General features: G+C 38.0%; 1 protein-coding gene and 3 long non-coding RNA genes across 4 annotated transcripts; all 4 read right to left on the bottom strand.

Annotated features, from left to right (window-relative positions):
* Nucleotides 1-11,695: 11,695 nt before the first annotated feature.
* On the bottom strand, nt 11,696-13,990 carry LOC139126249 (uncharacterized). Its single transcript, XR_011550502.1, has 2 exons — nt 12,804-13,990; nt 11,696-11,918 (listed from the first exon to the last, which is right to left on the bottom strand). It is a non-coding gene; the product is annotated as an uncharacterized lncRNA (long non-coding RNA).
* A 15,823-nt stretch (nt 13,991-29,813) lies between these two features.
* Nucleotides 29,814-102,539, bottom strand: LOC139126529 (out at first protein-like). Its single transcript, XM_070692585.1, has 4 exons — nt 102,194-102,539; nt 59,262-59,392; nt 36,572-36,749; nt 29,814-32,733 (listed from the first exon to the last, which is right to left on the bottom strand). Exons 1-4 carry the CDS (start codon nt 102,399-102,401, stop codon nt 32,456-32,458), a joined length of 795 nt encoding a protein of 264 aa, XP_070548686.1. The 5' UTR covers nt 102,402-102,539; the 3' UTR covers nt 29,814-32,455.
* Nucleotides 97,318-99,730, bottom strand: LOC139126535 (uncharacterized). Its single transcript, XR_011550625.1, has 2 exons — nt 99,201-99,730; nt 97,318-97,801 (listed from the first exon to the last, which is right to left on the bottom strand). It is a non-coding gene; the product is annotated as an uncharacterized lncRNA (long non-coding RNA).
* A 1,626-nt stretch (nt 102,540-104,165) lies between the features above and the next one.
* Nucleotides 104,166-105,029, bottom strand: LOC139126534 (uncharacterized). Its single transcript, XR_011550624.1, has 2 exons — nt 104,845-105,029; nt 104,166-104,375 (listed from the first exon to the last, which is right to left on the bottom strand). It is a non-coding gene; the product is annotated as an uncharacterized lncRNA (long non-coding RNA).
* Nucleotides 105,030-120,109: the final 15,080 nt, after the last annotated feature.

The following is a 120,109-nucleotide window of genomic DNA, read 5'->3' as shown; positions in this document are numbered from 1 at the left end:
TTTTCTTGGCCTTATACATGGGAGTCTATGGACTGCCTTATACATGGGAGTCTATGGACTGCCTTATACATGGGAGTCTATGGACTGCCTTATACATGGGAGTCTATGGACTGCCTTATACATGGGAGTCTATGGACTGCCTTATACATGGGAGTCTATGGAGGTGAAAACTAAAAAGTCCTCTAACACGGCCAAATTTGATCACATTGTGAAACAAATCGACGTGCATCTGTATGAGGTAGGGTACTATCCTTGTACCAAGTTTGAAAGAAATTGATCCAGGCGTCTCTGAGATATCTGCGTGAACGGACGGACGGACGCACGGACGCACGGACATGACCAAACCTATAAGTCCCCCCGGACGGTGTCCGTGGGGACTAATGACAAAAAATTCCTTAAAAATACACATTTGCATATTTCATCACAATTTGAACAAATCTAAGTTGGGTTATCCCTAGAGACCTGTATACCAAATAACAAAGCTGTCTGACCAGCGGTTATGGAGAAGAAGATTTTTTACCAAAAACACCTTTTTTGGCATTAATTTGCCCATTTTCAACAATATCACAAAATTAAAAAAAAAATAGTTTCTCAAAATCCTATTTTTCATCTACACAACAAATATCAAATCAGTAAGTACTGCGGTTCTCAAGATATTTGAGTGGACGGACGCCTCACAAACGGACATACATACAGTACAGTCCACGCAGAACCTGTCATTGTGCTCGCATTTTGCGAGCACAATGCCAGCACTCTAAGCGCATTATGCCAGCACAATTGGGTGTGAAGTGCCAGCATTTTACGAGCACTGTGCGAGCACTTTACGGGCACTGTGCCCGCACTGGACAAAATGTGCCCGCACGATGCGGGTATTGAACTCAAAAATGTGTGCCCAGAGGTAGTTGTCGGTGACAACATTGCTACACTTGCCTAACTGAAATAGCGGCGGCTGGGAGTAACTGAATAATCTTGAGTCCTAAAACCAGCTCCCAAACTCTCTTTGTCTGCCTAAGGCAACTCTAAAATCCATAAAAAATCTAAGTCGTAGACAGGTCACAGTAAGATATTATCACATCGTACAGTATGCGTACAGCTCTGAAGAAATCTACCTCAAACTCTGCTGGATCTCGACACTAGACCTCTCACGGATCGTGGTCTAAGGTTGGAACACGGACGTGTAGACCGTGGTTGGATATGCTTTGTGAAAAATTGCAACAACTTCAAGTGAACATTATTGTGGCCATTTACAATAAATAAAGTTCATGATACGTATTAGTAATATCACAGGCACAGACCACATATGCCAGGGGAATTTTCTGAATGAATTCGTTCGTCATTTGCCGTATAGTAGACATCGTACATGAACTAAAGCATGATTGCGAAACCTGATACATAGAAGAACCAGATTGTAAACCATTTTATATTGGGAGGGTGAAGAATAACAAGTTTTGAATTGTTGCCCGGTCAATTTGTTGTATTTGAAACAACGCATCCTTTTTACACAGGTAAGGAAACGAGAGCGCCCAGGAAATAACAACCAGCATCGAAATAAAATTGTTTTTGAAATCAACAGCTTGTATTTTTGTCCTGAACTTTTTACGATTACACGAACGACTTTGCTCTGGATCCGACTGTCTATAGTAGACACTGCAGTTAGCAATATAGAGTCACTATCATACTGAAGTAAAGTCAGCGGTGATGGCGTAGGAAAATGCAAGTGTTTTCATTGGCTTACTGATTTTTCGTGCTAATTCTGCCGTGTTTGTCGCAAAAAAATCGAACTGAAGTTTCGAAGGTAGCCGAATCGGCGAACCATTTTGCTGAGATGCCAAGTCCGAGTTTTGTAGAGGGACCGTGGTCCATGGATGTCACGTACAAAACTAGGCCCTACATCCGCGGTCTGTCCGGTGCTTGTCCCTTTTCAAAAATATCTGAGCCATCACGCATGCACTGTGTTGAAAGAGGGTCAGTAGTACACTCTACGACTAAACCAGGCACTGAGATGCCAGAATGTGAAACGAGAAAACCCAGTTCCAAAATGACCTATAAGTCGCGAAAGTATCCAGACTGCAAACTGCATGCCCTGTCCGATTGGGCATTTCCAAGCAAATATGGCTACCGCTAAGCCCGAATGTAGTCATCGTGTAAAATACAATTCTAGGCTTCGGTGAATTAAAGCAGGCGGCTTTATCCGACCGGGAAATATGACGACAGAAGTTCTAAACATTTATACAGGTCCTGTATTGTATTACGATGTACCGTCCCTCCAGTTTAGTGTAGAAAGTTAAAAGCATAACATTTTTTTTTAAAGTTATATCGATGCGATACATACTATTAAATCTGAGACTCTTTCTGTCAGTTTTGGGCTGCTGGTCTTCACAGCAACTTGCGTCTATCGGCTTTAAAAAACGTTCAAAATTTTCGGGGTAGACTTGAGTCGATAGTGCACCCCTGCGTGAACGTCCTTGGACCAGAACTGCGACCTTTGTTTCGTGACGAGTCAAACATACATTGAAATGTAAATGTACCAAAATTTACAAATTGAAGTGACTTGACTGAAGTAATTTCGTGGTCAACATGTATTTGACGTTCAGAAGTGACAGACAAAAAACGTGAATAATTCCATTTTGTCGAATTGAAAGCCCTCTGTGGGACCGTGGTCCGATAAAGTCCCATGGGAGCATAATGCTTCGAGGAATTCGCCTGCTATTCTTGGAAACTGCTGGTTTCCATAGCGACCATGCGACGTATAGACCATTGACTGTTGACCGATGCCGTCTCGTTCAATAAAACATTTTACATGCCGAACTCACTTTGAACCAAAGATTCGAGTCATATAAAATGATGGAAATAGCAAAAAATACCTCAAAAGTTGTCATTGTCTGAGTAAAAACGCACCATACGTTTTCCCATACATATCAAGGCTATATACTGTCAACGTAATTCAATTCTGCAAACTCAAAGACGACGAACATGTTCTTCAATAAATCGCATAACCCGTGGAGAATGTGTCATAAACAATACATTTCCAGAAGTTCTCCGAATGGTGAAAATTGTGTCATACATGCATCTCCGCGTTAGCGCCCCGACCAAAACTTTTTATTGCAGTTTTAATCAGGTGTAATATTCAGACAATCGCCGCTTCAGATTTTTTAATTTTTAGGGGGTGGAAATAAAAACATTATCTTTGAAATCCTTGTGTGAGTCTCATTTATTCCAAACTTTTACTCGTAATTCCTTCTTCAAATTTGGTGGCCCTTAAAAGGCCAACTTGTTATGTGGCACATTGACTTTATTTTGTTTTAGTTTTTGAATAGTCAAATGCATTGTCGACATTTAAAACTGCGTCAAACAACGATTTAATCGCAAGTATTTTTAAATCGTACCGACTGTAACACGAACCTCGGAAAGTTAGAGAATTTTTTGGTGCTGATGTATCCGTGGATCAAGGCTGATACCAGCATGCATTATCAAAAAACATCCAGTACGTTAGTGTTTCTACAAGTAGTGATACGTCTGCATTACTTCAACACTAAAATGTCGCGTTCTTTGACACGTTGATGCGAGAAGCGACATCGTTCTTTCGTTACGACTACCCATTGCACTGAAGTTATACTGAAGTTGGCAGTGGGGAAAATGCCGCCAATGGTAAGAGTACCCATGTTTCAGCGTGGTTGAGTTCATCTAAACAATAACCCACTTGCAGATTCGAAACGTTAAGTTCGTGGATTTATGATTTCTTCAAAAAATTACGGAATTATTTTTGTAAAAAAAAATATTTATTCCTTTAAAAGTGTTTCCGAACTTGATAGTATACACCAGCAATGTGATCGCAATTATTTAAACAATCATGCCGACGCGAATCTTTACTGTAAATTGTTGCATACTTCGATGACCTTTGTGACCCATCGCCTGATCATGCTGATTAGTGCGTAGACGCTATTGAATAGGCCGAGGACAATGTCTGCTCTGGGTGGCGATTGCAACCCACGTCAAGTCTTCAAGGTCATCTGGACGACAGTGTAGCAAAATTTGACGTGTTTCCCGGGCAACTCTTCCCGTTTCGGCCCCAAGCTTTTGTTCACAATGTCGTTCTTCTGGTACCTCAATGTATTATTCGATGTGGAGGGAATGTCGTCGCCCGAACGACTGTCTGTCACAAAATAAAACGACACTGAAGACCTGTGGTGACGTAATAGACTTCACTGTGATATACTAATAACGTTCAGACAGCACACTGCCGAGTTTGATTTGATCAACGTAAAACACGACATGAAAAAGACATATTTTTCTGCAGCAAATAGTTGGGGGCGGGAAACATTTGAAATTCGGTTCGTCAGGTGTCGACTCGAACGGAAAATACTATCAGAAACTGGCACAGTGTTTTAGTTTCGTCACTAAAAGTTTGGGTTGGAACAGTTTTTGAATATCGGACTTTTTTGGCATGGTATTGTCTGACATTATCACAAAAAAGACGATATTTTTTCAAGATTTTTGGCCCCGATTTCGTTCGGAGTGCATGGGAACAATTTGACAAATGGACCTTATCGGGTATTAGCTCACATGTAAAATATAAGCAGAAGCCGTATTTTTTTGTAGTTTTTTTTTTCAGATGGTCGTAATGACCCGGGAAACAAATTTTAATGTTGGACTTTATCGTGAAGCACCGGTGGCGATGAAAAATTACGCGGCGTCACCGTAGTTTGTATGATTGCGTTGGCAGTATGATGATCATGACTTTCTCTACATCGACTACCATGTTGTCCATTTAATATTTTTCGTACGGAATATCCGAGGAACGTATCAAAACTTCATTGAGATTTCGGCATGATCGGCAAGAAAACAAGTCAAGCGCTGTCGCCCAAAACGAATATTTTGTTTTCATGTCTGTGGAGAAAATTCAAGTTATTACTTACGAACATGGTCAGTTTACTCCACTCACATTAATCATTTTATTTGTGCCACTAATAGTGATAGTTGGCTAGAAAAAATGCTGATAGAGACGTTCGGCTTGTGAAATCATTGAAATTTACGAGGACAGGTTTACGAAGCAGAACCTCAATCGCGATTTTTGTGCTTCTCAGTTCAATCGTTCCGTACATCGAAAGGAAAAACCAAACCATATAAGAGTATGCGTCTTGTAGAATTTTGGTCTTTCCAGGCGTCACACAAAACAACCTCACCTGCATGTACATACGGTAATATCATTGTGATAGAGGGACCGCGATTACTGTATATCGAGAAAGTATGACGCGCTACAGGGGAGTAAGCAACGAAACGTAATTTCTGACCTCCTTTCATTTAATTGTATGGCATAAACATGATAATGTGAACCGAAAATGAGAGTCACGATTACGATTAGGCATGAAAAAGAGGAAGAAAGCCGTGAAACTGTCACAGAAGTTCAGCATTTTTAGTTCTAAATCGTCTTTTTGACAATTGAAAAAAAGAATATGAGCTCGTATAGACTAGAGTGATTCAAGTTCACAGGCATTCACTTCTGCCATGATAAATCGTCTTCCTGTTATAAAGTACACATTTTGAAAAATAGAAAACAGATCAAGAATTTTTATTGTTGTGTTGACTTGTCTTCTACGATGCGTTACGGTTATGGCAACAACTTACATGTACCTATCGTCACCATCACAGCCTCACTCAGTTTCTTCAACACCACGTCTCACGACCAGTGATGTCATCTTTATTTGAGAAATTCGATAATTTTCGATCGGACTCGATCTTCACAGCGCACCAAGTCAGAGTAACAATTTCACAGTAACAGATCATGCATTGTACGTAAAGAGTTTTCACTTTACCCCCGGCCTAAAATCGTACTAGTATTTGTAAATGACACTAAACGTCGCAACTCCCACCCAATCAGCAATGGGTCAAAGTTCGGCTGAGCCGATGACAAAACCCAACACTACAGTAGCCACTTGTACGTCCACTTGTTGCAATTTTTGTCCACAAGAATGAAACTCTTACAACTTACATTCTCATGCAACAGCGTTCAACTCAGCCATACATTCAAGGTCAAGGTGTGAATGTACCTCACATTGCAACAATGCCCGCACAGTGACGATGCGCGAATCGTGCCCGCACACTGCGGGCACACTGCACTTTATCTGCCCGCATACTGCTGGCAATGATGCTCGTTTCGTGCGCGCACAATGCACTTTTTATGCGGGCATTGTTCCCGCACCAGTGACGGGTTCTGCGTGGACTGTACTGTACATACATACAGACTGACGACGGACGCCGGACGGATACCCATCCCAATAGCTTCTATAGACTATAGTCTATAGTAGCTAAAAAGGGGAGCGTGATAATCCTGGAAACTATAGAGGGATAAATCTTCTTCCTGTCATTGGTAAGATTTATTGTTCAATTTTATGTAGCAGACTTGACAATTGGTTTCAACATTACTGTGAATTTCAGATATTCAATCAGCCTTTTATGAAAAACAGAGGTACTGTAGACAATATCTTCATTTTAAACACCATTGTAAACTATTATTTATCACAACCGAAAGGCAAAGTCTTTTGTGCCTTCATAGACTTTGAAAAGGCATTTGATAGAATCCAGCATTATTTGTTATTTTATAAACTAATGAAAGTTGGCATGAAAGGAAATTTTTTCGTTGTTTGAAGTCGATTTACTCAATTTTCTCAGTGCAAATGACCTTCAGCAACATGTATTTTCACCAACCCACAACCTCGGACACATGCTTGATCTCCTCATCACACGATCGTCTGATCTAATAATTGGTCAAGTTGACACCAACGAAATGCTTTCGTCAGATCACAGCTGCGTTCGCTTTAATGTAAAGGTAATCAGGCCGGCCAATGTCATGGTAATTCCTTTAAGCCGAAATTTCAAAACCATTAATCAAATGGCACTGAAGTCAATGATACGTACATCATTTTCAAGCTTCGCACAATATGGCGATGTCAACGAAATCTGCGACTTATATAATCAGACTTTGACGAATATTCTTGATAGCATAGCACCGATAAGTTCAAAGTCGTCCATTGGTAAACCCAGAGCTCCCTGGTACAACGAAGAGTTGCTGTCGATGAGAAGAACGGTCAGACAATACGAACGGAAATTACAAAGCAGTAATTTGACTGTTCATCGGGAAAGTTTCTAGAAACTTGCACATGTTGAGCTTTCTCTCGCTAAACGTTAAAGAAATAGATAAGACAAAACGTATAAAGCTTTTCCGCTTGATTAAACAATTAAAAGCACATGTTTTCTTCCCTCAAGAAACGTACATCACTCCAGATCTTACGAATGCTATAGAGAAAGACTGGAAAGGGCGATGTTTTCATTCATTTGCCCAATCGAATCATAGTTGTGGGGTCTCAATTCTTATTTGTGAATAGATGTCATTCAGCGATGCTGATTACGACACAAATGGTAGATCCGCTTTTCTAAATTGCCATTATGGCAACACTTCGTTTTCGTCGGTAAATATTTATGCCCCACATATTGCAAAGTCTAGAGTTGCCTTTTATACTGAGATTTCTTCATGGCTAGCTGAAAAGGATCTCCATAATATCATTTTGGGGGTGATTTCAACACCGTTCTTGACGAAAGGCTGGATAAAAAGGGGGAACCGTCCTGATCCACTTCCTTCGTCGACGTTAACAACTCACATTTTGAATGCATTTGACTTGGTCGATATTTGGCGCCTGTTTGATCCGTCTACCGTGCAATATACATGAAGACAAAAATCCCCACCGGTTTGCTGTCGTTTAGACTATTTTCTTTGTTCGAAAACTCTAACAACTAAGACGCAAAAGGCAGATATCAGGCCGTGTTTCTTGTCAGATCACCAAGCCGTATTTGTCAAAATACGTTAAAGCTTACAGATCAAGAGGAGAGAGGACCAAGTTTTTTTCGTTTGACTGATCAAGGCTATATTCAAAGAGTCAAGGAGATCGTTCAGACCGCTGTTAGTGAATTTGACGGAGTTGACTTTTCCAAGTCAATTCTTTGGGATCTGTTTAAAATTTTGATCAGAGAATTTACAATCTGTCACTCAAAAGAGCTTGCCAAGAAAAGAAAAAACAATATCTGTCATTTAGAGAATCGCTTGCAGCAAATTGAGAAAGATCTCGATGATACACTGGACTCGCAAACACTTGCTGAATATTATGAGGTTAAGGAGAAAATTAACCGTATTTATGAGTATCAAGCTGAGGGTGCTAGGATTAGATCAAGGGCGATTTGGTCAATAAAAGGGGACAAGCCAACCAAGTATTTCTTGAATCTTGAGAGAAAACGAGCACATTTCAGTACCATTGATTCTTTAAAATATTCGGATAACGGTAATGTAGCTACTTCTACACAAGAAATTTTATCTTGTTGTAATGATTTTTACAGTAAGTTATACACGTCAAGCGATATTTCCGACATGCACATTGTAGATTACTTAAGTTCAGTTCAGCCTGGTATAATTTTATCCGAGATCGAGAAAACTCGCCTCGAGGAAGTCTTTTCATTCGAAGAATGTACTAAGGCATTTGATGGTCTGAAAAATGGAAAAACCCCGGCCCAGACAGGCTACCAGCAGATTTTTTATAAAACTTGCTGGGATTTCATGAGACCCATTGTTTTTGACTCCATCAATGAAGGACTTAGCAAAGTTAAATTATCTCCTTCACAAAGGAGAGCTGTCATCAAACTTATCCATTTATGAGGAACGTGATAAACTGTCAAATTGGAGACCGATTAGTCTTCTCAACACAGATTAGAAAATTTTATCAGCTGCTCTTTCGAGGCGGTTGCAATTGGTTCTCCCAAATCTTATACGTTCTGACCAAACCGCCTATATTAAAGGTCGTTACATTGGGCAAAATATACTTCTTATTCAAGATATTATTGATTACGCTGATAGCGAAGACCTCGGAGGAGCAATTTTGTTCCTGGACTTTTCAAAGGCATTTGACATACTTGAGCGAAATTTCCTTATGGCAACTCTTCATAAATTCAATTTTGGTAATAATTTCATACATACTATAAAGACAATGTATACAATTCCTGTGAAAGTTGTGTCATTAATAGTGGCTGGGCATCGTCCTATTTTTCTCTTCATCGCGGGATACGCCAAGGCTGCCCGCTGTCAGCTCTTCTATTTCTGCTTGCTGTTGAAATCATGGCAACACATATCCGTCAAAGCCGTGATATTACCAGCGTCAAAGTTTATAATGTCTCCGATTTTTATCCCTCATAAAATTTCACAGGTTGCGGACGAAACTACTCTTTTTGTAACTAACGATGTTTCCATTAAAACGGCAGTCGATGTTGTTAAAGCCTTTGGAACAGTGTCTGTTTGCAACTCAATGTTAAAAAGTTACAGGGCTTATGGCTCGGTACTTTGAAAAAAAAGAAATGATAAACCTGCAGGTTTGAATTGGAGTAATCAGCCGATCAAATCTCGCGGGGTTTACTTTGGTTATGACCGTTTAAAATGTTTACTGTTAAATTGGGAAAAGAAAATTGAAAGGCTGAAATGTGTCCTCAATCTATGGTCACGACGCAAGTTAAGCTTGTACGGAAAAATTACGATTCTTAAGTCATTGGCCCTTCCTAAAATTTATTATAATATTATGCTAAATCTTGGTGCTTCTGAAGCAAGGCTCAAGAATATAAATAAGCTTATTTTCAAATTTTTGTGGAATGACAAACAAGATAAAATCAAACGTCACACGCTCATTGGATCCTATGAGTGTGGAGGACTTAAAATGCCAGATGTATTCTCCATTCACGAAGAAAGTTGCAGTCTCCAATTTGAACAATAAGCACAAACTATATCAAGTAATTTCTAGCAAGTAGCGCGAGTTGCATCGTCGTAAACCACGCGCCTTTTACAGCAACAGCTCAGCGCTACCCGTTTTTTTGCGTAGGTCAGCGGAGCGGAAATTATTGCTCTGGCTCCCGAGAATGTGCGAGTTGGCGCTAAAATTGAAATACCATCTAATCCGCTAAGGAGGGCAAGCCTACTAACGAGGAGCCAATATAACAACCCACATTACTGTTTTCCAGTTCTTTGAAAATGTTATTTACATAAAGTAGGAATAAAGAAGTGGAGAGAGCACTTCCCTGACGCACACCTTGCAAAACAGGGTAGGCCTATTTGTGTGAAACATACATTCCCAAGGCAATTTGACATTTTTGGCCATAAAACATGGTTCGCAGAATCCTCAAAACTTTTGAGTTTAGGCCATCAGAATACAATTTATGAAAAAATCCGTTCCATCATACGGAATCGAATGCTTTATGAACATCAAAACTACACAGAAAAATTTTGCTGTGTCTTTCTACATGGTAATAAATTGTTACTAGTATGCAGAAAGCTGTCGTGATATTGCTTTGACCCGGTTGATATCCGGCTTGTAAGGGATACGGAATTTGTTTTTCTGCAAATCAGGGCTGTAGACGCTGTGAAATGCAAATTTCAAAAAGTTTCTGCAGTGAAGAAAGCAAGGAAATGCCTCTATAATTTGAAGCATCGAAACGACATTTTGTCACCTCCCTTGAAAATTGGAACAAGGAAAGCAGGTTTGATCGAGAAGGGAACATTTTCAAGTGATGATTGAATTGAACAGGTGTAACAAAGAATTCACGAGTAAAGGCCCTCCGAAAACAATATGCTCCGATGGCATACGTTAAATTATCCGGACCACCATCCTTACCACGTTTTAGGGACCTAGCACAATTAACGGCGGGGGGGGGGGGGCCGGAAGAGAAAATGGGGGGGCCACGAAAAAAAATGAGTGTTCTTGGGGTGGGCCATGAAAATTCTAGGGAAGGTAAGGGGTGGGCCACCAAAATTTTTTACACCATGACAGACAGAGAATATTTTTCAGCATTTTTGTTCCTTGTTGAAGCTGGAGTTCCTTGTTAAACTTCTTGTAGCATGATGAAATACCAAGTCTTAAACCTCACAATGCAGTTGTTATGTGTAAAATGAGCAATATCATTATTGAAAATTGACTTCATTTGTCAACAGCAATAATTGTTGGTAATGATACAGAGGCTCGGTTGAAACTGGTTATTTCATCATGCTATAGGAAATTAACCCTTATAGAACAGGAATGCCTGTCAGTACCATGTGAAATTAGCATTCACATGGCTAGTTGGCATGGCGTAATGCATGTGCATAGGGAATAGGCAGTCAGGAAGTCCACATTCATTTCAGAAGCACGTGGGTAACATGTGTATAGGCCGAAATATTTAAATGAGCTAGCCATTCCACTACATGTGAACGAATGGTTATTCTGAATCCACTCACATGTATGTGAACGAATGGTTATTTTGAATGCATATATGAATGACAGGGTCATCCTGGCAGAAAAAGAGCACCATGAAAAGTACTGATTTGAAACCCGATTTTACTTATTTTGATGTTGCCATTATGAATTTGGTAAACATTGTTACATTTGCATGTTTGCAAGGTGTAAGCAAACATCAAATAAGTGAAATCAAATTCCAGTAAAATCAAGTACTTTTACACAGCCTCTTTCGGTGAATTATATGATACAATTGGTTGGAGATGTAATTTAACCATATTTGGCCTAAAACTAAGACAGGCCAAACAGAGTTAAAAGCAACTCTGCCTCACCTGAACACAGCAAACACAAGCAGACTCACCTTTCCAAACGTTCAAAATAAAAAGCACAAAACACATCCGTAAGTCTGATGACCAATTTAATAAATTTTTGGCTTCAACAAATTTCATAGACACAGTGAAAAGTGATTTAGTCAAAGATTAGTTTTTAAAAGAGTTCATTTAACTCTGGCCAAGTCTCGTCTTTCATGTCCTATTTTGTTTTGAAATTTGACATTGAAGACTTCTTTACGTAAGTCATGATTATTCTTGCCAAATTTCTCTTGGGCCTTGGCTGACATGCACACTGAAATGAAACAGAAAGAAGAGAATGAACTTAGCAACATTTATTAAGACAACAACTTTACAATAAAGTTTCAGAAAATGTGTGTAATTTGTTACATACACATAGAGGAATTTTTTACATACATCTTTGCGAGTGCAAAATTAATACATTGAAAGTGTAACATATGTCTAGAAATGTATTGGGCTTGTGTACGTTGTATTGACTTGACTAGTTGCCACAGCCACTATTCTGATTAATTTATGTACATCTTTACAAAGTGAGGGCATCACAATTCATAATTTGAATCAATACAAGAAAGTATGTTAATACATGAGGCAAACAAGTTATTGAACTCATTAAAAATTACAGCTGCTGTCCCTTGAAAATTAAGACGTATCACATTTCTAAATATTTTTTCTGTCTTTACATACAAGGCTTCTTACCTGGCAATATCATATTAACAATGGTTTTTAAAAGTAACCATGTACAAAAGAAGTAAAAAATGCAAGTAAGACCGGGTGGTACAAACAATCATAAGTTTACATAGCCATGTTCATCCTACGATCTACCGGTAGTTTGGTTTTCTTTTAATATTTTCATTTCGCCTATTTTTTATAGCAGTGTTTTTGCACTGAGTGAGACCATGGACGCAAACTAAGCTTTATAGGCGTTGTTCAAGCCCAGCTTTGTTTTGCGTTAATCAATGGCCACACTGTACACCTCCCTCCGCCCTGTCCAGGTATACAGATACGTACTTTCTTTTCACCCCTAAAGCTCAGGTTAAAAATGCCGGGCCATATACAAAACCAAGCTTCCCAGGAAAACATCAATGTGCAGAGAAAGCCTCTCTATAAGGCATACTAATTTCGTAATTGCCCTTTATAAATATGCATTTCAAATACTTACCGGATGAATGGAAAATTATCGTCCACGACGACTTGCTATCTCGGTCACTGCATCTAACACTGTCGCGGGGAAATACACTTTACCTTCATGCCAACTGAAACATTACCACTTAGACCTAACTCACTTGCTGTTTTGACTCAAAATGTGTCGTCACTGGGGGAAGAAATGACCGAGAAATCAGCCATAATTCGTAAGATTCAGCTGGTCTGAACAGCCATTACTTCAAAAAAATCTGCGCAATCTCATTTGAGAGATGCAATGTGATCGTGTGGGAACACAAATTCGAAAGGTCAAGGGTAGTGATCGTCGCAAAATTTTGACATTTCAAGTACGCGTAAACTGTTCTTTTAGATTTTTCTAATAAGCAAAAATTGACTTTATATGAATAGATCAGTTAAAATACGGACGTCCAACACACTAAGTGAACCCTGTTGCAATTCTGATCAGCCTCGTTAAATCCAAGCATACTCATTTACGGGACCCTTACGTTCATACCCTGTTGCGTCCCGTCCACTCTTCCAACACAACTCTTTCCAAAGTCACGACATTATACATCGTCAGAACCGTTAGTCCATCCGGCTCGACTTTTGAACGGTTTGGGGATGAACAGTACCTGTACTGCGTTTCCATTAAGTTATATGTAAGTTGTAATCGCGAAAGTTTTACAATGGCAGATGCAGAACCGTCGCAAGTGTGTTCGTCGTTGTGATGATCTGCGTACATGTACATGACTGCACATCATAGCCAGTTGCTGACGGACGTACGCGAAAACGTGGACCGTATGAGAAAAATTTAATGACAGATCCAACCATATTACGTCTGGAAATGTGAGTACCTTTCAATAGAATGCAGGTTCCGATCATATGGAATATTTAGCGGTGAACATGTGTTTATTATTGCACATTTTGAAAATAAAAATAAACGATGTTTAAAATTTGATCTGTGCTGATTTAATTTAGAGGCTGCTCACAGACGTTTGCAGCCATCTGCATGACTTCCCTCTTGTCATATTCATTGGTTTATACTGAAAATCCCTGGTCTCGTTTTTTTGAATGGAGATGAATGAAACCAATGCTAATTATATTTAAAGGATAGGCTGTAACTTCATAATTTTGGCAGAAATTGTGTTCTTCGTACATCGACTACAGGTTTTTCTCCTTTTTCAAAGTCGTGTTAGCCAGTATTGCTAATGTTATTCTCTTTCTAAAACACGTTCAAATATCCAGTCTTCACAACCTGTATTATGTACAGTCAGCATTGTTATTGTTGGTAAACACATTTTGGTCTGGACTAAACTTCAATTGAACACAATAACAGTGAACTTTTATAATATACATGCACACAAAGTGTATGTTGGTTGTATTGATAATATCAACGAGCTAATTCAACTTAAATTTGTGAACCAATGAAGTAAGTGCAGTTGATACATAACAAAAAATATTAACAAAATCAAAAAATTACAGCTTTATACTGTCACTTTAAAATGGCAAACCGTTGCTTCTGTAGCCACTAAATATTTAAGTCTATGAACAATTTAACTGGTAAATGTGACCCATGTGGCATTTCTATAGTGCAAACATGAGTAATTTCACCTGAAAAACTTAACCCAAGTAAAATCAACTCTACACATGAGTGCCGCCTAATTTATTTAAATTAAATAGACGATAGGGATGTGAAAATATGAGAATTGACAACAAGTCAGTCCTTGGAGTTTATTAATGCATGTCTAAATTTTTACCGCCACATGTGTAAGCTACCATTCAATCCATTGACAATCTTCCCTTCTATCATGAATTCAATAGGACTGCTAATGAATGGTTACTTAACATGGCTGAGTCTGATTTCACATTCATAGCCAGTGATGAATGTTAAAATTTAAACATGTCATATTTCCAATACTGGCATGTGGCAGGTTGGACTGCTATAGACTGCCTAGTTTTCCTCAAATAACCATTCAACCTGTTCCACACAGGAATGTGGACTGGCTAATAGGCAGTTCAGAACTAGAATACGTAGTGGACACACAGGAAAAAAATACTGAAAAAAAGGAGGAAAAAATGGCATTAATGGGTCTTTTATAGTTAGCCCATGAAGGACTATTCCAATGGTAGACTGTCATTACAGTGGAGTAACATTGAATATCTTGGGTAGTCATAGAAAGGCAGACACTGGGTTGTGGAAAGTGCATTGAAATCACAACGGTCATGTTATACATTTTTCCCCAACATCTGAAAACATCATACAGATACTCAGTTGAAGTAAAGTTATTTTATTTGTTTATTATTTATATATTTATTTGTTTATTATTTATTTCAAGAATGCAAGAATGTTGTTTTCACTAAAGCATATATTAAAAGTTATAAGGATTATATATATGTGTACAACTTTGTACCAATGTAATCTTTCTTTTTTGGGGAGGGGGGGGCCACAAAATTTTGTTGCCGGTGATGGGGGGGCCACTAAAATTTTTGCTGGTGTTAGGGGGGGGCCTGTAAAAAATATACGCACCACATATTTTCTCTTCCGGCCCCCCCCCCCTGCCGTTAATTGTGCTCGTTCCCTTAGTTTCGGCGAGTCAGAAAACCCGGACCGAGACGAGTCGAGACGAGACCAAAAGACCTCCTATCTTACTGATAGAAAAGTTACGGGTTTTTTTGCACAAAGGCAGCATCTGTACCAATGCCACGGGAAAAAAGGACGTTGATCCACTTCTGTCTTAGTCAAAGAAGTGATATCCCACCCCTACCATCGACTAATGCTTGTTCATTTTCGTACATTCTAGTCAGTGGTTACATAGTTCTCCGAATTTGAATCTTAATCTGAGGCTGCCTCAGATTCCACACACATAACATACATGTACTATAGTATCGGTAATGTAGAAAAATGGTGCAGAGCCACTATAGGTGCCTGTCAATAGACAAAAGTTGGCTATTGACACGCGGGACGTTTTTCTTCATAATTCACCACATTTTAGTGAAATAAACTGCTCTTCTTCCACGTAAATGAAGAACACATTGTTCTGCCATGTAGTAATTACAAAATAAGTTCTAATACGTCGGAAAATCAATATTTTGCAATGCTAGCGAAAACCGTCACGCACGGTACGTCGTACGCGTTCACCGTGTCACTCTAGCATAACCACGGTCCTGCATACGCGTATTTTTGCCGATTGGTGATACTTATTTGGTACAATGCCACCCTTTAGTGATGAAGAGGTCCGTTTTGCATTGTAAAGTCGGAAAATCTTAGTAGTTCACGTCAGAGAACTGTCATGACAGGCATTGTGATTTCCGATGGCCGCGACATTGACAGCTTGGTCGCTTTCGACATAACGCCGCATGCCTGCATTGAGAAACGACTATTACCATGGTGACAACATTCTAAAGCTTCGTCAGCTAATCCAAAATAGCAAGCAAAATGCACCCGAAGCGTAACTTCACGACCTAGAACGGCGCGAGGCAAGAGCCAGAGAGAAAGATACAAGGAGTCTCAACACGGGGAGCCGACATTTTAACCTTGACCTCCAGTTCGGGTCAGCACTGGTGTGCTGCCTCCATGGTATAGTAAAGCCAATGACCTTGGGTACGACAAAACTGTACCCGGAAATTAAAACATTTTGGTAAAAAATTTTTCTCGCTTAAAACATCGTAGTAAACATTGCTATCACTTTCAATATCATGTCTTCCCTTTTCAATGTGCAAAAAAGTTTTCAATATGGATCTATATTTGACAAATAGGTTTGCAGGGGAAGCAAAGTCGCCTTGCCCCCACAAATTGATTTTTTTACCTAATAAACGTTTTGTTTACTTTATAACATTATTCTCAGAACTATTCTTAAAAGATGATGCCATTTAGGAGAAATTCCTGACTCTCCAATCCATGACCTCTTATCCTCATATTCCGGCTTTTCCTTTGTAATTAAAAGAACCGTGGATGGTAAGGTAGACAACGACTTTGTTCATTCTTACGAACAAAATGGCAGAGGAAAACATTCTGAGAAGCATGAAGAAGTTTATTTCGCTAAAATCCGGTAAAATTTGGCTAAAAAAGTCCCGCGTGTCAATAGCCAACTTTTGTCTATTGACAGGCGCCTGTCAATAGCCACGGCATAAAATTAAACCTATGAGCTTCCAGTTTACTTTCCTATAATGTATTTATAAATGGTGAATCTAATTTCTAAAAAATGATTACTTAAATCTCCTGTATGTATGTTTCTAATACAAGGTTACCTATTTTGAATTCACAGTAGATATCATATTAGAATCTGAATCTGGCGCTTATCGCTTAGGCCAAAATGCCGACGTCGCATCGCAGTTCGCATGTTTCGAGCTCGCCTTGAACTCAAGTTGAAAAATCCTCAACAAATCTTTTTTCAGTTGTTCCAATCGTTGATTGTGCTATCTCTTGCTTTGTGCATCGATCTTTGACACTCACAACAAACTGCAAGCTTTCTTTAGTATTGTATATATGATGTATTTACAACGCCTGGCCTGAGGGGTCATTATGGTCTCTTCTCGACTGGTCTTGAGGATCTCCACTCATCGCAATATGCCCAGCCTTGTCAGTTATTGTGATGCAAATGAATGAATGCAGTTACCGTTCATGAAGCTTGGCTCTAGAACTTTGTCGAAAATGTTCAAAAAACTCTTCGAGCTGACATGAAATCTCCGTAAAGAGGAGATGGTCCGTACCTCTGACACTTCACGGTGCTTTCAGCAAAAAAGGGTAGACTGCCGAAGTTATTACAGGCAGGTAGGGAGGAAAAAGCATGGAGCAAATAGAATACACTTGCAGGACGTTAACTGTTTCCAAAAATCATCAAACGGAGTTTGTCTTGTACAAATAACTTAATAAGAGTTTTTTTTGTACAAATCGCTCAATTAGTTTTTTCCAGGTACAAATCGCTCAGTTTGAAATTGTCTTGTAGAAATCAGTCAAACAGATTGTATTGCACAAATTACTCAACTAGAGTTTGCCCTGTACAAATCACTGAATAAGAGATTGTCTTTAACAAATCATTCAATCAGAGTTTGTCTTGTAAAAATCCCCCAGAGTTTGTTTTTAGAAATCACTCAAGCAAAGTTTCCCTTGCTTAAATCACTCAAACAGCGTTTCTCTTGTACAAATCGCTCAATAAGAGTTTGTTTCGTACAATCCCTCAAGCAGAGTTTCTCTTGATCAAATCACTCAAGCTGAGTCACTCTTGTTTAAATTACTAAAAAAGTGTATGCCTTGTACAAATCACTCATTCGGAGTATGTCTTGTAGAAATCACTCAATCACAGTTTGTCTCGTTCAATTCACTAAAACAGCTTTACTCTTGTTTGAATCACAAAAACAGCGCATGATTTGTACAAATCATCCAACAAGACTTTGTCTTCTACAAATTACTTGAAGAGTTTTTTGTACAAATCACCCATGGCAAGTAGAGTTTTACAGGTACAAATTGCTCAATCAAAGATTGTCTTGTACAAATCACTCAATCAGAGAGTGTCTTATACAAATCGCTCAATCAAAGTCTGTCTTCTAAAAATCCCTCAGAGAGTTTGCTTTGTAGAAATCACTCAAGCAAAGTTTCCCTTGAGTGATTTGAAGAAAAGAAACACTGCTTGAATGATTTGTCCAAGACAACCTCTGATTCAGTTATTTATACTATAGAAACTCTGTTTGAGTGATTTGCACAAGACAAAATGTAATTGAACGATTTGTACTGTTACAGACTAAATTTTCTTTGGCTTATTGATATCGTTTTTGTAATTTCGGAATCTGTACAAAGGTCAGTGAACGAGACGGCTGAACTTTCCAAGTCTGTGTAAGGGTTAATGATCATTACGAATTTTCCTTCATCTTGATTAAAACGCCGTTGTCAGGGACATTCTATGTATTTGCGTCATTGATACCTAAGTATCAAGGATACAGGTAGAAACTTGTACTAGTGACATCTATTGTCAAGACAGTAGAGTGAATTCGTATCATCAATACCTAAATTCCAGACAGGACCCTGGGACGATTACATAAGGGAAATGTTGTATAATGATGATGTCACTTATGCAGATTATGTTACATTTTATATGATCGATGCCAAATCAGAGAAAGTTTAGTAATGTATTTCTTGAAGGGAAGAATATTTTAATTATTTGAACCAATCAAGAAATACTAGTCGATTAGCGATTGGAGGCTTAACTAAATCAATCTAATTAGGATGCTACAATTTCTTTTAAAAAAGGGATAATCACCCACTATCGTCAGTCGGAGGTAGCTGGGCATTCTGATGTGTAAACTTTACACTTCAGTAATAAACCACCATCATTTATATCCAACAACTCTGTGAGTCTCTACTCTGTCAAAGATCTCGAAGTACCTCTCAGCAGTGAGTATACTCCCCAGACCGGCGAGGTACGACCATAACAGTACAAAAACCCTAATTGAGCGGTTTGTTCAACACTTACTCTAATTTAGTATATTACACGCGTTAATTAAGTCCGGAGTTGACACCGGAATAAATTTAAACCTGTGTCAGTTGGACGTGTGAACAGACAACACCGAACTAACAAAGAACTAAATTAATTCGGTGTCAGAGGGCTGGTCCAGGTTCGGTGCTCCGTACTAAACGATGGCCTATTTACAAGTGTATATCCTGTCCTCGGTTCGGTCATTACCACATGTGCGGTGTTCAAGTAAGAACATCTCAGTAAGAAGCTCTCGCGATCGCGGCAACAATTGGTAACAGAAAGAGATCAGGCTACTAAGGGACTGGTCAGTTTCTTCGGCCGGGGGGGGGGGGCGGTGGATTCATGGGGGGGGGGTCACCCTGTTTTTGACTTTGGTGATAGGGGGGGTCACCCTGTTTTTGACTTTGGTGATTGGGGGTCACCATGTTTTTGAAATGCCCAATAGGGGGGGGGGGGTCAGTGTGTTTTTTGAATTTCGACACAGGCTCATCATTGCCTAAAATGCATCGTGTCAGCCACAAATTTCATCCAGTTGCATTTTTCGGCGCGCCCTTTGGGCGCGAAACTTTAATAATCAGACATATTTTTCAGCAAGCCCAACTTTAACATATCAGGCATACATATATCAGAGATATATGTATGTTCAATATTTTTCAGCATGCTCTTCAAGCGCATTACTTTAATATATCAGACATTTTTCAGCACACCCTTCCTGTGTATTACTTTAATATACAAGACATATATATCAGAGATATCAGGATGTTTCATATTTTTCTCCGAGCCCTTCGGGCGCCATACTTTAATAAATCAGAAAAATATGCCAGAGATATCTTGATGTTTGCCAAGTGAAAGTGTACTATTATGAAATCTGCATTTCATATGAAAAGCATGACAAATTCCTGATACTTTTCTGTTCTCTCTATGAGAATTAAGTATGAGAAAGCAACATGCACAAATATCAATGTTACAAGAAAAGGTCATCTCAGACTCTGCAGACATCAAATTTGGCTAAAATGCCTCTCTATGGTTCCTCAGGAAATTTAATTGGATGGCTGGCAAGTCTTAACACCCATCAAAGTTTTTGATTTACTGCTTTTTCCTGTTTGATATTAATGATTGACATCCATTTCTGTACAACAGTTCAGTACATCTGGTTAAGCATAGAAAGTGTGAAATACATTCACAGCTTATTCAAAATGTACTGTATTCAAACTTTAAGATTGACACTTTGAAATTCCTATCTTACAACTGACATGCCAACAATTTCATTAAAACACAGAATGACTGTTAAAATATAAATGTATGTAAAATATTATATATATATATATATACCGGTATATATATATAATATTACATATGTATATATATATATATATATATATATATATATATATATATATATATTACAGTATTATATTATTACATATTACAGTTGTCGCGTGCGGTGGGGGGGGGTCACCCTGTTTTCAAAATTTGGAATAGGGGGGTCACCCTGTTTTCAAAATTTGGAATAGGGGGGTCAGCCACTTTTTGACGTTGGCAAAAGATAATCCACCCCCCACCCCCCACCCCCCAGGTCGAAGAAACTGACCAGTCCCTAATTTCAATCTGGAGAGACGAATCTGTATGATGGACGGCACGTCGAGGGATCGGCAAGTGTATGAAGTCGTCGCTGCCAAGGCCAGGGAGAAGGGACTCGAGGGGACAGCGGAACAATGCCACAACAAAATCAAACGGTTGTGAGCTCAGTTCAAGTCCGTGTTCGACAACAACCGTCGTGGTAGCAGAGCTAGAAAAACGATGCCATTTTACGATGAGTTGTAGGTAGTAAAGGGAAAGCAACTGGTAGTAAAGGGAAAGCAACCCCACACATCGTTCATATTTGGGTTGTTTGAGTTTTGTGTATGATATTGTGTATAATATAAGTGTTTATCATGTTTGGCTGTTTTCTAGTATGTAAAATGTTGCTTGGCCATGGCGAGACGTACCCGTAATCTACGTGTCTTGTGTTAAACCGCACTAGAGCGAGACTACTGTGACACTACGATCCTTTGGCGCTACGCTTCGAAAACAGAGTTTTCTTCATCAGTCGCTTAAAATTCATTTTTGATTGGTGAGACGTGTTGAATGGTTGATTGCTTTTATTTGGTAATATGTTGTTCCACTTACGTTTGGTAGGGAAGCTAGAATGTCTACTGTTTGATCTTATTGTGTTTGTGTAGGTTCGTTTGAACCTGAGTTTGAGCTATTGTAGTTTTTGTGAAGTCTGGCGCTTATAAGTGTGTCGCCTATATTTCTGTTCCTTCTATATGCGATTATTGGTTGGTTGTGGAACAGTTTTTTCACTGTTTCGTCTTTTTCAAGATCACTCCAGTTTTCTGTCAGGGCTTGCTTGATTTTTGTCGTTTCGATGTACGGGCTATACGTTGTTATGAAGATTATTGTATTGTTGGTGGCGTTATTTCTTTCTTTTTGTTCTTCAAGCAGTCTTTTCCTGCTTTTATGATCTGTCTCTCTGATAATGCGTTCTATTTCATTTTTTTTATATTGTCGGTCTTGTAATTTTTCACTAATTTTCTTTTCACTAAATTGTGTGACTTTCTGTGTAAAATCGGTTTCGTTGTTACATGTTCTGATGTAACGTAATGTTTCACCTTTAATCAGACCTCTGAATGTTGCTGCCGGCTCCGGATGGCATGAGTTTCCTTGTAAGAACTGGAAAGTATCTGTTGCTTTTGTGTGTGTCTTGATGTCGAGAATATTCTCTTTGTTGTATCGGCGACCTTTGTAGATAGGTCTAAATCTTGAGAGGAGTTTTCAAACGAAAATTTGAAAGTAGGATGCATTTTGTTGATGTTTGATATGAATTCATTGAGTTCGTGTTGTGTTTCGATCAAAATCAGAAAAACATTGTCCCTGAACCTCAGCCAGGACGGTATTTGTTGTTTGTGTTTCTGTATTATTCTCATTCTGGCTCGTGAAATGTGAAGAAGGCGACCCCTAACGAGCATCCCCATATTTGCCGGTAGAATTCATCGTTGAATTCGAATGTGTTGTTTATTAAGATTATTTCTAGCAGAGCTATCATGTATTTCGTTGGTGGTTACTTGATTATGTAATTGTTTGATGATCTTTCCTGATTTAATGCTCTGCCGACTGATTCAATTGCCTCATTATGTGGTGTATTCGTGTACATGGAAATTACATCCAGTGTTACTAGTGTCGCATTGGCCGAACTTTGACTTTCTCAATTTTCCGTATAAGAGTCTGATCTTAACATGAAATAGATACCGACATCCACAGGCGCTTGGCACATTGCTGGGATAATAATCGTATTTAATATGTAGAATGTCTATAGACTTGATTATTCAATAAAAGAATCACCGTACGTGATATTAGTGTAGGCCTATAGGCCTACATGTTGACTGGCACTATACCAAGTGGCTATGGGTACCTGGCTTGGGCCCGGCGAACGCGCAGCATAGTCATCAATGTGTAGAATGTCTACATGATTTGATTATTCAATAAAGAATAACGGTACGTGATATTACTGTACATGTCCGCTAGCTTAACCGAGCGGCTGTAGCTGCATGGTTTGGGCCCGGCTTGGGCCTGTTGTCCACTGCTGCACAGACATGACAAAATCTACAATTTCGTATTTTTGGTGCAATTTTTGCCATTTTTGGTCAAAAAATATGTTTCTCAAAAACTACTTATCTGATACCTTTGATATTTGGTGTACAGGTTCCTAGGGGTTGTTTTAGTGTGGTATATTGAAATTTGATGAAATCTTCAATTTTTGTATTTATGGGTCGATTTTTGCAATTTTTGGTCAAAATATTTGTTTCTCAAAAGTTACTCATGTGATAGCTTTGATATTTGATATATAGGTTCCTAGGCATTATCTAAATGCAATATATTGAGATTATGATGAAATCATCAATTTTGTATCTTTGCAGCTAATTTTGCCATTTTTGGTCAGGCCATCCAGAAATGAGCTATCAAAGATATTCACCTTCTTCATCAATACATGTATCACAAAAAGTTCAAAAAGTTATTCTCTACATAACACATCAGAGCTCTGTCAATTGTTAGGTCGCTTGTTAGTCCCCACGGACACCGTCCGGGGGTACTTATAGGTTTGGTTATGTCCGTCCGTCAGTGCGTCCGTCTGTTCACGCAGATATCCCAGATATGCCTTGAGCGATTTCATTCAAACTCGGTACAAGGATTACTTCATATGTCATGCAGATGCGCGTCGATTCGTTTTTTGATACGATCCAATATGGTTGCCAGGCGGCCATTTTATTACGATGTACAGAGCCATAACTCAGGCATGTTTCAACCGATTTTATTCAAAGTTGGTACAAGGACATTGACCAATGTCATACACATGCGCATTGATTTGTTTTGTGATACGATCCAATATATCATATTTAGTTCATTTGTAGGAACCTGTATACTAAATATCAAAGCTGTCAGACGAGTGGTTTTGATGAAATAAAATTTTGACCAAAAATGACAAAAAAATTCCTTGAAAATACAGATTTGCATATTTCATCACAATTTAAACAAATCTAAGTTTGGTCATTGCTAGGGATCAAATAACAAAGCTGTCTGACCAGCGGTTATGAAGATTTTTTACCAAAAACACCTTTTTTGGAGCCAATTTGCATATTTTCAACAATATAAAAAATACCGAAATTATACGGTGTCGCTCAAATTTAATCAGAATTGGTATATACCAGTATGGGTACCAATGATCAACAATAAATGTTGTTTCTATCTGTTCAGTGGAGGAAAATTCTACGTTGATGTTATGACAATGATTTCTGCACAGTACACCCAGGAAAACAACAAGAAATATTTAAACCAGAGAAACAAGAATGAAAAAAGTAAATAAGGTCTGAAACTTTAGGTACTGGAGGTCAACTTTAGCAACATGCATAGCAGAGACAAGCCCCTCTTAGTTTGAGCATAGACAGTCTTCCCCCCTCTACTATCTATGGTTTGAGCAGGTCTGTTAATATGTAACAGTTCATTAACGATGACAAGAAATGGCTCAAGGTCAGTGGAGTTGGCCTGTTTCTTACTGGCATGCCATCACTCCTGCACATTTGCAGGATTTCCCTTTTTCTTACCTCATTAGCACATTTTTGACACTGACATGTTTATTTGAACAACGTCACATCTCAACCCCTGCATCTACCTGTACACCAAAATACTGAGATGATAGCTTTGGCGGTATGGGAGCCTTTGTGTGTGACGGACATACATCCGCACATACATACCCACATACATACAGACATACAGACGCCACCGACTCATCATATAAGCTCTTTTTGGTATTTATATATAAAACCAAATATGAGCTAAAAATTATAAAAACAGTTTCTCAAAATCATATTTTTTATCTACAGAACAAATATCAAATCAGTAAGTACTGTGGTTCTCAAAATATTTGAGTGGGTGGACGCCTCACAAACGGACATACATACATACATACATACATACATACATACATACATACAGACTGATGCCGGACGGAAGACGGATACCCATCCCAATAGATTCTATAGACTATAGTCTATAGTAGCTAAAAATGGCACAAAATGCTACAAAATACAAGTCTTGATATTTCATCACTACTTAACCAATCTGATTTCAGTCACCCCTGGGGACCTACCGTACATGTTTATACCATATATTGTCTGAAAAGCAGTTAAGGAGAAGATTTCCTACTAAATATAGCAAATGTAGCCTAAAAATTTCAAATTTCGATATTTCATTACAATTTCCACAAATCTGACTAGAGTCATTCCTGGGGTCTTAAAAACCAAATATTAAAAGAATATGACTTGTGGTTTTCAAGAAGCTTGGAATGTAAAAAGTTGATGGACAACAGATGACAGAGGACGACGGATAACCACCCATTTGATAGGCTCTGTGTCACAGACAGTGGAGCTAAAAAAAGCAGAAATTTGTGAAATGGACCAATTCTGGGTCAACTGTGCCCATTGAACAGCTATTTTCACCTCTCGCCATACAATTCAAGTTCACACATTCACCAGATATGAACTGAAAATGCTCACGTGTTTCATTATATATTGCATTATATGTAAATTTGAACCTTTGCCACATGTTTGCAACTTCATTGAAAGTAATACCGGTATGATCAGTATAATGAACAATATTCACTGCCGATTAATTCTAAAAGTTCATGAAGTATACAAATATGTAATTAGCTGAAATAAAAATATTTAAGTTCTTTGACTTCGGTCATTGTATCACCACTTATATAGCAACTGTAATTACCTTTGGCCAAGTCCTTCAGGCCATATATGTGGAACTGTGAAAGCTCATGAGATATGTAAATTATAAATTTAAATTACAGCCGACATAAAACTGTGAAATGACTTTCGATATTGTTTTAACCTGGTATAATCGTCAATGTACATAGCATGTTTTGCCAACTTTGATCAAGTAAATCCCAGTATATATCCGTAATTAGAAAAGATCATTGAATATGCAAACTAGGAATTGGCTGAAGAAAAAATGCTTAATGACTTTCAATAATGTTGTATCATAGTATATTTAATGTATATAGCAAGGTTCATTAACTTTGGTCCGGTCAATTTAGATATATATCCCTAATTAGGAAAGTTTATTAAATATGCAAATTACGAATTGGCTGAAGAGAAAATGCTTAATGACTTTCAATAATATTGTATTATAGTGTCATTAATGTACATAGCAAGTTTCATCACTTTTGATCAAGTCAGTTCAGATATATATCCCTAATTATGAAAATTCATTTTATATGCAAATTAGGAATTGGCTGAAGTAAAAATGTCTTTTGACTTTCAATAATGTTATATCACAGTATCTTTGATGTATATAGCAAGTTTCAACATCTACAATCAAGTTAATTCAGATATATATCCCTAATTAGAAAAATTCATCAAATATACAAATTCGGAATTGACTGCAGTAAAAATGCATAATGACTTTCAAGGATGTTGTATCATTGTAGCTTCAATACATGTAGCAAGTTTCATCAACTTTAGTCCAGTCAATTCAAATATATATCCCTTATTAGCAAAGTTCATTAAATATGCAAATTAGGAATTGGGTGAATTTAAATGCTTGATGACTTTCAAGAATGTTAAATTATAGTATCTTTAATATACATACCACGTTTGGTCAATTTTGATCCAGTCAAATCAGATATACATCCCTAATTAGGACCAGATATGAACTGAAAATGCTCACGTGTTTCATTATATATTGCAGTTATGTGTAAATTTGAACCTTTGCCACATGTTTGCAACTTCACTGAAATTATTATGATCAGCATAATGAACAATATTCACCGCCGATCAATTCTAAAAGGTCATGAAGTATACAAATATGTAATTAGCTGAAATAAAAATATTAAAGTTCTTTGACTGCTGTCATTGTATCACCACTTTATATAGCAAGAGTAATTACCGTTGGCCAAGTCCTTCAAGCCATATATGCAGAGCTGTGAAAGCTCATTAGATATGCAAATTATAAATTAGCTGACATGAAAATGTGAAATGACTTTTGACATTGTTTTAACCTGGTATACTCATCAATGTACATAGCAGGTTTTGCCAACTTTGATCAAGTAAATCCCAGTATATATCCCTAATAAGGAATTGGCTAGAGTAAAAATGCTTAATGATTTTCAATAATGTTGTATCATGGTATCTGCAATATATGTAGCAAGTTTTGTCAACTCTGGTCAAGTCAATTCAGATATACATCTTTAATTAGGAAAGTTCATGAAATATACAAATTAGGAATTGGCTGAAGAGAAAATGCTTAATGACTTTCAATAATATTGTATTATAGTGTCTTTAATATACATAGCAAGTTTCATCAATTTTGATCAAGTCAATTCAGATAAATACCCCTAATTATGAAAATTCATTTAATATGCAAATTAGGAATTGGCTGGAGTAAGAATGTCTTTTGACTTTCAATAATGTTATATCTCAGTATCTTTGATGTATGTAGCAAGTTTCAACAACTACAATCAACTTAATTCAGATATATATCCCTAATTGGGAAAGTTTATTAAATATGCAAATTCAGAATTGGCTGAAGTAAAAATGCCTAACGACTTTCAAAAATGTTGTATCATAGTAGCTTCAATACATGTAGAAAGTTTCATCGACTTTGGTCCGGTCAATTCAAATATATACCCCTAATTAGCAAAGTTCATTAAATATGCAAATTAGGAATTGGCTGCAGTTAAAACGCTTAATGACTTTCAATAATGTTTAATCATAATATCTTTAATATACATACCAAGTTTGGTCGATTTTGATCAAGTCAAATCAGACATGTATACCTAATTAGGAAAATTCATTTAATATGCAAATAACCAACTGTCTTTCATGTCACCCCTTAATGGTTCCCACTGCTGATATATCTTGATGTGATCAACATTTGTAGCAAATCTCATCAAATTGTGTGCAGTTGTTTTTAATGTATATCCGTTTTTCTTAAAATCATTAATTTGCAAATGAGCAAAAAGTATGCAAGTCACACCCACCAAAAACTGATCAGTTCTTGCCATTTGCTAACTGAATCTATGTACCAGATTTGATTCTCATCTGACCAGCCGTTTTTGAGATATCGGACCAACAGACAGACAGACAGACACACGGACAGACAGACAGACAGACAGACATTGCTGCGACATATGCTCACGTGTGTGAACACATGAGCAAAAAATTCATTTAATATGCAAAATAGCAACTATCTTTCATGTCACCCCTTAATGGTTCCCACTACTGATATATTTTGGTGTGATCAACATTTTTAGCAAATCTCGCCAAATTGTGTGCAGTCGTTTTTAATGTATATCTGTTTTTTCTAAAATCATTAATTATGCAAATGAGCAAAAAGTATGCAAGCCACACCCACCAAAAACTAATCAGTTCTTGCCATTTGCTAACTGAATATATTTACCAGATTTGATTCTGATCTGATCAGCCGTTTTTGAGATATCGGACCAACAGACAGACAGACAGACAGACAGACATCGCTGCGACATATGCTCACGTGTGTGAACACTTGAGCAAAAAATTGAAAGATCATTTAGCTTTGCCTTTTCGAAATAAACATTCACAATATTGTCTGGTTTTACACTTTGATCACTGAAATTCACACCATCCAAACATCGAGAAACTATATATCTGTTGTGTCATTGCATTGATGAAGTTTCCTGCAAGATATGTTATTGTTGTAATGCATTTATTTCGAGAGGGGTAGCTAAACAATTTCTGTAACTGACACTTATAGAATTGATGTTTTACTGACTCAGGTTCATTGGTCAACTTCAGCAATCTTTTTTTATTTCACATTTTGCACCTCTGAAATGTGGTCTTTCTTTTGCTGAAAAGTATTGGGTCTTATTATGTTTGGGAACTGCCTGAAATATAAAAAATGTAAAATATCAGCTACATTAATTTTTCTATCTTAACAGTCAAGGATTACTGACCATGATTTTCGGACAAGTACAAAGAAATTATGTAAATCATTGCCATTCAGAATAATGTGCATGGGCCCATCTTCAATGCATAGGAACCATGGGCACATCTTCAATGCATAGGAACCATTGGCCCATCTTCAATGCATGGGAACACATCTTCAATGCATAGGAACCATGGGCACATCTTCAATGCATAGGAACCATGGGCCCATCTTTAATGCATAGGAATACATCTTCAATGTATAGGAACCATGGGCAGATCTTCAATGGATAGGAACCATGGGCCCATCTTTAATGCATAGGAATACATCTTCAATGTATAGGAACCATGGGCACATCTTCAATGTATAGGAACCATGGGCACATCTTCAATGGATAGGAACCATGGGCCCATCTTTAATGTATAGGAACCATGGGCACATCTTCAATGCATAGGAACCATGGGCACATCTTCAATGTATAGGAACCATGGGCACATCTTCAATGGATAGGAAGCATGGGCCCATCTTTAATGTATAGGAACCATGGGCACATCTTCAATGCATAGGAACCATGGGCACATCTTCAATGCATAGGAAGCATGGGCCCATCTTTAATGCATAGGAATACATCTTCAATGTATAGGAACCATGGGCACATCTTCAATGCATAGGAACCATGGGCACATCTTTAATGTATAGGAAGCATGGGCCCATCTTTAATGCATAGGAACACATCTTCAATGTATAGGAACCATGGGCACATCTTCAATGCATATGAACCATGGGCACACCTATAGCATGGAGTGGCATTGTCAGAAGCATAAGCAAAAGCATGCAACAGAAGAAAAGATGATGGACGAGATAGTGAAGGTGACTTTTAAACTTTCTGGGTCACGCTATGGTAATGAACAAGAATGTTCTGATGAGTCTGATTTATCTGAGGCCAGGGATGTAATTCAGGATGCTGCCCGCTATTGACAGGAACTTTGCCCACGTAGAAGCTTGAGCTCCCTAATACAACAGTAACTCTAATCAATGAAAGAAGCAGAGCATAAAATTGTGAAATTGGTTTATTGACATCCAAATGGTCACAGCGTTCTTTTGTAATATCAATATAAGTAATATCATAACCATTTTGGTGGAAAGTTCTTACACTTCGGTGCAAGAGTAACAAGTGACTGTAATCTGTTTGGGTATGTCAAGGCACTAAGACTAAATATATTAAAAATACCGCAATTATACGGTGTCGCTCAAATTTGATCAGAATTGGTACATACCAAAGATCAACAATAAGTGTTATTTCTATCTGTTCAGTGCAGGAAAATTATACGTTGATGTTATGACAATTGCTGCACAGTACAACCAGAAAAACAACAAGAAATATTTAAACCAGAAAATTAAGAATGACAAATGTAAATAAGGTCTGAAACTTTAGGTACTGAAGGTCAACTTTAGCAACATGCATAGCAGAGAATCTTTCAACCATGGATGTACAAAAATAGACATCCATGATTTCAGCAGATCTGTTAATATGTCACAGTTCATAAACAATGACAGGAAATGACCAATTAGCTGTTTCAGTTACTGCTACCACTCTCAAACATAATAGGTACCCTGCATACAAATAGGTTAAAGGTCAAAATCCTTTTATTCAGATGTGTGGTCTGATTCAGTTCACTGCCACCACTCCTGCACACTTGCAGGATTTCACTTTTTCTTACCTCATTTGCACATTTTTGACACTGATGTGTTCATTTGAACAAATTCACATCTCAACCCCTACATCTACATGTACACCAAATACTGAGACGGTAGCTTTGGTGGTATGGGAGCCTTTGTGTGTGACGGACATACATCCGCACATACCCACAAATATACAGACATACAGACGCCACTCAGACTCATCATATAAGCTCTTTTTGGTATTTATATATAAAACCAAATATGAGCTAACAAAAATTATAGGTATACAGTCACCTGTTATCTAAATATGCCCATATACGGTATTCAAAATGCCAATGTGAGGGTGCTGTTTTTAAACATAGGGCCAATGTCCCAGTAGCTACTATAGACTTGAAGACGTACATAGTATAATATTAGATAATATGTACTCAGACTAGAAATGGTAGCCAGGAGGAAACTGGCTTGTAGGTCCATAATTTCCTAGCCATCAGCCTCTAACATAAAATATACATAAAATATACAATCATACATTTGATGCAAAAGCAACTATAAGGGGCTGATATTGCCATTTGTAGTAATGAAAACAATTGATGTAAAAAGTGTGACTGGTTTTTTAAATGAAGGAATAATGATGAACACGGCACATATATGAATATTTGAAGCAAATTTCAGAACATGCTGGAGATATTTTTTGTGGTTTGGATGGTTGAACTACCGTTGTGCATAAAAATTTGAAGCCCATTGGAGAAGCGTTTCAGAGAAGCTGTTAGACTATGTGAATATGCTAGATAAAAGAACTTTTTGAATTATTCATAAATGTCAACAATATCAGACAATAACTTCTGAGAAATATGTGGAAACAAAAATTTTGACCAAAAATGCCAAATTTTCCAAAATTTGAACTATGGACCTACTTGCATACCAATCTGTCTGATCAGCAATTTTGAAGATCTTAAAGGTGTCATTAGTTCAATATATCATATTTAGTTCATCTGTGGGAACCTGTATACCAAATATCAAAGCTATAGGATAAGTCTTTTTGAGAAATATTTTCTTACCATAAAGGGCAAAAATTGCCCCAAAAATTATAATTTGAATATATCATATTTTGATCATCTTTATGAACCTGTATACCAAATATCAAAGCTATCAAACAAAAGGTTTTGATGAAATAAAGTTTTGACCAAAAATGAAGAAAGATTTCCTTAAAAATACAAACTTGCATATTTCATGACAATTTGAATAAATCTAAGCTTGGTCATCCCTATGAGCCTGTCTACCAAATTTAAAAGCTGTCAAACAAGTGGTTTTGATGGAATAAATTTTAGACCAAAAATGACAAAAAAATTTCTTAAAGATACAGATTTTTTTTTATTTAGTCCATCATCCAAGGGATACTAGCCGATTTACAGGATAAGGTACCCATAACCCACTACCCCAATGGAGCACAGAGGAGTAAAGTGCCTTGCTCAGGGGCACAACACCGTGCTAGAGTCTCAAATTCATTGTCCTCCGACAGTGAATCCACTACTCTGGATTGACTTGAACCGGGTCTCGAACTCACCATCCTCCGACAGTGAGTCCGTTACCCTAACCACTGGTCCACGGTACCTCCTCAATCACAATTTGAACAAATCTAAGTTGGGTTATCCCTAGGGACCTGTATACCAAATAACAAAGCTGTATGACCAGCGGTTATGAAGAGGAGATTTTTACCAAAAACGCCTTTTTTGGCGCTTATTTGCATTTTTTTGACAATATCAAAAAATTAAAAACTTAGTTTCTCAAAATCATCTTTCTACAGAACAAATATCAAATCAGTAAGTACAGCAGTTCTCAAGATATTTGAGTGGACGAACGCCTCACAAATGGACATACATACATACATACAGACTGACGCCGGACGGATACCCGTCCCAATAGTTTCTATAGACTGTAGTCTGTAGAAGCTAAAAACACCTTTCAGTTTCATTGCAAAGTGGAAAATTACATTATTCAATACAAGGATTAACTAAGGCTCATCCCATAAACATAACTGCTTTTGTTTCACAAATAACTCAAATATTCTACATTTTCTGCAGGTTTTAATACCACATCTGTAACTAACAACTTTGCCAACTGAGTCTCTGCCTTTACAGTATTTCAGTCCACAAGGATACCATCCAATGCAAATCTCAAAATGACAGTTACAAGGTTTCCAGGCATTGGTAACATCATGGCAGTTGGCATATTGCATTGAAGGTAGTGGCCGCGTTGCACTCACTAGAGTATTGTATGTATAGTTGTTACCTGAAATAAATAAACAAATTCAATGTGAGACTTTCATGGACCCTACATCATATATGTGCATGTCTTGTAGTTGTAACCTATGAAAAAAATAGCAAAATGTAATGCTATGTAGGTCATTTTCCCCCAACACTCATGACCCGTCTTTAATTAGTCTAAAACATTCTCAAGGTCATTGCCCTTCAAGACCTCACAACCTTGAATTCAATTAGTCATGTTAGAAATCTTCTGGAAATTTAATGAGTTGAGTAAGAGAGATAATTAGCATGTCAATAAAAGTTCTAGATTCTTCTCATATGCTTCTATATAAGCACATAAGTATAAATAGGGGCCAGCATGGCTTGCAGTCAGACATTTTGGTATCGTTTCTCTTGTGTGTTACTTCAAGTCTTTGGAAACTCCAGCAGTATTAACTTCAAGACTTTTCAAGACCTTCACTGCCATGCTGGATTTATACTATGGACTTTGTGTAACTTCACGCCTGCAAGCCAAAGGACTGTTCATTCATCCGACTGACTGTTACAACTCTAAGACTGGCGCTTTGCCGTCCCAGCTGAGATAAGTAGTCTGTACACTTTTACAGTTTGTATTCTATCCCTGACTTATCAATTAGTTTTATTTTTCATAATAAATTTCATTTTATACGGAAACTGCTGAGTTCACCTTTTGTTTGTTTTCTCTTACGTAACAATAATCAATTCCATATCTTTCAATATTCAAAAAAACTTTCTTTGGACATCACAGAAATATTATAGCACAGGGTTTTCACCTGGGTATCTCTCAGCAGAAAATTTGAAAGCGCAGGGGGAAAACATGCAGGGGCAGAGGGGGAAAGTGCGAGATGTGCCCCCTCTTGCATAGAAAATTTTAGAGCCTTAATGTGTACAATGATGCAATCTGGTGCAATCTGAGAGGCATTTCAGTTTGTTTGCACTAGATAAAACTATTTGAAAATGACATAGGACACTCCAGGGGGGACAGCATGAGAGGGGTGTCCCCCTCTTGCCTGTGTTCGCGCTGCCCATTCGCCACGTTCTCAAATGCGAATCGAAATCAGCAGTGGCGAAGAAAAATCAATCCTAATTCGCCACAGTGGCGAAAGTGATTTTTGTTGAAAAAATTCCGCAGAATAAGCAAAAACGTGTTTTTTTTTAATCTTTTGTTGATCTGCGCTTATTCTTCGGCGATTCGCGAAAAAACTATATCTACTTCCGTATTGTTCTCTCCGACGTACGCCATTGCAATCGAGCCAAGTCTCGCGACAGATTTGAGGTCAATTTGTATAGGGTACAGCATGCACATAAATGACTATCGCAAGAATTGGAAATGCAGGCAGCCGCAATCGAGCCCTAGTCTCGCGATAAATTTGTCCAGTGTACCATCATGTGTACAGGAAGCAAAGCGAACACTCGCGAGAATTGAAACTACAGCAGACATATGCATTTTAATCGTGGTCACAAGTTCGGTGTTGAAATTTATTTGCATCGTGGTCTAGACGTTCCGTGTTGCAAATTTTAATCGAGGTCTTATTTTAATGGTGGTCGATTTGCATCGCGGACCTCATGGTCCCGTATTGATGTTCATTAAAATCGCTAGCTCTGCATGGCAAGGCTGTGTGTTACCGGTGTTATACGGCCTCCCACCACAGAGCTATAAAATCGCCATCCTAACGATGCATTCTATGTTGTTGTCGATTTGCATCGCGGTCTTGACGTTCCGTGTTGTTGTTCATTAGAGAGGTTATAATCTAATTACGTGTACGTCTGAAGGCACACAGTGGTCAGTTGTGATTTTTTGGTTGATTTTGCAGTATTGTTTTTCAGAAACATACGAAATTCGTCTAAGTTTTAAGAAACAATTAATTTCTCTATGCGAGGACTATTCAAGCTCGTTGTATCCTCGCATTAAATTTACTGATTTTCTGTAATACAGTTATTTATGTGGTTTAGGGAAATCTGTGTGACAGCTTCAGCTAAAAAGTTGAATTAGACGACAACATTTCATTTATGTCAGGAAATCATAGCACGTACGTCTTGTACAGGTGAACTCTACGGAAATTTCTGATATTCAAAGATGTTTGCTAATTTACAATGATGCTCATACTTAACGAGATTTCCTGTCTAAATTCCCACAAATCACCAAGAAAATCTAAAAATTACTACATGAAATTAAGACTACGTGTAGAAGTGTTGTTTGATGAAGTACCGAACGTCTGTGCCACATGTACGCGACGTCTTGTATGACGTGACAAAGACGCTATGTGTACTGATGGAACGTAATTATGTGTAACCAAACTTCTATTTTAATCGCAGTCCGAACGTTCAGTGTTGCTGTCATGCTGTTGATTTGCATCACGGTCCCAACCTTCCGTGTTGCAGTTCATTGTAATCGTGGTCTCAACATTGCGTGTTGCTGTCAATTTGCATTGCGGTCCAGAATCAAGCAATTTCCAGTGTTAAAATGAAGTCTCAATTGGATACAAGGTTGATGTGTAGATAGTTTATTCTTGTGCATGCAACCGACATTGGAGATTATAGCATTATAGAAAGCTTTGTTTTCGTAAAAATGTGTGGCTAATAAAATTTGTTTGTGGCTTATAAAAATTTGAAACTATTCGCCACAGTGGCTAACAGCTTTCAAAACCCAGCGCTAACACAGCTTGCACAGAAAATTTTGAGAAATGGATGTGTGCGATGGTGCAATATAGTGCATTTTGCGAGGTGTTTCAATTTGTTTTGCACTAAGTATTAAAGACAGATTAAAACTGACATTGGACACTGATATTTTTAAGAAATTTTTTGCATCACCAGTATCTTAGTAACAATATTCAACAATCCAGCAATGAAAATACATTTCGTACCTGGTAAAAAATCAGTTCTCGGTTTACCAGAGATTCCCGGTCAAAGAATTTGTAGGAATGGCAGAATTAAAAAGATAAAAAAATCAATCTTCAAAATCACCAAAAAAAATCAGTAATTTTTAATTCTAATCGACTTTATGGACAACACTGGTACATGGTAGAGTTGACTTTTCAGATCCTCAGATTCAGATCCCCTGATTCAGATCCTCAGATTCAGATCCTCAGATTCAGATCCTCAGATGTGACAGTGGCTGTAACTATTGTTGATTTTTTACAGAATTAAAATGTTTAGTGTATCAACTACGATATCATACTCTACTCTTGAAAGTTTGTTGAAATGGCCAATATTCAACTTGTGAACACAACATGTACGGTACACATGTAAAGTGCTTTAATGTTATTGTGTACAAATGGATGTCAGTCCAGAATAAAATTTAATTGTGCACAATAACAATGCAGTGCATAGATGTAATGGCTGTAATTCTTAGTGTGTCTTAATTGAGAATAAAACAAAGTTGCATTTGTTTTATTGATACCTCTAAGAATTAAAATGTGGCAGAACATTACCACCAGCAAGAATATCTTGTAGTAGATTGATACAATTTGTTGCAATTGCCACTAGTGCACTGTGCTGTGCTGTTTGTGTTTGTTATTTGTCAGTATGGAATTTATGACTCACTACTAGATTATGGCTTGGTACTATTGTTCTGATCAACACTGGATCTTCACACTAAATTTCTACTGATACACACTGATTTTAAATTTTCATGTGAACAGATAGCCAGACGTATAAAACACATGGACCAGTTGCAATTTGCTCTTTATGTTTTTTTTTGGTTTATGGTCTAGATAAGGATTTATGGTATCTGTACATGCCTCAAACATTTAGTTTAAGCTTTTCTGATACTCTTACAGCCCTTCACTTCCAATATAGAGTATGACAGAGAAGTGTAAATACTCTCTGATCTTTCTGTACAGTACCTTTAGATAGGGCTCGTAAATCACTTTCTCTGATGTAGGTTGAATCTTGTGCTTCTACACAGGCATTGTAGATGTGCTTACTGAATTTTCGAGACTCTTTAATGTCAACTTGTAAATCCATTTGCAAGTACTCTTGCCCTTTATCTTCTTCCGGGTTACGTATTGTTCCAGGATTTTTCTGTGGTGATGAAAATTTCTTGTTATTTTACTATACTTTGCAAAATTCACAAATATCTTTGAAAGGTCACAAAACTTGTAAAATAACTTCAGCAGTTTCCTAAAATGAAAATTTTAACAAGTTCTCTGATTTTCAAATGTGTTGTGATACAAGTATTGCAGTATCATAGACAAAAGGGGAAACTTCCCAGCACAAACCTAAATATACCAAGGAGCCCGTGGCATCACATATGTACATGTTTCAAAGAACTTCCAACCAAATTTACAGCAACAGTAAACTAAGGCGGACAGTTGCATATACATTATGTGTACTTTTTTGTAGGTTGCAAGTTTTGCAGCTAACAATTGTAGATAACAAGTCATCATTGATGACACAGTCCCCACTTGTTAATTAGTAATTTGATTACAGGTCCTCAGACAGCAAGGATAGAGTTCTGTTCATTAATTGGGTCTGTGATTAAAAAACACTGCGATACAGATTAGACTAAATTGCCGAGAATGAGTTCCATGGTGGTGAAAATGTAAAACCAATCTTGGCTGCCACCCTAATTATAAAAGTGATTCAAGTAGTAATTAATCTACAGGATGTTGCCAAACGTTTTTTGCTATTATAACACTGACAGACTATCACCTGTACCACATTTCATACAATTTGATGCAGTGCTACTGGGCATTCATCCTAAAAACAAAAACAGTGCATTTATTGCAAAGTATGCACAGGTTCAATATCCTATCAAAATTGAAGGGTATAGAACTTGTGGTTACTGAGATATGCATATATATATATATATATATATATATATATATGTATAATCAAGGTCAAAGGTCATTGAGGTCACGTGACATTTTGAAAAAAAAAATGTATTGCTAATAAATCCCTATATGCCAAAAATCAGACCTCTACCTCTATTCGCTTGCCCAGAATTAGATATGTGCATAATAAATGAGGTAAAGTGTGTGTTGTCATAAGGTCTCCCATCCTACTAAATACAAGTCATCGTTGATGACACAGTCCCCACTTGTTAATGGGTGCTTTGATTACAGGTCCTCAGAGAGGATAGAGTCCTCTTCATTAGGTCTGTGATAAAAATACTTTTGAATAAATTCGCTTGATACATGTGTGAGTTGTAGTTCAGGACATGGAAAAATCGTAATAAAATGGCCACATGGTGGCCATATTGGATCGAATCACAAAACAAATCAATGTGCATATGTATGACATAGGTCAATGTCCTTGTACCAAGTTTGAATAAATTGGTTGAGATATGCCTGAGTTATGGCTCTGTACATGAAAAAATCGTAACAAAATGGCCGCATGGCGGCCATATTGGATCGTATCACAAAACAAATTGATGTGTATAGCTATGACATTGGTCAATGTCCTTGTACCAACTTTGAATAAAATCTGTAGAAACATGCCTGAGTTATGACTCTGTACATGAAAAAATCGTAATAAAATGGCCGCCTGCTGGCGGCCATATTTGATCGTATCACAAAACAAATCAATGTGCATATGTATGACATAGGTCAATGTCCTTGTACCAATTTTGAATGAAATTGGTTGAGATATGCCTGAGTTATGGCTCTGTACATGTAACAATCGTAACAAAATGGCCACATGGCGGCCATATTGGATCGTATCACAAAACAAATTGATGTGCATAGCTATGACATTGGTCAATGTCCTTGTACCAACTTTGAATAAAATCTGTAGAAACATGCCTGAGTTATGGCTCTGTACATGAAAAAATCGTAATAAAATGGCCGCCTGGCGGCCATATTGGATCGTATCACAAAACAAATTGACGTGCATATGTATGACATAAGTCAATGTCCTTGTACCAATTGTGAATGAAATTGGTTGAGATATGCCTGAGTTATGGCTCTGTACATGAAACAATCGTAACAAAATGGCCGCCTGGTGGCCATATTGGATCGTATCACAAAACAAATTAATGTGCATAGCTATGACATTGGTCAATATCCTTGTACCAACTTTGAATAAAATCTGTAAAACATGCCTGAGTTATGGCTCTGTACATGAAAAAATCGTAATAAAATGGCCGCATGGCGGCCATATTGGATCGTATCACAAAACAAATTGATGTGCATATGTATGACATAGGTCAATGTCCTTGTACCAATTTTGAATGAAATTGGTTGAGATATGCCTGAGTTATGGCTCTGTACATGAAAAAATCGTAACAAAATGGCCGCACGGCGGCCATATTGGATCGTATCACAAAAAGAATCGACGTGCATATCTATGACACTGGTCAATGTCCTTGTACCAACTTTGAATAAAATCAGTTGAAACATGCCTGAATTATGGCTCTGTACATGAAAAAAATCGTAATAAAATGGCCGCCTGGCAGCCATATTGGATCGTATCACAAAACAAAACGACGTGCATCTGTATGACATATGAAGTAATCCTTGTACCAAGTTTGAATGAAATCGCTTCAGGCATCTCTGAGATATCTGCGTGAACGGACGGACGGACGGACGCACGCACGCACGCACGGACGCACGCACACACGCACGGACATGACCAAACCTATAAGTCCCCCCAGGACGGTGTCCGTGGGGACTAATAAAGGACATAGCACTTTTGGGACTTATTTATTGACATAAACGTATATTTTAGGTAAAAAATCAAGTCCACATGCAATTTTGTTAAAAAATTTCTATCCTATGGTTATCCCTATATACGAAAAATCAGACATCCAGCTCTATTAGCTTGCTCAGAATTAGATATGCACATAATTAATGAGGTACAGTATGTGGCATCATAAGGTCTCCCATCATACCAGATATGAAAGGTGTGGCACTTGTGGTTACTGAGTTATGGACAAATATGTATATTTGAGGTCAAAGGTCATTGAGGTCACGTGACATGTCAAAAAAAAATTGTATTGCTAAGTTATCCCTATGTACCAAAAATCAGACCTCTAGCTCTATTGGCTTGCTCAAAATTAGATATGTGCATAATTAATGAGGTATAATATGTGGCGTCATCCCATCATACCATATATGAAGGGTGTAGCACTTGTGGTTACTGAGTTATGGACAAATACGTATATTTGAGGACAAAGGTCACCAATGTCACGTGACATTTTGTCAAAATGTCTGAGATATCTGTGTGAAAGGATGGACGAACGGATGGACCAACGGACACAATGACCCGGACACCATGACCCAATCTATAAGCCCCCTGGACTTCATCCGTGGGGACTAAAAACTGTGTCACTGCATCCTTTTTGCACTAGAATACGATGAGAAACTAAATTTTTATTTTTCTTGGCCTTATACATGGGCGTCTACGGAGAACTGACTTATACATGGGAGTCTATGGAGAACTGCCTTTACATGGGAGTCTATGGAGGAGTGCCTTATACCTGGGAGTCTATGGAGGTGTAAACTAAAAAGTCCTCCAAGTCTAACACGGCCAAAGTTGATCGCATTGTGAAACAAATCGACTTGCATCTGTATGGGGTAGGGTACTATCCTTGTGCAAAGTTTGAAAGAAATTGACCAGGGCATGTCTCAGTCTGATGTCTGTGTGAACGGACGGACGTACGCACGCACGCACGGACAGACGGACATGACCCAATCTATAAGTCCCCCCAGACTTCGTCCGTGGGGACTGACAAACTTTCTTCGTGTCATTGATGGCCTTGATTTTCTTTGGATATTGACTGGACACATTTATTAAAGACGTCACTTTAGCTTGTCAATGACAGTGAAATGATTTTTTGCAGAAACTTGATCGGTCCAGCCAAGTACACATGCTTACTCATAACAGCTGGACTGCGATGATCACAACATTGTTTTGTGATATTCCGATACAAAATTAAAATAATTTTATTAATATGTCGCATTGACTATAAAGTTGCAAATGTTTCCTTGGGTGTTGAAACATGTTAGCATAGTGTACGTGTTACAAATCAACACACCAAACAGCAATGTTCATGTAAGAACAACCTGCTTGATTTCCATGGACTTTCTGGTCCGCCCATCACACTGTTATGTCTGTTTCCCCTCTAGCTTCCGAAAATTCTTGGTAAATTTACAAATTCAGTCTCAAAAGTTTTGAGTAAATTTCAAAATTGATTGTATTAATTAAATTGTCAGTTATTAACAAATTCCTTTGGATGGCGATGCCAATACAGCTCATCTCAGAACGGACATACTTACATACACACAAGATTTGGCAACACCCTGACAATTACAACCCTTTTCAGAATTAGAGCGCGAAGCCACTGCAGTGAACTGCAATAAAACTGCTTACACTAATTAGTTTCAGCTGTAGCCGTGGCCACTTTGGTGTTGAACAAGGCTACTTGATAAAGACCAAAAAGTCTGCTTGTACAAAGGCAAAACTAGCTCTGTCTGAGGCTCGAGTTGTAAATGAGAGTTCACGATTGGCACCCTGTGTTCAAGATTAATATACAATGTAACATTACCATGCACTGGTCCATGTACAAATCTTTTTATTTCAACTTCCCCAGACAAACTGTCGGCATGGGACATACAATGTTGTCGACTTTGCCAGCTGGCTACAGCTGAAACTAATTAGTGTGAGCAGTTTTATTGCAGTTCACTGCAGTGGCTTCGCGCTCTAATTCTGAAAAGGGTAGTAAATAATCTTCAACAGCACTGATTTACATTTACAAATTATTCTATGTGAAGTAATTCTCCAATTGCAGATACTATGACAAGCATAACATTACACGATGGTTCAGAATGTTCATCGACAAAGTTAACTCAAAATGTACTTTGAAAACCATAGTATTTTGACAGCTGTTACCGCGGCTACTTACTATAAAAAGTCTGTTGAAAAAGAGTACTAAACATCGTTGTTTTTCAGGTCAACAAGTGATTGAATCAAAAACATGTGTCATGAAACAGTAAAACTACAACTGATAAATAAGTAACTTTTCTCAAGAGTAACTTGAAGCGCCTCGCCTGAAAGAAAATTTCATCCAGTTTCACAGAAACTGACTGCGTAGTGCGTATTCGAGCGCCACAGCAATGAACCAACGGTCGGGGAATCCCCACGAAAATCACTCACACTACGTACTCGTCCAAAACATTGATTGATCACTTTTTAGCTGCATGATTCACTTGCCAAATATATTTTTATTTTGTAGATAAATAATTGAATTTCTAATTTTTTTATTTTGTTTGTTAATGAAAGTCATTTTAATGTTTTTATATGCTTTAAAAAAATTAAAACCCGCTAAAAAGCGACTATTTGGCCAAAATTCAAACGAAAAACACGAAAACCAAGCTCGAATCATGGGCTATTTCTGTATGAATACTTGCCGATGCACGATTTTTGCACCGAAATTCTTCACTCATTTTCGTTGGTATGACTTTGAAACTCCTGGAAGCGATTGAGAAGAAAGGGTTACCTTGAATTATTGAGTTTTTGCTGATAATTTGCCAAATTAAATGAGAAAAAACACTACGAAAACACACACCATCGTACGCAGGGCTAGCAAGAGAGTTGCCGACATCGACGGTTATTTACGAGAAGTGAATAAAAGACTGGCATTTTTGGAAGCTATCGAGTAGCTGAGGTAGGCTGGGATACGACTTGGGCCCAAGAATGCTGAATTTCGGCAGCAATTTGGCTTTTTACGTCAAGTCCCAAAATGGATTTGAAGTCACCGACCCTACGTACGGGTCTTTGCAGGGCTGTGGTGAGCGGGGCGATTAGCTGTAGCGGAACACACAGCATCGTACGCAGGGCTAGTACAACATGTGATCATGGAGGTTGTAGGAGACTGAGGTTTCTTGCAGTGTCGCGCCGATGAAATGGGAAGCTGAAATTTTCGCTCGTAATTTTGCAAACGAAATCGTAAATCCACTCAAAACTTCGTATTTTTTTTTTTACATATTTATTTTTAAACCCATGAGGAACGTAATTCATTCTCCCCTGCACAGTAAAAAGGAGATCGAAACGACATGCATGTCAGACAAAGACCAAACGCACGCAAGATGTCCATCCACATCCACCAATCTCGTAATTTACACCGACAGAACAAAAACAATTTGATCGAGCATGGACGTTCTAACGTAAATGCATCATTGTCTATTGCATTTTCATGTAAGCCAATACACTCACACGTACGCTCTAAGTTCAATTATAATGTCAATCCAATACGATACTATTTTCGTTGATAGGTGAGTGTGCAGCATGAATGGTATGCTGAATTCGTTAGATAACACTGATCACGTGGTGTGACAAAATAGTTTTATGGAAGTTGTTGACGGAAGTGACGTCAACTTTGCTTCTCCCAACTCTATAAGCTTCCTCAGTTACGTAACTTCGTCGCTAAATATAATATGTGAACCTTGTCTGTCGCGAGTATTTTTTTAGTACAGTTGGATTTTTGTGGCTGTAAATGATGTAATTCACCACCTACATACTTAAGTTCATCAACAGAAAACTTGTTGTAAAGCGGTTCTATCATCATGATGCACTGTCAACAGCGTAGATGACATGAAAACACTGTACTGTATGGGACCGGCCGTGAATGATGACATGTTGGCAAAAGATACAAATTTTCAATGCATTCATTTGTATGTTTTTCGTACAACAGCACTTGTACCTAAGTGCAATGCTAATGAACTGACTGCAAACAAACAAAATTTTGACCATAATAATAATGACGTTTCGGATTGTCATTTGTCTTATTCGCTCACCTGTTTTACATGTATGTGAATATACCAACGAAGGTCATGCAATCCAGCAAAGGTCTTGCTTACGCATAGGTGTAAGTAGTTGGGTAACAGTGAAAATATATCATAATGTAGTTTTTAACCGTTGCACTCAACAAAAAAAAATTACTACAATCTGTAGCTTTCGGGTCCGTCCGTTAACCCTTCATCAGCATGAATGACACTGGCTGACAATTGGCATCAGTCACATGGTTCAGTGATCACATGTAAATCAGTGACTGAATTAGGCTACTGTATACTGATGGTAAGGCATAGGGGCCATGATCATGATTCAATTCAGGATTAGAGCTGGCGATGTGTATTGCTTCCTTGACTCCATGCCAAAACCAATTTGATTCCTGGTCCAGAATTGAAACATTATCAAACATGTGCTTGGTCGCTCTCATATGGAGACCCACTGGTGATGAATCCCTCTTGTGTTCATGAATCCATTTGCGCAGCCATCTCTCAGTTTCACCTATGTAGTGGGCAGCGCACTCTTCACATTGCACTTTCTACACCACTCAAGATTGATCCTAAAAATTGGTTCTGTCCTTGGGAGCCACCAATGTACTTCTGATGGTGTTACTTGGGGTCACGTGAACAGAGATCCCCATCATGCGGAATTTTCGACTCAGTGCTTCTGTAACTTCCCCCACATACATGTAGGGTAAGGTGACAAGGCCCTTAGTAGGTGTTTCCCTGTTGTAGCTGGGATGGGGTACTATTTTTCGACTGCTGGGCATATTCCAGGACCATTTCGGATAATTACATATACTCTACTTCTGTTTAATATCAGGGTTCGCGGTAGAGGGCGCCACAGTCGCAAAATGTGACTAAAACTTGTTTGTGGCAAACAAAAACCCATCGGCAATCGCCAACGATCTCAATAGCGTGGCGACAGCTGATTTCTATAGTCGAAATTGATAAAACTAAACAGTCCAACTCTTAATGCTTTTCCACTGATATGCTAAAGACAACATAGAAAACTCTTTATTTAAAGTACTTACTTGAAATTGTAAAGGAAGATAAAATACAGAAAACATTTACAATTACATTCTCGCGATCTCCATGAACTTGCATTCCGATCACGTTGATACTGAGATAGACAACCATAGCTAAAAGCAGCAAAACTCAGCGAGGATTCCGAACTTTATTGACACAGTATTTCATATCGCAGAATCAAATCAAACTGATTACACATTCCCTGGATCAGCAACATTTCAGTGAAATTTCCACATTAATCAAAACTTGAAAAAAGTGAAACAAAAACGTGTATGCTGTCGATCAACAGCATTGTGTGAACTGTAAACTAACTGGCATGTGCATTGACTGCACATAAAAGCAAGTCGACATTGCAATATCAAACGGTCTACATCATGTGAAAACAACGACATAGCAGTGAAAGTTGTAATAGTCACCGGTAAAAAACTTCACTGATGAAAGGATAATAGCGTCAAACAAATGAAATTGCAAATTTAGAGAAGGAAAACCAACGTCGCATCGTGGCCTTGAGTGAGAATAACAATGGCGGATGTGCGGAGTGGGACTATTCTATTTTGGTAAAGGGGGTACGGAGAGACACAGATTCATGAAGGTACTGGCAAAATGTGCCATTTTCCTAAGATGCTGTCGCGGGAACTTCAATGTCCCATTGTTGTAACACCTTTTAATTGTTTTTCTGATCGGAAAAGTAATTTTACTAACTGTAATGATCTATTATAGGCTCATCACCTTTCTGTATCTGGGTTTTAATAACTCGGGTAAGAGCACGTAAAGTAAAGTGAAGTAAGCCTTTATTGAAATCGTATCCCTATTGGGGATGTTGATCATAAAGTGGAATACAGGTTTTGCAAAATCAACGACAAAACAGTATATATAGATGAGGATGTAACATTTTCATCAATATTTTACTTTTTCATTTTTATTTTGGTCTGAGTTCAATTTTCCCAAATTACATAATGATGATTTGTCTGTTCTTGAAAAATGTTTATGTGTCTCTGAATGTGTTTTTACAAATGTTTAGTTTACTTAAACATAATTTCTACTGTATGTAGCCTTTGCAGTGAGAAGAGAAATGTATCATCTCATGATGTATCTCATCTAATATATATATATATATATATATATATATATATATATATATATATATATATATATATATATATGCAAATTCGGAATTGGCAGACGTAAAAATGTTTAATGACTTTCAAAAATGTTGTATCATAGTAGCTTCAATACATGCAGCAAGTTTCAACTTTGGTCCAGTCAATTTAAATATATATCTCTAATTAGCAAAGTTCATTAAATATGTAAATTAGGAATTGGCTGCAGTTAAAACGCTTAATGACTTTCAATAATGTTAAATCATAGTATCTTTAATGTACATACCAAGTTTGGTCGATTTTGATCAAGTCAAATCAGACATATATCGCTAATTAGGAAAGTTCATTAAATATGCATATTAGCAACTCTCTTTCATGTCACCCCTTAATGATTCCCACTGCTGATATATCTTGGTGTGATCAACATTTGTAGCAAATCTCATCAAATTGTGTGCAGTCGTTTTTAATGAATATCCGTTTTTTCTAAAATTATTAATCATGCAAATAAGCAAAAAGTATGCAAGCCACACCTACCAAAAACTAATCAGTTCTTGCCATTTGCTAACTGAATCTATGTACCAGATTTGATTCTGATCTGATAAGCCGTTTTTGAGATATCGGACCAACAGACAGACAGACAGACAGACAGACAGACAGACAGACAGACACACGGACACACAGACAGACAGACAGACAGACAGACAGACAGACATCGCTGCGACATATGCTCACGTGTGTTAACACGTGAGCAAAAAATGTTGCCACATTGGATGATCTCGTCAATGTCCTTGTACTGTACCAACTTTGAAAAATAGTGACAACATCACTGTTCGCTCCCATATAGTTATCAAAACAAGTCAACAATTGTATGAAACATGGACATACATATACAAACAGACTGACATACACAGACTGGCACAGAGTGATGACATTGACCCCAAGTGTGCCTTGGCCCATGGATAAAGATATAACAAACAGCTGAATATAATGATAAAATAGTTAAGTATAGGCCTATACAGGCACTGAGAGTGAATATGTTACAGCAATTTGATTAGTTTCTTTTCCTTTTCTACTTCTGTGATAATATTTAAGACAATCAATCTGCAAGGCAGTTTATGTATTGACAAATATGTTATCTTTTACAAGCACACAGTAAACTGTTCTTGATTTTTCATTTACAATATTTGACATAGACTGAAATACATAACATGCAACCAATGTTTACACTTTGCCCATAGACCAGATACATGGAGAAATTTCAACATAAAATCATCAACTCAGAAACCCTACAGGAAAAAGTAAACATTGTTTTCTTCCAGAACAGCTGGTACATCCACATCTGGAACAACTTACAAACTTAACCATTACACAAGGATGATGACACAAGAGATAAAGTTAAACTGTGGTGAACTTGACTATTCCTTTCAAATCCTTACCTAACTTGACATCTTAAACTAAAATACACTGCATGGTTAATTGTGCACAAAAATACATCGGGGTGGACCATTTGATAAGGGATGGTGTCTGGAAGATCGATGAGGTACATTATCTTTTTTATCCGATCCATTGTACATTCTTTTTTCCCCACTCTCCCACCTTTTCTTTTGTCAAACCTTCTCTGGCTGAATTTTTTATTGGCATTTGTTTGGAATTTTTTCAAAATCTGCCAGGATTTTTTTACCGCATTTCAACACCAAATACAGTTTACCACATCAAGTGCTTACTAAATCACCACATTATATACTCTTAGTTCCAGTAGGTATAAAATTACCAAAAAAAATCTTAAGAATACAAAATGAAAGATTTCCCAGTAAAACTGAAAGTTTCGCAAAGTTGCCCCAAAAATTCAAAATTCCGGATTTCAACTTAATTTCAATATATCTTATTAACAAAAACCCTAAGGACCGGTTTACTAAATATCAAAGCAACCAGACTGGTAAATTTTGACAAACAAATTTTTTGACCAAAAATGAGAAAAATTGCCCCCCCCCCCCAAAATACAAAATTGCAGATTTCATCCTAATTTTAATTATATCTAATTAACATAAACCCTAGGAACCTGTACACTAGATATCAAAGTTACCAGATCAGAAGTTTTAAGGATAAAAATGTTTTGACCAAAAAAGGCAAAAATTGCCCCAAAAATAAAAATAAAAATTGCCAGTTTCAACATACCTTCAATACATTATATTGAGATTAATCTTAGATACCTGTATACAAAATACCAAAGCTATCAAATCAGCAGTTTTTGGATTAAAAATTTTTTTATCAAAAATTTGGAAAATTGCTCCAAAATTACAAATATGACAATATCAATACAATTTGTACAAGCATGACTGAGGTCATTCTGAGGAACATGAATATTAAGTTTCATAGCAATCAGACGAGCGATTTAAGAGAACAAGACTTTTTGACTAAAAACGGAAAAAATACCCTAAAAATACAAACATGCAAATTTCTTCCCAATTTTTGCACATATAATTAAGAATACCTAAAGAAATCTGCATACCAAGTTTCAACCAAATCTGACCAAAGCTTACTGAGTTTTAGCCATTTGCAGGATTTTTCCTTTTTTCCCCCCTCATTTGCATATTTTTGGCACTGACATATTCATTTGAACAAATTCACATCTCCACCCCTAGGTGCACCTGTACACCAAATACTAAGACAGTAGGTGCTACGGTTTAGGAGTTTTTGATGTGGACGGACTAACAGACATACATACATACTTACATACATACACACAGACGCCATTTTGCCACCTTTAAGAATACCTCCCATTTGCATATATACATATGCATATATGGGAGCGTAATACAGGGGTTTCATTAAGAGCCGGCAGCCGGCGAAATTGACCGGTTACTCTCACGATTTCGCCGGCTACTTTTTCGGAAAATTTGAAGTCTTTCATCGCTGAAATATTTTTTACCTTCTGAAATGATACGGACAAGTTTCACAAACTGACAGTCAAACTTTGCAACGGCTTTTATGTGAAACAAAATTTAGAAGACGAGCGACAACTACGATCGCCTTGTACTACGATGCAGCACGGTCTTGCGTATACTGCCATAATAAATATCAGAATTGCAACGGACGATTCTATGGCTACCTGAATTGCTGATCCCGATGTGGTGACCTTTATATACGCCAATAAAAACGTGCATACTACTCCTGTCGGCTGTCATTAGCTAAATTCAAGTGGTTGATGAACAAATGAAGACGGAAGAGATCGCAAGGTCAAGGTTCTCTGTACGATCTGCGGTTTTGAAGTGGACCAAGAAACAAGAGAAGGATAGTTACGTGGATTTAAACTGTTTTCGAAATGACCTGATTTTATTCTCATGAAAAACTTCCCGATTACAGTTCAAATTTAGTAAGCTGACGTGTGTTGCATCGTGATAGGCATAAGCTTAAATGTCAAGGTATATAACCCGCTGGACGTATTATATGTACTGCTTTTTGGTCTATTGACGCCAATAAAAACGTCACCCAGAGAGTGGTTAAAATACGACCAGACCTCTAAAATTCACTTCAAAAGCGATTGTCAGGTTAAATCCAAATGTGAGCTTCTGAACATACTAATTTTCATATCCTATATCAAGGTTCTTACTTTGCATACCCATATAGTCAAATAACCCTGAGGGTCTTTGTTTCTATTTGCGAAATATGGTAATGATTGTCATTTTTTATTGTTATTGTTAAATAAATTATCCTTTTTACCTCCCCAGTGGTATAAAAGTTCTTCATCTACACATTGCCATACCAAACATCAGGGTTCTTACATTAATTTTTAAAGCATAACATTATACATTAATGAAAATTTTCTCATTTACTGTTCTTAAAATATCAGTGTTTCATCCAGGATGGCATCAACAAGGGAGATTTCCCTCTTTAATAGAAAATTTCGGGGGGATTTCACCAGTTCATGTGTTCTACTTGTACCTCTACATTTCATTGGGGGAGTGGTCCGCCTTGACAAATTAATTGGGGTGCCAACATTTCAACAGAGGGGCAATTCCCTAACCCCTTGTCTAGATGTAACACTTATAACATCGTCTACAATATCAAATTTGTATCATTAATAATTGTGAATTATAGTTTACCTCCCAAAAGCATAGAGGGTCTTAGGTTCTAAGACTTCAGTTTTCTTTGTTCAAAATATCGTCAACATTACAACATTTTAATATTTGTAATTATGAATTATCATATTTAGGCCTAATCTCCCAGGAAAATGACTTTTATGATATGAACACAAATTGCCCTGGAACACTGCTGACAATTCTCCTGAAAATACTAGAAATTCATGTGACTGTGAGCTGTAAAAAGTGAATTTTAACTCCTTTTTCAGGGTTTCCAGCCTTCGGCCGGGAGGGGGAACACCCCCTCCCGCACCCTCCCCCACAACGACCGCTTTGTGGTCATGGCAGCTGCAAGCCGCCTACTTTTTCATTCTGGCCCCCTACTTCAAAACTTAATGAAACCCCTGGTAATAAAATAGGTTGGTACATGTCTGAGCTATGGTTCTGGACATGAAAAAATCTCAACAAAATGGTCGCCACGCATCCATATTGAATCTTATCGTAAAACAAATCAATGTGAGATAGGTCAATGTCCTTGTACCAACTTTGAATAAAATCAGTTGAGACATGCCTGAGTTATGGCCATTGAAGGACATGAAAACATAGCGCCAAAGTTGCCGTAGCACGCTGACAGTATTCAGGAGTATTAATTTGGTGGGAGTTTAGCACAAAGGCATGTAAAACTTGCAATGCAAGCACATTACATGGACAAAGTCTCTCATTTTTGACATTATTTTGGTGATATTACTGAGGGCTCCCTTAAGTGGTGTGGACTTTTGATGTGTAATATAGATTGAATTTTCAACAAGTCATCATTGATGACACAGTCCCCACTTGTTAATGGGTACTTTGATTACATGTCCTCAGAGAGGATAGAGTCCTCTTCATTAATTAGGTCTGTGATAAAAATACTTTGATACAGATGGCGCTCAATGGCCAAGAATGAGTTCCATGGTGATGAAAACATAAAACCAATGTAGGCCACCATCCTAAAGTTCATAAAATGAGTCAACTAGGAATTAATCAACAGAATGTTGCAAAACATTTTTGCATACAATTCTAACACTTGACAGATTATCACTGGTACCATATTTCATAAAGTGTGATGCAGTATTTACAACACTATGAGATCAACATCTGTATCAAGTTTCATCACATTTGACGTTGTATTAATTTGTGACTATATCATCCTAATTAGGAAAGTTCATTACTTATGCAATTACAAATTAATTAAAATGAATCTGATAAATGTCTTTTTCAATGTTAAAGCAATGTGAGCTTAACATCAGTTAACATCGGTATAAAGTTTCATGAATTTGATGCAGTACGTATTTCTTGATATATCAGCCTACTTACGAAACTTCAATAATTGACATGTTACTGCTACATGACGTGAAACAAATTGACGAGCATATGTATGAAATAGGTCAATGTCCTTGTATCAACTTTGAATGATACTGGTGGAAATATGTCTGAGTTATGGCTCTGTACATTTGAAAATTGTAACAAAATCACCACCATGCAGCGATATTTGATCTTACTGTTTAAAAAATCAACATCAATATGTATGACGTAAGTCAATGTACATGTACCAACTTTGAATAAGATCAGTTGAGACTTGCCAGAGTCATGGCTCTCGACATGAAACAACCATAACAAAATTGCAACCATGTGGCCATATTTGACCATCTCGTGAAACCAATCGACATACATATGTATAAATAAGTCAATGTCCTTGTACCAACTTTGAATAAATTTGCTTGACACATGTCTGAGTTATGGTTCCGGACATGAAAAAAATTGAAAAAAAATGGCCACACGGCGGCCATATTGGATTGTATCATTAAACAAATCAATGTGCATATGTATGACATAGGTCAATGTCCTTGTACTAAGTTTGAACAAAATCGATGAATAAAATTTGTTGAGACATGCCCAAGTTTTGGCTAAGGACATGAAAACATTGTAACAAAATGGCTGCCATGCAGCCATATTGGATCATATCATGAAACAAATTGACATACATATGTATGACATAGGTTAATGTCCTTGTACCAACTTTGAATAAAATCAGTTGAGATATGCTTGAGTATATTATGGCTCTGTACATGCAAAAATCGTAACAAAATGGCCGCAAGGCAGCCATATTGGATCGTATCACATAACAAATTGACATGCATATGTGTGACATTAGTCAATCTCCTTGTACCAACTTTGAATAAAATCGGTTGAAACATGTCTGAGTTATGGCTCTGTACATGAAAACATCGTAATAAAATGGCTGCATAGCAGCCATATTGGATCGTATCACATAACAAATCAACATACATATGTATGACATAGGTCAATGTCCTTGTACCAACTTTGAATAAAATCAGTTGACATATGCCTGAGTTATGCCTCTGTATATGAAAAAATCATAACAAAATAACCACAAAGCAGCCATATTGGATCGTATCACAAAACAAAGTGACATGCATATCTATGACACTGGTCAATGTGTTTGTAAAAACTTTGAATAAAATTGGTTAAAACATGTCTGAGTTATGGCTCTGTTTACGAAAAAATTGTCATAAAATGGCCGCCTGGCAGCCATATTGGATTGTATCACAAAACAAATCGACGTGCATATCAATGAAATTGGTCAATGTCCTTGTACCAATGTTGAATAAAATCAGTTGAAATATGTCTGAGTTATGGCTCTGTACATGAAATCGTAATAAAATGGACGCCTGGCGGCGATATTGGATCGTATCACAAAACAAATTGACGTGCATATCTATGACATTGGTCAATGTCCTTGTACCAACTATAATAAAAGTGGTTGAAACATTTCTGAGTTATGGCTCTGTACATGAAAAAATCGTAATAAAATGGCCGCCCGGCGGCGATATTGGATCGTATCACAAAACAAATTGACGTGCATATCTATGACATTGGTCAATGTCCTTGTACCAACTTTGAATAAAATCGGTTGAAACATGTCTGAGTTATGGCTCTCTATATGAAAAAAATCGTAATAAAATGGCTGCCTGGCGGCCATATTGGATTGTATCAGAAAACAAATCGACGTGCATCTGTATGACATATGAAGTAATCCTTGTACCAAGTTTGAATGAAATCACTTCTTGCATCTCTGAGATATCCGCGTGAACGGACGGACGGACGCACGCACGCACGCACGGACATGACCAAACCTATAAATCCCCCCGGACGGTGTCCGTGGGGACTAAAAAGATGCTCATAGGTGGTTTGGGGCTGTAATTTAAAGAGTAGACAGAGAAATGACAAATGATACAATATTCACATCATCTTTACAATTCTACATATTTAATGGGAGTACACATAGGGTGCTCCAATTTTGAAGCAACTGGACCAATTGTTTTAAGAAATAATGGTTTTGATCCCCCCTCCCCCCAAAAATCTGCATTTAGCTGAAGCGCCAAATATGTGTGCATAATGAGTAAATTGTGGCGGTGTTGTTATAGTTGACAAAACGCGAGAGAAAACATTTCTAGGAATATGAATGGCAAACTAATAAAATGCTAGTTTTACTATAGGATCATTGACTCTAAATTCCAAAGCATTTAAACAAAGGTTTATGGAAGAATATCTCACAAAAAATTACAACAAGTTCAAGCCGAGATTCGAACTTGCAGCAACAGCCGGCCTGGTCTGGACAAGTTCTGATCTCGATTCTTGAAATGTGACTACAACGCCATTCACATTATTTTGCTGATGCAAGATTTGGATTTATATTCAGAAAATCCGCCCGCTAATTTGTCACTAAAACATAAAATCAATCATATATTCAAAAGAATGAGAGAAACTATATTTTTGTTGCTTTTAACAGTTCTCAATGATATTAAGCACTGGGTATTGGTTCTTTTTAAAATTTTGTCTGTCTCATAATGATATTGAAAGATTCTTGAATCAGGTGCCAAACCCGCCTTAGCCTTCACCAGAAACACAATGTGCATCATCATCACGAGTGTTTCGATACATAACGGTCACCGCATGGTATGAATAATAGGAATAATAGGAAGTTGGGCAAAGAAATGGCCGTTATACAGTTCAGTTCAGTTCGGTTAACGGGACTAGAAATCCATTTTGGATTCTGATCATCCCTCTGTCCATCTCTGGTTTGGTAGTGTACATCAATGGCATTTTTGAAGGCATTCACCGATGTAGATGTAACCATGCTGTCTGGTAGACTGTTCCACTCGTTCACAATCCTACATGAAAAATTGTGCTTCCTAATATCACGTTTTGCATGTGTCTTTTGGATTTTGAAAGCATGGCCTCTCGTTGCCCTGTGGTACGGTTCTTGAAAATTGAGCTTACAATGATCAATATTGTTCATTATTTTGTACATCTGAATCATGTCCCCTCGCTGTCTTCTTATACTTGAAGTTGTCAGATTGAGCTTCCTATTCAAGTCTTTCCTAATATATGTAAAATGACGAATTTCTGGAATCAGGTGTGTGGCTCTCCTCTGCACACTTTCCAGCGGTTTTATATCCTTCTGCAGCCATGGTCACCAATCACCGAGTTCGGAGGCTGATTTCCCTCACAATAAGCCTCAATTATTCACTAAACCAGCATTGATGGCCTTGATTACATCAATTGAATTCATACTAGCCTCTTTGCGCCAACGACCTGCTTCCTTTTTTTGGGTGCGATTTCTGACGGGAACCTGTGCTTCTGGCATGAACAGTCCACTTTACACTCTTTTCATAAGTCCAGCCCCCTCCTCAGTCTGGTTCCCTGACCCATTTTCCCCAGTAGAGGGCGTGGGGAAATGTAGGGTCAGGTAACGGCAAATGTAAACATGGACGCTATTGGGTTAAAATAAAACAAGCTGTGATTGGAAAAAAAGTAACACTTATAACTAACTTTTTCTCATTTTCCTTGGGTTTTGGCACTTTCAGGCTCACTTGACACCAACTTCTTGTTTGTACCACAAAGCCGTGGAGGTAGAAAGAAAGATTTAGCCACTGTGATTTAGCACACCTCTTGATACTTTTAGAACGTCGACATGATGCCTGGCATTTTTCACGAAATTCGGACACCATTCTATCCATCGAAATCAATCGTTGTTCACTGTTCCAACAAAGTTTGCTTTCAATTAGCTGTGATATCGCAGCAGTACTTGTGGCGTGTATCGAACGTGCTCGGGTCATTGGGGTCACGCCACAGTCGGCGATGACCTCAATGACCCTAGCGCGTTCGATACACGCCACAAGTACTGCTGCGATATCACAGCCAGTCTTAAATCACCTGTATTTCCCCGTACTTCTGGATTAATCCTTTCAGTTTATGTTTCCCGTCTCGTGTGCCCATGTTTTTGGTTCGGATACCAGTGTTCGAACACAATTCTGATCAAGTCGAATTTTGACCAGCGTTTTCATGGTAGCAGCCATATTTGTTGTAGCATGTTCTGTCAGGTGACTAACCTCCGCCATCTTGAACAAAATTCAGTTCAAGATGGCTACCCGGTACCTGACCCTATTTTTCCCCCACGCCCTCTACCGGGGAAAATGGGTCAGGGAACCAGACTAATAAACAGTATACCACCAACGTAAAGTTGGCGTCATCCTCATCCTCATCCTCAGCCTCAGGTGACCTTTCTAGCTGACGCTGAAAATGACGCTACTCAGCGTCAGCTTCAGCGTCGTATCCGAAGATTGCCGAAGTTGCGCTACCCGATGACGGATAAATGATAAAATTCGCCCAAAACTTAAGAAAATAACAACTCCATTCTTTCTCAACTTTCTTTTGAATCGTAAAACTGGTTCGCAGGTAATATTTTATCGTTAGAATATCTCATATAGACTAGTTTTTTGGAAATGTTCGTAATTTTCAGTCCATGGATCCGTGGATGTGTTTGTTGGTATCCTCTCAACTCTTGCGTTAAGATTTTCCAAAAATTGGTGCCAAAAAAATATGCGTGGTCCGAAATGTGTAAAAATCGCCACCATGAAGACGATATGAAAGCCCTTATTACTCAGAGGATATATAAAACAATTAACTGGTATAACTATGACTTGAGGCCTGAAAAATCAACGTATTAAACATACAACCTTTGAACTTTAAGGAAATTAAGGGCTAAGAGATGTTGCGTTATAACTACATCATGAGAAACGGATATTAAGAGGAGAGGTTACTAAATATTATGAAATACATACCCCACTGTGTTTTGATTAACATTAACAGTGATATGAAACTTGGAGCACATTTTTAAAGTCGTTTTTACACTTATCATTCCATCAGACGCATTCGGGAATGATCGGATCTGACGCCGGTGAAGCTGACGCCGTAGCGTCATCCTCATCCTCATTTTCGCGTGACCCCTGAGGCTGAGGATGAGGATGAGTATGACGCCAACTTTACGCTGGTAAATGGGTCAGGGAACCAGACTAGCGCCCTCCTGTGGCCACTGAATTTGAAGTCAAAGCGTGGCCTCGCTTTGATTTCAAATTCACAGTGGTCACAGGAGGGCGCTAACCTTATGACAAGGGTCTATGTATGTAACTGGTTATGTATCGAAACACCCATAACTGTGATCAACATGTATACGTCCGCATTGTCGATCGCGGCTAGACATTATATTCAAGTATAATTCGATTATATTCAATTCTCAACCGTGTACTATATTTTTTTTTTTCAAAGTTCAAATAATCTTTTTATTCAGGTAAAGGGCCACCGCCCATCAAACTGAAAATATACAAGTTATGTTGTGTTATGTGCAATGAAGGTTTGACAGACTACTTTGAATGTAAAATACGTACAAGGCAAGGCTGTATGCTAAGCCCTTTATTGTTCAATTTATTTATAAATGAATTGTATGTATACATGAGTGCATCTGATAGAGATGGGATATGTGTAAATAAAGATTTGCCTAATTTGGGATTACTTATGTATGCTGATGATGTTACAGACAATGCTGATCTTCCAATATCTTTACAGGGAAAAATCAATCAATTAGAGTTGTTTTGTAAACAGTGGTGTATGTGAGTAAATCTTGTCGAAACAAAATTACAGTTTTCAGAAATGGTGGCGTTTTAAAGAAATATGAAAACTGGGTCTATATGGGAAGTAAGATTACTAGTGTTAAGCATTATAACTATCTTGGACTATTGATATCATCACGACTATCATGGTCACCTGCTAAAACGGAGTTAGTTACTAAAGCAAAACGAGCTCTTACACAAATTCAAATCGTTATCACAAAAATAAATTGTATGTCTACCCAGAATGCTTGTAAGCTTTTTGATAGTTGTATTCTTCCTATACTCTGTTATGGCTCGGAAATCTGGGGATTTGAGTACTCTCCAATTATTGAAAGGGTTCATTTCCGTTTTCGTGGATTTTTATTAGGTCTTGCTAGTAATGTAAATCAGGGCTTGAAATAATACCTGTCTGCCTATCCCAGACAAGTGAAAGTTGGCCTGGGACAAGTAGTTTTGAAAAGTACTTGTCCAAGCGGACAGGTAGGTTTTTTCAGCCTGCAACCAGTATTTCAACCTATTGACTACAGCAAATATTCATAAGTTTAAATTTATATATACTTTTTACAATTTTGAAAATCATTATTTGGATATTTACCTGTCAGAAAAAAGTAAAAGAAAATTTGATAATATCTAATCACTGTTTACAAGAGGCAGACATATTGATTTATCTAAGGTCATGTCTCAAATCTCTTAGATTGGGAGATTCTCAGAGCTATCTCGACACCGCTGTTTCGCCAGTTTGCATATGATACAGGCATGAGTTTGTTGAATTGAATTGAAACTGGCATAGTTTCTTATGCCATTTTGGACAGGTACTTTTCTCACTGGGACAGGTACTTTTTATTTTGACTTGTCCAGTGGACAGGTGGTTAAAAAAAAGTATTTCGAGCCCTGTAAATAATGAGGCTGTTTTGGGTGAATGTGGTAGATACCCTCCGAGTTGTGTATACATGAAGAGATGTGTTTCATATTGGTTAAGGTTAGTCAGAATGGACAGTGCTCGTTATCCATTGGCATGCTATGAGATGTTACGGAAATTGGATAAAACGGGCAAGACAAATTGGGCTACAAAGATAAACAGCTGCTCATGAGATATGCTTTTGCTTATGTTTGGTTTGAGCAGCAAGTGGGTAATTGTGAAGTATTTTTAACTTTATTTTGTCAAAGGTTACAAGATTGTTACATACAAGAATGACATGCTTCAATTAATGATTCACCCAAATTGAGATTTTATTCAATGTCGAAGTTCTATTTTGAACCATAAATGTATCTTAAATGTGTCCATCCCATTAAGTACAAATTTGTACTATCAAAATTCTGATGTTCTAATCACAGTCTCATAATAGAAACTGGAAGACATACAGGCATTGATGTTCAGAACAGAATTTGCCTCTTTTGTGAAAAGCAAAGTGTTTCAGTCCAAGAAGATGAGATTCACTTTCTTGCGTTTTGTCCATTTTAAAAAACACTTCGAAGGGATTTATTACCTTTTTATTTACATGACAATCGGACTAGAGAAACTGTGTACTATATGAAGCTATGCATGGAGACTGTTCACAGTTACCTTCCCCCCCAAATCAAACACTAAGTCATGTGATCTGAAAACCCTAGAAAAATACGGAAAATAATCATTCTAAAATCAATAACTCTCCATGGAATCCTCCAATCAACCTTATTTGAACAAATCCCCATCTTTGTGTACCAGGTTAGACTGTCACAAACTTTCAATGCCAAATGTTAAGCGGTTTGTCAATTTAAACGGTTTACGGACACCCAAGTCTACATCCATCCATCCAGACAGCCTACTCTACTGAATTCGACACCTCAACTATAGCTCTGCTGACCTACGTCAGCGTGCTAAAAATTGCACTTGCACACTAATTTTCAAAGCAATCAAAAGAGTGGTTCTTGAGTTATTAATCTTTGACCATTTTCACATTTTTAAAGCTCATTTGCATAATTTTGGTAATGCAAACTTGCAAACGTTTGGTAATGCAAAATTTGAACAAAAGCCCAGGATGCATCCACACACCAGATACCAAGCTAAAAAGTGCAGCGGTTTGTGAGTTTTTGATGTTGACGGACATATTATATATACATACATACATACATATATACATACATACATACATACAGACACCACCAACTTCAAACTATACAATAACCTGACATTGGTAAACCAAATGTGAACTAAAAATTCATCAAATATGCAAATTGGCAATTAATTGACGCAATACTGACATATGTCACTGTGTGCCATCCAAATTGTGTTTGACGAGAACCTTTACAAAGTTTTATCAAATTTAGTGTGGTTGCTCTAGAAAAAGAGCTCTTTTTCAAAAAGTCATTGTCAATGACACAGTCTCCATTTCATCAATAAAACACCGCCATATTGGATCTTTGCAATTTTAGCTCACATTTGGCAAAACTATTGTCAATTGAAGAATATTTAATATTTCAGTCAAGAGGGATGACAAAAGTAAATGTAGATGTATCAAAGTAAATGTAGATGTATCAACTTTGCTTCAACATTTCAGAGAAAGAGTGCATGCAAAATAAAGTTCGAAAGACAGAAAAGTCATCTCACCTGTCTCAATTTGGACATAGCATCTGAAGAAATGAACTCTGATTTTGTAAATTTCGTGACAAAACACATAACTTGGTATTGACTTTGTCCTCGTTCCTCCTCACCTAACACCAATGCCTTGAAAAGCTGAACTTCTGAAAACATTATATTTCAATGCTAATCTATTAATATTGTTACGCCTGCCAGACGAAAACGAACAATAGGTGAACTCAGCAGTTCGTTTAAACAAATTTATTACGAAAACAAAACTAATTGCTAAGTCAGGGACAGAGTACAAGCTTTAAAAGTGTACAGACTACTTATCTCAGCTGGGACGGCAAAGCTCCAGTCTCAGAGTTGTAACAGTCAGTCGGATGAATGAACAGTCCTTGGCTTGCAGGCTTGAAGCTGCACAAAGTCCACAGTATAAATCCAGCGTTGACAGTGAAGGTCTTGAAAAGTCTTGAGAATGACTACTGCTGGAGTTTAGTAACACACAAGAGACACGATCCCAAAAGTCTGACTGGAAGCTGTGCACGTCCCTTTTATAAAGGCATATAAGAACAATCTAGAACTTTTATTGACATGCTAATTACTGTTCTAAAATTATCTCCCTTACACAACTAATCAACTTTCCAGAACATTCCAAACATGACTAATTGAATTCAAGGTTGTGAGGTCATCAAGGGCAGTGACCTTGAGAATGTTCTAGACTAATTGAACTCAGGTCATGATGAGTGTGGGGGAAATGACCTACATAAACACACCCCTCTTCAAAAAAAGAAATTTTTCAATGAAAAATCTTTCTTTTACAAATGTAATCTTAAAAGTGTGAACAACAATAAGTTCTAAATACGAGAGAGACAGTCTGCAATTAAATTGTCTCTGCCTTTGATATGTCTAATGTCAAGATTAAACTCCTGTAACATTAAACTCCATCTTAGCAATCTCTGATTTTTGCCTTTAAATTTCTGCAGAAAAACAAGAGGGTTGTGATCAATATAAACCACTATTGGCTGATTTGAAGAAGTAACATAAACTTCAAAATGCTGTAAAGCTAATATCAAAGATAAACACTCTTTTTCAATTGTAGAGTAGTTTCTCTGGGATTTGTTAAATTTGCGTGAAAAATAGCAAACAGGATGATCTACACCATGACTATCCTCTTGCAATAAAACAGCACCAGCAGCCGTATCACTAGCATCTACAGCTAATTTGAATGGCAAAGTGAAATCTGGTGCAGACAACACTGGGGCACTTTGCAGTATGGCTTTAAGTGTATCAAATGCCTGTTGGCATTGCTCTGACCAAACAAACTTTACTTTCTTTTAAGTAAGTTAGTCAAAGGCTCAGTAATTGTGGAGAAATTTGGACAGAATTTTCTGTAGTAACCAGCCATACCGAGAAAGCGCATCAGTTGTCGTTTGCAGTTTGGTATGGGAAAACTTGAAATGGCACTGATTTTGGCATCAACAGGTTTTACCTCACCCTGTCCTACAGTATGTCCGAGGTAAGTTACCCTCGCCCAACCAAACTCAGATTTGGCAAGGTTGACAGTCAACATTGCTTTACTCAGTCTCTCAAAGAACTTCCGCATGAGCTTGATGTGTTCCTCCCAGGTGTCACTATACAGGATGACGTCGTCAACGTAAGCTGCACACCCGTCTAGCCCGGATATGACGTCGTTGATCATCCGTTGGAACGTTGCCGGAGAGTTCTTCATTCCGAATGGCATCACCTTGTACTGGAACAATCCGTCTGTGTGTAACAAAGGCGGATATTTCACGAGCACGATCCGTCAGAGGGACTTGCCAAAATCCCTTCAGTAGGTCAAATTTCGTCACGTACTTGGCTTTTCCCACTCGGTCGATGCAGTCATCAATCCTCGGGATTGGGAAAGTGTCTGTCTTTGTTAAAGTGTTGACCTTCCTAAAGTCCGTGCACATACGATAACTGTGATCTGATTTGGGAACAAGTATGCACGGCGAACTCCAGTTACTTTTACTGGGTTCAATAAAGTCATTGTCCAGCAGGTATTTGACTTCTTCCTGGAGATATTTGCTTTTGTTGGATTCAGTCTGTATGGATGTTGTTTTACAGGCTTACTGTCCCCAACATCAACGTCGTGATAGATGACGTTTGTCCTCGTTGGAACATCTTGAAACAGGTGTTTATATTCGTGGAGCAGTTCTTTCACCTGTTGTTGTTGTTCTGGCTGGAGGTGTGCCAACTTTGTAGACTCCAGCTTCTCCAGGATTTCTGAGTTCTGAAGCTTGACCGAGCCCAGCTTTGAGTTTAGAGTATTTTCACTCAAGTCAGTTTCAGTATCACTATTCTTCATAATGGTTTGAACTGACTGCACTGACAGGCTGAGTTATAGTAGGATTATCCCTATCCAAATATGGCTTAAGCATATTTATGTGACATAGCTGTTTTTGTTTTCGCCTGTCAGGTGTTATTATGATGTAATTTAAATCACTCAATTTCTTATCAATTAGGTATGGCCCAAAGTAACGAGCATGGAGTGGTTTGCCAGGAATTGGAAGTAGAACAAGAACTTTTGACCTGGTTCAAACTTCCGTTTTGAGGTGTTTTATCATATTTGGTTTTCATTGACTGCTGAGATGACTCAAGATTTTCTCTGGCTAATTCACATGCTTTAGAGAGTTTTGTACGAAAATCTGACACATATTGCAAAATATTCAGACAATCATCATCGTCTGATAGGAATTTCTCTTTAACGAGCTTAAGTGGGCCACGGACTGTATGTCCAAATACAAGCTCAAATGGGCTAAAACCAAGAGACTCCTGAATTGACTCTCTAACAGCAAAGAGCAAAAAATGAATTCCTTCATCCCACTGCTTCTCTGTGTCAAAACAGTAGGTCCTAATCATGTTTTTCAAAGTTTGATGAAATCGCTCAAGAGCACCCTGACTTTCTGGATGATAGGCGGATGACCTATACTGTTTAATGCCTAGCTGATCCATTACTTGTTGAAAAATACCAGACATAAAGTTGGAGCCTTGATCGGACTGGACACATTTAGGGAGGCCAAATAAAGTGAAAAATTTGACTAAAGCTCTCACTATAGTCTTTGTCTTTATATTCTCAGTGGTATGGCTTCTGGGAACCGAGTTGATGTACACATTATTGTCAGCATGTACTCATTTCCTGATCTTGTTTTTGGTAGGGGCCCAACACAGTCTATTAGTATCCTACTAAATGGTTCTTGAAATGCAGGAATTGGCTGTAAAGGGGCCTTTGGAATGGTCTGATTGGCTTTCCTACCATTTGACATGTGTGACAAGTTTTACAGAAATGTGCTACATCCTGCCTGAGATTAGGCCAATAAAAGTGACTGAGAATTTTATGATAAGTTTTCCTGACTCCTAAGTGACCAGCCCAGGGCGTTTCATGGGCCAGGCGCAATATTTCAGCACGATAGGGCTTTGGAACCACAATTTGATGTTTTATAGCCCAATCGTCATCAACCAAAACATCTGGAGGTCTCCATTTACGCATGAGAATACCAGATTTTGTATAATAGGAAACAGAGCTATCTGAAGTTTTACCTTCATCATCTACCCTGTCAAACAAAGACAAAATATCTGGGTCTTTGTGTTGTTCTGCAATGAGATTTGATCTAGAAAATGTCTGACTTTGGTCAGCAGAAGTTTTACTGGAAGTTTCAAATCCACGAGGGATAACGGAATGATCCGTGTCAAACACCTGACTGAGAAAGGTGTCATTTAAGTCAACATCTGTGACATTATTTTTGAGAGTATTTTGATTCTCGGAAGTTTTCTTTGACATGGCTCGAGTAATGGCACATGAAGGAATAAATCGGGTATCTCTTGTTCAATTGGCTCTGGATCCTGATCTAAACTAGGATTATCAGTCACAAGTGGATTAGTAATGACCTTGTCCCCAGCAAGGTCGTTTCCAAGAAGAAGGTGAATCCCTTCAAAAGGCAAAAAAGGCCTAATACCTAAAGCCACAGGTCCAGAAACAAAGTCGAAGACAAATAGACATTATGGAGAGGAACAGGAATGTAGTCATTACAATCTACCCCCTTAATAAGAACTTTAGAACCTGAAAATGACTTTTCAGAAAACGGCAGGGTATCTGCCAACAAAAGAGACTGGGAAGCCCCGGTATCTCTTAAAATTTTGACAGGGGTAGCGGAAGAGAAATCACTAGAAATGATATAAAACAATGAATAAAAACCATCATAATAATGGTTCGAAAATACCCATAATGCTATCTTGAGAAGAATTGACCTTGACCTCATTAATTGGGGATGAGAGGGGTTTAACCTCAGAAAATGTGTTGCACACATTATTAGACTCTAATTGAGTTGATGAAGAAATAAAGCCGGTGGGCTTAGATCCACTTTGACTACTTTGACCTTCACGTTTTCTTTTCAATTTGAAACAATCTGACATTAAATGGCCGTCTTTCTTACAATAATTACAAGAAAGTGTACCGAACTGTTTGTCAGAAGGAGATTGAGACTTGGGATCTGATGATATGGGAGTTTTACTTGGATTTTGTGAACTGTTGTCATTTGATTTCCTACTTCCTTTCAGAAATTCTTGGATGAAAAGGAGGAGTTAAATCTCCCTGCATTGATTCTGTATGAAAAGGACTCAGATGGTTTGCTGAGAAAGGAAGATTTGTGGGTCAATGAATAATCATCGGCCAAACGTGCAGCAACCTCTAATGTATCTGCCTTTTGTTCATTGATAAACGTCTTGATGTCACTCCGGATGCACCTTTTAAATTCCTCAATCAAAACAAGCTGTCGTAATTTGTCATAATTCTGACTGACCTTTTCAGAAGAACACCAACGATCAAACAGTTGTTCTTTTGTTCGAGCAAATTCAACATAAGTTTGATCCTTCACCTTCTCACAATCCCTAAATTTCTGACGGTAAGCTTCAGGCACCAACTCATAGCCCTTGAGAATTAATTCCTTCACAGAATCATAATTTGAAGCCTGCTCTACTGACAACTGAATGTAAATTTCTCTGGCTTTACCCACCAAAGCACTCTGCAAAAGCATAGACCAGGACTCCTTAGGCCAGTTCAGACTCTGAGCAATTTTCTCAAAATGAAGGAAATATTTATCAACATCCTTTTCTTGGAAAGGGGGAACTAACCTGAAATGCTTAGTGATGTCAAACTTGTCTGAAGGGAAGAATTTTCCTGACTGTCCAAGCTCTAAACGTCTCATTTCTAACTGCAGTCGGTGTTCTGCTAATTCTCTTTCTTTTCTTTTTCCTCTCTTTCTTTCTCCCTTTGTCTTTCTTCCATTTGCAATTCTTTTTCTTTCATTTCCAATTCCCTCTCTTTCTGTCTTTCTTCCATTCTAACTGCATTTGTATTTTTTCTTTTTCTAATGCCTGTCTCTCCTTTTCCATTTGTAATTCTTTTTCTTTCATTTGTAATTCTTTTTCTTTTTCTAATGCCAATTTTTTTAGCTCGAAATCTGCCTGTATTTCTAATTCCAATTTTTTGAGTTCGAAGGAAGACTCAGGCTCATAATCTTTTAAGGCAGACTCCTCAAAATGGCCAGAATTAACTAAATGTTTTGCAATCTTGAACTGTATTTCTCGCTTGCGCATAGATCCTTTTGACATCTACTTTAAGGAAATTGGCCAGTGCTATGAGGTTGTCTTTTCTGAGGGAATTAAATGTGTCCTGATCAAGGTCATCCATAAATTCGTCTGGCTTGAATTCCGCCATGATTGAATTTAGCTGAGTTCACAGTATACAGTAGTTTTGAAAAGGTAGGCAAAATGTTGTCAAACGGCTCAAAATATTCGTATCCCGGACAAGCCCCCAATTTGTTACGTGCAGAGAAAACGAACAAAAGGGTGAACTCAGCAGTTCCGTTTAAAACAAAATTTATTACGAAAACAAAACTAATTGCTAAGTCAGGGACAGAGTACAAGCTTTAAAAGTGTACAGACTACTTATCTCAGCTGGGACGGCAAAGCTCCAGTCTCAGAGTTGTAACAGTCAGTCGGATGAATGAACAGTCCTTTGGCTTGCAGGCTTGAAGCTGCACAAAGTCCACAGTATAAATCCAGCGTTGACAGTGAAGGTCTTGAAAAGTCTTGAGAATGACTACTGCTGGAGTTTAGTAACACACAAGAGACACGATCCCAAAAGTCTGACTGGAAGCTGAGCACGTCCCTTTTATAAAGGCATATAAGAACAATCTAGAACTTTTATTGACATGCTAATTACTGTTCTAAAATTATCTCCCTTACACAACTAATCAACTTTCCAGAACATTCCAAACATGACTAATTGAATTCAAGGTTGTGAGGTCATTGAGAGTAGTGACCTTGAGAATGTTCTAGACTAATTGAACTCAGGTCATAATGAGTGTGGGGGAAATGACCTACATAACCTAATTAATATTAAGCATTTTATACAAACAAAAGCAAAGATCACTTATGTAGAAAGAAAATACATGTAGTAAAGAGGACACGTGTAGCTCCTATATTAATGTACCGGGTAGTCATGCAACTCAAGACCAAAGGGATAAAATTAGAATCAATAACAAGGTTTAATGTTTTCCACAGGCCCATTTAATGTGGAGGTGTTCCCCCTAAAAAGCAAAATTACCCTCAAAATGCAAATGAGTTGCACTGAGGCTGCACTCAACATTTTACTGTCCTATATTCTTTGGATTTTGACGTGTTTGATGCAACATGTTGGCTTTGCATCAGCAGCCATCTACTCGTGAATGTTTGGTGACCAACACAGTGTTTCATCTAGGCTACGCGATTGCGTGATTCCCCCTCTTTGGAGGGCTGCACGCCGCCAATCACAGGTAGAAAAAATACCGTCAATGACGCTGTACCTTCTCTAATGTGTGGCCAGGTCAGGTAATTGGTTGTTGGCATGGAGTTATTGGTAAATAGTTGATGATGTAGGGGCATGAGGTGAGATATGGACCCAAAGAACCCAAAAGATGATTAAATACATCAATCAAAAAAAAATTCTAAGCTAAAGTATAAACTGTCTTAAGATAGTTCAGTGTGGAAAAAAGGTTAAATAATTCAGAAATAAGAATTAACAGTCCAAAATAGTAATGACGCACTTCCCTACTGACCCGAGTGCATGTGAAATACACAACCTGGCATCTGTAAATTAAATGTATACCAAGTGATCATTTTAAGTCACTTTTAACTGTTTTTAAGGGATATTCCAAAGAGTCCTGTGGAAATGATGAAAAACGCTTATCTGGTCTTGTGTTTGTAAAACCTCATGGCTGATAATTGTCATAGTATTCAAAAGAAATTGAAAGTGAAGAAATTACCTTTTTTAATACGCATATTTTCCTTGAAATACATGACTGTGTAAAGAATATATGCTAAAAGTGTTTAAGAGTAAATTTCTTTTCAAAAAATAATTTAGTCTGTGACCAAAGGATTTTTATTCTTTGAGTTTACAAATTCAAACATTGCAATTTGTTCAATCATCTTGTGCAGTGCAAAATTTATAGAATGACTGAAAAATAAAAAAAATTGGCAGAATTACAGTCTTTGTGATGTAAAATCATGGGTTGACATCACGATAATTGTTAATCTGTTCGAAGTACTTTCTATAATTTAAAAAAGAAAAGTTCATGCAGAAACGGTAACATATATTGTAATGTAGTGTTAATTTTGACTTTACATCAAAATATGCCTTTGCTGGATACCAAATATGTTGGGCGAAATATTAAAATCAGCCGTGTTCAGCGAAATCCACACAACAGCATTGATCCTTTTCTAATTTGATTTGATTTGCTTATGTTATCCTTGTATGACAGTCAGTACAATATGGAACTTGAACACAACACAGTGAATAAGTATGCTGTAAATGAAATGGTGTGGCTGCATCCACCTGCAGCAATAGAAGTGCCTTTGTCTCTCACCCCTCATTTCCAACCTGTCCCATCCCTGAAAAAATAGTTTGGTCTTATATTTATAATGTTAATAATTTCTGTATTTGTTAAAATGTGCGCATCTCAAAAACTTTTGATCATAAACATTTCATTGATTTTTATAGCTGACCAGTCAGTTAACCTGTTTATTTTGAATATTTGCGCATTTTTTTCAGTATTTGACATTTTCAGAATAGCTTCTTATTCATTTTGTCATTTTCTAAAAGTTAAAATGCTCCTTTGTGTGGTCAAGCTTTCCACAAGCATCAAATGTTGTACTTCATATAGGAAGGTCTGCCTCTAGAGGGCGGGCATCATGAATAGTGTTTGTTAGTTATTTCCTCCACATAAACTTCTGATTGTACTGTAAACATTGAACATGGCCGACATCCGATTTTCCTGTCTAAAACTTTCACTCATTTTCGTTCATATGAATCTGAAACTCAAGGAAACGATTGGGAAGAAAGAGTTATCTTGAAATATTGAGGTACTCGCCGATATTTTGCAAAGTTAAATGAGAAAAAATGCAAGGAAAATGCCGACAGGCTTACACAATGACCGTTTTCAGACTCAGAGGCATATGATCATCTGCAGATTATGCAACAGGCCCATATCACGTGAGGCCATGAGGGGATATCCATGCAACTCAGTACCAAACACTAGCCCACACAGGGTGAGCAAACACAAAGTGAGTACCCCTAACGTCAGCTCAGTAGTCTGTAATAGATCGTAGTCAACTAAGAACCTTGGAGAAAGGCTTACATGTAACACTGTGGCTATGCCGCTAAGTCCCTTTTGATTTTTGTCACAGCTCAAAATCGTTCTCCTACACCTCAACCTGAACCATGAACACCCCCACCAGTTTATGATATGACCCATCACAATGGCATAACGTCAACGGATCTTGACAGACGGAAGTATTGACAGACGGAAGTAGTTGACACCAGCATACTGGTTTTCAACTCTAATACCTTCTCTGTCTATAAATAGACACGAGAAAGTAAAAATCTTATAGAGGATGGTGTTAGCAGCCAGCAGCTTGGATTGTGTAAGCAAGTTATTTATGGCTTGTAGTATGTATAACACAAGTAACATCACTGCAACATTAAAACTTACGTATAAAGATGTCATTATATGTTTTAGTTAAATCCCCCCATAAATTTTAAAATCCCCTCAAAAATTCCAGTAGAGGAATCCCCCCTGGTGTAGCATCCTAGATCAAACACTGCAACATTCTTCATCAAGTTCTCTGTTACTGTTTTTTTCTTGTTGTGTCCAATTGTGTTTCTTGTGTTGCCATTGCCTCTTTCTTCAAGGCCACCATTGCTTGAGCTATGCCTTCATTAGTATACAGTGCTCCCACCTTCAGGAACATCGGAAGGTATGTTGTCAACAACGCTGAAAAATACCGTCAATGACGCTGTACCTTCTCTAATGTGTGGCCAGGTCAGGTAATTGGTTGTTGGCATGGAGTTGTTGGTAAATAGTTGATGATGTAGGGGCATGAGGTGGGATATGGACCCAAAGAACCCAAAAGATGATTAAATACATCAATCAAAAAAATTCTAAGCTACGTACTGTATAAACTGCCTAAAGATAGTTCAATGTGGAAAAAAGTTAAACAATTCAGAAATAAGAATTAACAGTCCAAAATAGTAATGACGCACTTCCTTACTGACCTGAGTGCATGTGAAATACACAACCTGGCATCTGTAAATTAAATGTATACCAAGTGATCATTTCCAGTCACTTTTAACTGTTTTTAATGGATTTTCCAAAGAGTCCTGTGGAAATGATGAAAAACGCCTATCTGGTCTTGTGTTTGTATAACCTCATGGCTGATAATTGTCATAGTATTGAAAAAAAATGAAAGTGAAGAAATTACTGTTTTTAATAGGCATATTTTCCTTGAAATACATGACCGTGTAAAGAATATATGCTAAAAGTGTTTAAGAGTAAATTTCTTTCAAAAAATAATTTAATTTGTGACCAAAGGATTTTTATTCTTTGAGTTTACAAATTCAAACATTGCAATTTGTTCAATCATCTTGTGCAGTGCAAAATTTATAAAATGACTGAAAAACAAAAAAAATTGGCAGAATTACAGTCTTTGTGATGTAAAATTATGGGTTGACATCACGATAACTGTTAATCTGTTTGAAGTACTACTATACTATAATTTAAAAAAGAAAAATTCATGCAGAAACGGTAAAATATATTGTCAACAATGTAGTGTTAATTTTGACTTTACATCAAAATATGCCTTTGCTGGATACCAAATATATAGGGCGAAATATCAGCCATGTTCAGCAAAATCCACACAACAGTATTGATCCTTTTCTAATTTGATTTGATTTGCTTATGTTATCCTTGTATGACAGTCAGTACAATATGGAACTTGAACACAACACAGTGAATAAGTATGCTGTAAATGAAATGGTGTGGCTGCATCCACATGCAGCAATAGGAGTGCCTTTGTCTCTCACCCCTCATTTCCAACCTGTCCTATCCCTGAAAAAATAGTTTGGTCTTATATTTATAATGTTAATAATTTCTGTATTTGTTAAAATGTGCGCATCTCAAAAATTTTTGATCATAAACATTTTCATTGTTTTTTATAGCTGACCAATCAGTTAACCTGTTTATTTTGAATATTTGCGCATTTTTCCTCAGTATTTGACATTTTCTGAATACCTTCTTATTCAGTTTGTCATTTTCTAAAAGTTTAAATGCTCCATTGTGTGGTCAAGCTTTCCACAAGCATCAAATGTGGTACTTCATATAGGAGGGTCTGCCTCTAGAGGGCGGGCATCATGAACACTCCTGTGTTTGTTGGTTAATTCCTCCACTTAAACTTCTGATTGTACTGTAAACATTGAACATGGCCGACGTCCGATTTTCCTGTCTAAAACTTTCACTCATTTTCGTTCATATGACTCTGAAACTCCAGGAAACGATTGGGAAGAAAGGGTTATCTTGAAATATTGAGGTACTCGCCGATATTTTGCAAAATTAAATGAGAAAAAATGCAAGGAAAATGCCGACAGGCTTACACAATGACAGTTTTCAGACTCGGAGGCGCGCTAGGCATATGATCATCTCTGCAGATTATGCAACAGGCCCAGATCACGTGAGGCCATGAGGGGATATCCACGCAACTCAGTACCAAACACTAGCGCTCACAGAGTGAGCAAACACAAAGTGAGTACCCCTAACGTCAGCTCAGTAGTCTGTAATAGATTGTAGTCAACTAAGAAACCTTGGAGAAAGGCTTAACACTGTGGCTATGCCGCTAAGTCCCTTTTGATTTTTGTCATAGATCAAAATCGTTCTCCCACACCTCAACCTGAGCCATGAACACCCCCACCAGTTTATGATATGACCCATCACAATAGCATGCCGTCAACGGATCTTGACAGACGGAAGTCTTGACAGACGGAAGTTCTTGACAGCAGCATATTGGTTTTCAACTCTAATACCTTCTCTGTCTATAAATAGACACGAGAAGGTAATTACCGAGAGTGAATGCTACAAAGTGCAGAGTGTGCAGTTGCACACTCTGCACTTTGCCAGCGTGGCGCTACTGGGATTTCTCTGTTTATGTAACGCGTGCTGTGATTGGTCTGCCTGATTTTCAAGTTCTATAAGATTTCCTCTGCACAGTATATCAACGTGATCACGCACGGCGTAGTTAGTGGAAGACTCCTGTCTGGCTAACTAGCCTTGCGAGCGGACGATGGCTGTCACAAAAGTGTGTCTCAGATTTTTTATATCTTGCCTAGTTTTTATTTGAGCACAATTTTAAAAAAATTAACTAGGGTTAAATTCACTGCTCTGGAAGTTTTTCTGGCACAAAAACTGTTTAAGAAGGTTAAAAAAAATTCTGAGACACACTTTTGAAGATCCTAAGGACAGCTTGCAATCACACAAATTTCAGCCACATATCTCAGAGCAAAGCTCACCTTCTCGCCACATTTTTGAAAATGCGCACTACTGTGCACTTTTTACAGAGTCTGAACCATAGCCCCCACTCCCCCAACACAACAAGCAAAGGGAGTGCTGTGTTTGCGCTGCCCATTCACCACGTTCGCAAATGCAAATTGAAATCAGAAGTGGCAAAAAAAAAATCAATTTTGTGTAAAAAATTCTGCAAAATAAGCAAAAACGTGGGTTTTTTTAAGTTGTTAAGTTGATCTGAGCTTCTCTTTTGGCAATTCGCGATAAAACTATATCTACGTCCATATTGTTCTCTCCAAAGTACGCAATTGCAATCGAGCCAAGTCTCGCGAGAGATTTGACGTCAATTTGCATAGTGTACAGCATGCACATAAATGACTATCGCGAGAATTGAAAATTTAGGCAGATGCAATTGAGCCCTAGTCTCACGATAAATTTGACGTCATTTTGTCTAGAGTACAGCAAGCAAAGTGAACACTCGCGAGAATTGAAAGTTTTGCTACAGCAGACATATGCATTTTAATCGCGGTCACAACGTTCGGTGTTGAAATTTATTTGCATCGCGGTCTAGACGTTCCGTGTTGCGCATTTTAATCGGGGTCTTATTTTAATGGTGGTCGATTTGCATCGTGGTCCTCATGGTCCCGTATTGATGTCATTTACATGTAAATTGCCATCCAAACGACGCATTCCGTGTTGCTGTCGATTTGCATCGCGGTCTCGACTTTCCGTGTTGTTGTTCATGAGAGTTTATTTAAACCTTATTACGTGTACGTCTGAAGGCACACAGTGGCGTATGCGTATCCGTGCTCAGTTGTGATTTTTTTGGTTGATTTTGCAGTATTGTTTTTTCAGAAACATACAAAATTCAGAAACATACGAAATTCGTCTAAGTTTTGAGAAACAATTAATTTCTCTACGTGAAGACTATTCAAGCTCGTTGTATCCTCGCATTAAATTTACTGATTTTCTATAATGTAGTTATTTATGTGGTTTAAGGAAATCTTTGTGACAGCTTCAGATAAAATGATGAATTAGACGACATTTCATTTATGTCAGGAAACCATTGCACATACGTCTTGTACCGGTGAACTCTACGGAATTCTCTGATATCAAAGATGTTTGTACAATGATACTCATACTTATCGAGATTTCCAGTCTAAATTCCTGGAAATCATCAAGAAAATCTTAAAATTACTTCACTAATTATGACTACGTGTAGAAGTGTCGTTTGATGATATTCTGAACGTCTGTGCCACATGTACGCAACGTCTTGTATAACGTGACAAAGACGCTACGTGTACTGTTGGAACGTAATTTCGTGTAACAAACTTCTATTTTAATCGCAGTCCAAGTCAGTGTTGCTGTCATGCTGTTGATTTGCATCACGGTCCCAACCTTCCGTGCTGCAGTACATTTTAATCGCGGTCTCGACGTCCCGTGTTGCTGTCGATTTGCATCGCAGTCCAGGATCATGCTGGATACAAGGTTGATGTGTTGATAGTTTATTCTTGTGCATGCAACCGACACTGGAGATTATAGCATTATAGAAAGCTTTGTTTTCGTAAAAATGTGTGGCTAATAAAATTTATCTGTAGCTAATAAGCCAGGGCTAATTGTACTCAGTGAAATAGCGAAATGGTGAAATGACGAAATCACGATTTTTTTCAAATTGCATAATGAACAAATAAAGATACTACACATAGAGAAATTACCTGTCACCTAGAGTATGCTGTATAATCAATGTTAAGCCGAAATACCCGGGTGCAAACTGCAATCTGCACGGTGGATTCCAAAACCCATGCGTATGCCACGCAGGTTGGAACTGATAAGAAAATCTGCTGAGTTTCATCTGAACAAAGTCAAATTTAGTGAATCTGCACATGTTTTGATTCTCAACATCGAAGTTTAGCACCGAAAGTACGATAAATTCGGCGAAATCGCGCGATTGCGAACCCAGAAGTTGACAGCGCACAAAACCATGTATATCTCAAGGCTTAGGGACAGACCATTAGATTTTGGGAGGGGGTGGTCACGATCGGATTGTGAAAGAAAATTTTGTACAAATGAAAATTTCAAATTTTCTTTTTTTTTTTCAAATGAGAATAGCTGCGCAAATTATTTTTCTGAGTCTTGCAGATTTATTTTATTCAATTGTGTTCTAAATATTTTGTTTATTTTGCAATGTAGTGTGAAGATATTTCCCCGAAACTTTCTGTTCTGAATTTTTTTTTTTCTGTTTCTGACCACCCCTCCAAATATCTAAAGGTTTGTCCCTTAGATCTCTTGTACCAAGATAAAAATAGCGTCAATGACACTTTGCTCACATTTGGTTACATGTGGCAAGGTAGAATGAGTCTATACACGATATTTAACACACTTCTATGTACCTTAGCTTGTGATATTCATAGTCAAGTGCATTTGAACAAATTTTGATACACCATCCATTGAAGTATGGAATGGTTGGCAACTTGCAACTGTTGATCACATACACTTACACAATACCATGCAACCTAGTACATCATAACTAGTCATAAAATCAGCCATACAAAACTAAACGTGTCCCTTATAATATAAAATGCATAAAATTAATGTAGACAATATTTGGTCTCTCTACGGTCTATAGTTGCACAATCGAAAGGTAAGATGTAATAGTGGGCATTCCTCACCTTCCACTGTTAATGAAGCTGCCACACCTACAGGATAACGGTATGTCCTAAACTGCAACCAAGTCATTGACAATGACATAGTCCCCACTTGTAATAGGAGTATTAGTCTTGATGGGGCAGGGAAATGTGGTCATTAAGAAGTATTACTGGAGTGTATATGTTGAGATCTATGGGCACATAGGTCTATGTCGTTGTTCCCAATTTGAAACGCATGAGGCATGTCTAAGTTATGGCTCTAAATCGGGAAAAAAGATCAGACCTCTAGCTGTATTGGGCAGCCAAGAAATACATATGCGCATAATAAATGAGGTACAAGATGTGACATCTTAAGGTCTAATATCCTATCAAAATTGGAGGATATAGAACTTGTGGTTACTGAGTTATGCATGTATATATGTATAATCAAGGTTGAAGGTCATCGAGGTCACGTGACATTTTGAAAAAAAAATTGTATTGCTAATTAATCCCTATATGCCAAAAATCAGACCTCTAGCTCTATTCGTTTGCCCAGAATTAGATATGTGCATAATTAATGAAGTAAAGCGTGTGTTGTCATAAGGTCTCCCATCCTACTAAATATAAAGGACATAGCACTTGTGATTACTTATTTATTGACATAAACGTATATTTTAGGTAAGAGGTCATCGAGGTCACATGACATTTGGTCAAAAATTTCTATCCTATAGTTATCCCTATGTACCAAAAATCAGAAATCCAGCTCTATTGCCTTGCTCAGAATTAGATATGCACATAATTAATGAGGTACAGTGTGTGGCGTCATAAGGTCTTCCATCATACCAAACATGAAGGGTGTACCACTTGTGGTTACTGAGTTATGGACAAATATGTATATTTGAGGTCAAAGGTCTCCAAAGTCACATGACATTTTATGAAAAAAATTGTATTGCTAAGTTATCCCTATATACCAAAAATCAGACCTCTAGCTCTATTGGCTCGCTCAAAATTAGATATGCACATAATTAATGAGGTACAATGTGTGGCGTCATAAGGTGTCCCATCATACCATATATGCAGTCAGATCGCACGGTACTCATTTGCATATGAAAGTTCTTCAAGCCAGCGACCGTTAACTTTCAAACGGACGTCAATGGGCCAGTTTTCAAGGTGATTTTCAACTTGATTTTTACAATCCGTGCTGCAAAAAATTATCCTGTCAGTTGGATAAATTGCGAAAGTAACACCCATTCTTCATTGCAGACATAAATTTTATGAAAATCTAGCGGTAAAAATAGTAGTTTTGAACGTGTTTGCGGCGGTATGTCGGTGACACTGGCAGAGACGTCTATAAATGTATCGAAAAACGTTTGAAAAAGACCTCGGAAGTAAACCAAGTTTTCCTGTCAGAGAGGTCTAATATCAGTCCCAACAACCGCGAAAAGAAATTAATTCGAAATGTCTGTGTAACAGTCCGCGCAAAAATAATCCATGTATTTCGACGAAATGACCCGGAAGTACACATTGACCTCGACATGTTGGCCTCCGACTTGTAAATATGGAAGTGTTGCGTTGCTCGAGAAACGATAAGTATACCGTGGAATACAGCTTTATAAAAGACACTTTTGGAGTTAAACAGTTATTGGATAATGTATAACACCGCAAGGAAATGTATGAGCGAAGTTTTAACATACTTATTGGGTTGATTTCGACATTACATCGACCGATCGCTCGCGTGCCGTGGAACCGTGACTCAGCGTGTGGAGCGAGTTCAGCTGGCGAAAATATTTGTTTATGCCCCGTATGACGTACATCATGGGACAGGAGACTTTTGAAATGCAAAATGCTAACTGTAACTTCAAAACAATTCACTGATAAAATATGCAATGAAAAATTTGTGTATCATGCAGGCAAGCATTTGCTGCATTTGTTTTGTTGTCATTAGGTCGATGTATGTTAGTAGGGTCTATGGCTTACTTCACGTCATGAAAACTAGCGTGGCACCTGAAATTGTGTTGTCATGTCCAAGTCTGCTACCAAGAGACCCCGTCCGGTCGGACTTCATATCAAATTGTGTACCAAAATCAAGCGAGCCATGATCACATGTGTGTAGTGTGGTGAGAAACACCACCAGTGAAATGTACGCAAGTACACATTGGCTGAAAAACGAAGCCATACTCGAATATACACCAAATATCTACTACATAAACATACTGCATAAAGATCAATTTTTATTTCAATTTTTAAATGTTTGGTAAAAGGGCTGGCAACTACTTTAGAATTAAACCACTACTACAAAATACAAAGTAAGTAGTCAACTCAGAGAGTTAAAATAAATACAGAGTAAACTACAGTAACTACAGAGTAAACTACTCCAAAAATACAGAGTAAACTGCTACTACAAAATACAGAGTCAACCAACTCAGAGGGTTAAATAAAACTAAGTTCAACAGCAACACCACTGTATCTTCACAGTAACTTCAACTGCAACACCACTGTCTTAAAGTCACAGCTGGATATCTGAAAGAATAGATTAAAAAAACTTATTAGTTCACGTGACTGGTAAACTTAAAAAAAATTCTTGAAGTTTGGTAAAATTCAGAAGTACCTAGGCAATCAATGATAAGCCTTTATAAGTGGTCAATAGTCAGTAAAGACAGTTGATTTTTGTTTGGTCAATTCGTCTCGTACTTCAGACTGGATGCCATATACACCAAGCTAACGTTTACTTCACACGTGTATGGTCCGTGTGATCTGGACATCACGCGCGCCGTACAGTCCAGGGCGTCACTGACCAAATCGGTTTGAGGCACCAACCATGAGGAATATTTTAACATTCGACGAGTTTGGGGCTGTCACCAAGCTTAGCAGTATACATAGAGGTGCACGTTCTTTCATCGGAAAAAAGTTAAGAAACGCAGTCATTAAATGCCAATGCAGGTAAACTTTACGGTAGCGGTAAAGTGTGGCGGCCGGGCACGGTTAACTTCGCGGTCCTACACCAAATGTACACTCAAGTTTAACTATGTACCATAATCGCTTAGAATAATACGACAATATTGGTGCTAAAAACCATAAATTTCGTGCCGAAGACTCGATGACAGCAATTTTTCATTCGTTCCCAACCGCCAGAAGTACATGTATTTCGCGCCCGATGTCAGCACTGATTTACTTCCGCAATGGAGGACTTCAGCATTTCCCTGTGTAATCACAGGACAAACACATCGATCGTCCACTTTTCCGAGACTAGCACCATGCCAGCACGAATGAATCAGTCCGAAACTACTTGGTGTACATTCAAATAGGTCACATTCACAGAAATTACGACAAAACTACAAAGTATCTTCGCACGAGAGTGGAAAGAAAACTATATGTAATCAGTTGACGCCCGCGATCATGCTATCTTCTCCCGCCATTTTGCAGTGGAAAATGGCGCTCACGAGTTGAAAAGTAAACAAAATCGAACTGGCCATAATGTCACTATGGAAGCTTGGAAGTAAATGAAAACTCACAGAAAGGAGGGTTGATGTCTATATTTTGATTAGAGTTTGACATTTTGTGGTAAATTCCTTGTGTAACAGTCCGCGCAAAAATAATCAAGAGGATGTCAACACTGTGTGTTTTTTTACACTCGTCAGAAATTTTCGCGATTTCAAAGAAACTACACCACAAAAGTTGCCAAAAAATCATTCAGTAACAATTCAATATACCTACCTTCACATGAATCCTCAGGTTTGCCTTAACCCTTTTCCTGCCAAGTCGGTGAAAATCCGCTTGAAATTCGGTGTAGCCAGAATCTAAGCACTGGTGACCGTTATTCTCCCAACCCGGTGGAAATCGGGCCCTTTTTGGGTACCCCCTTTCCTGCCAAGTCGACGGCACTACGTTTTGCTATCCCCTGTGCGTTTAGGGGTCATCCGAGGAGAGGTTTTCTGACAAGGAACGCCTTTTCCCCTCGAAATGGGTTCGCAGGGAGTCGATAGACAGGGAAAGGTGCAGAAACCTGTCCGCCAGTCCCCCACACCCGAGGAGGGCTGGGTTTTTTTTACCGCTTTTTAGCGGACTTGGCAGGATAGCATGGTGACGTTTTCTGGCGGAGTTGGACGTACTTGGCTGCCTGGCACTATAGAGATTGCTGCCGAACTTGACCAACTCGGCAATGCTAATCTAGAAGGCTACCTCTTGCAAACGACTTGGCAGATGGTGCCGATGGTGCGAGACGAAAGTCACTTATTCAGTAGTGCGTGACTGAAAATGAGAACGTATTTTTGACGGGACGGCTCGACTTGTTCCTCCGATGGAACGGATATGAACGACTCGGAAATACCATTACAAACTGGTGTCCGACGTACTAAGCTGGGCTTCAGCTCTGCAAGTTCAAGCCAGGCAACGTCCTTCACCGCCTTGGCCGTGCCATTCAATGGACGTAGCTTTGGATTTTTTATTTATTCCATCGTCCGAAGTATTGGCTCTGGTTTGCAGGCAAACGTATCCTCTTGCCGACGCATTGGTAACTACGTACGCTGTTTGCGTACAGAGAATTCATAAGGTCAATAAGGTCAATGTGTAGTCTGCTACGGGGATACCGCCTGCATATAGCAGGGACTGCTTTTGTTATGCAAACCAGCTAGCAGTACAATATGGCTGCCAGGCATGTGGACACGTCGATGGCTAGAACAATGGAAGCATATTGCGTTGCACCCGTGCATCGCAAAAGTGAACTGAAGACTTGGGTGTAGTGACTGGTTATCACTGGTTAGCTGCAGCCCAAGCCATGTCGGTACAAACCCGTACCTGACTGAGGACCACTCGATTAAGTCAGTAATGAACGGTAACACTCGTAATCCCACTCCCAACTGAGCTGGCTAAACTACGTGGAGCTGTGCTTCAATGGCTCAGCCATGTCGTTAATACAAGGGCAAAAACGTAGTTTTTGTGCTACACTGCCAAGTCGTTGAAGGTACGTATTCAATTGACCCTACCCTGGGGAAACAGGACAGGTTTGCCGGTGCTGCTGCACCCCTAGCACGACCCTCAGGGTCTTGACTAACAGACGAGTGAGGTGATGTTTGTGCCTAGCGGACGTGCGTAATACTGAAGGAGTTTATTTCCGAAAAAATAAACATGAAACGGCAATAAAATGACGCACTCCCAGGGGCAAACAAAGCCGGTGACCTCAATTTTTTTCTGCAGTAACCCTTGAGCTCCTTCCCCTGTCTACGGGCATGTAGAAATTATCGAAGTCTAACACATTTGTACGGCTAAAACAACCCTGAAAATGGGCGATTTCTGCCAAAATGCCTGGCAGGATAACATGCAGGAGAGCCAATCTTTTACAGGCACATATTATGGGGCGGTTTTCTACTGACTTGGCAAAATAACGGACAAGGGCGCTCAGCAGGAAAAGGGTTAAAATAGTCGAAATCGCTGGAAAACAGCTCTGTAATTTTGTGTGAAAAATCGGCCCCTTTCGACCACCGTCAGCGGGACCCACTGTAACTGACACTGGGTTTGAATTACTTTCCCTCATTAACATATTATAATGAGCATCGTGCGATCAGACTGTATGAAGGGTGTACCACTTGTGGTTACTGAGTTACGGACAAATATGTATATTTGAGGTCAAAGGTCACCGAAGTCACGTGACATTTTGTCAAAAAAATTGAATTGCTAAGTTATCCCTATATACCATAAATCAGACCTCTAGCTCTATTGGCTCGCTCAAAATTAGATATGCACATAATTAATGAGGTACAATATGTGGCGTCATAAGGTGTCCCATCATACCATATATGAAGGGTGTACCACTTATGGTTACTGAGATATGGACAAATATGTATATTTGAGGTCACTGAGGTCATGTGACATTTTGTCAAAATATCTGATATATCTGCGTGGACATGACCCAATCTATAAGCCCCCTGGACTTCATCCGTGGGGACTAAAAACTGTGTCACTGCATCCTTTTTGCAATATGAATACGATGAGAAACTAAATTTTTATTTTACTTGGCCTTATACATGGGAGTCTATGAACTGCCTTATACATGGGAGTCTATGGACTGCCTTATACATGTACATGGGAGTCTATGGAGGTGAAAACACGGCCAAATTTAATCACATGATTGTGAAACAAATCGACGTGCATCTGTATGGGGTAGGGTACTTTCCTTGTGCAAAGTTTGAAAGAAATTGACCGGGGCATGTCTGAGATATCTGCGTGAACGGATGGACGGACGGACGGACGCACAGACGGACGGACGCATGCACGGACATGACCAAACCTATAAGTCCCCCCGGACAGTGTCCGTGGGGACTAACAAACATTGCAGTGACATAGGCAAATAGGGAAATTTCCAAACACAAACCAACATATAGCAAGAAGCCTGAAGCATCAGATATGTACATCTGTTTTAAAGCTATTCTAACCGACTTTCAAAGCATCAAACCAGGGATTTGTGTAGAAGTCATTACTTACACAGACAAGCAATTCCATAAATATACAATATGACAACGGAAAAAAACAAAATCCTTTGAAATCAAAGTTGGAACATTTTTTCATACATAATTGTCATATTTACATTCACAGTTGTAAGAGTTTGTAACTAATAACCTGACCTTGTTGGATTAAGCAGCAAAGTTTACTGACTATACAGATGACACTTACATTGTCCTGCATCATGAAAATGAAAGACTGGTTGTATACAAGATCTGTACACCATAACTTCTTTTAGATTCACTCATAGCAACTTCCATGCAACACTTTTTGTACAATGTGGTATGTTAGCTGCCTTGCCAAGATAACCTGACCAATGTTTATTTACCAAGTTTTCACTTTTGTTGCTTCATTTGAACAAATACTAATTAACAGTTGAGCATGTACATGTATCTACCACAAATACACAGGTAAAATGTGCAGCAATTCTCAATCTTTTGCAATTAGACCAGGGACTTCAAGAATATCATATTTGGCATTAAAAAAAAAAAATAAAACATGCAAAACATGGTACTCTAAAACTTCTTTTAAATTCAACATATAGATAGCTCCATGCTAATATTTTTGTAAAACAGTGTGTCAGCTGCACTGCAAACTTCTGTCTTCCAATTTGCTCATATTTACTTATGCAAATTTCATCAATATTTTGATATACGGTAATCAAATGATCCTTAGAACTTAAAATCCAAATTTGATTCCAGGTATCTGATATGTAACTCTCGAAAACAAGACTTTTGATAAAAAGTCAGTAAAAACTTCAAAAATACATATATACGAATTTTATGCTTCTCAATCAAACTATCGCATACATTGTTCCTCCAATCATACGTACCAAATAATAAAGTAATCATTCTCTTATCAATATAAATTGCAGATTATGAAAAATCATGTTTTTTTTCTCGTTCTTTTATCAACGCCTACAAGATTCCATTGGATTATAGATAACCATCTAAACGTTCCGAAGCTGGCCACAGTTAATGTGGAAATTATTCAGTTTATGAGCTCCACAAACTTGGTCTACAGAAAGACTGGTGAATGGATGGACATACAGACAGACTGACATACACAGACTGGCTGTGATGACATTGGCTCCTTAGTGTGCTTTGGCCCATGGAGAGTGATAAAGATACCAACAGCTGGATGTAATGATAAAATAGTTATATATATTGGCACTCGGGGTGAATATTATACGTCAATTTGATTAGTTTCTTGTCCTCTTTCTACTCAGTATGTTATAATATCTAAGACAATCAACACGCAAGGCAGTTATGTGTTAGCAAATACAGGCAAACAGCTACCTAATTTCTTGATTTTCATGAACAACAGATAACCTTGACTGAAATGCTTAACAATATGCAACCAATATTTACATTTTGCACATACACCATGGCACCAGATACACAGAGAGATTTCAACATACAACCATTAACTCAAAAACCTTACAGGGAAAAGTAAACATTGTTTTCTTCCAGTGCAACTGGTGCATCCACTTTTGGAATAACTTATAAAACCAATATGTCACAAGGGTGATGGCACTGAGATCAACTTAAGAACTTTAACTGTGGTGAACTTGACTATTTGTTTCAAATCCTGACCTGACTTGGAATCTTTAACTGAGATGCAGTGCATTGTAAAATATGTGCACAGAGACATGGGGGTAGACCATTTGATATCCTTCGGGGGGGGGTCTGAAGATTGATGAGGTACATGTAGCACTACTTTTAACCTGATCCACTGTACAGTATTTTTTTACACTCTCCCACCTTTTCTTTTAGTCAAGCCTTTTCTGGCAGATTCGTTTTCCTTTGACATTTGCTTGGAATCTATTTTTTTCTGAAAATCTTCCAGATCCCCCATCAGGATATCAAATGATCCACCCTTTGGTATCAACAATGTTTATTTAAAGAGATACAATGACAGAAAGTGTAGGAGCTATTTATAACCGTGACAGTTGAAACACTGAAAAAAGTTTGGAATATATATGTTGGAAACCAAACCTGCAAAATCACCTTCAGCTGTGCTTTCTAATGATTCTTTTACCACATTTTAACACCAAATACAGTTTACCATATGAAATGCTCACAAGATCACCACATTATTTCTTAGTTCCTGTAGGTATAAAATCGCCCAAAATCAGAAAATCTTTTCACAAATATTTATTAATTTTGTTCATATCAACACAACCTGAAAAAGTTATTGAATCAATACTGTGGATTATTTCTGTACGTTTTTTCCATCAAAAAATTAGGAAGCTTCATAAAAATGGGAAATTGAAGACGTTTCTCTGAAAATTTAAAACAAGCGACCTGGCAGCTAATAGAGCTCCTTTGTGTTATGTAGAGAATAACTTTTTGTGACGTGTTGATGGAGGAGGAAATCTTTGACAGCCCACTTCAGGTCAGCCAGACCAAAATGGCAAATATAGCTGCAAAAATATGTAATTGAAGAAGACATAATTTGAACATATTAAATTAAGATCATACATTGGGAAATTTCTACTCAATATCAAAGCTATCAAAAAAGATTTTGTGAAACAAATTTTTTGACCAAAATAGCAAAAATTGCCCCAAAAATACAAAATTGCAGATTTCATCCTGATTTCAGTATTTCATATTAAGATAAACCCTAGGAACCTGTATACCAAACATCAACGATATCAAATGAGCAGTTTTTGAGAAATACATTTTTTGACCAAACATGACAAAAATTTGCCCAAAAAATACAAAATTGCAAATTTCATAAGAAATTGAATACATCACATTTTGATCAACCTTATGAACCTGCAGACCAAATATCGAAGGCATCAGATGAGTAGTTTTTGGAAGAAAACATTTTTTGACCGCAAATGGGGAAAATTGCCCCAAAATTACAATACTAAAAATTCACTAAAATTTTTACAAACTTGACTGAGGTCATCCCGAGGAACATGGATACCAACTTTCAAAGCAATTGGACAAGCTGTTTCAGTAAAAAAGGTTTTTCTACTAAAATCTGAAAAAAATTACCCAAAAATACAAACACGCAAATATCATCCTCAGTTGTTCACACCTAATTTAGAATAACTAAAGGAACCTACATGTACATACCAAGTTTCAACCACATCTGGCCAATGGTTACTGAGTTTTAGCAGTTTGCAGCATTTTTCCTTTTTTTACCTCATTAGCATATTTTTGACACTGACATGTTCATTTGAACAAATTCACATCTCCACCCCTAGGTGCACCTGTACACCAAATACTAAGCTGGTAGCTGCTGAGGTTTAAAAGTTTTTGATCTGGACGGACTAACATCTACATATATCATACATAAATACACACAGATGCCATGTAAATGTGATGCAAATAAATGATTCACCTTATAAGCTCTCTTTGGTGTACCAAATGAGAGCTGAAAATAGTGACAATATCACTGTTCGCTCCCATATAGTTATCAAAACAAGCCAACAATTGTATGAATTATGGACATATACAGACAGACTGACATACACAGACTGGCACAGAGTGATGACCCCCATGTGTGCCTTGGCCAATGGAGAATGATAAAGATATAACAATCAGCTGAATGTAATGATAAAGTAGTTAAGTACAGGCCTACAGGCACTGAGAGTGAATATGTTACAGCAATTTGATTAGTTTCTTTTCCTTTTTTATTTCTGTGATAATTTTTAACACAATCAATCTGCAAGGCAGTACATGTATCGACAAACATGTTATCTTTTACAAGCACACAGCAAACTGTTCTTGATTTTTAACTTACAATATTTGACATAGACTGAAATACATACCATGCAACCAATGTTTACGTTTTGCCCATACACCAGATACATGTTGAGATTTCAACATACAATCATCAACTCAGAAACCCTACAGGGAAATGTAAACATTGTTTTCTTCCGGAACAGCTGGTGCATCCACATCTGGAACACCCACAGGCGCTCCTTAGCTGGGTAGTCTGCTAAGTAGATCGATTTTCGGATCGATCTATTGATCCCGTTGTCGATATGCCCGCCACTGCAACCTAAATACTCACAAGGTGTGCAACACAATCACTCAAAAATCACACCACCCGATTTGTCAACTGGCCGTGCGCTCGCACAAAAGATACAGAACTACACTCCCATACACCTAGTTGGATCACAAATTTAACCATCTCCTCAAAAATCACGCCAATGAATATGTTACTCGCGTCATCTTGAAGAAATCAGCCGTGTTTTGAGACCAAGCGCGGTGAAATGCGGCCTGCAGAACGATTCTACCATATGACGTCATTTTTTCCACTGCTGATTGGTTCAACTATACTACACCAGTGACGTCTTGCCATGACCTTTGTTTTGGCCGTTGATTAGCCAATCAGTAGTGGAATAAATTACATCATATGGTAGAATCGTTCTGCAGGTCACATTTCACTGCGCTTGGTCTCAAAGCACGGCCGATTTCTTCAAGATGATGCGAGTAACACGTTCATCGGCGTGATTTTCGAGGAGATGGTTAAATTTGTGATCCAACTAGGTATATGGGAGTGTAGTTATGAATGTTTTGTGTGAGCGCACGGCCAGTTGAAAACCCCAATCGCGTGTTTTTTGAGTGATTGTGTTGCACACCTTGTGAGTATTTAGGCAGTGGCGAGCATATCAACTACGGGATCAATAGATCGATCCGAAAATCGATCTACTTAGCAGACTACCCAGCTAAGGAGCGCTTGTGGGAACACCTTACAAACTTAACCAATAACACAAGGATGATGACACAAGAGATAAAGTTAAAAAATTTAACTGTGGTGAACTTGACTATTCCTTTCAAATCCTTACCTAACTTGACATCTTAAACTAAAATACACTGCATGGTTAATTGCATGCAAGAATATATCGGGGTTGGATCATTTGATAAAGGGGGGTGTCTGGAAGATTGATGAGGTACATTATCTTTTTTATCCGATCCATTGTACATTCTTTTATTCCCCACTCTCCCACCTTTCTTTTTTGTCAAAACTTCTCTGGCTGATTTTTTTATTAACATTTGTTTGAAATTTTTTCCAAAATCTGCCAGAAACTCCCCCCCCCCTCCCTCACTCTTTAACATTGAAAAAATTTGAAGAAGTTGGAAACCAAACTTGCTAAAATCACCCCAGCTATATTTTCTAATGCTTTTTTACCGCATTTCAACACCATATACAGTTTACCATATCAAATGCTTACTAAATCACCACATTATATCCTCTTATTTCCAGCAGGTATAAAATTACCCAAAAAAATCTTAAAAATACAAAATGAAAGATATCCAAGTAAAATTGACAGTGTCACAAAGTTGGCCCACAAATTCAAAATTCCGGATTTCAACTTAACTTCAATATATCATATTAACAAAAACCCTAAAACCTGTTTACTAAGTATCAAAGCAATCAGACTGGTTAATTTTAAGAAAAAAAATTTTTGACCAAAAGTGAGAAAAATTGCCCCCAAATATACAAAATTGCAGATTTCATCCTAATTTCAATATATCTTATTAACATAAATCCTAGGAACCTGTACACTAGATATCAAAGCTACCAGATCAGTATTTTTAGGAGAAAAATTTTTTGACCAAAAAAGGCAAAAATTGCCCCAAAATAAATAAATAAATACCGTCAAGGACAGTGTGCTCACATTCGGTTTGAATTGGTCCATTCGAGAAATATTTAAACGAGGAAAAACAAGAATGACAAAAGCAAATAAGGTCTTCAACTTAAGTAATGGAGGTCATCTTTAGGAACATGCGTATCAACTTCTGTAGCAATGGAACAAGCAGATCCTAAATACATAAGCAATGTAAACAACAAAAAATAGACAGAGAAGGCTTGATAAAAAGAAAAGGTGGGAGTGGGTAAAAAAATGTAGAAGGGATCTGGTAAAAAAGTAATGCTACCTCATCAATCTTCTGGACCCTACCCCTTCCTGAATACCAAATGTTCCATCCCTTGGTATTAAATAACGCCAGATGACAGGAAATGTATTTACAACCTTGGGGATGTTTTTAATTAATGCGATGAGTGTTATCATTCTAATGTAAACAGCACTTAAGTTAGTTACAGATAGTGAAATGCCTTTCACTGTGGGCGGTGATTACAACATCTGGAATTATCCTGGATCCAAATTTCTCATCAATTCTTGTATTTCTTACAAAGAAAAGTTGCAAAAATTGGTCCGCAATGAAAAAATTCACCTCAGCTTTGTTTTCTGGATCAAATTTTCCTACAAATTGATACCAAATAAGACAAAATTATGTTCACAGCCTTCAAAACTGTCTCACAACATATCCGGGGTTGGTGTAGGTCATTTAAGGTCACATTCTGAGAAAATTACCTAACATATACCATACAAATTTTGGGGTTTCCCAACACTTTGAGAAGAAAATTTATCTAATAAGATCCCTCGGGACTTTTGTACCAAATTACAAAGCTATCAGACAAGTAACTTTGAGAACAAGTTTACTTGACCAAAAATGACAATATTATCTTAAAAATACAAATTTATATATTTCAGGACAATTTCCACATATCTAACTATTGTCATCTTTGTACGTCTGTGTACCAAATATAAAAGCTGTCTGTCCAGGGGTTTCAAAAAGAAAATACTGTGTAATTTTTTTTGACCAAAAATGACAAAATTGCTCCAAAATAGTAATTTTTCCAATTTATAATTTCAACAAATTAGAAGAGTAACACCCTTGCAAAGATCTAACCCAAATTTGAGAGCGATTGGGCTGGCGGTTTCAGAGAAGAAGAATTTTTACTGAAAATGAGAAAAATCACCAAAAAATTCGGCAAAAATACAAAATTAAGGATATCTTCACAATATTCATAAAACTGTATATGGTTCGAATCACCTAAGGTGCTTGCACACAAATTTTCAAAGCAATCAAAACAGCGATTCTCGAGATATTAATTCTTGACCATTTGCACAGCTCATTTGCATAATTTTGGCATTGCAGACTTAATTTGAACAAAATCCCATTTATAGCCCAGGATGCATCCACACACCAAATACAAAGCTGAAACGTGCACTGGTTTGCGTGTTTTTGATGTTGACAGACATACTGTACGTACATACATACATACATACATACATACATACATACATACATACACACACACATACATACAGACGCCATCGACTTCAGCTTATACGATAAACTCACATTGGTATAACCAAATGTGAGCTAAAAATAGTGACAATATCACTGTTCGCTCCCATATAGTTATCAAAACAAACCAACAATTGTATGAAACATAGACATACATACAGACAGACAGACATACACAGACTGGCACAAAGTGATGACATTGGCCCCCAAATGTGCCTTGGCTCATGGAGAGTGATAAAGATATAACAAAAAGCTGAATGTAATGATAAATTAGTTAAAGGCAGGGGGAGCCTATAAATACCCCCTATCTCCCTGGGCATTCATAATCCAACATGAGTGGCACATGATAACAGTGTCAACGAATGCTCCCGAAAATCTGGAGCTTTCAACAACCATGGTGTAAATTAAAGCATTGTTCCAACATATTACGTTTTGTGAATACTTGTGGCATCACCTTGTTGGCGAAATTCTCTCATTTTTTCCATTTTAAGTTGATTTTTGATGCGAAAATTGCTTCGATGCCGTGTTCGAAGCGTCCAACAAACAATAGATGAAAGCATTCAAACAGCTGCCAATCACGAGGGGACGCGCAAAGGTGCAAAACGATCAAACATTTGTTGTGTACATTCGATCGATTACGATGTCAACAATGAATAAACGATTCTAACAACTGTGCAAAATACTTGACCAACGGTTACTGAACACGAGTCTCAGATGAGTTCAGACACAAACAAACTATTTGTGGTTTCAAGCAGATTGCCTCTCCCTGTTTGTTTGTTGATCTGTGTAGCTCTAGGCCTATGAATGGGTGATGTGTATGTTGACCTGCAGTACGATATTTTACGATAGATCTCTTTTGGAAGTATGTTGTCGCCTAGCCCTGCGTACGATGCCGTGTGTTCCCGGCATTATACGGCCTCCCACCACAGCTCTGCTGATTGCCATGGACAAAACCGGCAACATGCGGATCCAATTCGGACGGAACACGATAAACTACTTTTCGAACTGTTTTCGGCCGAAATCGGACGGAACACGATAAACTACTTTTCGAACTGTTTTCGGCCGAAATCAACTCGATTCTGATCTATGCAGCCAACCCAAATCACTCAACCGCTCACAGACTGCGGAAAAATGCTCTCGTGACGTCCAAAACCGTTGTTTGCTGGCGATGCACAGTCATTGACCCATGCAGTGGACGGCCATTGGATACGTTCACGCCACGATTATACAGGTGCCCATGAACTGCATTATTTTCTGTCGGGTCGGGGCGATGAAACTTAATCGCGATTGCTTCATCTCTGTCAGATTTGACCAAAAAGAGACACTTGACATAGATTATAGCATCAAATGTTGACCGTTCAGACTGAAACATGATGAAAGGTTTGAAGATTGCCGTGATGTCGTTCTTCTCTATACGTTTTTCTGAGCTTGTTTTTTACTAAATTGCTCTAATATTATCTGACGTTTTTTTGAAATCTTAATCAACTTTTCTTTCCCAACCAGGACACAACATTACCTTTTCTCTTTCCTAGTAACTTAGGATTCATTTAATTCGCAGATTAATAGACTCCTATGTTCTTCCTTGATTGTCTGTGACTGATTTTGCTATCCCGATACCGATATTGCGTTCACACTCAGGTGTCTTGAAACTTACGTCATTCACTGAAATAGTTTTCGGACAAACTCAAGAAATTCGACAACTACTAACGAATGTTCGGCAAAATTTTTAGAGATTAGCAATAATAATTATGGTCATTTTACCATCTTTAGCTAAGCGGACTCGCTTGGCGGAAGCAGTATATGACGTTCTGAGTTCACATTTTTACCCTACCGTGTGAGTGTAGTATTCGAACGGGTGAAATCATAATCTTACGCTGTTCCGAATGGCCTGGAGATTTTTTATAATATACAATAAATTGACCTTATCAAAATTACTCTGTTTCACAGTGCTTGGATATTGATATTTTTCTATACTTTTTTGCTTTTGATTTGAAGTCTTTTGATTCGGCAGCACATGTAAGGTTACAACTGTCATGTGATAACCGGAGTGTGCTTGTAAAGTTGTCGGCAAGTTGTCGGGAAGTTGTATTTAGAGGCTGCAGTTCGGGATTTTTCAAGATGAACAACACATTATACATTTCCTACATCTTTGAAACGGGGATTACGGTAATCTTTCATGTGATGAACATTTTTTGAACGTCTTTGCAATGTGTTCCCACGATGAGTGTGAGCTGATTCTTTGTTTGTAAAAATCGTCAGAAATGGTCCAGTGACCGTGTTAAAATAGACACAGATGTAAAACCATTGCGAGGAAAATAGTAAGAAATTCACGTTGCAATATTTGCTGTCGTATTTCTCAGCAGGAATAATCATTTTTTACACGTTGTGTATAAGAACAGCAAGCAGGTGTTCGGCGGTCAATTGCTTCTATCATAATGATCTTGATCGCAGCTATTTGGCGAGAAGACAGTGGGTACTTAGAATCTCGCAAAATTATTGATATCATGTCTTTGTATAGAAAATTTTCGATCGGAGGCAGCTCAAATCAACAGCCATGGTATATTGGGAATAGTGTTCTCACTGGACACCGAAATACCTGCTATCAACAGAAAGTTATGTACCATCGGCGGTAACACATTGGTCGTAATCTTGTCTAATTCTGCCCCGCCTTTTGTACCGTCCAGAAATTTCAAAACTGGATTTTTTTTACCCTGACATATAATACAGCGACCTTGCACACTAATGATCATTCCACTGTTTCTGTTGGGATTTGTTGGTTTTTTAATTTGTTCCGTGGCCCCGGTAAGATTTTTTCAATACGATACACAGTTTGAATTTTTTTCAAGTTAAATTTAGTATATTCCCAGTTTGATGGGTAAAGTTGTCTGGAGTGAAAGTTTGAGTTGACGCTGATCGAGTAGACGTTGAGCCCGGCACAGTTGACTGAGATCCGGTTGGTTTGGGGTCGTTTAGTCCAGAAACCTGCAGAGTTTTGTATGATCACCGTTCGACATATGGGTTATTTTTTTTTTGGTCAAAGTAATTCAGTAACAATATATGCCAGATTCCTTGTGTTGTTTTTGTCACTGTCATACGCATATACGGACGGTTTTCGATTAAAAACTGTAAAAATATCCAGTGCTCGTAAATGCGAACAAAATTTATTCAGTGACTGTTCATGCAGCAGTCGTAAATACGACTAGGATTTACCACCACGTAACAACTGTAAACACCGCATCAACAGTCCATACGAAAATTTTGTGCTGAATCGAGGGAGATAACAATTGCGGTAGGAAGGTCAGTCCACCATCTGTCAAAGTTGTTAATCGGAAAAATCTTCACTGTTCACAAACTACATGAGTGGCTCTTATAGTTGCACACGTAGTACCATGGGCTTTCCATTGTCCCTTGTTACGAGCTATGTTCAAAGTGCGTCAAGCTACGAATATTTCATGTATGGAGTTACAGACATCGGTGAAGTACCGGCTACATTTTGTTCAAAACCCCTGTCTGTTTGTTCCTCGTGTTGTTTTTTGAGTCCCTAACGTCGACTGGCTCTATGTGCGTACAAACATAGCAGTCGGGATTAAGATTTCCTGGATAAATAGATACACTCATCGTTTATTCCGCCATTGACGCAAAGATACACACTGTTGTACATGTACCACTCCTAGGCCCTGGGATTGATTTCCATACCTTTAAGTACTTGTAAGCCTACAGACACTGAGGGTGAATATGTTACAGCAATTTGATTAGTTTCTTTCCTTTTCTTGTTCTGTGATAATTTTTAGGACAATCAATCAGCAAGGCAGTTTATTTATTGACAAATATGTTATCTTTTACAAGCACACAGCAAACTGTTCTTGATTTTTCAGTTACAATATATGACCTAGACTGAAATACATAACATGCAACGAATGTTTACACTTTGCCCATGCACCAGATACATGGAGAGATTTCAACATACAATCTTTTTTTTTATTAGCTCAGAAACCCTACAGGAAAAAGTAAACATTGTTTTCTTCCACAACAGCTGGTACATCCACATCTGGAACAACTTACAAACTTAACCAATTACACAAGGATGATGACACAAGAGATAAAGTTAAGAAATTTAACTGTGGTGAACTTGACTTTTCCTTTCACTGACAAATCCTTAACTAACTTGATTGACATTTTAAACTAAAATACACTGCATAGTTAATTGCACACAAAAATACATTATGGGTGTACCATTTGATAAAAGGGGTTGTCTAGAAGATTCAGGGCTCGAAAATTTTTTTAAAAATTCACTTGCCATAGGGCAATAAAAATTCACTTGCCCTGAATTTCAGTTGATTTAAGGAGTAGATGTGTACAGTTTTATTCATGTCATTGTAAAGAAACAGTAGCTGTAACTTACTGATAAATTTGTGTCCTTAGTCTGTGTATCAAAAATAATATCTTATGTAACGTATACATGCACAGTGTTTCAGCCAGCTTTTGCTAGCATGGGGACACAGTGACCCATAGTAGGTCTTAATGGGGACAAATTAAATTTTGGGGGGACATGTAATGTATTTCAATAAAACAACACCGGTACATTGTCATGTGTGTCATCATGACTGGTACCTTGTGTTAAATAGGCAAGTCAGGTAGGTGCACCAAGGGTAAGTATATAGGCCAACGGTGTTGTGTCAAATTGTGCCCATGTAAAACTTTCAGTATCATTTAGTTTATTTCTACCACGTGGTATGTGCATAAACTGCAGGGTTCCCCTAAGTCACCAAAATGATTAGCCAACTCATTAGCCAAATCAAAACTCTTGTAGCCACTTTGAGCAACTTTTAAACAGTTTATGATCTCAAGTGTAGCAACAGCTTTCTCGGCATTCAGGAGTTTCTAATTTTACAAATCAAGATGTTTTGTATGTTGTTCATGATAGTTTTTACATTAAAGAAATATTTGTTTAGTTTTTATTACATTAATTATCTGTGTTTTTATGACATTGAAGGGATTGAAAATACTTATTCATTTCTAGTGGTAAACTTTTGCCACAAGAAATAATTAGGGGGCAATTCTAAAAATCAGGTAGCAATGTGAAGTGTATATTACCACAGATACAGAATACTTCTGCAGCATTGAGTCAGTGTTCACAGTATGACAACTTATCATACATATACACTACAAGCTCCTTATGAGGTTTTGTTAGCCACACAAATACAATTTTCTATGCAGAAGAAAGTATTTGGTAGCATTGTGACAGTGTAGATACAAGTATTGTGGTGTTGTGTCATAGTTGTGATTAAGCAGGCTCAATAGCATCTCTTCAGCATAAGTATTTTTCTTGAGACAAAAAGGGTCAGGTCAAAATCCTTGAAAACAAGACACGATGATATTGTTCAATTCATTTCCCAATGTTTTAAAGAGTAGTAATAGTTTTAATGATAATGATAACATTGTAGCCCAGGAACATTTTCATTTGATATTTTGATATCATCAAGAAATGTCTGGTGATGTTCACTGTTACATCATTAAACTGGAGGAATCTGCAGAAATATTAATGTGATGATTTGAAATGGATATGCTTACTGCAACTACTGTTGACAATTTCCCTTTGCCATAACTGTTAATAAAATTTAATTTAAAACTGGTAGTCAAGCTAAATGCCATTAAATTGGAAAGCAAGAAATTACCTTTTATCATAAGATTGTACCTAGTAGACCTCCCTAGGTGGTTTCTTTTGCACAATAATTGTGTACTTAAGGGGTCTTCATCATGACATCACATAAGATGACCCAGATTTGACCTTTCAGAAAACCTCAAGTTTTTCTCCTTTTCCCTTGTATTCTGACTCTGTTTGTGAAAGTTTCCTTTAAAATAATGGTTTTTACTATCAAACTGAGTAATTGCAGGCCAAATTTTCATTCAAGCAATGTAGGTAAAACTTGGACTAAAAAGGACGTCGGTACGCGGGACTCACACAGGCAAAGCCAAGCCTCAGTGTATTCACAGTCACTATACATCCATGATGTATTGTAGTATGGTCCGTCCATGAGGGACTGAGAGGGACCCTGATTGCAGTATTGAACAGCAACAATGTTTGCTTCACGTAAAAGGGAATTTGTAACTTTGTAGAGAGTAAATTGTTCAATACATTGCAACTTTGTAGGAAGGAGGGTAAATTGTTTCAACACCTTATAACATTTTATTGTAAAGCTGTAGTTTTCTATTGAGGAGGCATCCTGACATGATTTCATGAGAAGAAAAAAACATAAAAGCGTGCAAAGACGTCAATATTTTGCCATTTTGTAACCAAGCAGAACAGAGTTATTTTATCAGCCGGCCAAATCGAAAGATGTACACTCAAAGAACTAGAGAGAGTGGCAGCGCATACGTACAGTGGCCTCATTGAAATTCACTTGTCCGTCGGGCTGGGAGAATGTTGTTTTCACTTGCCCGGACTCAAAATTCACTTGTCACGGGCGTCGGGCGGCGAGAATTTTCGAGCCCTGAGACTGATGAGGAACATTATCTTTTTTATCCGATATATTGTACATTCTTTTTTTCCCACTATCCCACCTTTTCTTTTTGTCAAACCTTCTCTGGCTGATTTTTTTATTGACATTTGTTTGGATTTTTTTTCAAAATCTGCCAGGAACCCCCCTCCCTCACTCTTTAACATTGAAAAAAAAATTGAATATATTTGTTGGAAATCAAACCTGCTGAAATCACCTCAGCTGTGTTTTCTGATTATTTTTTACTGCATTTCAACACCAAATACAGTTTACCATATCAAATGCTTACTGAATCACCACATTATCTTAAAAATACAAAATGAAAGATATCCCTGTAAATTGACAGTTTCGCAAAGTTGCCCCCAAAAATCAAAATTCCAGATTTCAACTTCCGGTTATTTCAATATATCATATTAACATAAAGCCTAAGAACCTGTTTACTTAATATAAAAGCAATCAGACTGGTAAATTTTGAGAAACAAATTTTTTGACCATCAATGAGAAAAATTGCCCCCCCCCCCTCCCCCAATACAAAATTGCAGATTTCGTCCTAATTTCAATATATCTTATTAACATAAACCCTAAGAACCTGTACACTAAGTATCAAAGCTACGAGATCTGTAGTTTTAGGAGAAAAATTTTTTTGACCAAAAAAGGAAAAAAATTGCCCCCCCCCCCCTCCCCGAAAAAATATTGCCAGGTTCATCACAACTTCTATACATTATATCGAGATTAATCTTAAATACCTGTATACCAAATATCAAAGCTATCAGATCAGTAGATTTGGATAAAAAAATTTTTTATCAAAAATTGGGAAAATTGCCCAAAAATAATAAATATGATAATATCAATACAATTTGTACAAGCATGACTGCGATCATCCTGAGGAACATGAATATTACCGTAAAATTCCCAATTGAAGCCGCGGCTTGTATTAGAAACATTTTTGAGGGACCCCTGGGACCACGCACTGAAGTCATGGTGCGGCTTCAATTACGTACATTTCCTGTGTTTCGATATTTTTCTCAATGCTCACCAAGCATTGCAGGGGCAATCGCTATTGTTATGCAAATTAGTACCAATGAATTCTGCGTGAATAAATTACCCGCATAAAAAGTCCCTACCCTAGTGTAACTCCTATAGAAACGTTAGGAGAGTGTATTTGGTCGTTAAACTTGGTAAAATTCCTTTTAGATAATAAGGAAACTATTAAAAGATGTTGAAACAATGGGAAACTGGAGTTCCCTTGACAGCATCGTAAGGAAAATGACACGTTTTTCCAGCACTTTCTTGATTCTCTGACCCTGGTCACCCCGTCCTCTAAATAGAATAGTCTCACTAAGGTCGGCCATGTTGATCAGCAGTGGGCATGATGTCTTTGTTTCAAGTGGTTTCAAGGGGTTTTTGGAAGCTGAAATTTCACAAAAATGTCACTTCTGTATTCAGTCAATCAATTTCTTTGGACGTGTAAGTCGATTTTGAAAGCAATAGAAGATCAAATGGTGTTGAAAAAAAATCGTGCATAAAATTAGCATAAATTAAGCGTCCACTGCAGATGGGTCCCCTTGATTTACAGCCGTCTTGTGTTGCCGAACGGGTGGCTCGTACTCGAATAGTGCAATAAAGGCAAGTGAATGACCTTTGGTAACTTTACTGCCATGTTTTTGTGAACTATTTTGCGGTCAAATTTTATTTTCTCATGATCAAAAACGGAACCTGTACAAGCTTATACGCACCCACCATGGTCATTCAACAGCCACAGTACAGTATAGGCATGGCAGTTCATTATGGCAAAAATAATGATGCAGGTGGTGGTGTTGTACGTCAGGCATCGGTAAGGGTTCGTGGGTATTGAATGAAAACTACGTATTTGAAACATGGTATCTCAATCTCTCAACTACTTTAACTTGTACACAAACACCGTTGCTTCAAAATTGTTGCATCAGGTATTGACTATGGCGGTGTTTTATACCACACTGACAAAAACTTCGGCCGTGTTCAAACATACACACAAACGTACCGATACATGGGGCATTGTTTGTACTTTTGTTACTATCATTGACAAAATGCACAATGGTAGTAGGGGGGTCACATGAAATTTTTAGAAGTTAGATGTGCATATTGCAATGGTATTTCCTGTTAGATCTTACAAAAAGAAACAGAAAGCTTTTTGTTTGATCAAAATTGACCCAGAAATGGCCGAGATATCGCCAATTGAAAGTGAAAAAATTTGTGAATTATTTTGAGTAAAGTGTAGTAAAAGTGCCAATTTGCATAAATTAACATATTTAGGCCGCTCTCGTTTTGAAAGGAATTTAAAAATTTCTGATTTAACATAAAAATTACATTCAATTTTCTCCATACTATCACTTTCCAAAATGAAATTTGTTCAATGAGACACAGTTTTCTCGTTAAAAAAACTGTTAAATTCATAAAAATTGATAAAACCCACCATGGTCAAATGCTGAAAACTTAGGATATGGTGACTTGCCATTGGTCAATTTAAAATTCTTTATAGTTTCTTCATATTTAAACCAAAACAGAAGATTTTCCACACAAATAGGTTTCTTAGGGTGCTCTTTACACTGGTGGTATCAGAATTTGTCAAAAATGCCAAATTATATGATTTCTATGGAAACGTTATATTATGAATTGGTTTCCATGGCAACAAATACTGGTTTGACGTAAAACTTTCAAATATCCATATTCAAAGCAAAAACAATATTCAATTAAGTTATTTTGCTTGAATATCATTGAGAGAATATTTTTATGTAATTATAGGTGTTTCTTATCACCATGACAACAGAAATGACATTATTAGAAAGCCATAGTATTTGCCATTTCTCAGTGATTTCTTAACTGTTGTTGTGAGTGTCAGTGGGCCTACTCTGGAATAAAAATGTTGTGTGCAGACTACTGTAGTGTTCCATGGAAAATGAACGTGGAATAAGTCATGTGATAGAGTACAAACAAAAAACATTGTGAGTGAGCATGTACACAGGAATACACATATTTCTATGGTCACTTTGGGCCACATAGGTTTGTTTGTACAATGGTTACTGTAAGCATGCGCGCCTTAGAATTCCCCGTTTTACCTATTGTAGATTCTTTAACTACTCCCTAAAGCATGGTAAGTTGCACAGGTTCACATTATCTAGTTATCATGTGAGAGTGTTATCTGTGTTGTTTATGTTTACAAGTGAATTCTAGTCGAGACTACAATTGAAATGTCAACAATAACAGTGTGTCTGACTGATAAGATAATTAGTGTTTGCGTCAACATGCTTTGGGAGTAGAACAAGATCGAACAACTGACACACACTCCATCAAAATAGTGAAACAAAACCTTAAAAGATTAGTTAATGGTGCTCTGACAGTATTTCTTTTCAGTATTCTGTGTGACCTACACGTGTGTTGCGCTAATAAACAGGAAGCTGTGAAGATTTTCAAAGTTCCTTTACTGGGTCAGCCATCATGAAGTTCTTTTGAAAATACATGAAACTTGTCCAAGAAGTATGACAGTGTAATAAAATAAACAAATTATTGTACAGTACATGTTTCTTGCACTTGATGACATATCTCTTTTAATTGGTAGACAGTATTTTTGTTGTTTCATCTGCTCTATACATGCAATATTATGGTTTCTTTTTGCTTTGTCTCTTTTTGCCGTCATACTTTGCAAAGAAGTTCGCAGTGACTGTTGAAAGATGTTTCTCTCTCCATACAAATTGTCAATCCAATTGCAGATTCTCTTCCACTCTATCCCTTGTTTGGCTCTATAAATTTCTAGCTCAGCTACAACCATTTCAGTTATATTTTCTACAGCATAAACACCATTTCCTTCCAGTATCTCTCTTGTTATCCCCTTTCGGTCACACTCTTCTCCAATTACATATATTTTTCTTGATTTATCTTTGTCATGACCTTAAAGCAAAAATAAAAAATAGATCATATTTTTATCTTTCAAAACTCTTAATGATTACTATATTTCAAATGAAGTCATTTTGTAGATTGCATCATGCCATCTGAGATTGGTAATAATCAGAAATTACCAGACTTTTTTTATAGAAATGAATATTTTTGTTGTCATCATCATCATCATCATCATCATCATCATCATTATCATCACAATTTATCATCATCATTGTTATTATTATTAGTAGTAGTAGTAGTATTTACAAACAGGATAACTATTACAAATAAAAAATCTGAATGCTAACTTCATATTCATCAGTACAGCAGTGAGTAATAGACGCAATACATAGTAAACACTAAAACTCAATGACCCACAGAGGGCATAAGCACAATGCAAGCATGACCACATGGTCTGTCTTCATGTTATAAGCGATACAAGATCGTCATGAATTCGATTTTACGTCAGCAAAATATTAAATACTGCTCGATCATTTCGTTACTGCTTCATAGTGTTGAATTTTATCATTTAGAAATGAAAAACACCGAGCGTTCGCATTGCAACACCACGGATGTATAAACCGGAAGTTCCGCACAGACGTCTACAGTAGCTATTTTTAGATCGCTCAGCTGATTCATGCTAACTTGATCTGTCTTCCAGCTCCGAAATTTAGTAGCTTTACGTACACGTTTATCTGACATCGACGGAATTTAATAAACGGTAAGAAGTGTAAACTGAACTGCTCGGTACTGGAAATTTAGTTCCAGAAAGTAAATCTGCAGTTGCGATGTTACCGTCCACAATGTAAACCACGGTCCCTAAACTGTATTGCGACAAGGCCGTCCCATCAATCATTCATGTTTACATTCTCATTCATAATTCAGTCACGGTAAATTTCATTTTCGCGGTTTAGCAAACGAGAATTTCAAATTCTTCAATAGTATTTTTGCCGATTGGAACTCCTTTTAAAGTGAAATCATGACGAAAATCGCAGTTACATAGATTTTACATTCCCTATTCTGAACGCTCGCTCGGGCCGCAACCTGTGTTACCGGTACTTCCGGGATCAAATTGACGGTACGCGGGAAAACGCGAATCGCAAATTTTGCCGTCTAGTGGACGAACACACAACAGCTACAACGGAAACTGGACACAACAATTTATTTGAACATTTCATAACTTTCAAACATGTATGACGATCATTTGTACGCTGATCGAAGTCCCGGGACTTCAGCACACCACCACAAGTAGGGAGAATTTAAAATCGTTCGATTCGATCGACAACGCGACGTCAACAAACTGAAAAAGATCGTAACATGGCAACAAGTACAGAAAAGAATGAACATTCTAATTTCGAACTAAAAATCAGATCGACACAAAAACAACTTCAAAAGGCTTATTTTGACTTACCTGAAAACTTTCCCGAAATTTTATCTTTGTGAGAACTTGAAATATTTGCATATGAATCCGTAGAAGCTCCATGAGGTCAGAAAACTCTTGAGCGCCGGGTCGGCGTTATTGTTCAGATGACCCCCCCATGATGACAGCTTGCGCTATATACGCTCTGTCACAGAAAGTATTTTGTAATTTCCGGAGACCATGTTCACTCGAATCCGTACAATTTTCATATCATTAGAAAGCTGAAATTTCAAATATTTATGAACTGGCTCCGTATAATATGAATCATACGGAAGAAAAAAAGGAAAATTAAGTTTTAAATCTTTATTTTGGTGTATTTTTGCTGTCATTTGGCCGATTTCCGATACGTAACCACCATCATATAGGTCGAATTCTGGTCTATAAAATGACACATATAGGATTTTTCTACCTAGAAAGACGGCCTCCGGGTTTTGTCTCAAAGTTACGGCAACGACGTAAATCAACGCGCCGTTTTTTAGCGCGCGCCAGCCTGAACCAAATTTCGCTAGCTTTTCAGTGAAGAAAACCGTTGCTCAAAATAAAAATTAAAGAACAGAAAAGAACACACACAAAGTTTGTAAATAGTTTTATTTTATTACACGTTTTTTTTCTTCTTGAACGACGACTTCACCTTCTTCATGATGGCACTTTTTCATACGTATTTCAATGAGCACACCCCAGTGAAGGAATTTAGTTGAGCGCGCGACCCCCCCCTAATGGTAGTATTGTTAAAAAGGAACTTTTTATTGTGTATTTTTTCTGTAAGAAAGACACCTGTCAATCATTAGCACAAGTCAATGACGCATTGCAAGCCAGCTGGTGTGAATTTCAGCATGCATTGTTTCATGATGGGCTGAGAGAAGGGGTGCGGCTTCTATTATGGTACAATTCAAAAACCCCAAATGGGCAAACAATGAGCCAAGACAATGTTTCAAAGTCAGGGTGCGGCTTCAATTAGAGGTGCGGCCTCAATTGGGAATTTTACGGTAACTTTCAGAGCAATCAGACGAGCGATTTCAGAGAACAAGATTTTTTGACTAAAACAGAAAAAAATACCCAAAAAATACAAACAGGCAAATTTCACCCCAATTTCTGCACATGTAATTTACAATACCTAAAGGAATCTGCATACTAAGTTTTAACCAAATTTGACCAATGCTTAGTGAGTTTTAGCCATTTGCAGGATTTTTCCTTTTTTCCACTCATTTGCATATTTTTGGCACTGACATGTTCATTTGAACAAATTCAGATCTCCACCCTTAGGAGCACCTGTACACCAAATACTAAGACAGCAGCCGTTGCGGTTTGGGAGTTTTTGATCTGGACGGACAAACATACATACATACATACATACATACATACAGACATATATACACACAAACGCCATTTTGCCACCTTATAAGAATACCTCCCATTTGCATATATACATATGCATATATGGGAGCTAAAAATGTTTTGCGTAAGCGTACACGTAGTTTGGCAGGAGTATGTGATAAAACGGCAGCCAAACAAATAAACTAAACGACAATGGTATCATCGCTAATCAGTGCCTTTTCTTTATACTGCAAAACACATGCCAGTAATAACCTTGTGGTCGAAATATTTTTCATGTGACAGAAAATGACTTTGTGAATAATGGCTGAAGCGTTCGGTGGTAATATGAAGAGTTCTGGGGGCCATAGAAATCATAACAATAAGCCTGAATTTTGTCAAAAACACCACCGAGGGCGCTATTTTCATCCCTATCTCAAAATTTCCGTGGACTTGCCCACACGAAAAATTCATCAGTAGTCTTAGCTGACATTGACCTAACATCTGTTAAGAGGATTCGTCCCGCTGAATGTTTTAAAATAGGAAAATCGAGCTCAACGCTACTGTGGTGGCCTATGGGAAATTAATTAGTGGTCTTGTGCCATATGCAAGTAGTAAGAGTAGGAGACGATTATAAAGCATACTCTAGGTGGCAGGTAATTTCTCTGTGTGTAGTTTCTTTATTTGTTTATTTTACTATTTGGAAAAAATCGAAAATCATGATTTCGCCACTTCATAATTTCGCTATTTCACGGAGTACAATTAGCCTCGCCACAGTGGCTAACAGCCCTTTCAGCCCTTTCTTCAGTTAGACCTTGCTGGTGCGTTCGTTATTGACTTTGTCAAATTTAATCCTGTGATAATCTGGTGAGAGCGTCCACAGATTAGTAATTTACCCTTGATTACTTTGGCTTATTAGGCACTCAAACTCATCAGATAATAGACGCAGACCGAAACACCAAAGGTTGGTAGAAATTAGAATATATCTTTATTAGCGATACAACGAAACACCTACCCACCCCTGGGGACAGACATGTAGACAACCCCTTGTGCTTTGACTAAGCTTGGACTAAGGTATTGCACAATCGCGTGTATAGGGCTACGGATCCGCAGCAATGCGTACGCATAATTACGTACTGCACTGCATGACACTCGATGAATATTGGCAAAGCCCAATAGACGTTCGCTTCTGACGTAAACACAAAATTAGTTGTGCTTCAAAAAGACATTGCACACTTAGAAAAAATGCAGCGTCGTGCTACTAAGATGATCCCAGATTTGCGCAACGTGAGCTATCAACAGAGACTAAACCAGTTAGGCTTGACAACACTAGAAGAGAGACGAACCAGAGGCGATATGATAGAGACTTTCAAGATTATGAACAACTATGACAGTATCAATTTATCACTTAAACCAGCTACCTCATCAGTAACACGCGGACACAACTTCAAGCTCAGCAAACCAACTGTCAAGCTAGACACCAGGAAATATTTCTTTGTATCCAGGATTGTAGATAAATGGAATAGCCTGCCTGCATCAGGCAGCCCCTTTGGTTCGAGAAACATAAACATGGCGAAGCCCGCTTTCTAATGTACCAGCGGCCTTAGCCGTGTATAGAACCTCAAGCAACTGTGTTTTGAATGTATGCGGCAGTAGAGGAAAGAGGAGTCTACTCACCGCTTTAAAGTCGATTAACATCAAAATAAGAGTGCCGTCTGATTTAGGAAATTTTAGGGTGATGATATCTTGTGTAGTGTCTGACTGAATGCTTTCTTGGCTTAGATCTCCGCCGTCGTTTTTGACGTTGACAACGAGTTGACAGGAGCTGATGGTGACTAATGCTAACAGAAACGACATCATTGTCCACGAAACACAATCCATTGCAGGAACACGGCACCTTCTGCTTCTCTGTTTAAGAGTCGGTTGAGTAAGATGTGACTGAGGGCACTGTCGTCCGCAACAAACACTCAGTCTCAAGTACGAACACACAAGTACGTTTTTCAAGAACAGGAAACGATTACAAGGTCGAAGTTTTTATTCAAGCTCATATTCGATTTCAAATTCATTCTTCCGAAGAAACTCGATTCCCTTCGACTGGCGACTGTCAACCAGTCTGATAACTGGGGGTGAAATTTGAACAGCGCCCTCAGAAAAATAGCCTCGTTTTCACTTCAAAACTAGGATCGTCTCAGTAAGCTGAGGTCAAGCTAGCATGGGTCGCCTAAATATGCCGGAATTGACGCTATACCACTGACCTGAGTGAAAATTATAGGTAGTATGTATTTTTTAGTAATTTGTTTCGGATATAAACAGTTTCTCGTGAACAAATAAACATGCTGTCAAAAGAATTTCAATGTGTATAATGACTGCCTTCTGTTGCATAACGCGATTTCTGTCTGTCCATGAAGGAGAACTGGGGCTAGAAAATGGTCTTCCGGGTCTTGAACACCGACCAAATTTCAACAGATTTTTTATCAGTATCAATTGAATATGCATACCAAATTTCGACTTCATAGTGGTATTTTACTGGATTTGGTACACTTTTCAAATTTGAGGAAAGGTCCGATGGTCATTTGTTTATCGATCTGTAAATGTCTACGAGAAGCCCTTTTACTTTTGTTTGCGGTACCCATTTCGATTTCCTTCAGCTTGTTGGGTATATATTTCTGCACATAAATGCACAATCTGGTATTTTTTATGTAGCTTGTTGACAAATTCATGAGTGTTTTTGATACATATGCGTTGGCTGGTCTGTACAATCAGTTGTAAGGTATACATGTAGCCTATGTGTTCCAATATTTTGTGTGTTTGGCCAAGGCAGCTACGGGGAATTTGATGTTCAACAAATTTGCTGATGCTGGAGGATTTTTGTGTGATTTGGGTATTAGAAACCACTTTGGTGTGCGTATTATGTGTTTTCAAGGGATCGAGATGTATGATCGTATCATTTTCAAATTGTTTATTTTTATACAAGTCTAGGAGAAGATCGTACTTGTTCGGTTTGGTTGTGTTGAAATGGATTTCCGATATCCCCAGTTTATCACCGCGAAGCAGTTTATAGTTGTGATTTGTGTGCGTGTTTGACCCATTTCGATTTCATTTTGGACGGGTGACTTACAGATCATTTGTGCCTCATGATGAATTTTATTCTCATTCTGTAAATGTTATCATTTTTGTTCTTCATGACATGTATGATAGGCCATTTTGACGAAGGGATAAATTGTAAGCCTCTACTCAATGTTGTTATTTCAGGAATTGATAGTTTTTATTCTGAGGGATTTCTAATAACTAAGGGGGTTTTATGTGCGTTGTTTACACTTCTTTGATTAAGTTCTTTTCTTGTGTTTCACTTCATTATGAGTGAACTTTTTTCTTATTGTTTCTCATATTGGCTTGCAGCAGATGATCATTAATTACAAGCAAACTTTGTTTGCTCTTAGCATTTAGGCACAGATTCCTTTTGATATTTTTTATTATTGATCTGCAACTTTTTTTGCACGGTCTCAGCACCATATCTTTCCAATAAATGCATCTTTACAACTCCTTTTCAAACCACTCCTTTTCACCTTTGATGAACGAAAATATCACATCTTTCACAATCACACAAAACGACAGTTCACCCAGAAAATTAATGAACGTTCTAAATGCAATGCAATGTAAACAACAGTTTTATTGTAAATGTACCTGAAGTTTAATCAATACTTAAGCCTCAAAGATCTAAAAAGCAACAAGCTGAGACAAATCAGACACCAAATTTACGTCAAAAAGGCGAGAAGTGCACAACCAATAAACCCATGTACACAAGCTTTTCTCGGGGAAGACCCGACTGGAAGCCCTCCTCGGGCTGTGATGACCCTGGAAAAAAATGAGAAAAATGCGTAAAATAACTGTTGCATTATATTTACGTATTGTAACCTTACAGTGTCACTTGATGTTCGTGTTTTTCCAAAGAAAAGCAACATTTGATCTATAAATACGTACAGTGCACTACGATCGTATGCGAGTACGCGTGTATGCGTGTATAGCGTACGGCACACTATGGTGTTGAGTTGGCGCCATATTGGATTTTAGCGGCAAAACATTGCGGCGAATTTTGCCGCCCAACATCAAATTCCTAGCCTGAACAGACAAAATTCTGCCGCAAAAAGCTAATTTATAGTATAATTACACGAACTATGCTAGTTTTGGGGGCCTAACTTCATGCTACCGTAGTTGGTACAGCAACAAAAGTCCGCGCTCGACGTGCAACATCGTACCGTGAAGAATCACTGAAATCGCAAAATTCACGTTCATTCTTCAAACACAGCCTTGAAAAGTCACTTACCTCTTTAGAAAACCGAACTGAAGAGATTTAGTTGGTCTCCGATGATAATTATCGGTGAAAGAAGAGGATTTTGTCGCGACTAAAAAACTCTATTAGCTGGCCAACGGTCACACTGTGGGCTGAGCTGCCGAGCGTCGTTCGAAAGGAAATCTCATTAGCATATGCAAATAGCACCCCCAGTTATCAGACTGAAGATCCATGATGCGCCAGTCAATGTAAACCCCCCCCCCCCCCCCACCTCGGGCGATACGGGAAAAATGTGGGGGATTAGACCGTGTGTGCCATGAAACTGTGACCGAAGGGGTGGGGCCCGGGCAATTGCCTTGTTTTGATCCCCCTATTCCTTTGACGGACAGGCCCAGAAAATGTTCGTAAATAACTACGCATGCGCACGTATGCAGGGCCTGAAAATTACCCTGATCCGAGGTCCCGGACCAGTAATTTTTTATCCCGAACCAGTACAAATTACCTCTAAAAAGTCCGCAGACCAGTGCAAACGGGAGCCAATTTATTTTGCAAGGGAATTTCCAGTTTTTTCCAGATTGTGTTCTGGTGTCTTTTGACGAAAAAATTAGAAACTACGTCCCCCCCAAATTACCGAAGTTACTGAAACCATGGAGGTAGCAGAGACGAACAAGAGCCCATTGAGAGAGTACGTCTTCTACCTACAAAATTACAATAATTATTGCGTCTTTAAGTCAATCAAACATTTAAAATTTAGTCTATTTCTTTCATCACAACGTAAACTCTTAAGGAAAATCAGTTACTCTATTACAGTTTGCGATTCATGATATGAGCCAGGCGATGTGCTTCCACTAGCCATGGATGTAAAAAATAGCTATTTTTACATCCATGCACTAGCCACTGCACTGCAAAAATCAAATGACGGGGCCACGTACTCATTTTACATGTAAAATTTAATGTGGTAAAAACCAGACCATAGCCTCAGCTAAAAATATCAGCAACCCCACAATTGTGTGAAAATATTACATCTCTGTCTATCAAAGTAGCATTTTGCAGTAAAATTCTCTGAAAGGAGTCTCATTACAACTTTCCGATCGTCCGTAGCAAGCAAGCTTCTGAATTTAGAAGGTCACCATGCTGAATTCTTCTATAGTCAAGACCCCCTAGCTCGATTGTAGATGACCTTAACAAGAACCGCCTAGCTTGTCAAAACAGCGTTATGGCAATTTGCTATTGCTATCAAACGAAAAAGAAGTTCCTCTCAGGTATTTGGTGTTTTCAACCTATTTTTTACAATTTGAATGGGAAAGAATCAACCGCTTGGCAATTATAAAAATGAAGTGTACTTTATAGCAATAGTAAAAAAAAAATGTCAAGTGTGTGTACAAGAACTTGAGCAAACTACCAAGTAAATGTTTATGCAGTGTGTCTGTATTACAAAGATTGGCAGTTTATGCTGTATGTAAATCCCAAGCAAATCTGATAGATTTACTCCAGTAAAACCAATCTGCATATATAAACATGAGTATGAGAAATGAATCATTCTTGTATTGTTATGCAAATTTTTGAGGACCGGTGGATTTTACCTTTGGACCAGTGAAAAAAAGGTCACTGGTCCTGGGACCAGTGGGAAAAACAGAAATTTTCAGGCCCTGGTAATGGTATGTTGTTGTTCAGAGCGGTAGCATGGCGGAAGGTGGCTGTCAAGGCCATGTGGGCCGGTAAGCAGCTTTTCGACAGGCTATTGATGAACGCGATGCAGCAATATTCAGAGGTGTGTATGACAGTATATTTGTGATTGATGGCTGAAATATCGATAACCAAATAAATGATTTTCATCCGCCGTGTATTCTTATTTTTTGGAAAATTGAACATACCATACGCAAAATTTCCCACATTTTTCCACGTGAGCGTGACATTTCGGACGTTCACGATGCGTCATCGACATGATCCAGCACTAAAAAGACCTCCGGGTCAACTCTATTTTGATAAAACTTAAAGGGACAAAGTCAGCCATTTTTCGTGAATTTTGTTTGATGCGAGATACTACTTATTTTGTTTGACATGTTGAAAGATACTGAGTGAATGAGTGACCATACATATATTCGACCCCGGTTTATACAAATTAAATAAAACATCGCGAAAACGAATTAATGGTCATGACCATGAATTCATTTTCGTGATGGTTTGCATGTATCGTGTCTAAAACCGGGGTCGAATATAAGCATGGTCAGCCATTCATTCGGTATCTTTCGACATGTCAAACAACATAAGTAGTATCTCACATCAAACAAAATTCGTGAAAAATGGCCGACTTTGTCCCTTTAAATTGCTTGTGTATTCGGAAAACATGTTCGGTCACGACGGGATTCCCTTTTATGTCCGCTAAATGTTTTATCAAATTTATTCATGATGACCCATATAGCTAGGGAAACAGTTCTGTTTCATCAGTGTGATCATTCTGATCATCTGTTCTGTTGAGTTTTACACAGTATCTTTCTGCCATGTTTTGTGATGAATAAACACGAACCATTGTGAATTTTCATTCTCCTACTTGTTTTACATCAGTGCATGACTGACGTAGAATGTGTCATTGTGCTTGTAACATGAGAGCGAGAAGACAAAAAAGCTGCACTTGTGAGATGGAACATCATGTATCTTGTTCATCAGCTTTAATTAGTTTATTGAGGCGATGTGTCTTGTGTGATACATCTGATGTTTTGATCTAATTTAATAATTTGTTCTAGCCTGAAATGTGTATATGCCTGACAACATACATGCAAGCAAACTAGACTGAAAAATATTGTAAATTCTTGCTCCAAAATAGGTGAATTACGTGACAGTGACACCTCAACACTTTTATCTGGTCACAGTATAAGTGGCTGAAAAACAAATGCGAAAAGTATCATTTATTTTCCTGGATCTATTTGTGTTGATTGTGATAGACATTTGTGAACAGCATAAATGTCACAAAACCCTATTTTAAATGATAAAAATTGTTCTAAAGTTGAACATGAACTTTTTATATTGATGCAGGTTGTTACGACATGGAAATTCCAAAGAGTGGTTGTGTGTAGGAATTTACAAATTCCCCACCCCCATATGTGGGGGATTTACTTGGTTTAGGTGGGGATTTTCCAGATTGTCTTGCCCTAGGGGTGGGGCATTTGGCAGATTTCACAGGACTAATTTCCAAATCCCCCACTAAACCCCGAGGTGGGGGGGTGGGGGTTGGCATTGACTGGCGCATAAACAAATCATATCCATTAAAAGTAGCTGGCTATCTCTCATATTAAAGGAGAACGAACTTACTGTGATGGTTTATAGGTCGTTGCGATTTTGCAAAGTTACATCACAGGCGCGATGTTTTCCGGGTAGTTTCTATAAGTGTAGTTTATACGTTTTGACGTTCTCTTCCGTAGTAGTTACGGAAGAGAACGTCGAAACGTATAAAATATAATTTCTGGAAACTACCCAGAAAACATCACGCTAGGTTACGGAAGAGAACGTCGAAACGTATAAAATATAATTTCTGGAAACTACCCAGAAAACATCACGCTAGGTTACGGAAGAGAACGTCGAAACGTATAAAATATAATTTCTGGAAACTACCCAGAAAACATCACGCTAGGTTACGGAAGAGAACGTCGAAACGTATAAAATATAATTTCTGGAAACTACCCAGAAAACATCACGCTAGGTTACGGAAGAGAACGTCGAAACGTATAAAATATAATTTCTGGAAACTACCCAGAAAACATCACGCCTGTGGTTACATGGAGGGTTTCTGGACAACTCGACCCCAAACCGACTTGACCCCAGTCAACTCGACCCCGAGTCAACTCGACCCCGCGTTGTATTTGGGCGATCGTTTGTGTTGGAGCCCAAAATATAACACGGGGTCGAGTTACCAACTACTGCCAGTACTGGTGTGAAAAAGACCAGAACTCAACCTGTGTATTTGGGCAATCATCGGTGCTGGAGCCCTCAACGGTGGAAGTTGTCAAGGGATTTCTATAGGTTGGTTGGTATTTGTCACATGACCTGGCTAGAGGTATAAAACCGACTGTACAGCTGGTCTAAAGCGCGCTTGATTTGATGAACCCTTGTCCTGTTGTTTACAGTCAACTGTTGTTATTGTTTCTGTAGTTGGCTGTGCTTTACCGTATTTGTACATAGCTTTCTACTCGGTACGGTGCCGCTGCTGCAGAGTTAGACTGCAGTTTCCTGTGGGACTCCAGGACTAGACGTCATGTTCACTGAACTGAACTTCGGTGAGAACGACGTCCGGTTGCGTCGAGCGACAGCCAAATGTACGTCAGTGAGCCCCCTTTGTTGTGTACCCAAAAATACAACAATGGCGCTGCGACTCCTGACGGACCGGCACGGGGAATGAATTTTTTTTGAGAAAAGAGAGGGAATAGGGAGCTGGTAAGTACAAGACGCCTTGTCTTCGAGCTCATTTTGTGTTTCTTGCCACAGACAAATTTCTCCCGGTCTGTGTTCTTGCTAACGTCTTGGAGACATGGTCGTTTTCGTAGCACTGGAATTTTGGGAACCACCTGTGCGGTAATTATTCATTCTTCGGAGTGACAAACTTTCCGTCGCAGGAGTGTACCCGATTGTTTCCCGAGTATTCTGGTTTATTATGCTTATCAGTGCGATAAAAGCATTGGCATGAGAGACCATAATATTTGGAGAGAGCAGTGTCAGCATAGTGGGTCCCTTTTAGAATAGGGTTGCTTTTGATTGAAGACTTGCTATTGTTATTTCAGCCTCAGGCAAGTCTAGTAATAGTTAGTAGTTTGCAAAGTTTATATTTTTAGGGATTTTTTTTGGCTCATGGTTGCCAGCACCATATGCAGGCAAATTGTGAGAACATCCCTGGAAATGATTTGGGGATATATTTCACATACTTTGCAAGTTTAGTCTAGTAACAGTAGTTTGCAAAGTTTATATTTTTAGGGATTTTTTTTGGCTCATGGTTGCCAGCACCATATGCAGGCAAATTGTGAGAACATCCCTGGAAATGATTTGGGGATATATTTAAAATACTTTGCAAATTTAGTTTCAGAAAATTTTGGGTGAATTTCCCTGAAATAATATTTTGAGGATTTGTTCTCAATCTTTGCTACACTTCATGGTGGTGAATTTTGATTACGTTCTTCGAAATTTTGGGGATGTAGTTTATTTATGAAATTGAATAATCGGCCCTGTCTCTTATTTTATTCATGATTCATGATTTTGTATCTGACCTGTCATGATTCATGATCATTTCCCCGTTCAGTGTTCTCCCCAGAAATTTCTGAAACAGGATCGGCTAATTTGCATAACAATAACTACGTAAATTTTATGTTAATTATGCAATACACACATCACTCCATGGCATCAGAAAAAATCCCATAATAAAAGGATAAAGTAAGATCTTTCATGCACTTTAAGCACTTCATACATTACATCCATATTTTCATTCAAAGTCTTCCAGTTCTCTCTTGAATAACATTCAAAATCACACGTTTTATGTGAATCCTATGTAAATATCGGTACATGTTTGTCTGTAGCCAGATTGCTATTCTAAAACCACGGACGTCTTTTTTAAACGTCCATGGCAAAACAGTCACACGGACAAGATCATACGGGACTGAATATTGCACTTACAATTCTGAGTCAGAGGAGCATGCCTGCTGAGAAATATGTTGACTTTAAAACTCAATTCATAATAAAGAGAAGCCCGAAAATATTGATACCGGGTATTTTCAAGAACAAGATTTGAAATTGCATCGACTTCTACTTCGACAAACGTACGAAACTTTGACAACTGCGTAGCGTCGGCCGCGGCCATGCATTGTGTGGACCCCCGGGTGTGTGGAGCACACTTGAACACACGCGACCTTTGAACCTATACTGTATACCCTAACCGTACGTACATAGCTGCTGTATTCAGATGATCACACGAATGATTATTTTAGCTCATGTAGTTCCTTTTTATTTCATTTCATGCTGCCTTGAATATTGTAAAACGGGTCATGGGTTTTGAAACTGGATCAAGTGCAATTGTTTCATAAAGTCAATCGAACAAATCCATGCAAGTTACGAATGCGTGACACGAGGTCACACACATGGCTTCAACGTCATGTTGACGTACTGCTACACAGATCTCGAAATGGCTAACTCGGACACAAAACGATCTGAGCACGCGGCAGTACCATACATTTTTGCATCTGATTTTTGTCTCAATCAATCGTACGATTTCAGCCACTTCTGATCGAAATCACTTTTCCTGACCTTCGGATTCTTACCAGTGCGAGACATTGGTGGCAACGGCAGTTCAACCAGTTGCCTATACTATAGATGTTTTGACCATGGATCTACCTCCATGCTTTGATCATGGAGGTAGTAGTACCTCCATGCTTTGATTGAGTGCCCGCTGGCAAAGATGCAACACCGAGCCTTTCGTTGAGTATACTCCATGTCCGTTGTATAAAATGGCCGTTATCTGTACGATCGGCAGCGTAACACGTTTCATGCTTTTTAGTCCCCGCGGACGAAGTCCGGCGGGGACTTATAGATTGGGTCCCGTCCGTGTGTCCGTCCGTCCGTCCGTCATCAACAGTTTCTCACATACTGCTGAACCAATTTTGTTCAAACTTGGCACAAAGGCATAGCACTATGACCTACAGATGCACATCGAATTATTTTGCAATACGATCCAATATGGCCGCCAGGCGGCCATTTTATTACAATTTTTTCATGTACGGAGCCATAACTCAGACATGTTTCAACCGATTTTATTCAAAGTTGGTACAAGGACATTGACCAATGTCATAGATATGCACGTCAATTTGTTTTGTGATATGATCCAATATGGCCGCCAGGCGGCCATTTTATTACGATTTTTTCATGTACAGAGCCATAACTCAGGCAAGTTTCAACCGGTTTTATTCAAAGTTGGTACGAGGACAATGACCAATGTCATACATATGCGCATTGATTTGTTTTGTGATACGATCCAATATGGCCGCCAGGCGGCCATTTTGTTTTGATTTTTTTCATGTACAGAGCCATAACTCAGGCATATCTCAACCGATTTTATTCAAAGTTGGTACAAGAACATTGACCTATGTCATATATATGCATGTCGATTTGTTTTGTGATACGATCCAATATGGCCTCCAGCCGGCCATTTTATTACGATTTTTTTCATGTACAGCGCCATAACTCAGACATGTTTCAACAGATTTTATTCAAAGTTGGTACAAGGACATGGACCAATGTCATACATATGCACATTGATTTGTTGTGATATGATCCAATATGGCTGCTGTGCAGCCATTTTGTTATGATTTTTTCGTGTACAGAGCCATAATTCAGGCATATCTCAACTGATTTTATTCAAAGTTGGTACAAGGACATTGACCTATGTCATACATATACACATTGATTTGTTTTGTGATACGATCCAATATGGCCGCCTTGTGGCCGTTTTTTTTATGATTTCTCATGTCCTGAACCATAACTCAGACATGTATCAAGCAAATTTATTCAAAGTTGGTACAAGGACATTGACTTATAGTATACATATGTACTTTGATATAAATATGTACTTTGATTTGTTTCTCGATGAGGTCCGATATGACCACATGGTGGCAATTTTGTTATGTTTTTTTTTCATGTCGAGAGCCATAACTCTGGCAAGTCTCAACTGATTTTATTCAAAGTTTGTAACTGGACATTGAATTATGTCATACATATACATGTTGATTTTTTAAACGGTAAGATCAAATATCGCTGCGTGGCGGCGATTTTGTTACAATTTTCTCATACTGAGCCAAACTCAGATATATTTCCACCAGTATTATTCAAAGTTAGTACAAGGACATTGACATATTTCATACATGCTCGTCAATTTGTTTCACGTCATGTAGCAGTTATTGAAGTTTCATAATTAGGCTGATATGTCAAGAAATACTGCATCAAATTTCATGAAACTTTGTACAGATGTTAAGCTCACATTGCTTCAACAGTGAAAAAGACATTTATCAGTGTCATTTTAATTAATTTGTAATTGCATATGTAATGAACTTTCCTAATTAGAGTGATATATCCACAAATTACAACGTCAAATTTGATGAAACTGATACAGATGTTGATCTCATAGTGTTGTAAATACTGCATTAAACTTTATGAAATATGGTACCGGTGATAATCTATTAGTGTTAGGATAGTATGAAAAAATGTTTTGCAACATCCTGTCAACTAATTCCCAGTTGACTCATTTAATGACCTTTAGGATAGTGGCCTACATTGGTGTTATGTTTGTCATCACAATGGAACTCATTCTTGGCCATTGAGTGCCATCTGTATCAAAGTATTTTTATCACAGGACCAGTAATCAAAGTACCCATTAGCAAGCGGGGACTGTGTCATCAACGATGACTTGTTGAATTTAAGTTTCATCCGTCTTAGCCGATGTTCATTTGCACTACGGCCGGCCTATTTTTTCTCCTCGCGGACGAGCGCGACTTTGGTTGCTTTGCACCCGATAATCCTGCCTTATTGTGTGTAAAACACCTAAAGCATCGACATGAAAGGCGAACAGTCTAACCATTTCACACATTTTGGCGATGGAATAAACCTTTTAATCATCTGGCATGTCATGTTATCGCCACATTAGAACCGTTTCACACTTGATACGCTCGCTGAAATAAAAGTGACAAAATCGCCGCCGAGAAACAATAGGTCTTCAGCCACATTTAAAGAGAATAAGCGGACATGAAACAGGGTCGGCATGAAAAATATTGGGCGAAAAAAATAAAGGATCGGGGCCGATCCTGTTAAACGGCCTGGGGAGAACACTGCCGTTTTTACCTTCTCGTGTCTATTTATAGACAGAGAAGGTATTAGAGTTGAAAACCAGTATGCTGGTGTCAACTACTTCCGTCTGTCAATACTTCCGTCTGTCAAGATCCGTTGACGTTATGCCATTGTGATGGGTCATATCATAAACTGGTGGGGGTGTTCATGGTTCAGGTTGAGGTGTAGGAGAACGATTTTGAGCTGTGACAAAAATCAAAAGGGACTTAGCGGCATAGCCACAGTGTTACATGTAAGCCTTTCTCCAAGGTTCTTAGTTGACTACGATCTATTACAGACTACTGAGCTGACGTTAGGGGTACTCACTTTGTGTTTGCTCACTCTGTGTGCGCTGGTGTTTGGTACTGAGTTGCGTGGATATCCCCTCATGGCCTCACGTGATATGGGCCTGTTGCATAATCTGCAGATGATCATATGCCTCTGAGTGTGTAAACGGTCATTGTGTAAGCCTGTCGGCATTTTCCTTGCATTTTTTCTCATTTAACTTTGCAAAATATCGGCGAGTACCTCAATATTTCAAGATAACTCTTTCTTCCCAATTGTTTCCTTGAGTTTCAGAGTCATATGAACGAAAATGAGTGAAAGTTTTAGACAGAAAAATCGGACGTCGACCATGTTCAATGTTTACAGTACAATCAGAAGTTTATGTGGAGGAAATAACTAACAAACACTATTCATGATGCCCGCCCTCTAGAGGCAGACCTTCCTATATGAAGTACAATATTTGATGCTTGTGGAAAGCTTGACCACACAAAGGAGCATTTTAACTTTTAGTAAATGACAAATTGAATAAGAAGCTATTCTGAAAATGTCAAATACTGAGAAAAAATGCACAAATATTCAAAATAAACAGGTTAACTGACTGGTCAGCTATAAAAAACAATGAAAATGTTTATGATCAAAAGTTTTTGAGATGCGCACATTTTAACAAATACAGAAATTATTAACATTATAAATATAAGACCAAACTATTTTTTCAGGGATGGGACAGGTTGGAAATGAGGGGTGAGAGACAAAGGCACTCCTATTGCTGCATGTGGATGCAGCCACACCATTTCATTTACAGCATACTTATTCACTGTGTTGTGTTCAAGTTCCATATTGTACTGACTGTCATACAAGGATAACATAAGCAAATCAAATCAAATTAGAAAAGGATCAATGCTGTTGTGTGGATTTTGCTGAACACGGCTGATTTTAATATTTCGCCCTACATATTTGGTATCCAGCAAAGGCATATTTTGATGTAAAGTCAAAATTAACACTACATTGCTGACAATATATGTTACCGTTTCTGCATGAACTTTTTTTTTTTAAATTATAGAAAGTACTTCGAACAGATTAACAATTATCGTGATGTCAACCCATGATTTTACATCACAAAGACTGTAATTCTGCCAATTTTTTTTATTTTTCAGTCATTTTATAAATTTTGCACTGCACAAGATGATTGAACAAATTGCAATGTTTTAATTTGTAAACTCAAAGAACAAAAATCCTTTGGTCACAGATTAAATTATTTTTTGAAAAGAAATTTACTCTTAAACACTTTTAGCACATATTCTTTACACGGTCATGTATTTCAAGGAAAATATGCCTATTAAAAACAGTAATTTCTTCACTTTCAATTTCTTTTGAATACTATGACAATTATCAGCCATGAGGTTTTACAAACACAAGACCAGATAAGCGTTTTTCATCATTTCCACAGGACTCTTTGGAATATCCCTTAAAAACAGTTAAAAGTGACTTAAAATGATCACTTGGTATACATTTAATTTACAGATGCCAGGTTGTGTATTTCACATTCACTCAGGTCAGTAGGGAAGTGCGTCATTACTATTTTGGACTGTTAATTCTTATTTCTGAATTATTTAACCTTTTTTCCACACTGAACTATCTTTAGGCAGTTTATACTGTAGCTTAGAATTTTTTTTGATTGATGTATTTAATCATCTTTTGGGTTCTTTGGGTCCATATCTCACCTCATGCCCCTACATCATCAACTATTTACCAATAACTCCATACCAACAACCAATTACCTGACCTTGCCACACATTAGAGAAGGTACAGCGTCATTGACGGTATTTTTGTTAGTTTATGCAAGTTAACATCTTGGTGGGACTTGTCTAAATTAGATATTTCTGATTTCTTCAAGTTAACATCTCGGTTTGACTTGTTTAAATTAAACCCTAATACAATTTATTCAAGTTAACATCTTTGTGTGACTTGTCTAAATTGAACCTTCCTAGTTTATTCAAGTTTACATATTGGTGACTTGTCTAAATTAAAACTTCTTAGTTTATTCAAGTTACGATATTTGGACTTGCTTAAATTAGTTATACGTGACATTGGATATGGAGAATGGCGAAGTCTGATGTCATTGGTCCTGGCAAACACTGTTTTGGAATCACAGTCACTAACATGATGAATAGGGAGAATGGTATGTGACCAGCTGAACTTTACAACATTGCCTGGCCATGGTGTTCCAGTCTATTCCCTGGCATTGGTTTGTAATACTGGTATGTGATATATGGAGACAATGCGCTAGACACTACTGGAGAGCTGCAATTGGTTGCATTGGAAAAGCTGTCTCCTTCCTAGACTGATGTTGTCCTGGCCATGATGTATGTCTTGCCACTATGAGACAGGTTCAATTAAAGAGTGGCCGGAGGCAAGGAAAAAGAAAATATCTAAAACTGTAGGAAAACTCCAGTGGTATCGCAGTCTTGATCACAATGGTCATATGTGTCACATGTTCCTAGCCTGTTTATTCCAATCAATTCAGTGTACAGTGTTTGTCAAACTCTTGTAGCCATTCAGAGTGTTTTTGTCATCGTATATTGCAACACTCTATTATTCACAATGTTCACACTAAGGGCTTTTTCTGGCTAGTGTTTGTGAATGATATTTTTTATAAATGTATTTTTCACTGTTGTACAATTTGTTTTTATAAGAGACATGTCAACTTTGCCATGGGACAAATATTAACTTAGTCTCAACATGGCAATAAGAATTATTAAAATTTATAGGTATGCATTCACTGATGGAACATCATATGTGGAGATATTTATAAATATTTTCTGAGATTTTAAAATTGTTGTTTATGTTGAGATGAGACAGCACAGTAAAAGTTAAACTTCGTCTGCGTCTTTATCAATTATATTTTTATATGTACATATGAAGACTGTAATATCTCAGAAAGAAATAGTGCAATAGAGCATACTTCTGCATACCTTTTAAGATTTTTGAAGAATTGTCAACATGTGAAATTTTAATCAAGCTTCCGTTTGTTTTATGTATTGGTTCATTGTCAAGGCGCAGCTTGATGTGCAGACTAAACTTTTGAGTATCTCGGGAGTGCATGAAGAGGACTTTGATTTGAGAGTAAATATATATTCTTACACCTAGGAATTGTGTTTACTGGCTTGAGTCAACATCTGAGAAGGGAAAGAGCTGGAAACTTGGTTGTGGTACAGGTAGAGGAAGAGTTTCTGTGGCCTTGCATAAATGTGTTACCTATGTAGTCAGTTCATGATCTGATAGTATCATAGCCACTACATTTGGGTACCTGTACATGTTTTGTAGAGTCACAGCGAATAATCCTCCCTGTACGTATTCAGCTTGTACCTAATCTGTGTGTTTGTTCTCTTTATGACCCAGAACTCATTCCAGCTGAAATGATATCATAATTTTCAGTTGCTAAACTGAGCCTGGAGAACACAACCTTTGCAACACTGGTGGCAATATCAACAAGTTGAGTAGTCCTGGGATTCTCTGGCTTGCCAAAGACCTCATTTGATTAATCACTGTTGGCCCCAGTAAAATACTTCAGGTCAAGGATTTTAAAAAGTTTAGTATGGTCCTGCCTAGCCAGGTGAATAGTACGAGTACCAGCTAATTCAAAATTTTCCTTTGGGTGAATCTAGGCACTTCCACAGAACACCTCTGTATATGTGTAGTGGCCGGCACTGGTGATCATTGCCCTTCGTCAACACTTCCCTGGAAGAGAATTACTTGACTGCATGTCTGTGGTAGATCCATCATTACCAGTTTGTAACCTGCAGACGGCCATCTCTTCAAAAAGAAAACAGGGAAGAGTGTTGTATTTGGGCGATCGTTTGTGTTGGAGCCCAAAATATAACAGCCATCTCTTCAAAAGAAAATGGGGAAGAGTGTGGTATTTGGGCAATCATCGGTGCTGGAGCCCTCAACGGTGGAAGTTGTCAAGGGATTTCTATAGGTTGGTTGGTATTTGTCACATGACCTGGCTAGAGGTATAAAAGCGACTGTACAGCTGGTCTAAAGCGCGCTTGATTTGATGAACCCTTGTCCTGTTGTTTACAGTCAACTGTTGTTATTGTTTCTGTAGTTGGCTGTGCTTTACCGTATTTGTACATAGCTTTCTACTCGGTACGGTGCCGCTGCTGCAGAGTTAGACTGCAGTTTCCTGTGGGACTCCAGGACTAGACGTCATGTTCACTGAACTGAACTTCGGTGAGAACGACGTCCGGTTGCGTCGAGCGACAGCCAAATGTACGTCAGTGAGCCCTCTTTGTTGTGTACCCAAAAATACAACACCCGGTCAACTCGACCCCGTACCCAAGTCAACTCGACCCCGAACCTTGAGCAACACTAACTCCGTATCATGTGCGATTATTTTCCACCTATTTTGAGAGTTATTCAGTCTCTCTGTATGTACGAATCTTCATTAAAGTATGTACTCTATCCCACGCTTGTACGACAACTATTTGACTACGACAACGCACCATGAAGGCTCTTTGCGCAATCTAGGAAGTAAGACTTCTGAGTTCATCGCGACTATTACGTCCTACTTCCAACGGTTTCTATACAGCTCGACCCCAAACCGACTGGACCCTCTATGCGCAAATTAGTACTTAGAGTTACTTTTGAGCCCAGTGCTTCTGAGTTCATCGCGACCATGGAGGTAGCGACTAGGACTTCCCAGTAAGCATCCAAAGGCTATATGCGTAAACAAATAAAATAACCTTTGACCCGGTAAATGCCAGTGAACTAGGGAAGGCAGGTTGACTTTTTCTAAAGTGTGTTATTGCATACAAACTTCAGCCAGAATTGACAGGTTACCGACAGGCCATAGAGGTAGAAGTACGTCCATTCACAGACGCAACGACGTTTATATGCATGAAAACAATAGAACACAAATATATTTGCATAAATGTGTACAACGAACGCTTTGGTTTTTGATTCGCGTTCGCATCACGTTCCGGCATCACGTCCAAAACATCAATTTCAAGTGAAACTGACCAGTGCCAGGTAAATACTTAAACTGATAGGGCAAGTTATATATCAGGTCCAGTTGACTTTGGTTCGGGGTCGAGTTGACCGGGGTCGAGTTGACGTTGTACACCAGTACGCGCGCACCCGGAGTATGTCATGTGGTTGCAAGCCTGTCACACAAGTACCAGTAGGACGTACGCCCTCTATGGTCATCCTCTCTCGTCCGAACATGTTATGCAGAGTTGCTTTGAACTTACAATTATTACTGGTGAGACGTCGCGTGTTTTGCCTGAAAAATATCAATAATTTTTCTGTTTTGGTAGAGCAATGGGGTGTGATTTATTAGAATCTTTTTTTTCTCTGATGATGAAACAAAACAGGAACAACAGTGACACAGGATTATGTTCTACTTTCCAAGATTTTATTCATTTCAACAATTCAAGATGAAGTAACAACACAATTTTACATAATCAAACTTTCTAAGGTTGACAAAGGATGAAGAGTGAATAAAATTAACGTTTTCATGTGGTTAAAATCTTACTTAGGGAGTCGTCATTATTTACGACCTTGGGGGAAGTCTGGGGAATTTCATGGTATTCTGAAATTTCGAGTAAACCCTCTGCCAACCCCAATGCATTTGAGTAACCCAGTCTCTAACACAGAAATTTTGACTGATCCCTCCCTCCCCCCCCCCACTTAGACCAGTTAATACCAAGACATGTATTTGTAACATTTACAAAACTACAGCAATAGTACAGACCTTTCATATCCTGCTAGAATACCTCATGACAGTTGAAAAAAATGAAACCAGCAAAAGGAAATTCAAAGTCACAATAAAATGTAGATACAAAAGCTCATGCTGTAACCACTATCCAACTATATAGTATTGTTTACTTTGAATGGGTATCATGACAAGGTTTTCACTAAGATATCTGACAGTGTCAGAGGAGTTGTACCCTCTCGTGTTGAAAATTTGAGAGATTGATGTGTACAATAATGCAGTCTAGTGCAATATGAGAGATGTTATCAATTTGTGTAAAACTGTTAGAACACAGTGAACAAAGAAAAAGGAAAAGTGGGCTCCCTATGTTTCAGATGAATGATGGGGCCCCTTAGCAGGGGGGCAAAGTTCTCTACCAATCTTTATTGTTAATTCCTAGAGGATGAA

This window comes from Ptychodera flava, assembly GCF_041260155.1.
Source record: "Ptychodera flava strain L36383 chromosome 3 unlocalized genomic scaffold, AS_Pfla_20210202 Scaffold_27__1_contigs__length_13241970_pilon, whole genome shotgun sequence".
In the NCBI taxonomy this organism is placed as follows: domain Eukaryota; kingdom Metazoa; phylum Hemichordata; class Enteropneusta; family Ptychoderidae; genus Ptychodera; species Ptychodera flava.
Note: the sequence above shows the minus strand (reverse complement) of the source record. Positions and strands in the feature narration are given on the sequence as shown.

Coding starts and splice junctions, on each gene's coding strand:
- LOC139126529 (XM_070692585.1), bottom strand. CDS start 102,401: ATGGATTGTGTTTCGTGGACAATGATGTCGTTTCTGTTAGCATTAGTC. Junction 59,393..102,193: donor AATCGACTTTAAAGCGGTGA/GTAGACTCCTCT, acceptor TGTTTTCAGAAG/TTCAGCTTTTCAAGGCATTG. Junction 32,734..36,571: donor TTTACGAGCCCTATCTAAAG/GTACTGTACAGA, acceptor TATTTATTTCAG/GTAACAACTATACATACAAT.